At 33.6% G+C, this 142,439-nt stretch overlaps 2 protein-coding genes across 2 annotated transcripts; one reads left to right on the top strand and one right to left on the bottom strand.

The window, feature by feature from the left end:
* The first annotated feature begins 14,398 nt into the window (after nucleotides 1-14,398).
* Nucleotides 14,399-28,806, top strand: LOC129216573 (soluble scavenger receptor cysteine-rich domain-containing protein SSC5D-like). The gene is made up of 9 exons (XM_054850787.1): nucleotides 14,399-14,627; nucleotides 15,597-15,896; nucleotides 15,987-16,117; nucleotides 19,303-19,654; nucleotides 20,666-21,055; nucleotides 21,910-21,969; nucleotides 22,793-23,218; nucleotides 24,186-25,277; nucleotides 28,760-28,806. Exons 1-9 carry the CDS (start codon nucleotides 14,399-14,401, stop codon nucleotides 28,804-28,806), a joined length of 3,027 nt encoding a protein of 1,008 aa, XP_054706762.1.
* Nucleotides 28,807-33,084: 4,278 nt separating this feature from the next.
* On the bottom strand, nucleotides 33,085-119,063 carry LOC129216055 (serine/threonine-protein kinase 31-like). Its single transcript, XM_054850198.1, has 23 exons — nucleotides 118,985-119,063; nucleotides 113,179-113,292; nucleotides 111,174-111,292; nucleotides 104,238-104,281; nucleotides 100,302-100,472; nucleotides 96,523-96,606; nucleotides 93,332-93,484; nucleotides 90,545-90,702; nucleotides 67,667-68,054; nucleotides 67,341-67,553; nucleotides 62,805-62,924; nucleotides 57,157-57,264; nucleotides 56,511-56,600; nucleotides 54,385-54,546; nucleotides 52,612-52,854; nucleotides 52,349-52,438; nucleotides 48,647-48,727; nucleotides 46,595-46,714; nucleotides 46,408-46,515; nucleotides 45,533-45,757; nucleotides 43,463-43,570; nucleotides 34,368-34,439; nucleotides 33,085-33,722 (listed from the first exon to the last, which is right to left on the bottom strand). Exons 3-23 carry the CDS (start codon nucleotides 111,214-111,216, stop codon nucleotides 33,558-33,560), a joined length of 2,946 nt encoding a protein of 981 aa, XP_054706173.1. The 5' UTR covers nucleotides 111,217-111,292; nucleotides 113,179-113,292; nucleotides 118,985-119,063; the 3' UTR covers nucleotides 33,085-33,557.
* Nucleotides 119,064-142,439: the final 23,376 nt, after the last annotated feature.

Raw genomic sequence — 142,439 nt, 5'->3', positions numbered from 1 at the left:
GAAATAATGAGAAAATGATTTTTGTTCCAATGCGGACAGCAAGATAATTCAAGATAATTGAATATTTTGTACTTGTTATGCAGAAAATTTGATCGAAAGTGTTTTAAATATGTTAAGTGCATGCATTGCAAAAAGTGAAGACACTGATGTATGCAGACAATGGATCGAATCCCTAAGTTTGGGGTTGAACAGTGCCACGGATATTTCCTTTATAGTTTTCAAAAGCGCCAGTAATTTTAATTAGTTTTATGAATGTAAGACTGAGTAATATTAGAACCCAGAGGCGGCTGTTCGGACTTTTATTCGAAACATTATCATTCTATCTTAGGATGGACATCTACCTGAGGAATTTCTCGTCCCTTCATTTAAGTTTCCGAGTCATTAATTTGCTTACATTTTTCACACCAAAACCTTGTCATATTTTTATCATATTGAATGAAATTACTTGATTTTTAAAAAATATATAATCAGGTCTCCATATTTAAAAACTACCAGCTCTTCAAACAAGAAAAGTAAATATTCAGTTAATATTGTAATGGGGTGTTTTAAGGAAGTGTCGCTTTTGATGTTGCATAATTTTTAAATAGATATTCAATGTAAACTTTTGACCTTCGTAAAACCGAATTTCCTTATTGTTAGTATTGAATCCAAAACACGTTTCTTCAAATATTTAAAAAAATCATTTCTGCAGATACTGCCATTTACCTGACCACGGCAGCATAATACTTTTAACTCATCAGATAAACGTAAAAATAGTACCACTAATGACTACAAATCTATAAGCATAAAAAACACACACACAACGAGTGTACTTTGGAAGAAAAAAAATAATTTTACAACTGACTTATATTTTGTAGGAAAAAAATGTCGTTCTACTGTCAAAGAATTGTTGTAATTGAATCGATTATTTCAGAAAGGGCACAAGTCCAGCTAATGCAGCTTTTCAGGAATCAATAAAAAGTAATTATTTCATTCAGAAATGAAATAAATTCTACAAAAAAAATTTATGACTAATCTAGCCACTTGTAGGAACATTACCTCACCTTAAATTACGTTTAATTTCGTCATTGAAATTAATTTAAAAATGTTTTTTAATTTGGACTTACGCCCTTTCTGCCATAAATATCCCGTAAGACTAGTTTACAGTGATGAAATGTAAATCAAAAAAATAAATCAAGTGTAAGAGATTTGTTTCAAACTGATTTATGATAATAAAAAATATTACAAAGTAACAAATAATTAGTGAAGTCCGTAATCATTAACTCATTATCTTAAGAAAATACATCATGTATTTTTCTCGTCTTGTTTCAGTGAAATAATAAAGTCTAGAGTAAAAAAATGGGGGGAAAAAATACGAAAACTAACAAACTGAGATAAAACGCAAAAGTTTTACATGTGTATAAAACTATATTCATATTCATCAAATACATCCTCCATGGAAATCTTTTTTCTATTCTTCTCTTGTCTAGTTTTGTGTACCAAGTTCGATGTACATATTAGTATGACTATGTTCAAAATTGCACTGAATGATCTTCTTGATATTTGTTATTTCTTTCAACAATATAAAAAATTTCCCTTTATACTAAATATTGGCAAAGGTAGTTCAGCCGACAAGCGTTAGGTACTTTGCAATATTCTCTTGAAAACCGTCTATAAAATAGCTAGTATGAAACCGTTCCTTTGATGTTCTATCGAACATTTAAGCATCATTAATGTTGATAATTGAAAACATTTGTCGCCCAGTAGAATCTTTTTCCAAAATCTCAATTTGGAAAAAAAGTCCTCTTAAAAAATGAAGGGCACCTGTTTAAGCAGTTACAGATTACATTGTTTTCAGCAGATTTGACGGTGAATCTTGATGTAATTTCAGAATTTCACTTACAAGAGATTGGATTTAGCAGCGTTATAATCTGTCATACCTGTTGAACATTCGCTTTACTGTCCCAAGATCCCGGTTGCAAAGGACAAACAAAGGTCCTCTCAGAGAAAAGTCATCGGCAATTTAGTTAAATTTCTTTAGTGTTATTTCTAGAAACTCTCCAGTAGTGTTGTTTTTATTTTGACCAGCGTTCATCTCACTGAAAGCATTCAGTTTTTTCGCAGTTCTTAGAGTCATATTAATGAAACCCCTGAGAAATTAGCGAATTTCATTCGGATTCGGCGATTTCGAATCCTCCCTCCCCAAACCCCCGAACTGACGAACCTACCATTACCGAAATCATGTTAGATCAAAGGAGTTATTTGTTTTTACTTCATTACGCCAAAAAATCTAGTTCTTCTATGATCTTGCCATTGCGTCTTGCTATTTATTCCTTCGCATAAAACAGAAAGGGCATTAGTCCGGGACTTATGCCCTTTCTGCACTAAACGAAAAATGTGACCCCTAAATAAAGTGCTTTGTGGTACAAGAATTGCCTTCCCTGCTACACTAGTCGATGTCTATACATACAAGCATGGGAAAACCACAGCTAACTCAATTTTGGATAAAAATGTGACTTATACCCTTTCTGCAATAATCGCTTCAATTATAAACTGAGTTTTGAATTCATTTGTCATTGATTTAAAGACAGGTGTGTTTTTTTTTTCTTTTTAAATGCCCGAACAATATTTCAACAGTTAATAAGCAAATCAACGTAGTTAGAGCAAAAGAAAAGAGGGAATACTGCATACACGTGTTTCAGAGTCAAAAGAGAACTCTCCGTCACTACATAAAAATTGAATTTTATATTTTAACAGGGTTCGTACGCTCCGGGAATTCCGGGAAAACCGGGAATTGTCAGGGAAAATGACATTGTCAAAAATGTCAGGGAAAAGTCAGGGAGTTTTCAAATTTTGTCCTCCAAATTTTTTTTTCCATTTTTTTCCCCAAGGAATTAAGTACTATGAGATCTAGTCTTCGTTTTTATTGTGATTTCACGAAAAAAATTGTAAATTTTTATCTAAACCGACGCTGGCACTTAAAAACTGCAATCGAAAAATGAACGTTTTTTTTTCACAACGAAAAATGCCCCGAAAGAGCGAAGATTTTCTTGCATGGAGTCAGTGAGGGGAACGCATTTCTTTCTACTGCCTAACGTTTTAGATGGGTTGCCACAACATTCTGTTCGGTTCAGGGTTCGTACGCTCCGGGAAAACTTGGAATTATCAGGGAAAATGACTTAGTCAAAAATGTCAAGGAATTTTCCAAATGTGTCCCCAAAATTTTTCTTTTCCCAATTTTTTCCCAGGGAATTTCGTTTTATAAGATCTAATCTTCATTTTTATCGATGTATTTAAAAAAAATTGTAACAATTTTAAAGCAATGAAAAAAGTGGCGACCCAAAAAATCTTCAGCAGCCGCCATTTTTGGCTCTCAGTAGTTCCCAAGGGGAAAAAAATCAGGTGAACAGCAATTATGCACAAACTCAACAGGAGAGAAGACAATTTACTGCTTCGGAAGCACAACCTGTAGATGGGAGGGTCGATCTGGGGAAATCGTTTTTTTTTTTTTTTGATCGGAAAATCATTTCAGCTACGTGTGAAACGTAGTCGCCATCTTTGGTCATTCACAAGATGGAAGTAGATACGATCCAAAAATGCCTAAGTTTCTAAAAACAAAGCAGAATTGGATGTTTTCTTTAATTGAAAACTGATGAAAACAACAAAAAAATGGTCTGCAAATTGTTTTTCTATTATTATTTGTAATAATTTTCTTGAGAAATGAAAAATTTTGTTCTTAAAACTTAATCTTATCCTCACTGCCTCGGACGCAAATGTGATAAAAACTTTTCAATGAATTGTAGTATCATGAAGATTTATTATTTTTTAATTGTCTTCATGCAACAAATTAAAGTTATTTCTTATTTTTGGGCATAGCCGCCATATTTGGTCATTCCCAAGATGGAAGTACACAAGACTTTTTCAAGTGCCTAAGTTCCCGAAAATGGCATTGGATGTTAATTGCAATGCAAACTATTGAAAACAACACAAATTGTGCCCTTTTTTCCGGATAATTTGTAATTATTTTCTGGAAAAATGCAAAATTTAATCTTTATAACATTTTTTTTAAAATTGATTTAGACTCTTATGTGCTAAATACTGACTATTTTGCTTTTATTGTAGTTTTTTAAGGATTATTAATTATTTATTACTACTTTTATACTACAAATCCAAAGATCTACTTATTATTTTAAATTTTTCACTTTGTCGCCATATTTGATCGTTTGCACAATGGAAGTAGACTTAAACTTCCAGAAACAGAATTGGACGTTTATATTAATGTGTAATATTGAAAACAACATTAAATGTGCAAAAAGTTATGAATTTTTGAAAATTAACTATTACTTTCTGGAAAAGAAAGTTTGAAAGTTTAATGTAAGCGTCCTTTAATATGTGGAAAAAAAAAAAAAAGATTATTGGCATTGGCCTATGATTGGCGGAGTTGATTTTTGTTACTATGCATTACATGGTATGCCGATTGATGCAACAAGTTAATCATATTTATACTGAAATTTAGCATTGCATTTTGCTCAATATGTTTTGTGTAACCTACTTATAAGAAAATAAAAAGTATTGTAAACCAAAAGCGGATGCTAAAAGGTTGCTGCAGGACTACAGCAAAACGCTATAATATTAGGCGTGACATCAAAGAAACGCTAAAATAATTTGAAAGTACTCTGTTTTCAACAAATAGTAAACAAATTAAAACAATTTTGAACAAAATGTTTAAAAAAAACTTAAAATTTTGACAGAGAAAACAAACGAAAAAAAAAACAAGTTTTTTTTTTTTTTTTTAAATCTAAGGGGAGAAGTTTCAGTTCTTCTGCATCGCTACTTTGAACAATTTTAATTATTTTAAAAATATTACTATTTAAACTTAAATTTTGAATGAAGCGAATAACCTGGAATTTTCTAAAAAAACAACCTGGAAAACCTGGAAAAGTCAGGGAACTTTTTTTAACCAAAAGTGTATGAACCCTGTTTAAGTATTCGGAGTGAAGCTAAATATATGAAAATAATCCGACATCAGAGCATGAGATTTTAATATTTTTTTGAGGTAAAGGATAAATCCAGCAAAGTGAAGTTTGGTGGAATGGGGGTATGAAACTTGTGGAGTCTTACACAGCCACTGAAAGCAGAGAGTCTTCACTAGCTTGTCGGCCGGCTCATGTTTTAGCATATGTTGTGAGCTTTGTTATAGGAATTTATCAAATTCCGATAGTTATTGATTTAATGGAGATCTACTAATTTTTATGGCTTGAAGGATCGATATGGATTATCCAAATTTACCAATCAGCGGGATTTGACTGTATTTTCCACTACTAACGTCTTTGACTGTCGCTGAAACATATACTTTCTTATCCACCTCGTAACTGTTAAACCATCTGCCATTTTATATTTCATACTAACTTCCGTTATCCCATTTATCCGGAACGCAACGGTTGCAGAACTACCTCAAATCTGCATGGCATTTTATGACCTGACCTTTTTAGAAAATAAACTATTTTTGAACTTGATACTAAAAAAGACTGGCGAATTTTTTTTCATGGATATTGTCCTTGATAATGTATTATGGTTTGGAAAATTCCTAATCCTTAAATGACTTTCTGAAGTTCTAAGTATGAAACTTCCATTTGAATAAGGTCAATCCAAACCATTTCCCTTGTTTTCCTTGTTATCATTTGAAACAATAGCAAAAGTGAAGTCATGTGCATGGCTATAAACCTCAAGAAATGGATGAATACAACCGTAAAGAAACTTAACTAACGGCGTAGAAAGTCTTATCCACACATGTAGTGCAGAATGGTCGTATGAAAGTCCATAAAATTAATGAAATGCTACCACTCAAGCGTTATAACGATTGTGAATTCTCAAATTTGTTCCAAATGCAACCCTCTTTTTGTTCCTCATTTTTATATCAAATGTTGTTGCCTTTAATGGGGGAGTGATTAGATATGGTGAGATATTTTGGAGGTCGTTGCTGACAAATTGTGCGCAAGTTTTCAAATCGAGTTACCAGGCAGTTTTGTGACAGCTAAAGGCCGTTAAGTGTATTGTCTTGAGTTTCGCGTAATTGAATAGTTGGTTTCTACTATTATATAAATGTTGGTCCTTACAAATTTAACTCTTAATGCTGATGCTCCCGTAAACTTCAAAATGTTGTTTGACAAAAGGATAAGTCTATTTTTTTAACAACCTATCTTTTTGTACTTGAGAAAAACACAAAGTTGAGTACCGTCTGAGTAAAGTTCAATAGGAGGTTCTTTTCTTGTATGAGTAATGTCACGATTTTCTATCCAAGAATGTGTGAGCACGTCAAAATTAACCCTTTCTAGAACGGCTCTGATCTATTTTTGTCCATTGTCGGTTTCTATTCTTATATATAAAAAAGGTTAATAATAAATGTTCCTCCTTTAAAGAAGGACTATCCTCTTTTAAGGAAGGACAAAAAAAAAGTGTACGTAAATTGAAGATTACATTTAAGATGTTCTTTAAAGAATAGATTAATTAAAAAATAAAATTATTGGGTTTATTGGAGATGGATGCGAAGAGGGTATACCTTGCTACCTCACCGTATTAACGAAAGTCGACCCTTATGCTGGTGCCTATTATGAATAAATGCTCTTAAACAGTAGGAGTTAAAACTAGAAAGTCCAACGACCAACGAGGCCAAATTTTCAATGAAAATATCCATTTTATCCCGATGTTGCCTGATGTGGAACTCATGGAAATTTCCATTATTTTTAATTTAATTGACTTCTTAAAGCTTTGTACCTTTATCTACGAGACGCGTTTTTGGCAATATGATTGAAATATTTTCCACAAAAGGTCTTCTTAAAAAGCATCTATCCTGTGACACGACGGAGAAATTTGAAAACTGAAAACAAAACGCATCTCCAAGAATCGAAAGCAAAATTCCCGGATTTCTATATATTTCGACATAACAGTTGAAATTTGTCAATAGTTTTTTGGAACACCACTTGAACTCGAAAACTGGCATACAACGCAAATTTTGAATTTGAGATAAGAGTTGCTGGTTGTCTTTTGAAATTTTAAATTTGATGCTAAAAGGATTTTTTTTTCTCTGAAGATCATTCCATAACAGAAATTTATCGGTGATATTTTACGCGGTGTATCAGTGGTGGCCAACCTTTTCTATCCGAGGGCCGCATCTCGTACTAGAGGAATCCTGCGTGCCAGAATACATACAATATTAAAATATACATTACAGATAACATTTAAATACGCAGAGAAGAAAAGAAAATTACAAACCAAGAACAGTTATTATTACTACATGCCCACATGTTTATTTTATTGATACGAATTTTCCATCTGTTTTTTAGAAACAGATTTCTAACTAAATAAAAAATGATCAGAAAAGCCTTATGCTACAATATGAATAAAGTGAAAAACCAACGTAAATAAAGCACAAAATCTCAAAAAAGTCCAGCTCAAAGCTATTTCAAGGTTACAATGGAGTCTCTTCATCAGTGCAAAAAACACGCTTTATTTACATTAGTTTTTCACTTTATTCAAATTTCTAACCATTCGTCATTCCGAATAAAGACTACCTTTTGATTAAAAAGGTTCCAGACCACCGCTTTCGATTCGTAACATTAAGTATAACAACGGACCACATCAATCGGTTTCACGGACCGCATCTGGCCCGCGGGTCATTGGTTGGGCACCACTGCGGTACATGATTCCTGATCATACATCAATCATTCCCTCATACCAAAGTAAACAGTATTCAAATCAGAAGGGCCTTTTTTTTTCCTTTAAGACCAAACCCTGAAATTTCTTTTCGCTTCATCCATTTTACCTTCAATACAGATTGGCAGCAACTTCAAGATGTGCCTCATGAGCAGAAGATCGATTGATAATCAGTGGTTATTTAAGGGCATTAGAACGATGTCGGAATATCTAATCGACTCATCTCCCTTAACAGAGGCGGAGCAGGATATGTCAATTAGACTTAGAACAAACTTTGTGTAATTACTGCTTTTACTTGAAGGAAGATGGTGAAATTTCCGAGCGTTTAAGGAGTAGCTGTTCTCAAAGACATTGGTTCTAATTTGATTTTGCTACATGTTGAGAAAGTTATAGCTCAAAATTAATAAATGAAAAATGATCTAAAAATGCTGCCATTCATCAAATGGAAGATACTCTTACAACATATCTTCATCCGATTAGCACATTATGAAATATTTTCGAGAAAAAGTTTCTTCTGTTGCGTTTTTTTAGCACCTAGAATTTTCTCGTTGTTTTTATTCCCAAGTTTTTCGTGTCTCTAATTCTACGTCGTATCATGTATAATGTCATACTAAAAAAATTAAAAAAATCTCAACCTGGCCATCTCCGACTTTCGCGAAGTTTTCAGAAATCTCACTCACTGTTTCAAATTTGTGTCATTTTTTAAAAAATCTTATCCTTCATATATATATATATATATATATATATATATATATATATATATATATATATATATATGTAAGGATCTCGGCTGGTCTAGGGGTATTCTTCACACAACAAAGCATGATGAAGGCATCGTACACTAATAAACATTTAATAATTGACAGCACAAGACGAATACAGGAACATAGAACAAGAAACATTAAAACATCGAGAACAACACGTCTTCCACCACACTTCCCATCATTCCTTCTTCTTCAATCCGCCAAAACTGGTCGCGTCACGCACAATCTCACTCCGCGCGTAGGAATACACAAGAGTTCGAGTTCTTAATAAAGTGTCTTAGAAAATAATACATCACCACACTCGTCCATCCTGATTATTCACGTCCTCGTGAACTGGTAAAATTTCGTTGAGAGAAAAAAAAAATGAAATGTTCAAAAAAGTTCCTTGGATATGAGGAAAAAAAAAAAAGGTCTGCAAATCCTTTGGAGTCGAGCTGGCATCAAGTCGTTGCTCCTCCATCGTCGTCAGCATCATCATCGTTGTCGTAATCTTCATTACGGTAGTCATCATCATCAGGTGGAGTTGAAGGCAGCACGACGTCAGTTGCACGCTCCGATCATCAAAAGCAGGATTTGAACAGGAACACCAAAAAAAAAAAAAGAAAAACACTAATATTTTTTTTTCTCTCCTTTTTCTTTAGGGACAAAGTTCGTCGGTTGGAGTTGTTGTCCATTTTTTCATAAAGTCAGCAGCAGATGAAGTCGAGTAAGGGCCTTCGTGTGTGCCAACTTTGGTGACCTCATACCGATTGTTTGGGTTGACTTTCGTTACTCTGTAGGGACCAAGAAATTTAGGTCGTAACTTCATACCTGTACCAAACTGAGTTCTTTGTATGGCAACGAAGTCGCCTATTTGATACTGAGTAGCAATTTTTCGTTTTTTATTGAAATTCTTCGTATTTTCCTCTTGAATTTTAAGTATGTTTGTTTTTGCTGTGTTACGAAGCAATTCTCTATCATCATGAAATTTTTGTTCATTTTCTTCTTCAAGTAAACTAAGTATTTCTAGATCTTCGTTCGAACGCATTTTTACACCTGTCAAGAGTTCGAATGGTGAAAATTTTGTAAATGCATCGATAACAGTCAAAATGTGTTGATAGTTCTTATTTGTAGACATTAAAGGTCCTAAGAAATCGACGTGATAAGTGCTTAAAGGGCGGTCATCTTTTGGAATTGGATTCAAAAATCCATCTTGCTTTCCACGTTTTTTAACCGACTTCAAAAAGGAGGCGGTTATCAGTTCATACCGTATGTATGTTTTTTTTTTTTTTGTTTGTCCACTCACAGCGTCTCACCTAGTGAACCGATTTTGATGATTCTTTCTTTAATGGATAGGGGATGGCTCAACTTAGGTCCCATTACTTTGTTTGACCATATTTGTCCTTTAGAAAAAAAGTTATGGGCAAAAAACCATAAATTTCATGCAATTTCCCTATTAAATGATTAAATAATGTAACGAAGTTCGCGCTTACCTTCCGTGGATAACGGTGGCTCAGTGGTGGAATTCTCGCCTTCCACGCGAGCAGCCCGGGTTCAAATCCCGACTAGGACAAAGTGAATGTAACTAAGATTTCGTTTCTACTGTTTCTCGTTTGTTCTATTGATTTCTGTATCTTTCCGATTCTGGAAAATTCCGGCATTTTCTCAAGTGGTAAAGATACATTTTTAGTGTCAATCGCTTAAAGTTTAAGATGTGCTTATAGTTTTTTTTTTTTTTTTTTTAGCATGTAGCATTTTTAGGAAAAAAAAGGGTAAAGTTTCATGATGGTAACTTCTTACTTTTACAGAAATATATACATTTACACTAAAAAGGATGAAAAAAAAAAATTTGGAAAAAAATAGAACCGACTTCAAAATTGCTCTAAAAAGGGAAAAATAATTTTACTCTTTAAACACCATCGATAATACTTTTAAACATAATTTTTGAAGTTGGCGCAAAAACGATAGAACAGATCATTCACCGCCATAATTCAACTACAACTATAAATTTTACCAGGCCTAGTTCCTTTACTACCACATACATTATGCATTGATAACAGCATCTTTGAGTAACGATATAAATGTTTCGTTTCTAACTTTGGATGATTTTCTGAAAAAAATATGAACGAAGCATGGTTACACTGGATTTTACTTTTTGTTTTTGCGCCAACTTCAAAAATTATGTTTAAAAGTATTATCGATGGTGTTTAAAGAGTAAAATTATTTTTCCCTTTTTAGAGCAATTTTGAAGTCGGTTCTATTTTTTTCCAAAATTTTTTTTTATTTACCAAAATACAATGCACACAATTAGAAATAACAGTTTCGACAGCTTGTTTGAGGTTAGGGATAAAATAATTTTGTTGTACAACATCAACAGTTTTGGCTACTGCAAAATGACCATTTTCATGTACATGTTTGATAATCTCTGTTTGCATACCTTTGGGTACAACGAGCAATTCGCGATCATTTATCAATTTGTACAAAACACAATTTTTAACTACATAGTCATTTACTTTATTTACCTTGACTAGGGCAATTACTGTTTTTAAATTTTCATCATTTTGTTGAGCTGCAGCGATTTGATCTGTCAAGCAATTTTGAGTTATCATCATTACAGGATATCTACTCAAGGCATCTACATGGTTCATTTTTGTTGCGGGGCGATGAATTATATCGTAATTAAATTCTTCAAGCAACATGGCATATCGGGCGATTTTAGGTGATATATCTTTCTTAGATAATGTTTTCTTGAACGCGTCACAATCAGTAACAATCATAAATTTAGTATTCAAATAATGTCGAAATTTTTTAATTGCTTCAATGACTGCTAACATTTCAAGTTCATAGCTTGAATAATTTTCCTGCTGAGGGGTCGTTTTTCTACTAAAGTAGTAAATTGGGTTATAGTTGTTATTCGAAGACTCTTGTAGGAGTATAGCACCAAATCCGTGTTTACTTGCATCAGTGTGTAACTGAAGTTTTGCGCCAGGACGAAAAATGTCGAGAACAGGATAAGAAGTTAACTTTTCCTTCAAAACAGAAAATGCCTGATGTTGTTCTGGTCCAAAAACAAATGGAGCTGATTTCCGAAGCAAATCACTGAGTGGTTTAGCAATTAATGCATAATGCTGAATAAATTTTCGGAAGTAACCAGTAAGTCCTAAAAATTTTTGTATGTCTTTCACATTCTTCGGCAGGGGAAAATTTTGAACTGCAGAGGTTTTGCAGGAAGAGGGCATTATTTTTCCATTTTTAATCACATGACCCAAAAATTCTATTTCTCGCTTGAGAAATTGGCATTTCTTAATATTTAGGTCGAGTCCATACTCAGAGGCAATTTGAAGGACTTTTCTCAACTTGTTTATACCATCCACTTCATCAACGGAAGGAATAAGAATATCATCCATGTAAATAATGACGGTCTGATCAATTAAAAGTTCACGAAAAATGCAATTAATATATTTCTGGAATAATAAGGGGCTTCCACTTAATCCGAAGGGACATTTCTGGAATTCATACTGGGCATTATGAGTGACAAATGATGTATACTTCTTACTGTTTTCTTCAATATCAATATGAAAAAATGCATTTTTCAAATCTAATGTAGTAAATGTCTTCGCTGAACTTAAAGAGTCTAAAATTTCATCAATTAAAGGTAAAGGATAGTGATCTTTAATTGTTTTACGGTTTAGTTTGCGGTAATCAACACATAAGCGATATGAATTATCTTTTTTCTTACAAAGTACGATCGGTGAAACAAAGGAACTACAACTAGGTCTAATAATATCTTTTTCAAGCCAATCAGCAATCTGAGAATCTACGATTTCTTTTTGCAAAGGGGATAACCGACGGGGTTTGCTTACAACAGGAATCTCATCTTCTAAATTAATTGACATCTTTAAATTGGTCGTTTTAATTTTATCAGGCTTATAACTCTTAATTAAATGACTAACTTCTTCACGTATTTGAGGGGTTTGAATATGTGCAAGGTCTAATTCAGGTTCGTTGGGCACAATATTTGCGACATTCAACAAAAAATTTTCATGTTTTCTCAAGTTACAACCATTTTTATCAACACATAAAATACCTTGATTAATAACATCAGTACCAATAATTGCATCCACATTTAAAATATCATCATCAACTACATAAATCAATGTCGAGAACATACAGTCATCAATTTCAATATCAGAAAAGAAAGTGCCAATGGGACAATAAGTTTTGTTTCCCAAGCCGGAAAATGTTGCACTTGTAGGTTTTAAACTTATATTTCGGAAATTTTTAAAAATTTTATTTGAAAGCGCGGTTAGCTGTGATCCAGTATCAATTAGAGTAGTTATAACTGAATTATTTATTTTAGCTGACTTCAACATGTTGGAGTTAATTTGGAAAGAATTACAAGTTTTATGAGCATAGTCGGTCGTTTCCGTGGGTGAAAATGGAGTCGGATCGGCCTTGCATTTCGAAGAATTCGAAAAAGATCTCTTATCAGTTGTTTTCTTTTCACAATCTTTACTAACATGGCCAAAGCCTGAACAAAAAAAACAACGTTTTCCTTTGTTTTTTGTTGGACAGTCATACTGCAGGTGGGAATCATTTCCACAAAGAAAACAAAATTTGTTCATCTTTCTTTCGTTATGTTCGTTATATCTGGCTCCTAGTGAATTTTTTTCCGATCGAGTTGAAACTGGAAAAGGTTTAAACGCTGTATTTTTTCTCGAATGTGCATCAGCAGACATTTCAGAATATATCTTCAGCTTATTTCGAAAGTCATGAATATTCAAGCAATTATACAAAACACTTTTATTAAATGGCGTATCATCTATTCCGTTTATTATATAATGCATTAATGATGAATCATCAATATTAGCCGTCGAACCAATCTGACGCATCTTAAAAAAATATTCTTCGACACTTTCATTATAACGCATTTTTCTGTTCGAAAGCAATTTGTGTACTTCAGCCGGACAACGACTGTCGGAGAATTCCGCAAGCAATAATTTTTTTAACGTCTGCCAAGACGTTGGCAAAATTTCGCTATCAATGAAAAGTTTTGCTTTTCCTACTAGTAATCGTTTAGAAAATAACAAAGCTTGCAAATCACTGAGATGTAGAAGTATGATCGCTTCTTCAACGGAATCTATCCAAATGTTGACGTCAGACATTGCGTCGCCATTGAAACGTTTAACTAGAGTTTCGAAATCAGAAAATGTAACGTACGGTAATGCGGTGTTTGGATTATCAACATTTGTTATTATATTTGTTTCGTTTTCGTTAGGATATTCGGTTTCAGTTTGCACTGTAGCAGTTGCAGCGCCTTTAGGTTTTTGATCTCTCTTTTTGGACTTCATTTTTTCCACACCACGTCTGTATGTTTTTGAAATAAGGAATTGAAAATTGTGAAAAGAGTCACTCACCGCTTAAAGTTGAAGGAACAGCTACACGTTGAAACTTTCAAAGGGGCGAGGTTTCGGAATCAAAGGCCGTGCCCCCATTTGTAAGGATCTCGGCTGGTCTAGGGGTATTCTTCACACAACAAAGCATGATGAAGGCATCGTACACTAATAAACATTTAATAATTGACAGCACAAGACGAATACAGGAACATAGAACAAGAAACATTAAAACATCGAGAACAACACATCTTCCACCACACTTCCCATCTTCCTCTTCAATCCGCCAAAACTGGTCGCGTCACGCACAATCTCACTCCGCGCGTAGGAATACACAAGAGTTCGAGTTCTTTAATAAAGTGTCTTAGAAAATAATACATCACCACATTTATGTTAGTTTCTTCTGAGACTGTCCCTCAATTAGAGGCAATTTCATGGAGGTCCCTATTTAAAGATTTAAAGGGACAGGGACTGGAAACAATGTTATTTAAATAGATGTGTCCCTTAAAAGAGTTATTTCTGCAAATTAATATCTTTTTTTTTTTTTTTTTTTTTTTATCAATTTAGGTCATGCAACTGCTGGCCGCCGTATGTGTTTTCACTGCCGGGTGCCTTGCCGAAACGGAAAGGCTAAATGACAACTCTACAGTACCAGTAAATAGCACAGTAGAGTATACTGAAGAGAATCAATCGACAGCGGGAAATAAAGTAGAAGATATTGTTAAACAGCAGAGGAGAGCTCCGAGATTTGATTCTGCAAACCCCAGTCCTTGGGTTCGTGTATACAACAAACCTCCAGGTGAGTATTAATTTTAACAAGCTTTTCTATTCGTACGGCAGAATTAATCATAGAGCTATAAAAACTACATAGACACCGGAGGGTCGTTGGCACAAAAATAAGAGTCCCATGAACACGACGAGAACTACCAGAGAATTTGCTGTCACAAGAAGAAATTATAAATGAAATGAATGAAAACAGATATAAAATTTCGGGCTCACGTAGTCAAAATAAGTAAAAGTCCTTTTAGATAATGGAGTTGTTTCCTTCAGTCAAAAGTGCTACTTTTAGTCACTGAAATTGATAGAACAAGCAAAAAAAAAACATGGAGCCAGAAAAACTTTTGTTTTCCCAACAGTTATTTTTTATTTGATATTTTCTTTAAATATCCGATTTTAGAAATAAGGCGTGGTCTTTATGGCGTCACAAGTGATGTACTTTGACGCACTATACCATTGCTACATCAAATATTTATAAATAAAAAAAAAAGCTTGCTGAGTTTTATCCTTTATTTTTATTTTTGTACCTCAGAGCCAGAGATTTTGACGTAAGTCCAAAAATGGCGATTTTCTGTTTAATCGTGCATGGTATGTAGAATTCTATTTTGCATGGTGCGTGCGCCAGACAAAAGTTTTTCCTCCCTCCTCTAAAGTTGCGATTATGTGACTTACGTTGTTCTGGCTCTGAGGTACAAAATTTAAACTGTGAAAAACAAGTCAACAAATATTAATCATTCTATCTTCTAAAATGAAATTCTATCTCTAAGCATGAAATTCTAGGATTCACCACTAAATTGAAAAATTTGGTGACTTAGATCAAACGTCATATTTGCCAACAACACCATGTAAGGACTCACTTGAATAGTTTTTTGAAACATCGTTTTATGAATCACTAGCACTGTCTTTACATTATTTTTAGCTTTTATTCAAAATAAAGATGTAACAGAAAATTTTCGACCTACATAATGCATGGCGAATTTCTTTTCAACAGGTGCTAAAGCTGATACATATTTTAACTACGAAACCAGGGGCAATACCAGCGCTCACACTAGTGGCGAGATCTGGGAATCTTTCCCTGAAAATGCTATTTATGACAGTCTGCAAACGATTGATAGAGGAGATGTGGACAACCAGCCCATAAAAGACATCCTCCGAGTAAAGCCAAACAAAGAAAATGTCGCAAGTGCTCCTTCTGCAAACAGTCCAACCGCGAAATCTCAGGCAGACCCACCAAAAACAGCAGGAAAAGTTACGAATTCTCCAAATACAGCAAATGATGCAGAAAAGAGAGGTAGGAAAAAAAGATACAAATCGCTTCATCTAACTTTTGCTAATACGTTTATTTATTTGAGCATAAAAATAAAATTCATTTCAAACTTAGGGTACTTAGTGTGGCCTAAAGGTGATAAACCTTCTGCAGCTTGGAATCCGAGTGATATAATCGCAACTGACCAAAAACAAGCAGATCCAGCGATTGAAGACATAATGCCCAAAGATGGCAGTCGTTGGAAAGTAAGAACACATCACTATTTTTCCCTTCTCTTTTTTCAGGTTAATAGACTTGTTTCTTAGTTAAAATAATGTGGAAAATACTCCTATTTGAAAGATTTTTTTTAATTGTTTAACGAACTTACATTTTGTATTAAAGACTAAGGCGAGCAAATAATAATGTTGATAGGTTTTTCTTTTTTTTTTTTTTTTTTTCAGGACGCATTGTTTCGAGCAAATTATTTTGTTACGTGTAAGATCCACATAAACAATATTCTTATTCTATAATAGCAATGGATAGCATAAGTAAGCTCGGTCGCTTAGCAAATCATGTTCAATTACAATCGAACCTCCATATATCGAACTTCCACATATCGAAATTTTCTATATATCGAAATCCAAGCAAATTTCTATGTTCATTACATAGAAAAATTGTTTCTATGTATCGAAAAAATCTCTATATATCGAATTTTTTTTGGAGACATTCGTAGATTTTTTTTCCTTTTTAGACTGTTTGTCTCATGAAAAATAAAGGTTAGGGGATAAAATTATGTTCACTAAAGGTTGCTACGAAACTCATAAGGAATTTGGGGTTGAGTGGTGTGTAGATAGGTCGTTGTTTCGTTCTGGAGTTCTTAAATTCCATCAAATTTATTTCAAATATCTTAGTTGTAACCAGTAACATTGTAAAATCAGTTTCAAGTCATCCCTTTTGTATGTTGATTATCGTTCCTAATCGTTTTAGCTGCAGAAAAAGCATTCAAGTTAAGTAGATTGACTTTTTACTTTTCTCTCAATTACATTGTAAAAAGGAAAACCCCCTAATGTTGCGGATCAAGTTGAATTGCCGAAGAATGAAGATGTATGAAGGTGCAAAAATGTAATTTCTGTTATTTTTTTTAATTATTAACTTTCATTTAATCCGATGCTCGTATCAATTAGAAATTAGGTTTCATACACGAAAATTAGCTTTAATTTTAATGGTTTAGGATATTTTTAGGATAAAATAAGATGTTTCTATATATCGAAATTTCTATATATCGAATTTTTTCCGGCAATTTGCTACTTCGATATATGGAGGTCCGACTGTATATTCATAAATAAATTTTAGAACAACTAATCTAAATTTCACTTTGATTGCATCAGATTTTTAATGCTGGAACAAACTGCAAAGATTTAACCCCTAATAGATGTAGATAATAATTTAATTGGTAAAAAATATATAGACAATTAGACATCCTATTCATATCAATTTTGCATTCTGACGGACAGCTCCAGCAGGACAATTCATCATCCCACGCGTCAGAAATTACTACACTGTTAAAACTACAGGTTGCATTTGGCACTTTTCGAGGGTGAAAAGCTTGTTCACCAGCGGCACTCTTTACGGTGCCGAAATTGCACCCTTAACACGGGCGAAAAACCGGCACCCTTCACCCAGCGTGCACCGCGGTGAAAAACGGAACCCTATGGCAGAACATTGGCACCCTCTGTTTTCTGTTGCTGAGCACCCCCCCCCCCTCGGTTTTGTGTGCATTTCCGTAAACAATTGTATACATTATTATTTATTGTTTTGAGTTATAAAAAGCTAGGTCTTGGTACATTTTCCACATTGAATAGTTCTGAAAATGATTAAAACTTGTACTTTAAGGCATTTGATCACATTTCAACTTTCGAACATAGTTTAGAAGTGTTCATGACTTAAATTTGTCTGCCGTGCAATAATTTTCGTACATCCACTTGGATTGCTCAGTAATTTTAATATGTTATTGACATTTACTGCAGCACGATCGTACCGAAAATGAAGAACGTAGGTACTATTTGTAAATCATTTACACGAACAATAAATATTCAATTATGTTGCAATCATGGAAAAATAAAACCTTTCATCACGTTCGAAATTTTAATCAAAGAGCACCATATTAGTACGTACGTATATATGATTCGACATTTGAATATCCGTAAAGAATATAAAAGAACAAAAGTCTTTCGATAAATTAAAAGCCAAAACAAATTCTAACGAGTTATTCATTCTTACTATTACTAGAGTGACGAAAAAAAGTTCAGTCATTCGCTTTAAGCAATAACGCCGAGGAAAGCTAGTTAACTTAGACACGAGATAATAAATAAAATAAAAAAAAATCGAGACGGAGAAGAAATTTCTTTTTCTCAATCCGCTTTCCTTTTTTTTTCGTGCTTTTATGTTTTTGCTATTTGCATCATCGTAATTACAGTTTCCGTTCACTTGCTGAGTGCATCACATTGCTAACAATGAATCTCTTAGTTAAAAATCCACAAGATTGTTGATAATACAAGCAAGTAAAACCACATAGTCAAAATTAATAGTTGAAATAACTTTTCAAATATCATCTAATTTAAGCGTTTTGATTAGTAAATGTTACTTATCCGGTGCTGATAGCTATTTTTAGGTAAAATTTATGCATGATCGGAATAGCAAATGTATATAACGGCTAACTGAAGAATCAACGTACCTTTGAAACAATTTTAAATATGTTCGAAAGCCTTAAAAGCTACACTATGATCAAATGCATGTACTTACGCGAAACTTTGAAGAGTAAATCGCAGAAACTTATAAGTTTTAATCCAATTTCGTACTTCATTCAATGGGAAAGTGCATGTGCGTAGTTATTCTTGCGTCCGCCATTGATTGTGGTTGAATGATGTCAGAGCGGAGAGCGCATGCGCCAGCGTTTCACCCATGCATTTAGGAGGTCCGTTTTCACATTTATTAGCGTCATTCACCTTAATCACACTTCCTAGCCTCTACTGCACCCTGAGGCCCGGTGTTTTCACCCCAGGGAGCCAAATAGTTAGTCAAAGGCACCCGTAGTTTTGACAGTGTACAGACAGGCTGCAGGAGCAGTGTTCCGATTTTAAACGCTTCCGTCTGGCCACCTAAAACCCCAGACGTGAACGTTATTGAGGACATCAAAAAAAAAAAAAAAAAAAGCTCCCTGCAAAATAAAGCGCCCTTTACTTGCACTAGTTTGGATTATTGGATTGTCCTGTTGGATTTGTAGTGTAAATTGCCTCTAACATTACCTTAGACATTAGTAGAGCACATGTCACCTCTTTTTAGAGGACTTCTGCGTGATGGCGGGAACTCAACATAATAATAAGGAAATATACCTTTTTTTTTTGTCACTTCATTGTACTATTTTACCAGCCTCCTTTAAATTTGCTTATAGGTGATTGGCGATGGAGGACAGGAAGGATGGCAGGTTGTGGACGATAAAGGAGATGTGGAATGGAAAATCGAATATGATCAAGGTGAGTGGCGAGTAACTAGCGCGGGTGATGCTCCTGCTGACGTGGAATGGGCTGATCCAGATTACTTGTGGGAACCAGCCGATGGATCTTTATCAGAAGAGGATGACTACAGTTGGCCAGTGGATGATTATGCATACGTTTCACCTTGGGCTGATCCTGGACAGTATGTGAGAGGTTCTGGTAACTATTCTTGGCCTACAGCTGGAGATGGGAATCTAACTGGAGAACATGTTAAAGCATCTGGAATCCAAGTGCAGCCAATTAACACAGGTTTGAAAACTATGCGTGGTAAAATAATACCTAAAAATGGTTATTTAGCTCAGCTCATTACTTTGTTCATTAAAGAATTTTAATACCAACAAAAATTTGATTAAAACTATTTAATAGCTTTTTAATATCAGTCGCCTTTTTTTCCTTTGCTAAGAATTACCGACTGCTTCAAAAGCTGAAACATTTAGACGGATAAGAATAGGTTATTAAATCTCGTAAGCTAGCCTGTCATTAAAATTTTTCCGGGAGGGGGAGGCAAAAAGTCTATACTCAATGCATATTAAATTCAAAAAAACTAATGAAAACACTCCTACTTATATGCAAATACATTAATTTCGCAAAGCCAGGCAAGCAGTTGCCCCCCCCCCCCCCCCCCCCCCCCCCCCCCGACTCCTCTAAACGACGGACTTTCGCTCCTGAGATATTGAACAAAGACAAACCAAATATTGTTTTTCTTCTTTCTAGCTTTTTATAATGGAATTTAACCCAGGCGAGACAGATCTCTTACGCACTTTTCAGGAGTATCCGGAAGAACACGAACTGCACCATTGGTCACTAGCAGCTTACAACTTTGAAAACGGGATCTGGAACCAAAAGGAAAATATGACATGATGGAAAGAATTTAAAGGCCGACCGTATATCTTTGCCCTTGCCAGGATTAAAATCCAGGTCTCAGCTTTGCATCTCAACACTATAGTCATCATACGTCTATGGAAAATCTATTCATTATACAATCATTATGCGTGCTTGTGAAATACATTAGTGTAATTGACTAATTGTTTCAAACAAAGAAGGATTTCGAAAACTTTTGCACGCGTCTCACATACAGCTAAGAGAAAGAAACTAGGAAGTAATTAGAAGAAAAAGGAGACCATTTTAACATTAATAAACATTTTCATTAGTCCACCTCTTCTTAAACTTTTTAAAGGTTGATTGAAATTCGTTATTATTTACACTTCTTTTTACAGCTCGCAATAAGTATCAGTTTTTAATGTTATTTAATTTTCACAGAATGGCGAATCGGAAATCCCACCGGCAACACGAACATCGAAAAGACGGAAAGAATACAATTTGGAACCAGACACAGAACACAATCTAATGACAACATAAGATCAAATCCAGCTGAAGATAGAACAGATAAAACTGAAAACTCAGACAAATTAGATCATACTGACATTTCGCCAGAAAATAAACCTCAAGCTGATGAAGTAAGAACGGACGCTAAATCTTGGAATCCGAAAGCAGTTGCTGTCAAAAATGGACCTGAATGGGTTCAAGGATACGGCAGTAAGACGTGGGAAGGGGACAATACTGGATGGAATGTAGCTTACGGTGGTGACACCTGGCTTGCTGCAAACAAAGATCTGAGCTCAGGACAATGGGTTCCGAAAGCAGTGGCAGGTAAAAGTGCGTTAGATGAATTGCAATCAATCATGTTTTTATATCTATATATATAAAAATGGAGTTTGGTAAATTTGTTCCCTAAGATCTCAGAAACTACCCGGCAGATTTGGCTGAAACTTTCACCGTTTGTTCAGTTTGGTACTGGGAAGGTTTATAGACCAGTTCGAAAAAAATCCGATTGATAGTTCCCTTTTTATTCCAATTTTAGTCCCAATTTTCGCATAAATGTCCCAATATGACGGTGAAAAAATACGAGCACATATTAAAATTATGTGTCCATCGAAAGCGCTTATTTTTCTGCTGAAGATGGCATCTGTTAGAAAGTTCTAAGTTGTATAAAAAACGAGTTATGAGCTTTTTTTGTTCCATGTTCGAAGGCTTTCCTCAACCCAATTCATTATTTAGTGTATCATCTCAACTCCCAGCTCATAGCTAGAATTGTTGAATATTTTTGTGTTTCGTCTGACTGTTTGAGGCTTTTCTCAAATCAAATCTCAAAGTAACGTTTTTTCCCCAAGATTGGCTAATAATAACTAGATTTGGCTAATTATTTTCCATTTAAACGGAACTTCAGTGTAATTAATGGTTTTTTTTTTTTTTTTTTTTTTTTGATTATTTGTGCTGATTGGACACTTAATCATTATCCAATCTAACAGCAGAAACTTCGCTAAAATTTATGCAGAAAAATTTCAGTAGCGGATGCATTTGGCAGTTTTTTCAACTGTCGCGGTTTTTGAAGTCAAAGACTACGTAATAATGTTTGTCAGCTTTCACCATGTACACAAAATATCGCCAATCAAAGAATCTTTAAAAACTTTTTTTACTGTAAAATAATCCAGCAACTAAATTAGGCAAATCCAAAAACAGCACAAAAACTTCCATTAATGTGACTTTGTGCACAAATTCAAACCATCGCCAAATGTTACTACTTATTTTGGAAACATTTCGTATGAAATTATTTAGCGTCATTTTGTGGTGACCAAAAGTATCTCAGCATCTGGCGACAATATCTCTTTAGCAAAAATTAGTAACATGCCGTTTTACAAAGTAAGGAGGGGGAGCATTATCCAAGGTATTCCAAAATGATTCCCGCAAATTCGATATCATTTTAAATCGCACCAAGACCCACAATAATTGAAATTTTAAAAAATAACTAAAGCAAGGTTAAGGGGATTACGGGCGCGCAGCTACATTTTTTTAAACAGTTCACACTTCAATAGACATACAAAGAAGATAAGACTCCGTGTAAAAAAAATAAGTATTAACTGATAAATCATTTTAAACATGTGAAGTTTAATTTCATATTTCTGAAATTCTTCAAATTTGTATGTGGTTAAATTTCGTGTTTTCGTTTCTAAATGAATACTATTTTGCTCTTTTTATTTACTTCTACTTTAGTTTTATGAGTAAGAAAGAAGTTAGATTTTAAATCACGTCAAAAAGGTGTGTTTTAAATTCTTTCACTTAAAACAGAAAACAAATGCAAATAACGATTGTTTCTCACAATTATTGCTAATCCAGGCAACGCCGGGTATTTTTGCTAGTTCTTTTATAAAGTTTACTTGCAGCATTACATTTAGTAAAAACATTTAATGAAATGTTTCAAACTTTTTACGGAACAAAATTTACAAAAATTACAAATATTTTAATGGCGTCATTGCCTGTTCTTTCATATAGGTCAAGTTCAAGTTTTGCCACAGAAATTAGTTGTTGATCCTGGAATACCAGGAAAACTTGAAAATCCGATTCGAGCTTGGGGCACAGGCTATGGAAGCGAAACATGGAAAGGAAATGAATGGAATAGCAATGTTGTTTGGAATACAGGATTTGGAGGTGCGTTGCCTTGGAGTGCGGACAACGTAACATGGACATTCCCTAATAATCAGAATGAATATGGGTACGAAGGCGAAAACAAGAAACCCGTTACATGGTCTCAGCCTCTACCTAACAGCAATGCCAACTTGAATGAGACTCCAGGCTCGACTCTCAAAGTGGATGGTGTACGAATCAAGTGGCCTTCAAGACCTATAAGTGGTACTGTTAAGAAATCTCCTCCAAACAGAAGAACTGAAGGAGAAAGTTGGGGAGATGATTCCAGTTCTGGAGGAGTTGTGTGGAAAGTCCAGAAAGCAAGTGATACACCATCTAATGTACCGACAGGTAAAAATCATAGATGTCTTTTTTGAGTTTACAAAAATTTTAACATTTTGCACATCATTAAACTAAGGTAGGTGCGCCAAATGTGGCCCGTCTTCCTAAGGTAAACCACCCTCAATAAGTAGAATTAATATATTTGTTTGAATCATAAAACGGTGATACACTGTATTGTAAAACATGCAGCTGCAATGCAAATAGCTGAATTTGAAAATTAATTTACATATGTTTAAATTGTTAGAACTTTAAGTTAAGATGCATTTACTGAAAGATAATTTATTTCTTTAAGTACATTCACTTTTACTGGGATAAATTTGACAGATTATTAATTATATTAAAATATTGTGCAAGTGAAGCATGGTAGAGTTGCATTGAAAAATGTATACTGTATTTCCTTGTTATTTTTTTTTTTTTTAATTTAAGACTAATTGCTCGTCTAGAAGTAAAAATAGTATGCCAATAATGTTTTCCACATATTACAAGTGATTTCAACACATGGGCCTCCTTTGCAACACAATACTCCAAAGGGGGCACACAAGCTATAGCTTTGAAATTGGATTTTATCGTACAAAAAAATTGCACTTGTGTGTGATAGGTGAGAACTTCATCTTAAAAAAATCAGCCGAGTCCACATAACCTGAACCTAACCTTTCAGGTCATTAGACCTTCCTGACCTTTAGGTTTTTGCATTAACCTGAAAGTTATGCAATCCCATCAAATCTTAACTATGGATACCTTTAGCTCACTTACCTTGTACGAAGTCTGATAACTTAGTACTGCCTAATGGCAATTTGAGTACAGTAAAGTTCAATTGAAACAGAAATTTGATTTGAATTCATCATGTTAAATGACATTAACTAGAAGAAAAGTAAAAGTTAAAATTTAAATTTAAAGTATTTAAAACCTTGTATTTGCAACGTTTTACAATCTAATCTTATTTGATTAAACTCCCCATTATATTTTTTTTCCTCAGGTAATAAACAAGATTTGTGGAAAAGTGGTGGTGATTGGAAAGCTGGGGCACAGGATCAAGATGGAAAAGCAGCACCTGTCCCACCAAAAACAAGTGCTCCTCCAAAAAGCAGTAATCTGTTAAGTGTTGCATGGAAAACAACAGGAGATCCACCAGTTGATGCCGTTCCAGTAGTAAGGGCACCATGGAATCAAGTTCAGTGGCCAAATCGCGATTCCAGTAATGGACCAACATGGACTTTTGGAGGTTGTAAAATGACCATCAAATGTGGCGTTCCTGAAAGCGATGATGCTGATGATAGTCCAGAGCAAAATATTTCTGACGACAGCGACTCTTCTATGCCACCCACAGATGCTCCACCAGTGATTTCTCCGAAAGGATGGCCAAAGAAGCAGAATAAGGAAAAAAGTTGGATACCCCCGCCAAAAAGTTGGTTTCCACCAAGTTGGAAGAAATCAACACCAGCTCCAACAACCATGACGTGGCCACCAACGACACCTCCTGTTATGACAACTAAAGCTTTGCCAACACCATCTCCAACGATACTTTGGAAACCTCCTCCAGCACCAGTAGGTAAAAGTTGGAAGCCGCCAACAAACTTAAAATGGAAACAGCCTCCGCCTAATATAAAATGGAAACAACCAGTTCCACCGACAACGATAATGATGACAGAAACAACGTCACCACCACCACCTAGTATGAGCTGGAAACCACCACAATCTCCTCAAATGAGATGGAAAAAGCCTGGATCGAAAAAATCGAAGAGCTGGAGACCACCACCAACGAAAAGCTGGAAACCTCCAACCTCAACATCAAAAACTTGGCAACCATCTATAGCCACACCGGTACCAGACACGTGGCCTACAACTAAACCTGACTGCAAGGACAAGACTGACACCACTCAACCTCCTCCAACACCAACTATCGAGGAAGAAGATATGTTAGAACCACCTCAAATCATCATAATAACGAAACTCCCTAGTAATGCCAAAATAGCTGTTCCACCAAAAAGCCCTGAAGTGTCAAAAGAGGACAAAAATAAGGCATCTTCACCACCACCGCCAGGGAAATGGATTTTTCCACCACGAAAAGGTACTTCAAAGAAAAGCAAGAATAGGAAAGACAAAAACATTCCTATAGGGGGTAGTATATATAAATGGCCTTCTCGACCATCAAAATATTCTAAAGCTCCTGCTAAGCCAAAAGGATGGCCGAAAGGAATACCATTTCCTAGCTATGGTTGGCCAAGTACAAACATGCGAAGATTAACGACAAAGAAACCGGCGTATGCTGCTGGTTGGAAACCTCCTAAATATGTTAAGCCAAAGACATGGAAACAACTGTTTAAGAAATTCGTAAATGGTAGATAAATAAATAAATTGTAAATTATTTTAATGTGAATAAATTAGCTATGATGTTTTAAACGTAATTTGTATGCCTAAAAAAAGCTTGTGCTGCTGACTTTTGAGGGAGGTCGGATTACCGTATGACTTTCTTTGCCTTCCTGTATTGGTTTGTAATATTAGTTCAGCATCCTATCAAATCTGTAAAATTCATTTAGTTCAGAATCCGTTCAAAAGGGAACAGATTTTGAAACAGCCACCTTCAATTCAAGGTCTGATTTCAATTTAAAAAAATTCTGCTGCTCAAAATGTGTCTCTGTAAGGGTTGAAAAATGGCCGCAAACTTACTTAGAAGAAAGAAGGTTTCCATTTTGAAGCTACAACACATAATTTTGGAGCAAGAAAACTAATCTTCCGCAGCAGTAATTAATGATTTTTAGCGAAAAAAAAATAACACAAAAATAGATTTAAGGGAAGAATGAAGTTTGTTTCGAAGCAAGAATTTCATAGTTCTAAAAAGTAAAAAGTTTGTTTGAAAAGAAATTAAATAAGACAAATAAAAAAAAAAAGAAAAGAAAGGAAGAAGAAAGGAAACCAGAGTATTGGAACAATAAGTTTGAATTCAGGATGAAATATTTTAGTTCTTAATATCAGGACGACTTGACAAAAATTGTCTCAGTTTATTTTTGCTAACTTTTAGACCTTCAACAGATTTATTGATTCAGTTTTTCAAATCAAGCTGTTCAGCTAATTCATGTTCGACATCCAATGTAACTAAACCATTAAATTTATCTTGGAGGAGAGGGAGTTGTGTAGCATAAGAAATATTTTATTGATTTTTAACATGAAAAACATATCCATCCACTAGCTACTTACTAGCAAAGACAGCGAAATTCTTCAACTAATCTCAAGATTCAGTGTGATACCAAGAATTGAAGTTCGAGCTAAATCTTCAACTGGGTTTGGCTTTTTGCCTGATAAGTCTAACACAACATTATTTCATCTGATAGACAGAGGTATTCAACCTACTACACTTAGAGGAACCCTTTGAGTTTACCGTTTTCTTAAAGGAACTTCCAGATCAAAAAGCAGAAAAAGGATACATAGACAGTCGCCCACATACATGGGGGGGGGGAGGGGGCGTGGATCGTATAGATAGGATAGGCATATAAGTTATACTGATTAACATACGCGAAGATAAAGAGGCACTGTTAATTATTTTTATTATTTAAAATTTAATCATAATGAAGTGACATTTGAAAAATCATCTTTAGACAAAATCTAGATTGCTATATAATTTAACTAGATTTTAATATTACGTAGCAAAACATTAGTGAAAAAACTGATTTTGAGAAATGATGTTATAAGAAAAAAAAAAGAACTTTAAAATGCATGTGAAAAGAATATGAAAAACCTGAAGGAGGGGGGGAATCACAAAGAAAAATATTTTTTAAACTAGCTAATAAAACTATTTAAAAAACTAACATAAATGCCAAAATTTTAAGAAAGGCTAAAAAAAAAATGGAAAAAAATGCCTGAATTTGGGAAATTTGCATTGTTAGCAAATATTTATTACTAGAGCATTAGTAGAATTCTTCGATTTTTTCTTTCTATTGCAGCCTAAATATTTACAATTAAAATTAGAGAAAATTTTATTCTCTAAAATCTTAAACCCAAGAGAAAGACTGGGTTTTACAGGTAGTATTGGCCTGAATCAATTCAGATGTAACTGGATTTAAAATTTCGAGTGGGCGCGGCAAAAAATGAGCTTACTAGTTCTCGACTATCAAAAAATATACATGATAGAAAATAATGGTTAATAGAAAATTATTGATGTCTAAGTTACAGAAATCACACAATAAACTAAAACGATCAAGTTTTCAGAATCGGATGCTATCGGATTTTGAAATGCGTAAAAAAAAATCGGGACTAACCGTTATCGTTGCAACGCAGACGTGTGTCGCGACAGTAACGGACTAACGACAAGCAGAAAACAGATCAAGAGTATAAATTTATGACTCACCTGCAAAAAAAAATCGCACTTTTGGGAGCAACTTTGTTTGATATGAGACAGAAAAGTACAATTAGCAGCATTTTGTAACAGCATCGGTGATTCGCGCAACTGACACATCCTGTGCATTTAAATTTGTCTTTTTTTTAAATTCTTTTATTGATAATTTCAGCTCTATTTTAATTAGTTTTACTGACTAAATTTGAAAAAAAAAATCACAAAACAAAACTTATAAAGAGACATAGAGAGGGTTGAAGATACAGTGCAGAACCTTTTATCCGGGAACCAAAAAACCGGGAAACCAGAAAACCGGCAACCTTTTGCCGATTTTTCCGCCATTTTTAAAAAATGCGCATTTTTGGCAATTTTTGAAAAACTAAGCATTTTTTCGAAATACCTAAAAGAATACGAGGGGTTTCTTAATAAATACCATATTACTCATCTATAATTCGGGAAAATGTTTTCAAAAACGAACTTCAGAGGGTTATATCCTTAACGCGGGGCAAAATTTCCGAAAAATTTTCTTGAATTAAAAAGTACACTCATAAGTCTAAAATTTTCGTGTTTTATTCCAACTGAATACTAAAAAAATTAATATTGCCACATTCTAATGCAATATTTTATTGAATAGTCTCTAATTAAAGCCGTTTGGAGCGTAAGTGACGTCGGAAACCAGATTTGCGATTTTTTTGGTTGATGGTGGAATTTAGAAATCGTTAAACGTAAGACTCATAAATCAAATTTCTATTGGTATGAACTTAATACAAAAGCAATAGTTATCAATAACTACCGTAAGCGCAAACACCAATCCTTTACAGGAAATAAAAAAAGAAAAAAAAAAGCGCTTTCATGAATACAAATTCTTTCACACACTATAGTCGAAAAATCGCACATTTATGTTCAAAAAATTGTTACTTGCCCCTCCCTTCATTTCATTTTGATTTAAAACATGGAAAAGTGGTTTTTCCCCCCTTTTCAAAATGAATGTGCGGGTCTCAGGTCTTATGGATAACTTTCAATAATAAGCATTTCCGAACTGTTTTCTTCTTATTTTAATATGCATTACTTTTTATTATAGTAATTTAAGTTTCACAAACGAACGGCCAATAGCGCTTTTTAGCGATCCAGAAAACCGGGAAATTCAGATATCCTGGACAGCGATGGTCCCGAACTTTCCGGGATTCTCTACTATAATTCCTCTCCAGGATGTTTTTCAAAAGGCTGTGTAGCAATAGCCAAAAGTGTTGAAGTGGATACATGTAAATAATACAACTTTACAGGCTTCAAAGCTACAAAAAAAAAAAAAAAAAGTTCGTTGTATACTTTTAAACATTTTTTCGTGATGAAAAAAATTCTTCTAGATATTCGAGTAAAAATGCCTCCCCTTCCGGTTCGTCTAGTCCTAGGGTTGCACCCAGGTCCAGAAACACTCAGACTTCATGTGCTTGTTTTGAACTAGAATGGTTTTATGCAAACACAGGGTGGCGACAGGAACGACGAAAAAAAGTTCCCTGACTTTTCCCTGATTAAGTTCACTGAATTTCCCTGATTTACGTTACCATAGATAATGGTTTTCTTCCTTTACTCTACCTGAAAACCATTGCATATTAAATAAAATGCAGTGTTTAAAACATTTTAAGCTGTTAATTAAAAAAATATATTTTGAAAAAAAGCTTTTTTTTTTAGTAAAAATAGTATATTAAATTATCTACCAAGAAATATTATAGGAAATCTAAAACAAATGCTTTACTTCCAGTATCCTGTAAACATAAGAATTCTAAGAAATTATTAAAACCACTCGTAAAGAAATACCTAATCATCATAAAACTAGAAAAGTTTATTTGGAAATAATTTTGAACTGAATTTTTAAGCAGCATAATTGTTGCTGCGAGAATAACAAGTAATTGTGAAAGTATAGAAGTAATGCAGTTTTACTTACATAAATAATGGACATATTTATGTAAAACAAATTGGAAGCTTTCAACAACCAGTCATATTGAGCTATTCTTTAATCAAGAACTTAGGTTTTAACGAAGGAATACTGCATTTTAACTATTAAAAAATAGTAAAAATATTTACTTATGTACACAACTCAATTTCAAATGATTTCATTATTAGTCGGAAAAAATATCTTTTTTGACAAGCATTGAAATGTAAAAAAACAATAATTGATTTCAAATTGTATAGTATATAACTTGGTTTTAAAATGAAAGAATTTTAAAGTCTGAAAAAATATATATATATAAAAAATATAAAAAAACCTTCGTATAATCTAAAGCGACAGCGAATAATAAGATGGCAAAAAACAAAGTTGATTTTCATTTAACATTCAATTTCAGCAATTAAATCGAAAACGCCAAGTAAAATACCTTTTAAGCTCTTAGAGTATCAATATCAAAAAAAAAAAAAAATCTTGAAATCGTGATTACAGTACGCTAGCTACTTCAAGACAATGAGTAAAGGAAATGGAGCAAAGTCTTTAATGGCAACTTCCTCTTTGCCTGCTGGTTTGTTTATTTTACGTAGCATGGAACGCCTAGCAGAAAAATTCAAACTACGTAAAATAAACAACTTTACAGACACAGAAGCTTAAGAAATTCATCCTGTGGTTAATAACTTAAGATTCAATACTTTAACCTTAAGGGGGAAAAAAATGCACAAACATGCGTCAGTGCATAATCACATCTCACTAATATTACTTTTTTTTAAACAAATAATTGGCGGAAAATGAATAGGAAAAAAAGGGTGTTTAACTTTGCAAAGCAAAAAAAAAAATTCTTCATTTGATCAATTTTCCCTGAATTTTTATTATTTTTTCAAAATTCCCTGATATTTCCCTGACTTTTCCCTGATTTCCCTGATCTGTCCCCTCCCTGAAACATGATTGTGAGAAATCTTACGCACTATAATATTTTTTGTTTATCCCCTTTTCAAAAGAATAACCTTTCCAACTTAAAAAGCATCTAGCTTTATTTTGGGGAAGACATTTCAAAAGCAATAATAAAGTCTTTGACATAAGTATACAAAGCAATGTTACGCATCACAGTTTGAATTTCAATAAGTGGACATAAAAAGCATATATATTTTTTAACTGCTAGAATGGGTTCTTAAAAATGTCATTAAAATTAAGCAAGACCAGTCTGTTACATACATTAATCTAAAAATAAGATCTAAAGGTAAGACAATCTAAAAATAAGAATTCGTGAATATTATCGCAAAAACTCAAAATTCAGGAAAACAAGATAAATGGTGTCCTTCTTCTGATAGAAAAATAAACTCAACACATTTTACTTCCGTTACTGTCTTTTATTCACAAAAAATTCTCACTCAAACATCTACCTAAATTTCCATTTTGCTGACTCTCGAAGGAATGTTGAGTTGTTTTTGGGGTTGACTGCATGTAGATCTTATGTAATTAAAAACTGGGTGTATGTATCTATATTTTCATCTATGTTTGAGTTTCTTTTCCCGAACACGAGTGAACTGACCATCGAACCAGGTATTGATAGATTCGTATTTTTCCACTCTTTATGTCTGGGTTATTTAACAAAATCCTCCGATAATAATTAGAAGAGATTATTAATTAAAAACTATATTAATTATGATACTTATATTTCGGCATAAAATCCCTATTTTTCAAAGGCTTTCCTCCATTCAAATTGTTATTCAGTGCTTCATCTCAACTTTCCGCATCAATGCTGATATTGAAATTTATAGCCTGAAGAAAATAATAGAGAAGAAAGAAGTATTGCCATTTTTTTTCTCAAATATGAAGAAATAAAATTCTGGCTTTTGTTTTGAGGCTTTTCCTGTAATCAGGGAATTTAATATGTTTCCTTTCTGGTTATTTTTCCGCAATCTGCCACAAAATTTTAACTTTTTTTCTTTTTTTTGTTCAAGCCTGATTGTTGAACACACATGTCACTTGACACAACTTTTATTTTCAAGGTGGACCGTACAAAGCCAAGCAACGAAGCTAGTATATACTCAGGGGGTAAAATTGTTTGGAGGATCAAAAATATTCACTTTACTGACCAAAATTTATAAAATACTGACCAATACTGGCCCACATACTGACTAAAATTTTAAAAATTAACAAATTTTGGCATAACAAAAAGAGTATCATACTTAGTAAAATAGATACTAGCTTTGTTTGTAACGTGCAGCAACATAATGTAAAGCTAATTTCGTACATTTTTTGACTGAAAGTTTAGTTTAATTCATATATTTATTGTATAATGAATAAAACTTTTCTGAAACTAAAAAAATTAATTAAAAATAAAATTGAAAGTGAATATTAACTTAAAATTAATTATTTTGTAAATTCACAAAAAAAAATTATAAAAACGACTTTACCGACTAATTTTTTAAATGCCGACTTTAACTGACTTTTATGACCAGTTTTATGACCCGATACTTAAAAACATACGGGAGTCCGAAACATCCATTTTGAGGATACCAGAGATAATTACTGCGAGTTTTCTCGTGACGTCTGTATGTCTCTTGCATGACTCAATGACGGCATGACATGGAATATTGAAATTAGGTACGTAGACACTTACAAACAACAGTACTGTCACTGAACACAGAGAAAAGGCTTCTCTTGCCATAAAATTCTTTTTTTCTTTCCGGCGGTAGAGGTGGGGGAGGATTTTTTTTTTTCATATTTTTTTATTTAATCAATGTTGATGACCAGGAAATGGTCAGTGGGACGTCATTTTTAAAAAAAAAGTAGATTTAGAATTAGTGGTGTATTAATACTTTGCACTTCAATTACAGGTCTGATGGTGCTTGTCTAAAATCTGCCTCCGGTAACATCTGCAAATGGAAAAAAAAAACATTCTTTTTTCATTTTCTGCTTTTTTCACTTATTTTTTTTGATGGTTCCTAAATTTTTGTGTTGCATTTGTCGTGTTTAGTGCATTCCCTCATAGTCCACTACTACAATGTTGATGATGAGTGGTTCATTCGCTCCATATATTTTTCACATTAAATTTTTGTGCTTAAGTACCTCTCAATTCATTCAAAATCTTCAGTTATCACTACTCCCTCTATTTCAATGCACATTTTTTAAAGATCACACATAGAAAATTGCACGGCTGAACACAGAAATACAGGACACAAAATCGATTTGGATCTCGCAGAGTAAAATTACAGCATTTGCTATTGGCTTTCTCATTCCTTTTGCCTCGCACAATATTTTTTAAATGAATTAAATTAATAGGATTAAATTTCCAAAGCACACTTTCAGGAAAACAAATACAGCAAAATCTCATCCCAGCAAATAAAAATGCATAGCAATATCTATTCCAAAGAAGTACATGTTCAGTCCTGTTTTAATTGCCATTACATTGCCCAGATTTCATAACACAGAAATGCCACTACAATAAACAAAATTGTCGGTACCTTGAAGTTTATTATAACAAGATTTATCTATACTTAAAAATTTTAAAAGCATTTTTTTTACTGTACTTTATTATCTAATATGAATAGGAATTTGAAGAAACCAAAACAGCTTGATGTAAAGACAAAACAAGTTGGACTGAGTTTTTTTTTTATTGAGAAACAATGCTTTACTACAAAGATATATAGTCAAAAAAATTTCTTACATAAACACATTTAAAAAAGATCACAGTTTCTTAAAATCACAGTTCTGTTTTTCCCCTTCAACAGTAATTACAACGGAGAAAAAAAAATTACTTTTTTTGATTTGTTCTTAAAAACAATATTAACTGCAGGAATCATAACAGTAGCATAAATGCTCGATACATATAAAACTTCACAAAAAAGCATTATATATTGAGAATGTTTGTACATAAATCTTTGGAATGTTGACTATTTTGATTCAGTAGGAAATTATTCATCAATGGCACAAAGAATCTTAATTTACTTTGGAAAAAATAAAGAGAAAAATAAAAGAAAAACTTGCAAAACAAACTCTTGTCTTTGCATCTAGCAAATGACTAGATATGCATGAGATACATCCTTCCTGTGATCGATTCCCTGAAATATAAGTACTCATTGCATATTTGATAAGTTGCCACACCTTTGCTTACAAAAAGATTCATAATCGTTCAAAAAACCACAATTTAACAGTTTACTAGCTGATGGCCTCATATTCATATCCGTTCCAACTAAGTTTGACAGGAGCATATAATCATTAGTTGACAGCATCTCCTCGATCTAAAAAGAAAAAATAATAAAGTAAAAGCATAAAAAAAGATTTGTTCACGGCAGGGCCAGATTTAAGGGAGGGCAGGCGGGGCTACTGCCCCGGGGTCTCCACAACAAAGGGGCCCCCACAATAAATTTTTTACAAAATATCCTAACTTTCACGGGTCGAAAATATCGGATATATATATATATATATATATATAATGTATCAAAATATTGGGATATCCATCAAAGTATTGGATATTTTCAAACCCTGATTAGGGGCCTCCACACTTCCAAATCCAGTCCTGGTTCAGGAAAACCTATGCACACTTTTTAAAATTTTCTTTTTAACTGTCAATGTTGGGTAGAAAATTTTAAAACGAATACACAAAGGAACCCTGATTTTACATTGTCCAATTCATATGTAATTCCGCTTATGATGTCATTTCTGCTGGTCTACTAATAAGAGAAATAAAACATTTTTAAAATGTTTTGTTGGTTTAAAATCCTAATTCTCGGAACAACATGGGTCAGATAGACTCAAGTTACATTCAGTTACATTCCTGGATAAAGTACCATATTAAAAAAAAAAAGAGATAACATGCCACAGATTGAAAATCTAGATTAAGATACATAAACCATTGACATGGCTTCATACTGAATAATACTTACAATGCTGCGGAAGGCACAAATATCAGGAACTCCAGCATCCGTCGATGTGAATAAAAGATTTGGGAAAAGCATCTAGAAGGGTGGGATCTCTTTTAATTTCATTTTCTACAAAAGCAAATAAACAGATTGTGGGACTATCCATAAATGATGTCGCTTTTTTCAACATTTTTGACCACCCTGTCACAAATTGTCACACTTCATCCCCCCCCCCTTGTCAGTCTTTCAAAGCATATTCATAAAAAATGTGTTATGTCACAGTTCTTGTTACTCCCTCTCGCCCCCAAGTCACCAACTGTCAGAGTTTGTTATTATTTATATATTTTTTAAAAAATAAAAAAGGAGATTTTCTTTTATTTAAATCAAATTTTTATTCTTAAAAAAAATGTGTTCAAAAATATGTAGAACACTTTACATGTACAAAAATGATATATTTCATACAATAGATGAATCCATTCAGCTTACTTTTAAAATTAGGATAATTTCTCTAACTATTCAATAAATTTTTAAGACTTATAATAAATATGTTATAATGCTTAGATAAGATGTGATTTTGTTTTATGCTTTGCTTAAAGATAAAGTTTCCATCATCACGTACGCTTTTAGTGTAAAATAATAAGTTGAACAATTACTTTTCTTAACTATATTAGTCATGGTGTGTAAGAAAAACCGCAAATTTTTATTTTGTTCTGAACTGTAATTTTGGAGTAAAAGCAATATTGCAAGAGTGAAAAAGGAAGGGGATCTATGTAGTTTTGCCTGTTGAAGTTAAGATTGCAATGTATTATGCAATTAAATTTAGAGCAACATATTCTAAAAATGCAAAATTAATGAAAAAAAATTAATTAATGATTTTGTTAAAAAATCACTTGATTCAAATCATTATTTTAATCAACAAACCCTGCTAACTGTCACTATTTCATGAATTCTTCCTCCCCTGTCAAAGTGTGACATCATTTGTGGATAGCCCCTGCATAAAAATATAATCTGGATTGTGAGTGATAACTAGATGGCACTGATCTACGGAGGAGGCTAATTTCTCCTTTTAAAGGCAATCTCAACTACAAATGAAATTTTATTAACAGCACAAAGGTTTTGAACTCATAAATTCAGATGGGATGGATAAAATAAGGATGTGGATGGAAATCAACAAAAGTATGAAAAAAAAAAAAAAAAAAAAACTGGAATGAAACGGAAAAAATTAGGGGTTTGCTTTCATTCTCAGAATGAAGACATTTGTCAAAAAAATACGTAAAGTTTGGTCAACAACCAAATTTAAAATTATACAGCTGTCTTTCTTCTTAAGTTTGTTTAATAAGGAGAGATTTTAAAAAATATATAAAATAAAATATGGGGGGGGGGGGGTGCTGCAAGGCTGCAACATATGAGAATTCAGATGGAAATAGTATGGTAGAAAAATCACAACATACTGAATTCAAAATTATTTTAGGAGGAAAAAGCATTCAACTTGCAAGATGTTTCACATAAACAGCTTTTCCTTTCATTCGGAGATAAATAAATCATGTCTGGTTCACAAATTTGCACTTAGTTGTTGTTAAATGGGAAAAACTAATACTTTTTCAGAGTGTAGCGAGTGCATGGCTTAGCTTGCCGTTTATCCGCTTTGGTTCGTTGAAAATTTAGTGAACTCGTCTGATTAGTTTTGAGATCTTTTATTTACACATTTATTCTCTAATCAACTGTACAATATATACACAAGAATCAGCATAAAGCATAACGCAAACATGAAACAGATCAACCACCGGTCAAAGCCAGCGCACAACACCGCTGCTCTCTATCAGACCTCAGTCATCTCTCTCCCAAACATCCCTTCGCTCCTCCGCACCCGAGCACCAGGCTGAAGTAATCGTGCGACCAGGAGAGAGGGGTCGAGAAATGTCTCTGTTGGGGTGCCGGACATTACACCTCCCCCCCAAGATTGTGATTATCACTGCAGTCAAAAATCACCATCTGAGAATTAATAGTTTGGCAATCCCAACATACACACATAGTAATTACACTCACCAAATTACGAGCACTTTACACTGCAATACAAGAAAAATACAATATCAAAAATCCTCTCCTGTAATAATCACATATGTAAAATTTTAACAGATACTAAAATTTACCTTCAAAAAATGCTAACATGTTTTCTTGATGACATGCAATAAATTACCTGATTAGCATAAATTAACATAATACAACTCTGTGTTTCTCCAGTCTACGTACTTAAAGTCTATTTTCATACCTGTAAAATACACTAACACACGAGAAGTAAGTTCTGAGTTTTGAAATATTATAGCACACAGTAAGAAATTGTCACTATGATAACTAATGTTCAAATTAGTCCAAGTTCGTTAGTTAATTCAAGTTCTAAATTAGTCCACAGGTAACCGTGATAAGGCATCTGCATTTCCAAGTTTGGCACCTGGGCAGTGTTCGATTGAAATATTGTATTTCTGGTGTGCCAATGTCCATCGTTGTAGTTTGGCTGATTGAGGAACTCTCTTGGTAATAAATGTCAGAGGGTCATGATTCGTTATCAGCTCTATGTGAGCTCCAAAAATCCAGGTTTCGAACTTCTGAAGGCTCCAAATGACAGCATAGGCCTCTCGCTCTACAGTAAGCCATGCTTGCTGCGTAGCGTTCAACTTTTGGCTAGCGAAGCTGATGGGACGTAGGTCTCCTTCGTCATCACGCTGTGATAGAGAGGCTCCAATCGCATAAGCAGAGGCATCCGATTGAATGACGTACAGCTGATCCAACTTAGGTGTTAACAGCTTAGGTGCGTCACATAACGCATTCTTTAGGCTTTGGAAACAGCTTTCGTGAGACTCTAACCACGGAATATCTTCTTTTACTCCTTTCTTCACGAGTTCTGCCAATGGATATACTAATTTTGAATAACCGTCTATGTACTTTCTGTAATAACTACAAAGTCCTAATACACTTCTTAATTGAGTCTTTGTTTTGGGGGTTGGTAGCTTCTTGATTGCTGAGAGTTTTTCTGGATCCGGCTCGTGCCTGCCTGATCCAATCACGTGACCTAAATATTTCACATTGTTTTTGACAAATACACATTTCGTCACATTAACTGTGAACCGCAATTCTTCTAATTTCTTCAATATTAAATTGAGGTGCACTAAATGCGTTTTCCAATCTTGAGAGAAAACTGCGATATCATCGATGTATGCTTTACAGTATTCTTGGTGGTCACCCAAAGCTAAATTAATCGCACGCTGAAATGTAGCGGAAGCGTTTTTAAGACCGTAAGGCATGACTTTCCAATGATATTGGGCTCTGTGTGTTTTAAATGAAGTCAAGTCTCGACTTCCTTCTTCAGGCAGTATCTCCCAATAACCCTTTAAAATGTCTAAAGAAGTTATTACATTCGCTTGTTCGATGCTATTGATTAAGTCATCGACATTCTGCATAGGAAAATCGTCTTTCTTCGTTGCAATGTTCAAAGATCTAAAATCTATGCAGAGTCTTATTGATCCGTCTTTCTTGATGACACATACCACCGGATATGCTATCTCCGCGTCACTAGGTTCAATCAAATCAAGGCGTTCTAATTCTCTAATTTGTTTGTCTACTTTCGGTTTTAAATTTTCAGGAATACGGCATACGTAAGGCTTCTTCCTCGTAACTCCTTCTGCAAGTCTTATTTTGTGCTCCGAAACTCTAGCAATTTGTAGTTTCCCTGAAAATACATCACCGTGTTTTTGTAGAACTTCTACTAATTGCTCTCTTTCTTCAGTATGTAGATGACTTAAGTCTAATTGGGACATTAGATCAAGTCCAACCGATCTTTGAATTGGCGCTTCATAGATGTCTCCGAATTCATTATCTTCGTCAAAGATCACTCCGACAGTTTGAGCGCGAGGATAATATTTCTTCATTTTGTTCACGTGAACATGATGTATGCTCCCATCGGATAGTTTCACTTTGAAGGAATGCTCCGAACAACGCTCTACCACTATGCCAGGACCCATCCATCGTGCATATAATTTATTAGTCGAGTCGGGAATTTATAAAATTACCTGATCGCCTATATCGAATTTCCTGACCGATGAGCGTCGATTAAAATAATCCTCATATGCCTTTTGTTTGCTCGCAGCTACTAAAGACGCTTGTTCTGCCGCATTCTCTAAGTTAATCTTAAGATTTTGCAAATAGTCTACTGCAGATTCAGTTATATTTGTAGGGATATGTACTTCTCCCGCCCACGTAGATTTTAAAATAGCGAGTGGACCTTTAGCCTCCCTACCATAGATCAATTTAAATGGTGATAATCACGTTGTTCCATTTGGTACTTCCCTATAAGCCCATAGCATAAATGGTATTTGCTTATCCCAATTCGACGGATCCTCCCTTATTGCATGGTGCATCATATTTTTGAGAATTTTGATCCACCTTTCCACCAAATCGTTACTGGAGAGATATCCTGGAGTAGATAAGCGTGGAGAACTGCCTACTCTCTACATAAATTCCTGAGTTAAACTAGCAATAAAATTTCTACCACAATCACTAGCTATTATATTTGGAATTCCAGTACAAGTAAATATTTGAAGCAATGCATCTCATGAAGCTTTTGCAGTAAGTGATCTAAGGGGTACGGCTTCTGCCCAATGCGTAAGCTGATCCATTAAGCATAATACATAACGGTGCCCCCTTGCTGAAGGCGAACTGATTTCTCCAATTATGTCAATATTAACTACTTCGAAAGGTAAAGATGGCCTAACTACTGCAGTAATAGGTGCTCTAACTGAAATCTTATTTTCCTTTCTCAATTGACAACTCTTACATGTTTTGCAATATTCCTTTATTTCTTTTGCCATTTCAGGCCAATAAAAATTATAACGAATTCTTTCCTTCGTTTCCCGCATTCCCATATGACCTCCAAAAACATATTCATGTGCTAAACGCAACACTTTCTCCCTCCTATTGTACGGTAACACCAGCTGCATCACTGTTTCTCCCAGAACCTTATCTTTGTGAAAAAGAATACCATCAATGCAACAAAAGTTTCTCTTTCCCCTCTGTAAATCTTTACGCATTCTCTCTAATGTGGGACATCTTAATTGCTCTTCCTTCAACTTAGAATACTCAGAATGGGATGCAGATGCAACACTTTCACTTTCCAGCCCTTGGGATAATTTACGATCTCCACCACCCACTTTCGTTCTAGCCCGGTGGTCATTTTCCACGCTCCCCGAGTGATAACAGGACAGCTGCGTTTCTCCTTCCTCCCCCTTTGACAAAAAAGATCCCTCATATTCTGCCGGCGGGGTGTCGACTACATCGTTTTCCTTCTCTTGAATGTCCGTTTCGAAAGTAAAAGTCGGATCGTTCGCGTTTATAAGCATTTGGAGAACATTTGGGGGTATTAAACAAGGCACATTTAATTTATCCGTTACAGCAGCAAGAATTTCAGTTTGCTCTAAAATACAATTGCCTGGACTGTCAGATTTTAGGGACACGGGAATTCTACACAATTTTGCTTCAAGTTCTTCCCTGAAAGCAGAAGTTAAAATTACTTTCCCTCTACTGATTTCATTCCAATTTGGAATGTATTTAGAATTCAAAATTGGAATTTGAGTTCCACTGTCAATTATTGATTCAATTTCTTGCCCATCTATTACAACTTTTGCGTACTGCAATGGTTGAATAGGTATTTGAGGCTCTAAAAATTTCGTTTCGACTTTGGCTGCCAAACATTCGTTGTTGTTTGTCTTGGGTTTAGAATTTTTATCCCTCGACGGGTGCTCATCAGAATTTCTATGACGCTTATTACAATCCCGAAGTAAATGCGTAGTCGATCCACACAAATAGCATTCCTTAGTTTTGCACTTGTTGCTAACATCTACCCTTCTATTCTTATCATTTCTTAAGTGAGGTGTGACGTATCTAGCATCTTTCCCAGAAGTGTGAGGTGTGTCTACATCAGTTTTGAAGTTATATCCCTCCACATGGTTGATTTTATGGAATGATTTGCCCTTAGATACAAAATAGGTATCACATTCTTTCCCCATTTGAACAGGTTTAAACCAATTTTCCCCCTGCCGTATGCCAATGTGCATTTGCGTTTCCTGGTTCAGGGTTTCGTACAATTTGTCAAACACCATCAAATCTACAATGCTTTTGACATCATTACACTCCCTCAATTTTAAATAATATTCAAAAGTTGTTTTTAATCTAGATGCAAACTTTACATGAGTTTCGTTACTTTGTCTCTTAGTACGTTTGAAATTTGCTAAACAAATTTGAGCAGTGGGCTCGAATTCTCTTAATACTATCGTTTTTATTGACTCATAGCTTTTAATTTGTTCATCGTCGATATAAATTAATATATTTGCTGCCTTTTCCCCTAACAGATTTAGTAAAATCTCTGCTTTGTTTACTTCCTCAACGTCCTTTGCCACAAAAGCACGCTCTAAAGAGCTGAAAAACAAATTCCAGAGCTCGGGCTTAGACGGACATGAAATTGTAAGTGACTTAATTGTTTTAATAATTTCATTCAAACTACTAGCAGCACTTTGGATGGGCCCTAATTTTGTGGGATTTTGAGCATTTAAGAGTTCAAGTTGTTTCTGATGTTCCTCGCATTCTTTTCTGTCTTCCACAGTGGTGACCAAAAATTCTTCTATAAATTCCTTATTTTCTTCATAAGTTTTCGATTTGGTAATAAGATCTTTTAGATCCACTATCTTTAGGTCGGAAGTGACATTTAACCCACATTCCTCTGCTACTAGCTTCAAATCTTCTTTCTTTAAACCTTTTACACTGAACATTTTACTTTTTAGAATTTAATCTTCTTGTTTGAATAATCAATGATCCCCCAAAACAGAACAATCAATAAGAGCTCACCTATCCATTTTGTCATCCAGACGGCTGCGCCAGTGTAGCGAGTGCAGGGCTTAGCTTGCCCTTTATCCGCTTTGGTTCGTTGAAGATTTAGTGAACTCGTCTGATTAATTTTGAGATCTTTTATTTACACATTTATTCTCTAATCTACTCAGGGGTCTGTCCAGGATTTTTCACAGGGTCCGTTTTTTGGGAAAAATCAAATAATTTTGTGAAAAATGAATTAATTTTGTGAAAAATCAAAAAATTTCGCAAAAAAAAAAAAAAAAAAAATTCAAAACAAAATTTTAGAATTTACAGATGGCACAAACGACATCAATTAAACTTAAAGTTGAGTGTTTTCCTCTTCTACGTCGATAAAATCATTCTGGATTTTTTTCTGATATTTGGCCGGGGGGGGGGGGGGGCATCGCTGCTTCAAGTATCAATATTTATCTACCATTCTACATTCATTATGTTAAATTATACTAGATATATTTCTGTACAGTACTTAAAATAATTGTAACAAAAATATGAATAAATAAAATAAAATTCAGAATAGGGTTCAGCATTCAACTTTTTGACCCAAGACATTGTTAAAAACCAAAGAATTCCGTTTAAAACTTATAAATTCCGTGATTTTAACAAAAATAAAAAGATATTTCAATTGTTTACCTCTTAACAAAGCGTAATAATCATCAAAATTTCGTAAAATCGGATTCCCATAGCGGATGCAAAGAGATTGCAATTCTCAACGTGAAGGCATCAAAAGTATAAAAACGGCTTGTAAAAGAAATGTTTTTGATAAAATTATTTTAAAATGCATTTTAGAGTCCTATGATAAACATATCATTAATATCTGTGGACACAGTTGACCCAAAAAATAAAATAAAATAAACCATCTATTCAGCATTTTAATTTTTGACTCATAACAGAAAATGGAATTTTGCTTTAAAAACTTGAAATGAGAGTTCTAACAGAAATAAAGAGACTTTTCATTTATTTGAATGCTAATAAAGCGAAGTTAGCTTGAAAAAAGAACAAAATATGATTCTCATATCGGATGTTAAAAGATTGCATTTTTCAAAATGTAGACGTCTAAAGAAAAAAAAAAAAACGGTAATTAAAAGAGTTTATTTAAAGTTAATCATCCTTGTTAGCATCGAAAAATCAAAACCCATATAATTTTCTCCCAAAATAACAATTAAACATCGCACCGCACCGTAAAAACGCAAATACTGACAAGCTGGCAAAATGATGAGAATATTTCCTAATCAAGTCATTATAAAGGTTCAAAACGCCAGACGCTAAGTGGTGATAATTTTGAAGTTGGTAACCCTATCTGAAGCGATCATATTTTTTCCTCATCCTTACTATTCCTTTGCAGTTCTAAGTTCATTTCGCAGATATATATTATTATTGTTTATTAAATCATGAGCGGAGAAAAGTGCTTACCAATGCCTTTTCAGAAAAGTTTACAACACCGCCGCTAATTAGCTGTGATAAAACAAACAGCCATTATATTTATTTGGCAGTAGCAATTATTTATTGCTTGCAGGAGCATCGCAAGAGTGCCGATTTTGTATTAGCTAATTCCTCTAATTTGACTTTAAAAAAGGTTCCAAAAATTATAGGTTTATACACAGAAATATGCGTTATTTTGCTTTCAGATTTGCTCTTTTAATAAACAATTTGTGACAGATCCGATCTTGTTTATCAGAATTTTGTGAAGAGTCCGTTTTGTTTGATCGGGATTTTGTGAAAGGTCCGTTTTGTTTGATCGGGATTTTGTGAAAGGTCCGTTTTGGTTGATCGGATTTTTGTGAAGGGTCCGTTAACGGACCCAAATATCCTCTGGCCAGACCCCTGCTACTGTACAATATATACACAAGAATCAGCATAAAGCATAACGCAAACATAAAACAGATCAACCACCGGTCAAAGCCAGCGCACAACACCGCTGCTCTCTATCAGACCTCAGTCATCTCTCTCCCAAACATCCCTTCGCTCCTCCACACCCGAGCACCAGGCTGAAGTAATCGTGCGACCAGGAGAGAGGGGTCGAGAAATGTCTCTGTTGGGGTGCCGGACACTACACAGACACACAGAGCATCAGATTTCAATGCACTGTCTTGTGCTACCAACACCAAGTATTGTAGTATCAGATAAATTTTTCAAAAATAACAGAAATTATGCAAATCAAACCACAGCAAAATTAAGGAAATGAAAATCTGAAAACTTCAGATACATACCCAAAGGACTAAACAACCAAAAGAATACATATCATTATCTTCACTAGCTTGTTTACAAAACTGGGGTTGGAAATCTAATCCTCTTACTATTGATTTCCCTTGCAAATTCTGAAAAGAAAGAAACAAATCCTAAAAATGTAGCAAAACCTGTCCTCAAAAGTTAGTCACTTCAAAGTTAGTCTTAAAAATAAAAAGAAAAGCATGTTAAACTTTTAATATTATTACTATTTTTTTTTTTACATTGTGTTTTAAGATTCTTATTGGACTACACAAATTTAAAAGAGTAAACAGCTTATCTTGAAAGCTTTCATTACAAAAACACTCAAGAGAAAAGGTAAATAAGAACATAATATTAGGAAATAGTTTTTTACGGACATACAGAACATCCACAGGTAGTGATACAGAATGAAAAATATTTGAAGGAATGTACGTATCGCTTATAGGATAGATAAAGGTCAATATTTACGGTCGCCACTCGCCACGTGGAAACCTAGTTTGAGAAAGTGACTACCTAAAAAAACGTCCTCAGTCGCCATTCCCCCCCCCCCTGTTCCTAAGAAAAGAAATCTTGGGATGAACAAGAATTTTGCACAAACTCAAGAGGGTGGAAGAAAATAAATCACTTTGGAAGCACACACCTAAGGACAAACATATTTAAAGAAAGTTTTTTTTTTTTTTTTTTGACCAGAACAGCAACACTTTTCAGTTACATGGGAAACATAGACGCCATATTTGGTCACTCACAAGATGGAAATACGCTAAGCACTTAAGTGCTTAAGTTGGCAAAAACAAAGCAGGATTTGATGTTCATTCAAATGCAAACTAATAAAATAACGCAAAATGTGCTGTAAAGCATTTTATTTATCTAATTTTTATTATCAGTTTTCTTGTGAAATGAAAAAATTTGTACTTAAAATTTCATCTTATCCTAATTGCATTGGACGCTAATGTGCCAAAAGCTATAACAGTTCAATTAAATTGATGTTTAATGAGGATTTCACGTTTTATGAATATTTTTGTGCTACAAATTCAAAAACCTAAATCTTAATTTTTAGCGCAGTCGCCATATTTGGTCACTTACAAGATGAAAGTAGACAAGATTCTTTAAGTGCCTAAGTTTCCAAAAATAGAATTGGATATCTATTGCAATACAATGCAAGCTATTGAACAATCCTGCAAAATGTGCGGTATCCCCCCCCCCCCCCCACCCTCCCAGGAAAATGAATTATTGTCTTGAAAAATGCAAAATTTTTTCCTTCGAATTTTATCTTTAGAATATTATTTTATCATCAGAATATTATTTTATCCGTATTGCTGTAGACGCTAATGCACTAAAAACTGACTCATTCACCGAAATTGTTTTTTGTGGTTTTTAATTATTAAAATTACTTTCCTATCTTAAATTTTTCGCGTAGTCGCCATGTTTGGTCATTCGCAAGATGGAAGCAGACAAGACTATTTAATTGCCTAAGTTTCCAGAAAACATAATTGGATGCCTATCTCAGTGCAAACTACTGAAAATAACATAAAATGGGTCAGAAATTATGCTTTTTTTAATTAGTTATTTTCTGGAAAAAAAGAAATTTTATCAGCAAAATTGTGTTTTTTGTAAATTTTATCTAAAATGTAATTTCCTGCCGACTTTTCATTGACTTATTTATCTATTTATTTCGAAAAAAATGCATGTTTATAGCTTTTAAAATGTAATTCTGTAAAGTTCTATTTGTTTTTTTCTTATAGTAAAAACTCCCCTCCCACAGAGGTGGCCACCAAGTTTTTTGGGTCTAGTGGCCACTGGCCACTTAGAAATTTTCTGAATCTTGACCTTTAAGGATAGATCTCATACTTGATGCATTTTTATTTGGGGAGGAAGGGAAGCTCAGTTTTGGTAACTTATGCCACTTTAATTCAAAAAGCAGACTTTTTTTTCTTTAATGTGGTTTGAAATCAATTTATATTAATTTGCATAAAATATTTTGGGTGACAGCATTGTTCCCAACTACATCACAGCTTAGAAGTACATAAATAAGATGAAAAATTGAACTCAAAACTTTTCTCTTCAATACTTACAGTATCAAAACAAAAATCAAGTAAAATCCTTCCTCCTTCATACATAATACTTGCAGGATGTAATGCACCATGAAAAATCTCTTGTGAATGAATGTCTCTTAATACTTTCAGAACAAGTCGCAAAATCTGACAAGCTTTAGTTCCTTCAGAAGGAATAGAAATACATGGCATGTCATTAAGGGAATTCCAAACACATGGAATTATGGCACATATTGTCTTTTCATCCTGCAAAAAATAAATAAAATAACAAAATTGATATTAAAACAATAAAATCATCTACAGTTTAAAAAGAATTCATACAAAGTACATACAAAAGCATACATAATCCTTTTTATGAATACAGCCAACATACACAGTTATCAACATTCATTTAAAGATGCTTACACACAAATCTGCACATGGCAAGTGAGAGCTCAGCATGCAATTTACAATGAGCAAATTTTTCAGAGAAGTTTTATTACTGATAATATTATTTGTAAAAAAATTAATCACAGGAGAGGAACACGCCTGGGGATATGCAACTATGCACATGGCAAGTTACAGCTCAGCATGCACTTCCTAATGAGCTAATTTTTTTGAGTTTTATTACTGATATTATTTTTTAAAAATCTATCTACAGAGGAGGAATAATGAACCTGCGGACTATCTTTGATCCTAAACCATTGTATTCACGCACAATATATTGAATTACTCAATAATAGTTTAACCATCATTTCTGATCAAATTAAATTTTTAAATCCATGAAATTCAGGTGCGAATGCAACTGAAGCAAGAATAACTTGAATAGTCTGAGTGTCTAAGTTTCTTCGCAAATGAAAAAAAGACCCAGTGAGACATTAAGAATAAAATAAACATATTTTTTTGAAGTAACAAACCTTATAAAATAAAGCACTTATTTTCACCAATAAATCACTTTTAATATCATTCCATATGACAGCTTTTTGTAGAAAACGTTGTCTCACATTATCTTCCAGAGTATACTCCTAAAAAGTTAAGCAATGTTTCAGTAAAACTGAAGTATTACAGAATTTAAGTTCATATCATTGCAAATTTAAAATTTACCTTGATGACAGTAGGTTCCTTTAGAAAGGAGGAAAGGTAAGAAAATTCTAACTTTGGCCATAATTTTTCACACAAAAACCACACAGACTTCCAATTATTTTTCAGAAGGTTTCTTGAGAACTGGAACAGAAAACAAATTTTATTTTTTAGTAGTCTCTCAAGCAATAATTTGTAACACATAACTTTATTAGTTTGTTGAAATGTCATGTTTGCTGGAACATAAGCTGTATAATAAACTGAGGATTTACACAACTTTGTAAAATTTTTAAATTAGTAAATTGTAAAATAATCACTGAATAACTTTTTCTTTCCCAGAACATTGAGGAGGACATGTACAATCCCCTGGCAGAGAACAAACAAAAGTGAAGAATTACAATTGCAATATTAAACATATATTTGATTAAATGGTAATCAACAACGTTTTGATGCACAAAATTAGCAGATTACTGCATACATGCGTTTCGAGGTTTTAGGGAAACTCTTTTTCAATGCAAATAGTGAGCTTTTGGATGAAAAGACATCTGGTATGTATGTAGCAGTAATCTGCTAATTTTGTGTGTCAAAACGTTGTCGATTACTATTTTCTTTTCTGTACAAAGGTATTTATTTCTTATATATGTGATTGCTGGAAAAATAAAAATGGAAAAATGCAGAATTGTGCTAATTTTTTACGATCACATTATTTATTAGAAATTGCTCCTTTTTGGTACAATTTTATCGATGGTTGCTTAAATGATTTACGTACTAACTTCTACTGGGACATATAGTGCATCTATATTATTAAACTAAAATTTTCATAAAAATAAAATCGACTTATTTGTATTGTAAAAAATTTTTTTAAATCCTTGACACGAAAAAAAATCCATTTGTTGAGTAAGATGCAGAAAGATTGCACACTGAAAACTACGTAATAATTATTTGGCTTGCATATGGAAAATTACTTTCATTATTTTACAGCATTTAGGGAAATCAAGCAGAAACGTCTAAACATTTGTTATTTGTTCTCTACATTACATTTTTTTTTGCAGACAGTGAAAACTGTAATACACAAAATGTGGGGAATTTGTCGTCCACACCATGCCAAACTAAGGAATGTGAAAAATTGCATTTTTTAAATTTAATGTTTGCTGTAGTTATCAAAAAGGGCTGTTTATAACTACTTCAAACAATAGTTTTTTTACTCTTAAAGCTCTCCATATATATTGAAACATTGAAACTAACTAAACGAATCAGGTGGGGAAAAATTATATTCGTGTTTTGGCTCTCCTGAAAAGTGCTAATTTTCACATTCGTTAGTTAAGCATGGTGCCAATGATATTAAACAATGAAAAAATAATAGAATTCCGGTGTATAAACGAACCACAACAACTATTGGTATGACAAGACTTGCCAAAATGGATCAAGATATAATCCAAATGTGCTTAGTGGTTGCCTACAAGTTTATACACTAAAATTTGTCAAATTCGTTCGGATGTAATTAAAATGGAAATTATCTTCAAGCTTCAGCGATGATTTTTTTGTGAAGACAATTCTTACTTTTCATTGTATTAGGAAGTACACTGAAGCATCCTTATATCGCCCGAGTGGTGTAAAATTTTAATCACTAAGAATTTTCCAGGTAACCCATGCTTTCAGTAATCTGAAGAGGTGAGAGCCCTTCAATTACCTCAGCAAGATGAGATTTGAATGTGTGAGTAGTAATTTTGAAAACATAAATTTTTAGCCATTCTTCCGTACTAACCCTGTACTTTTAATTTGACACACAACATTTCAAAGAACAGAGATACACATACATACAAACAAAAATTTTAATATATGTATCCTTTTAATCACTAAATGCTTTTAATATTCATAAAATTTAATTAAACAAAGCAGGGGGTTTAACTTTTTTTACTCAAGGGCGACATTGTAAATTTTTGGGAAGAAAACAAATTTTATCGTCAAATTTTTAAAATGTTTCTTTTTTCCAGTTTGTAAGCTTCTTGCGGGTTGTAGGCTGGAGACCACAGAAACAGAGCATCAGTAGAACAGTACCTATTTGAAAATACAAACCTGGCATTCTTTTAATTTTAAATCTGGATGTTCAAAATCAAGCTCAGGAAAATGTGTTTCATATGCAGAAGTTATTATGGCCTGAAATAAATAGGAATATTCAATCATAATATTGACAATTTCTAAGCAAGTTAAGAGAAAAAATATTCTCAAATGTATTTTAATGCAAGTACTTTTTACAATTACTATTTTCTCCATAATGACATTATAAATGTTTGGATCATTTCACTACATTAGAAACAAAGATTTTCAGTGGAAATGTAAATGACCTAACTAAAAATGCAGTTTAAGAGGCAGTTTGGCACAAAAACAGGATTTTTGACAAGTCTGCAATAAAATATTTGGCTTACTTGGAACCCGAATCTATTTGAATAACTCTTTACATTAGCAAACTGGTGTTGTCACAAGTCAAACATTTTGGCAATCATCACAATGTTAACAGTTTTTACTAATCTGATGAAAGGAGTAAAAAAGCTCATTTTGGTGGAAACATTTTGACCTCCCAAAAAAATTAACCTTTTCTCTAATTTGTAGTTAACTTGGAATGCTTTAATTCATCTGTAGAAATTACATGACACAGAAAAATATATAAGTAGTGTACATCTAAAAATATGGAAGTAGTGTAGATCAAAAAATCAGGTTTCATGTAGCTATGTTTCGATGATTCTGGAAGGCTTGATGTCATTGGATGGGAAGGGAAAGAAAGAGATATGAATGTTTAAAAAGAGATTTTGCATTTGCTAAGTTAAAGTGGGTGCATTTATACAAGCCAATTAATCATTGCCGGAAAAAATGTTCTTGAAAGTGTGAATGACTATATATATATATATATATATATATATATATATATATATATATATATATATATATATATATATATATATATATATATAAGAGACACTGTCATAATGTATATGAACCTGGACAATTCAATCAAATGGAACATCACAACTCAGTTCAATAGGCGCCATAGGCAGCTCTATGATACTGGTAGACGATAAATTTAATAGCAATATGAAATTGAACAAGAACAAAAATTTGAAAAAATCCCAAAATACCCTGTGGCCTCATCAGGCCTCATAAATAAATAAATAAATTATAATAAAAGTGAAAAATATTGAAAAGACCTTGCCAAAAGCCCATAGATGTGCAATGCAGCAAAACTAAAAAGCCAAGTAAATATAAATATGCAAGTCAAATACCAAATATTAAACAATTTATACAAAGAATAATGATGAGAAAAAAGAAAATTGCAAGCAGCTAGTTAATAGGAAAGAACAAAGTATGAATCCAGAGCTTATCAGCCGTGGAGAATTCAATAAATATGATCAAAAGACCAAAAAATTTAACCATGAACTAAAAGAGAGTGTTCAAGCTCCAGTATATGCAATATAGAGTAACATTGAGCAAAATACCACATGTTAAATTATAAATAATAAACAAGAGTTTGAAGCTCTTGATATTACTCTATATTGCATATACTGAAGCTTGGACAGTCTCTTAGTTCTAGTTAAATTTTTTGGTCTTTTGACCATATTTATTGAATCCTCCATGGCTGATGAGCTCTGGATTCATACTTTGTTCTTTCCTATTAACTAGCTGCTTGCAATTTTTCTTTTTCTCATCATTATTCTTAGTATAAATTGTTTAATATTTGGTATTTGGCTTGCATATTATATATATATATATATATATATATATATATGAGCCGCTCATAAGCCAATGTGGTTAAGTCCAAAACACAAAAATTGAGAAAATTAATGTTTTTCGATATATTAGTTTTTAAAATTCTTGGTTTATTAATTTAATTAGAAAAGTGTATAAAATCGTTTTTCGAGGTGTAAACTCTGCAAAAACAAGATATGTAGAGGATGTGTAAATAAAAACGTAAGTAGTTATTGAAATAATGATAGCCTCTTAAAAATTTTAGGACTTATACCTTTTGGCAGCTGAAAAAGATAAGAAATTTATGCAAAAATAATAAAATAGCATTTATTGTCATAAGTTTTATGTTTATTCATCACAACAAAACCATTTTCTTCCGAGTTATTTAAATGTAAATCTTGATCTCCATGTGTTGTCCTTAATTGTCCTGTAAAAAGTCATGTTTAATTGGAGGTATATATTTTAATAAACGCATGATGTCTTTTTTGTTTCTCTTGAAATTGTTCTGCCATTAGGATATAATAAAGGTTGAGTTATACTTTTTAAATTTACTGGCCTATCTATTTTTTTTTTTTTTTTTAATATCAATTACATGAAAGATATCATCGTCGTCGAAATTATGTTTGAACTTAAGGCTGCTTGGGTTTGACCTTTCCAATTTTATCCATCTCATACTAAACCAATTGACTGTTAGTCCACTTGTTAATTTTTTTCTGTTGGTAACAGCTTCTTCCAATGGTTTTGTGGAAAGAAATTCTTGTTGATTCATTTCGACAACTCTGAAAGGGTTCTATTTTGTATCTTTTACTATTTTGTACCATATGATACCAGTCACTAGGTTATAAATACACGGATTTTTTTTTTGCATAAGCTTCTACAACTGCAAAATCAGTATCATTGGGCAAATAACTGTGCGCACTTAATAAAAATTTAAGCTCAACTGATTAAGGTTTTATATCCTCACTCTGAACCAATTTCAGTAAACTTAACAGTTTTTATATTTCAAATTCTGTCCTGAACATGAATCTGAATACATTATAATTTTGTGAAAATCCTTTGCGTACAATGTAATGTGTTTAATTAAACACGATGACACTTCTTGTGAACCCCGCAATGCTTGGGTTATAGGCCAAACATACATGTAGCCCTCGTTAGCCTTCAAAGCATGGCAACCAAGGTTGTATACATATAAGTATCTCTTGTAATAAGCCACTGATGTGGATAGTTTCAGAAATGGTAATGCTTTTTCTAAATCAAAACTAAACACGTATATTTCGTCTCAAGTTCTTAGTCGATCACTAGGCAATCGGGCAATTTCTGCATTTCGCAAGTGTTCGTCTGTTCAACTTCGGCTGCATTTTTTTCTTCATCTATTGTAGATTGTTTTCTTATTACCAAATAATCAGCTTTTGCACAAGTATCTTTTTAAGGTTGCTTAAAATGTAAGTTAAATTTTGTCGAAAATATATGGTAATAAAACTTTTCCTTTACTTGTATAATTTGCTCTTCATTACATTGTTTGACATACAGGTTATACATTTTTGCAATAGAAAGATCTGAATTTAAGTATCTGCGTCTGGGATTATGACTTCTTGTACTATGAATTTCTTGTTTTTCAGTATTGCCAACAAATATCGAAAGAAGAAGAATTTAATTTTTATTTCAAAGTTTATGTAAAAAAATATTGATAAAAGGTGGAATTATTCACAATGGCTTCTGAAATTATTATACCATATATTCAGAAGCTATTAAAAAAAGGGCTGTGTAACCTAGAAAAAAGTAACCAACAAATAAATCCTTTAATAAACAAGATTATTATTTATTTTATCAAAATTTCCAAAAATCAGAAAATATCAAAAAATGGACTTAACCGCATTGGCTTTTGAGCGGCTCATATATGTGTGTGTGTGTAAGCTTTTCTCTTTCTAGATATGGGGACTAAAAATGATCAGAATACAAATTTACCTTGTAAAGAAAAAACTTAAGAAAAATCCATTTTGAAATACATGCACCGTATTAATTTCAAAGATATTTTACCATTAACTCGTCTTCCTCCAGCAATTCTTCATGTAACGCCTGCAAAACATCCGATTTACCTTTGTCATATGTATAACCACCATCAAAGGTCTAGAAACAGAAATAATATTTCATCTCTCAAGTTTAACTGAAGTGCAAAAATGAAAACATTCAAGGACAAAACTCAATAATTAAAAGGAAATATAAAGTTATAGCTCAAGCTTCAAAATGAAAAAAAAAAAAAAACTAAAACAATAGGAAGAAAATTATACTGATTTACATACCTCATTTAAAGCATTCTTTTCAACAAAAAGGGAATCCATTAAGTGATGATGAAAGATTTTTATCTTTTCTTGGACAGTAGCTAATTTTGAAAAAATTAGCTCCAAGTTGGGCAAAGTCTCAAACCTTTTGTACATTTCAAGATATTTTTCATATTTCATACACCTAACATCAAGTTTCTCTTTTGGAATGTCCAACTTATCTAAGATACATTGTATGACTGAAATATTACCATTTCCTTTACTCTGTAAAATATACGAAAATGTTATTCAACAACAATTTTCGAAGAATTGTTTTTAAAAAATATTTTTATTTTCATACTAACTAGGCCAATTAAACGAAAAACAAATCAGCACTAACAATCAATAACCTGCAAAGAGCTCCAAAGAATGTAAAAACAACTGCATGTTAATTCACTTAATTTCACCACATATTCTCTTACCTTTGCAAACTTTTTCTTCATTAGCAAAATTTACAAATAAAAGCAAGAACAGCAGTATGTCTATATTGCATGCATTACAATGTTCAACAACAAAAAAAAAAGTCCCTTTTCATTTTTATGCTGTTTTTACAATAAATACATAAATTGAATGTTATAAATTTACTAACTGCATGTAACATACAACATACTTGCATGCTCAATTTTCAAAAAAAATTTCTATCCGTTTATTTGCTATTGTAACTATTTTTTACAATTAATTACCTGTGAACATTGTCCTGTGAACCCCCCACCCCTAATCCCTTCAAAAAATATTTGTTCACAAAATATTTTTAGAGCTACTATTAATGATGTGAATATAAATCATATTTACAACAACCAATCAACAGTCAAAACTTTAGAAAGGCTGAAACAAATCCTTATATTTGAGTAACTAAAATTTTCAAGAGTTCTGCCTTTCTCCAGAATAGAATTCCATGACTTCAGAAATCTATCGCCATCCTAACGTTTTTAATATTAATATAAAATTAATTTTCTTAAAATTCTCCTCAAAGATATCTTAAGTAAGCCTGTACACGAAGACGAAAAGGTCACTCCATATTAAATCAACAAATGGGCCGTGCTGCACCATTTTTGATTTTGATGAAATTTGGTAGGTAACATGTACCAATATTCTGTATTTCTTAACTGTTGTATTTTTTCTTGGAAGAATTTTATTCCTGAGATATAGCTATTTTTTGCTCCGCGAATGAGTAATATTAGGCATTTTTGATCCCTTCACAGGACAGGATGTTTATTAGGTGATAAAAATTTGAATGCTAGGATACAAAGCCGATACACTGCCCTTTAAAACGAAACAAAAACTTTTTTTTTAAAGACATAAGGTAAAAACCTAACGCTTATTTTCGATGAAAAATTATGTTTCGTAAATATATTTCACGAAAATTGATAACTATTGGATTTTTTTTTCAAACACTTTTCAAGAGCATACAAATCCTGTGCCTTCTGGCCGAGCAAGTGAATGTTTTCTCTTCTTTCCTGTTCTGAAAGAAGGCTGTTTTAACATTGTTTTGGGACAGCTTGGATCTAAATTTGGCAAATAAGCACTTCTTTAGCGAACATAATGTGATTTTAAGAAAACTGCCACACAATCACACAAAAATGTTGTTCTGTAGCAAGCTGGCACAGACAACTTTTGGTGCTTTCTGACACAGAATTCCAACCCCTGAACTAAGCATTTAACTTTTTAACATTTGAATCAGTACAAAATCATTTTTAAACCATAAAGAAATAACTTTGTTATAAAACGATTGAAGAAAATTTTATATATAAGTACCAAGGCAAAAGATTCTATTTCGGCTTCAAGAGCTTTTCCTAATTCTGACAATGTTTTCTCAAGTTTATACACCCATGTTTCTTTTGTAGTTGATTTGGGTATGCTTGGAGGGTTGGAAATAGCTTCAGTGCTCTCATTAGAACTACTATGCAAGAAAAATTCCTAAAATGAAAATAAAAACATATATATATATATATATATATATATATATATGAAACTATATATTTATACAATACACATACATGATAATAACAGGCATTTAAACATCACACAATTTTATGCTTTTATAAACAGCTCAAATGTTTTTCTTCTAGGAATCATTTATTTCATGCCATAAAAATAATTTAACATCTAATTTTTATAGGTCAACTTAAATTAATAATAACATTAGGCAACAAAATCATAATTTTGTCTGTATCCTGGTTTTAAATTGTCAATTGTTGCTAATTAATTTTAGGTCAAAAAAAAATATGTAAATAAATTATTTTATTAGCCTAATTTCAAGATACACTAAAGCACACTGAGAGGCACAACAACCACCCATTAATTTGAAAGTAAATATTAAAATAGGTATTATTTCGTTTAATGTTTATTTTGCAGAAAGCAGTGGTTATGCTTTTAGCCTATTGCTGTCAACATTTCCTTTGTGACTGCTTCTAGTGCTTCAAAGATGGAGCATATCTTGCAAAATAGTCCAGCAGTATTTGGTGAGTAGCAACAACCCAGATATCCACATTCTATTGCAAAGATATCTTGGCAAAACCTTTCCCCATGCTCATCCCACATAGTTCCATAGTTTTAAGGCAAAAATCCTAGAACTAGTAGACTTTCAGAGACATATTTCATCAATGGTCACAGAAATTCTGTAGGAATTTTTTGACCAAATATTTTTTTTAGTTATCGTCATTTCTGGCTGCCAAGGAATCCTTGCAACACAACTTTAAAGGCTTTCAAAGCATGTCTCTTCCTTTCCAAAATTTTTACCTAAATGAATGATCTTCAAAATGGAGTATATGGAAGGCCTGAAAAAAAAAATCCCTCCTTAAGTTTTTGCTTCAATATTATATCTTGGGAATATCCCTCTAAGGTATTGAAAAACCATCTTTGTTCATAGCTTTTACTAAGTTCTTCGTTAATCCCACTGGAATGAGAACAGGTGGAACCAGAAAGGGGTGTATCTACTAGAAGCTCATTTTGGGCATTTCTCTCCAAAAAATCTATATCAGAGAAGAGTGCTGGTTATTTACCCTTTAGTTATGTCATACCAGCAGCATTTCTTTTTTACCTAATGCAACAAAAACATTGAAAACCACCGTTAGCTTGCTGGTGTTATCGAGTGTATGAGATCTCTTACTAATGATGCTTATCCTGAACTCTCCCCCTATAAAAAATTCTGCATCAAATTAAGGTCCTTAAATTGATTCATAAGTTTTAGTATTTTTTTATTTCTTCATTAGTATAATTCTCCTTATTATTTGCCTATTTTGCTTAATCTTCTTTCAGCTGGCTTGTTTATGGTTTATAATTGGGAGTTTACGCTACTATTTCTTAATTTAACTTTAAGAAATAGTGCATAGATTAAAATGTACATCTTATACAGAAACTTTTATTCGTTTCATTTTTAGATTTCGAAACGAGTTTGCCGAGTAGGAAAAAAAGAGCTACACAGCAACCAAGGGAAAAAAGGAAGGCATCAAAAAATCAAGCGCATCTGCAATTAATGAAAAGAAAAACAAGTTTCACTTTTGGGGAAGGGGATAGACACTCAAAAAAATTTTGACGATCAAACACCAACTAAAATTAATCATACAGTAAAATCCTGTTGTAACAAACTTCAAGGAACCACAAAAATTGTTCATTGTAACTAGAATTTCTATGCAATGGTATGTAATGGACATTAAATCGGGATTTAAAATTTATTTTGTTGAAACGGATATTTTGTTGCATTGCTGATGCAACAAAATATAATATGACCTTGAATGATTAGTGGTCATTTGAGAGGGATTTCACTGTAGAATACATACTTAGAACAAAATAATCAGTATCATTAAAACATATACATAAAATTGTGTGACACACATCAAATTTAAATTTAAAAAATAAAAAAAAATTCAATGCTTACAAACCTGCTGAAGTGCATTAAGACAATCCATTAAATATTTATGTTTTTCATTCGAGTTCTCTCTTGCATTCTGTATGAAAGTTCTTCTTGAATCCTGGAATATCAATACAAATGAAAAAAAATTAATCTATTCATCATAGTAGCAAGCAATTACGAAGTTCATAGCTTAATTTTAGAAAATATTATTTAGTGTTGATTTTTGCCACATTCTTAGTCCATGCAAAATACAGCTATGATTAAAGTCTAAAATTTTTTTAGAACATTCTGCTGGTTAACATAACTGTACTTGTAAAAAAAAAAATCCAGGAACAATTTACCAGAGCACTCAAGAAAAAGTAAAAGAAAACTGGAATGTTTATGTAAGAAAAAAGGTTCATCAATCGAAAAATAATTCAAAAGAAAAAAAAAGTTTTACAGAAATAGAAGGAAAAATAAAAAAAAAAGTACTTTTTGAGACCCATTGACACCTTTTAACAGGAAGGTTTGATTCTTACTTCAACCAAAAATTCTAGCAATAATTTTTAAATTTTATATATACAAAACAGAGAACTATTTTCAACTAATTACCTTCATCAAGAAACCTAGCTAAATGATCAAAATTTTTGCCTTTTACAAAAAATTAAACATATGGACAAAATTAAATAGCAAACCTTAATTTTCTGGTACTCTAACAGAAGATCCTTAACTGTTTCTGGCATTCCTTCGAGATAAACATTCATCCAGGCATTTGAATTACTCTCTAAATCCATTATAAGTTTCTAAAATTTAAAAAAATAAATGCATATAATAATTACACACCAATTACTTGAACAAAAACCTAAATTTAAATTATATACTATGCTTGGAGCATGTTATGTCCCATACCCACAGCAAAATGAACTCAGGGTACAAAAGTTTCAAAACTGGTATTTTTTCACATGAGTTTCATTCAAGAAGTTTAAAAGAGGGCTAAACATAACATGTAAAGGCAATCCAAAAAAAGGTAGCATTGCTTTGTGGGAAATTTTTCCCTTGTGAAATTTCAATCCTTTTGCATGTTGACAATATTGTAATATTTGGGACAATCAAAAGTTATTTTAACATGTACTACTAAAGATTAACTTATTTTCTTTGTTATTTCAATGCCCAACCAAGTCATAGACTCAGGTTCTATTCCCGGGTTGGGCAAGGTAGACTCAGCCTTTCATCACTTCAGTGGGTCGATAAAATGAGTATTAAGCACACTTGGGAACTAAATCCTGGGGTTTTTTTCGCATTCGGTAGATCACCTAACCTGAACATCTGCCTTGGTACTCCAGAGCCCTCTATCTCAGAATAGGCCTTGGCCCCCGTGGGCATTTGCTCCACCGAATTTAGATTAATGAAATAACTTACTATTTAGAAGCATTAAAAGGCTAACCACTAAGTTCATACCTTGGGCAAATTTGCTTCCCCTGGTTGAGATTGCAATCTTTTGCATTTGTCATCCGAATGCTGTAACATGGGGTGTTATAACATGCACCAGTATGGTTTGAGAGGAGTTGCTTAATAGGCTAGATAAATGTGTAGTTAGTAAGTGAAATGTGTAGCAGTTGGCAGCCCTAAAAACATGACAAAGTGATGCTACAGAGGTCAAAGCGCGAAGTGGCGAGGATGACAGTAATTATACAAGTACAAATGTGGCGACCAGCAACAGGCTCTGATCATTCATTTCAGTCATCGGGTTGATACAGACATTTCTGCTCCGACTGATCAAGAAGCGATATTACACCTTCAATACAGAACCATAAAACAGAATTTGCACTTGAATGATAATACTGTCATCAATAACAATTTATAAATCGTACAAAGGATGGCCATACTTAAATTTGCAAAATGAGAAATTCGAACAATTTGGCTTATTTTCCAATGATAAGCAAACATTCTGTATGGAGGAAAACATTCAGCAAAAATGTTTTTAAAAAGGAAACTGATAAGATTTGTATTTAAATCATGGTCTTTAGCTTTTTTAGATGTTTAAGATTTTCACTTTGAAATTTATACAGGGAAATCAATCACAGTAAACTCATCAGAATATGAAAAATTTAGCCTTGGTGGGAGGGAGTGTTATGAACTGGCTCAGAATGATTGAAAATCCCATAAATCATGCCATCTATTTGGACAACATTTTTGCTTTATTTCCTTTTCTTTGTCATCTAAAATACTTGCATTTCTATTCCACTGGAACTATGAGAAAAAAACGTAGTGACAACTGTCCCTTGAAATCAGTAAAGTGTATTAAAAATTTTAAAAAAAGCAGGTTTTTACGACTTTCAATATGAAAAGGAATACAAGATACTAGTACAGGGATAAAAACAGCTGAAAGTCAAAAAAGAGAAAAAATTGCACGACTTTAAATTTGGATTTTTTAAAAAATATTATGTGAAACTATACGTATGTATTGATATTACACTGTCTTTTAAATATTAATAGAAAAAATTAATTTATACTTTTTTACTTGAAGAAATGCTAGCATATAAAAAAAAGCTTGCATTTATTTAAGATTTTAACAGATATTTCAGTTTTTTTTATCATTTTCAATTTCCCACAGCCCACAAATTAGATAAAATTTAAACTTTAAAAAAACTAAAACCAATCTAAAACTGTTTCTGAGCTTTGAAGATCATTTTAAGCATTAGCATAAAAATAATTACTTTAAAATTAATAAAACAGCTTTAAACATTATGCCATGCTTGGAGAGTATATGCATCTTTAATCTCCTATATTTTACATGCATATCATAATAAAATAGCACAGTATAATTAAATTAGAATTCAGTAAAATCTTCAAGAGCTATATCTCTGGTAAGCATTAAAACTAAATCTGGCAAATGATGTTGGCTTGAATGGGTGTGTCAGTCTTTAGGAAATATATATACAAGAAGGGTTGAAAATAATAGTCTACAAAAAGCAGTAGAATGGCATAGCAGATGAAAATAAGAGAGTGTTAAAGAAGCGGATGCAATCGGATTTCAAAAGCTACATCTAACGATTACACTATCACTCTCCAGCATTTCCCCACCAACAAGTTACTTCCTTCTTTCTACCCAAGAAAGAACAATTGCCTCAGCAAAAATCCTGATGGGAAGATCGGGGAAGAAGGGAGGTGAGGGGTATTTGCATGATTGCTTGAAAGTGACTGTGAAATGAGCGTAGCAAAACAATAAGCGTACAAGCCTTCAGCAAAAAATAAAATACAGGAAGGGTTGAAAACAATAGTCAACAAAAAGTTGCAAAGGTCTGAGTGGTAGGATGGCATAGTAGATAGAAATGAGCGAGTGTTATGGAAGTGAAAGCAATGGGATTTCGAAAATGCGTAAAGGCTGACGATTGCTACGTCATTTTCAAGCCTTTCCCTCTCCCCACTCAGGAAACTAAGAAAACGGGGGTGGGAGGGGGGGAGATTGATTACGTCAGTCAGGAAATGGAAAAAATACAAAATAAAAAAAAGAAGGAAAATCGCAAATATAGCAAATCTGCAGAAGATTTTCATCCCTGGTACTGACCACGATGTAAACAATACTGTGCCGTTCTTGTTTAACACTGATATTTTCCTATATCGATTTTGCGGCATTATGACGATTCCCGCTTTTTGTATTGTAAACGACATTGTATCGTCATTGTTTAGCCAACAGTTCTGATATCTCACTATATCGTTTCACGTCGCCTCACTGATGACACAACCGATATATGCCGTCTTCAAGGGCGCCCATATAGGGGGCAAGGGGGGCTCGAGCCCCCCCTTAGAAATTTCTTGCTTTTAATACTTATTTTCTTTGCAAAAATGTAAAAACATTTCTTCTCCAGCCATTAATGAATAAGTTATTAAAAATGTCAAATTTTAATGACTCTAATCAGTCCTGAAATCTGCTTCCATGGGGAAAATATCCTGCTAAACCATGTTTAAAATATCTGAGCCACCCTTTACAATTTTGCATATGGGCGTCCATGGCTGTCTTTGAAAATTGGTTTTTAAAACCTAAAAACCGGGGAAATAAAAGAAAAAATACAAAAAGCGGAAAATCGCTGATCCGAAGAAGATTTTCATCCCTGACTAGTAGCTCGATGGAATGATAACGCGGTTGTGACTATGGGTTCAACTTATGGTAAAATTGAGCCTATAAAAAACATTTCTTGCTACTTCAGGAACCAGAAAAAAAAAGTTTTAGTTCTCAGCCTTGTATCATTTAGCAACATAACATGAAAATGAGTGGTGTTAATTTGTGTCATAATTAACTTTCATACTACAGAATTCGAGTCCAGCAAAAAAAATGGTGGAGGCCAATATTTTCAACATATATTGATGTTGCATTAACAAATGCTTGGAAACTTTCAAGCATATCTACTAAAGGAAATAAAGTCACTTTGAGGCTTTAGACGAGTTGTTGCACTTCATCTTTTATAACCCCATGGTAGAGACAACAAGAAGAAGCGTCCAGCTACAGGACAGTCAAGCAAATTTAGCCTATCAATGCCTATATCTGGAGGACAATTTATCGTTATTTCTACAGACATTTAAAGACCACACTGCAAGTATTACCAAGTCCAAACTATTTTTGGCTGCAATGTTTGTAATGTTGCTCTTCATCACAATTGTAGCACAGCTTATCATGTGTGAACTAAAATAATAAAATTTTTTCTCAAATTTAAAATTTCTAAAGTGCATTTCTGTGCTAATTTTTTTTATAAATTTCAGTATCTTCTATAGTGCTCTAAATGTTTCAGAACCATATTAAAAATTACAAAGTTTCAGTGTACAAAGCGCATTGAAACCGCAGAATAGTTTCCGATAAAAGTACTTATCCCTGCACCTTTTCCGCTAAAGTTGTATCAACACAACATCCTATATTTCTAAATTAAGTGCAGTTTTGTTCTTTTTGAAGCATACTACTATTGAACATTTCAAAAGAATAGATTTTATGATTTTTATAGGAAACAATAAACGATTCTGAGCTTTGATGTTTATGGGACTCTTACAAGCCTATTAGTCCTTCTTTGAACCCTTTCCAAAAAAGAAATATCTTTCTTAAGATAAGGAGACCAAAATTGAACAGCATTCTCCTAATGAGGTCTTATCAAACATATATGTATCTTTAGGAAAAGGATCAGTCTTTACTAATAATAAAGCTGAAGGTCTCTGTCTGTCAGGATCTCTCTCTGTCCGGATTTCTGTGACGCTCATAGCACCTATACCGTTTGGCCGATTTTCATGAAATTTGCCACAAAGTTAGTTTGTAGCATGGGAGTGTGCACCTCGAAGCGATTTTTCAAAAATTCGATGTGGTTCTTTTTCTATCCCAATTTTAAGAACAAAATTATCATAAGATGAACGAGTAAATTACGAAATTATCATAACGTGGAACCGTAGCATGGGCATATGGTGAAAAAATGCTTAAAATCCGTCCAGTAGTTTTGAAGTTTACCCCGGACATCCAGACAGAAGTAGCCCTTTATTTATAAAGATTATAATTATTCTTATTATTCCAGAATAAGTGTTGGCACTCAACGTAATGAAGTTCATTTTTTGAACTGTACATACTTTTTTCAGTTGGAAGAATTGAAGTGAAGTTGTCACTTAAATTAGCAAGGGATCTAAATCAATCTTACTTCATAACACGGCCAGAAGAAAGGCCAAATGCAATGCAAACTTCTTAAACTTTCAAAAACACTAAAGGTAATAATTCATAGAAATTGCTTTTAATTCCACATTCGTACTTCTATTTACCTTTTAGGTGGATTGCATCTAAAATACAGCAACACCAACTTTTTGCATTGAAAGGAGGCTTTTAATAACTCCAAAGCACAAATACACAATCCATATTGCAAAATTTGCCTTATATATGTAGATAATTTCAAGTGCAGTTGACACAAAGGTAAACCTAAACACTTTCAGTACAAAAAAACGGTACTTTTAAAAATGTCACGGTATGAAACCAGTATTTCATAATATAAAAGATTACTATGATGAATTTGCAAAGACTTAACTTCAGGAAAAAAATGTTATTCATTAAACACTTTTATGTGTTAAAAACTTGCAACTATAAAATATAGCAGAATACAAACACTCAAGCAAAGTTAGTTAACATTAGGATTATTCAACATTAGTATAGGAACTTTAGAATTAAAAGTTAGGAACATAAATGCAAAAATCTACAATTATTTACATTGAAATGCTTCAAAAAGTACACCCTTAACAAAAAAGAAGCTCCACTTTTTATTTCATAAGAGCAAAAAATTATTGATTAGAAATCTTTTGGTTATACATCTTACAAAATCATTACCTGCATTGAAGTTCTTCTTTCTAAAATTGACATATCAAAGCTTTCCATGTATTCTTTTAATGCATTAAAAAGAACATCTCTTTGCAAATCTCTTCGTGATTTTAATTCCGTCAAAAGCTCCTGGAAGAATGAAAAGGAAAATTAATATATATAAATAAAACAAAGAATGTATATATATATGCTTCCCATACAAATTCAGTTTACATCAGATCTCGAGCTAGTAATTGGGCACCTGAGAAGAAATGTAGGGGGGTTTTCAAACACCAAAAATACCGAACCGTTCAAATTTTAATTTTAGGGCCCGAAAATGGCATTAAATGGCTATTTCTACCCGAAATAATTATTGGACCTGTTCCGATTATTCGGCCAAATACCGAAACCGAATAGCTTGTTAAATTTTTTTAACCGTAATACTTTTTATTTTATGCCAATTTAAAAGAGCATCTATATTTTGCGTATGAGTGTGTTTGTGTGTTGAGTATCTATATTTTAAAAGCAGTTCTAGTCGAAATTCTAAATGTATCTTAAAAATGTAATTATTAATTTAAAATAAATAAAAAATGAAATAAATCATTCCAAAAGCGAATTAATATAATAAATGACTAATTTGCACAATGTTTAACAGAAATACTGCATAAATTGATAATTAGTTTCTTTCTTGATAAACAATTTCATTGTTATATTATAAATAAAAAATCTTGTAAACTCCTTAGAGCACTAATGTTCCTGCACCATACTTTACTGTTACTAAATTCTATTTAAAATGATCCAATTAAATTAGATTGTTTTTTGAACAATACTCTCTCTTAATATATTAAATGTTATACTACTGCAAAAATTAAAATACTGCAAAATTTAAGATCCAAATGCTTCTTTTATATATTATTAATCATCTTTTTAATAATTTGTAAAATGATTTTTTTTTTTCAGCTGCATGTTTATGAACACTTAACATACTTTTTTTTTCTTTCTTTTTCTGGTTACTGCTTTGTATTTAAATGAGTTTATAATAATAAAGTTGGCAATATGTCATAAGATTTTAAAAAAATTGAAGAACAATAAAATTCAAATTTAAAGTTAAAGGAAATTTTATTAGTTTGCCTTAACAAAGTGAAGTAAAGACCAAAAATTAGAAAAATTCTATTACTCTAGTGATACAAATACGTAATTTTCAATATGCTGGCATAAGATGGCAAATAAAAGAATTTTTAAGTTAAATTATTTTAAAATTGCATTTTAAAGGTCAATGATTAGCATTATTAATATAAGAGCCGACTTATTTGAAGCAAACATAAAATAAAAACAGCAATGCAGAATTTAACTTTTTGACATTTGACATGTATAAAGAATGCGAACGCTTGAAGATTTTCAATTTATAAGTAAAATGAAATTTTAGTTACCTATATCCAAGCAAAGCATAGTATGCATCATAAAAGAGAAAAAAATGATTCTCATATTTGATGCACAAAAAAATCTCATTTTTCAAAATGAAAGCATCAAAAAGTACAAAAATATCAATTAAAACAGATTATTCAAGTTAAATAATTTTGCAATTACATTTCAACAGGTCTACAAAATGAATATTATTAATAATTATTAACATGTTAGCCAAAAAATTGAAGTAGTGAAAAAAAAAATTTGGGGTGGGAACTTCTTGATTTAAAAAAAAAAAGTAAAGAAAGAAACTCGCTTCATCTGTATTTATTTGAAGAGATACTCTCATTAATTCTTTTAAAGAAACAAATAAGCACTTCACATCCAAAATGAACTTTGAAGAGTACTAAATTTCTGTGAATTTAAACTGAGCACCTTTAAGAGTCATTTTTTTAAAGCTGGACACTTTTAATAGTTGATGTCTTCAATTTTCGTAAAAATTTCAGGATGTGTTAGTGGTACTATGATAAGAAAAAGTGAAGTTTTTTTTTCTAAAAAACTGATCTGTTTGTCCTTGAGTAGGGGTCAAAGTTTAAGGTCGTGAAAAAAAAAGAGCTAAATATATGATTGCTTTACTTCAAAATCAATGAGTAAACCAAACCAATTCTTTTAAATGTAAAAACTACTTGATACTAAATACCTGCTAGCATAAATATTTTGGTGGCTCACTCATGGTTTTAAGTGCAAAGGTCAATTGAAACTGCTACTTTTTTTTACTTTTTTTGCCTTGTTTAGGCCCAGATATCTGCTAAAGCAGTGAGTAAAACCTCGGAAAAAAAGTATATGATTAACTACTCACCACAGTATAGTACTAAGAAAAATATAAAATAGCTTTCGTTTTTCTTTGCTTTAGTAGATAAACGGTCTCAAAGTCGATGATTTTTGAAAAATGCCCAAGTTTAGAGGTCAATAACTTTGATCACGATGGGTCAACAACTTTGGGACGCAGCTGTAGTTATAGTACAAATGGTGTAGTTTAAGGTCCAGATTAGAAACCCATGGCAACTAATCAACTTTTTTAATTACGCGGTAGTTTTAGACTAATGTCAGAAAACCATGAGATGTAATCATCTTAATTAAACGGTCTCAAAAATTAATATTTTAGTATAAAAGAGCGTTTTTTCATGAGTTTATATGCGTGCTACTAAAAATCTTATGCGCTCAAACTCTCATAAATGCTAGAACAAATAAACAGCCTAATGTACTTGAAGCTCCCGAAATTTCATGCTTCCAGTGTTATAAAATTTTCTGTAACCTTGACTACAACATGGAAATTCTTCTCACAAATTTCGTCCGCCATTTTGGAGCACTATATTTTGAAGATCCTAGATCTTCAGGATTCGGCTCTCGGAAGCTGAAAATTAGCATCAGGTTAGTCTCAAAGACATCTCTACGTCTCTATAAAATTCCATCCCATTCGGGGACGATCGAGTGGGGAGAGTTTGAAAAATCATGTCAGATGACATGGAATCATTCTGATGTAATCATTATGCACATTTCACCTGTATTTTTTTTTCTTGATGAAAAATTTATGTTTTTACTTTTGAGTCTTATTTAATAAATTTGTTTATTTATAAAAGTTTATTTCTAAGTAGGGTAAATGCAAATTCTACTGTAATTATGAACTCAAACTCTTACCCAATTGCAATCCTCTTTCTAGAATATAACATTGATTTATTATTATAAGTCAAAAATGCATGTGAATTGTCACAATTCACATGCAATTGTCATAATTTTACAAATTGTTCCTGCTTGATCACCCCGAATGGGATAAAATTTTATAGAGACGTAGAGATGTCTTTGAAACTAACCTATACAAATTTTCAGCTTTCGAGATCCAAATCCTAAGTATCTAGGATCTCCAAAATATAGTGTTTCAAAATAGCGGATCAGGTTTGTGAGAATTGCCATGTTGTGGACAAGGTAACAGAAAATTTTAGAACACTGGAAGCATGAAATTTGGGGAGCTTAAAGTACATTTGGTTGTTGATTTGTTCTAGCAGTTGCGTGAGTTTGAGCTCATAAGATTTTGAGTAGTATGCATATAAACTCGTGAAAAAACACGCTCTTTTATACTGAAATCATAATTTTTGAGACCATTTAATTAAGTAAGATGATTCGATCTCATGGTTTTCTGACATGAGTCTAAAAGTGCACCATGTAGAGCATAATTACACCTCTTGCTCCAAGTTATTGACGCCGTTTTAGAGTAATTGGAATAAAACTGATTCTTTTTGTTTCAAATTATCAACTTTGAGACCACGTAATTTAAAAAGTTGATTAGTTGCCATGGGTTGCTAACATGGACCTTAAACTACACCACTCAGACTATAACTACAGCTGTGTCCCAAAGTTGTTGACCCGTCTCAATGAAAGTTATTGACCTCTAAACTTGGGCATTTAAAAAAAAAACATCGACTTTGAGACCGTTGATCTACTAAAGCCAAGAGAAATGAAAGCTATTTTATATTTTTCTTAGTACTATACTATGATGAGTAGTTAATCATATGCTTATTTCCGAGGGTTACTCTCGGCTTTAGCAGATATCCGAGCCTAAACAAGGCAAAAAAAGTAAAAAAAGTAGCAGTTTCAACTGACCTTTGCCCTCAATGCCATGAGTGAGCCACCAAAATATTTATGCTAGCATGCACTTAGTATCAAGTAGTATCCTTATTTAAAAGAATTGGCTTGGTTTACTTATTGCTTTTGAAGCAAAACAATCATATATTTAGCTCTTTTTTCTCACGACCCTAAACTTTGACCCCCACTCGAGGGCCAACAAGTCAAATTAGAGAGTTAAGAAGCTTCACTTTTTTTTATCAACATACTAGTAAAATATCCTGTGAAGGTGTCAACTATCAAGCCGCCATTCACTTTGTGCAGCTTTTTAAAAAAATGACTCTTAAGCACTCACTTTAGAGTATGTCAGAGAAACCTTATGTTACTTTTTGCAGGTCTGTCTTACGTACTAACTTACATAACCAAGACATAATTTTTATACATTTATAGCAAATTGGAACAATAAAGGGGAAATTTCTCAAAAGTGAAAGAATTAGAAATTTGATAGCCAAGAATATTTATACTAAAAAAGTAAATATATACTTGAGAAGTACAATTTCGTATTTCATCCAGAATTTCTGAATACATCTTTGAAGCTTCTTCAAGTACTTCTTCCTTAAGATCCTCAACATATTCTATTTTCATTTCATCAACTAAAAATTTCACAGCATCATTTATGATACTGTCATCGGTGGAAAACGAAACTAGATCTCGAATATTATTAGTGAGTTTCAAGTTTGAGAGGACAGAATCCATCTAGAAAACAAATTTTTGAGAATTAAAAAATGAAGTAATATAAAAGTGTAAAATTATTACAAAAACATCAAGTAAGGTTTTGAAATTAGAACTAAATGATTGTCAATGATTACCTTAAGAAGATAGGATTTTTCAATAACAGTATCAGAGGAATTTACTGGAGGTTGCGGTGTTCCAAGGACTTCACTAATTTCACTCCCACGTTTAATGATCATTTTTGGTGCATTCTCGGTTTTAGTTTCATTTTTCTTCGTAGTTTTAGGCTTAACTTCCTTATTCAAATTTTTAGACTTAACCTCTGGGATATTTTTTGTATCTTTGTTTTTGTCATTTGTTTTATTTGGGCCTGCAAGCTTAGCTTTGATTTCTTTTGAACTAGGTACATGCACTCCATTGCATTTCACCCCATTGGACATAGGAGCCTTTATATCATCCTTGGGATTCATTTTCAAGTTCATTCCAATAGGTTTAGCAGCAGTACAAGGACTTTTTGCAGATGTGCTGAAACAGACAAAATACAGCACTTTAATAGACAGATTAAAAAACAAGAAGTTCTGTCTAGAACTAAACGAGCCTACTTTCCCGTATACCAATATCGACTTTCTAGAATCTGATCAGTATTTTCAAAATTCGCTAAAATCGTAAATTATTTCAAACATATTTTTTTAATATTTTAAGCTGATTTTGAGAAATAAAGTATGCCTCGCTTATCTAAAGAAGTAGATACGTAAAAAATAAATAAAAGAACAAATAAAATAGCAGCACTTTTCAAACAAAGCAGCTAAATACATTTTTCCCATCAGAAAAACAATCTTCAACCACTTTCAAAAAGGAAAAAAAAGAATTTAAATTAAAAGCTCATTAAAATAATCATATCAAAAAAAAATTGTTTGTTTTTCCCTTTTGCCAAAAAAAAAATTTTAAGAATGAATTAATGTACTTTCAAAAATAAATAAAAACAATAAAATGTCAACTTAAAAAAACAATTTTCATTGTCGAAAAAAAAAATCGTCTGCGCATATCTTTATGTAGAAACATAAAGGACTGTGAATTTCTCCCCCAAAAACTGAATACATAAATTAAAACTTTAGCTTGAAAATAAAATCAAAACATATTTAAAACAATTATTTCACAGTAAAAACCATGGTTGTGGAGTCAGAGTCATCTGATTTTGGGACAAAAGATTTAGATTCGAGAGCCGAAAGTTTTAAATTCAAAGGCTCGGAGTTGAAATCGGTCATTTCCCCAAAAAGTCCGCAAGTCTGCCAATATTTGCGGAGACCGAGTAGGACTTATTATTTGATACAGGAGTCGGAGTTAGAGTCGAATATCTAAGAGTCGGAGTCAGCCATTTCCAAGTAATTTTCGGGCACAGGATTTGGAGTCAGGAGCACCAAAATTATCGGAGTCGGGAGTAGGTCGTCAGGAGCTATTTCCAACAAAGTTTGTTTGAAGTAAATCCGCCTTTAAGTTCGGAATCTATATTGACTTTCAGTTTCCCCGTAGACGCTAATGTTAAGAGATTTGAACTGTTCAAAATTGAACGAAAACTTGTTCAAATCAAAAAGATATTTTCGATACATGTTTTTCATCAAAAGCTTTTCCCTACAAAGTTTTTTTGGAGCCACTTCGCCTCTAAGTTCAAGATTTATTTTTGCCTTGAATTTCCCTGTAGGCACTAATGTTAAGTTTTCTTGAACTGTTCAAAATTGAACGAAAAATTATTCAAATCAAAAAATGAATTATGGGACTGAGATGTCCTTGCCGAGATCTTTCTAACAAAATAAAATTTGTACGAATCAGACTATTCATTCAAAAGTTATTAGGGGGGACGGACAGACATTTTTCCCCATCTCAATACCCTACCTTCCAATTTTTTATTTTTCAATATTTATCTAACTACTAGAGGACCTGACAGACGTTGTTCTGTTCAAACTTTGTAAAGTTAAAAGTTAAAAAATTTTCATAAACTCTCAAGTGTTTGAACCGTTCTGTTGAAAAAAAAAAGTAAAAAAAAATGTTTTTAGCTGCTATGGTGTCAGGATGGGTATATTTATTACAACTTGATTTATATAATGCCCACTGAGCAGTTGTTTTATTAACTATTTTTTCTCCCGTACTTGATGGTTTGTTCCTTCAGCCATACTCAAAGGATAAAAAGCATCCTCAGATATTAAGTGCAAAAATTTAACTACCCATCTAGAACAAATGGGAATTCCCCCTGCAACATCCCCTTATGAAAAAGAATAAAACAATCGAAAGGATATCGTTCAGGAAAATGATAAAGGTAAAAACAGTTCTCTGAATAAGCGAAAATTGCTCATCCCTCCTCCCCTTCCGATATAAAATGACTAAAAACTTTTTTAAAACAAAAAGCAATTATTTGCAATTTGAAATATTTAGCCAAATAAACAAAAAATACAATTAATTACATTAACAGTAGCTTTAAAATGTAAACAAATGATCACGCAACTCTATTGTTTGTAGCCAAAGTCGCCAAGCCACCATGTTACTGTAATCCAGCCGATCAGTGAGCAAAGCCAACTCCGACCGATTAGCAATCCGATCTTTTGAACAAAAAACTTTTAAAACTTCATATCTTGCCTAATTTGTTCTTTCCACCAAAGATAAAGATCTTCCACTGCACTGCTCTTTTGTGTACAGAACCACCCTGTTGTAATTTATCTGGATGAAAAAAAAATTTCGTCTTTAAATTCCATCATCTTTTCCTTTAATAATGTACTGATTAGTTAGATAATCCTTAAAGTATTCTTGACGTTGGTGCCAAAACTCAGATGGATTTCAGCCGAGAAACAAATGCTGCTAGGTACAGTACTTTCTGATTATTTGGTAAGGAAAACTTAAAGCAACGATCCGGTCACATGGTTCAACTACGGCGACAGAACACACGTTTTGCGTGAACCTTCCAGTACTTTATTTTAAAATATAACACAGGGCCTAAAATTGTTGCTTTCAAGAAATGAAGGCTTCAATCTCTCTCTCTACATTTTATCTATTCTCAATTTTGACATATTATAGTAGGAAATTTCTTTACGAAAAGCAGAGCTGGCTTTCTTATTGTCCTTTGGCAACAGGTTAAATATTTATTTCAGTTCTCGCTCAAAAAATAGGTTAAAATAAATATTTATCATTTGGGAGATTATAACCATCCAATGTTTAAATTAATTAATTAACAAAAACGTTTCCGATTCGATCCATCGCGCTTCGAAACCTTGCTTGCCACAACTTAATTACACACAAAAAATGTGATCAAAATCGGTCCAGCCGTTTAAAAGCCTTATGGTGACAAACGTCCGCACAGATTTTTATATATAAAGATTTTTTTTATTTTCGACTTTTTTTTGCTTTTGGGATATTTTTAAGATGCATTAAGCCTTCTTTCATGCTTTTTTCTTCTTTCTCTGACTTTTACTGGGAAAGAAGGCTAAAAAAAAAATAACATTGTGATCATGAATTTTAAGATAAATGGTATTTTAACTTTTAGGAGTGATGTGAGCAAATTATGTATTTTATAATACAAAACCACATAGTGTGACTGATCTTTTGAAGCATGATAGACAAACTTTCGTATCATACTAGATTCTTTGGTTTTCTATTGTTTAAAACTTTTATTAATTAAATATGCAAATTTATAAAATTAACAAGATATTTTTCTCTGTACTGAACTTGTATTGCCTGCTAATCCAGGAAAAAGTTCCAGGTGTAAATCTTGATGCAGAAATTAATATTTTCCAAAAAAAAATGTGAGTAAAGGAAAGAGGGAACATGTACAACACAGTAGGGTCGCGAAAATTCAAGGCAATTGGCGTTCACGCTACCTTGGATTACCGAGAACTTGGATTATCTCCAGTATTTGTAGCAATTGAAACTTAACACTTCTTGGTGACATAAGGACATAAAGCAATGTTAATTTCAAGTCATTTTTCGTATCAATTTGTTATCTTCAAAGTGGATCTTAATTCATCTCTAGAAGTCGGAGGATATTTTGTGACACTTGGGAAGTGTTGCTTACTTCAATCTCAGACTACTTTTTTATGTAAGAAAATTATACAATAGCGAAAGATTTCGGTTTCCAGATTATAATACAAATCATATTTTAGCTATTAAAGATATACCTCAAAATGTCAATAAAGGACCTTGAATTAACCTGTACCTCGGACAGTCAAATCACGGATTTTCAAGACTATTATTTCAGTTTATACAGAAGCAAAATAAAAAATTCATAAAAATGATTACTATTTTTTTTTTTTTTGTTTCCCATCATAGAGGAGAACAGCAGTTAGTGGTCTTAAATCTGTAACTTGTTTTTGACTAGCTTATGGCCTCTGAATCCAAAAATGAGGCAGTGAGAAGCAAAGGGATGCAGGGGTCGATCCAGGTTTTATTTTTTGGGTCCCCATTTTGTGAAAAGGCAAAATATTTTTGTGAAATTTCGTTATTTTTGTGAAAAAGCAAAATATTTTTGTGAATTTTCTTTATTTTTGCAAAAAAGACCTTCTCGTGATTTTTTTCTTGGAAAAGATTATATTAAAGCATTTTTAGCTGTCGTATCGTTATAGAAAAGCCTTAGACAGGTTTCAGGGGTGATTGCAAGTTCTTGAAGAATACCTGAAAGCTGTCAAGAGAAAATGCGCTGGGGGAGGAGGGAAGTAAGACCCTTAACATTTTATTCGTAATTTGATACATACATTACATTTATTGCTTTTTACAAATATACATATGCAAGGCACACTTTCTTAAGGTGAAAGTCTCACAACAGATTTCCTGTTTGCCCCTCTCAAATACTTTAAGAGCAATGAAAATTGCACATGCTGCTGAACGTAATGATAACTCCTAATAAATACAATATGAACAGACTCAAAGATATCACATATTTCTGAACACAGAAGTGAAATACTCATTAAAGATTCCATGTATGTGTTTGAAAAACTTAAAAGTAATTAAAACCCAAAATAATACTGCACCAGCATTCAGCGTTTAATTTTTTAACTTTTGACGTTCTTACAGAGTAGGTATTTCGTTTAAAACTTTGCAATTTAATGATGTTAATAAATATATAAGAAATTTTATTTGTTTGCCTCTTAACAAGGTACAGTAAACATCAAAAATGCGAAAAATTCGTTTACCATGGCCGATGTAAGGAAATCAAGATCTTCAAAACAAATCTATATATATAAAAATGGAGTTTGGTAAATTTGTTCCCTAAGATCTCAAAAACTACCCGGCAGATTTGCCTGAAATTTTCACCGTTTGTTGTTTTTGGTACTGGGGAGGTTTGTAGACCAGTTTGAAAAAAATCCGATTGATAGTTTCTTTTTTATTCTAATTTGTTCAAATTTTCGCATAAATGCCCCAATATGACGGTGAAAAAATACGTGCACATATTGAAATTGTGTGTCCGTCGAAAGCGCTTATTTTTCTGCTGAAGATGGCATCTGTTAGAAAGTTCTAAGTTGTATGAAAAACGAGTTATGACCTTTTTTTGGTCCATGTTCGAAGGCTTTCCTCAACCCAATTCATTATTTAGTGTATCATCTCAACTCTCAGTTCATAGTTAGAATTGTTGAATGTTTATGTGTTTCGTCTGACTGTTTGAGGCTTTTCTCAAGTCAAATCTTAAAGTAAGGTTTTTTCCCCAAGATTGGCTAATAATACTAGATTTGGTTGATTATTTTCCATTTAAATGGAATTTTAGTGTAATTAAAGGATTTTTTCTTTTATTATTTGTGCTGATTGGAATTTTTAATCACTATCCGATCCAACAGCAGAAACCTCGCCAAAATTTATGCAGAAAGATTTCAGTAGCGGATGCATTTGGCAGTTTTTTCAACTGTCGCGGTTTTTGAAGTCAAAGACTACGTAATAATGTTTGTCAGCTTTCACCATGTAAACAAAATATCGTCAATCAAAGAATCTTTAAAAACTTTTTTTACTGTAAAATAATCCAGGACCTAAATTGGACAAATCCATTAAACAGCACAAAAGCTTCCATTAATGTGACTTTGTGCTTTAAATTCAAACCGTCGCCAAATTTTACTACTTATTTTGGAAACATTTCGGATGAAATTGTTTAGCGCCATTTTATGGTGACCAAAAGTATCTTAGCATATGGCGATAATCTCTTTAATAAAAATTAGTAACATACCGTTTTACAAAGTAAGGAGGGGAAGCATTATCCAAGGTATCCCAAAACGATTCCCGCAAATTCGGTAACATTTTAAATCGCACCAAGAACCCACAATAATTGAAATTTTCCAAAATAACTAAAGCAAGTTTAAGGGGATCACGGGCGCGCGGTTACATTTTTTAAACGTTCGTTCTTCAATAGACATACAGAGAAGGTAAGACTCCATGTAAAAAAAAAATAAGTATTAACTGATAAATCTTTTTAAACATGTGAAGTTTAATTTCATATTTCGGAAATTCTTCAAATTTGTATACGCTTAAATTTTGTGTTTTTGTTTCTAAATGAACCATATTTTGCTCTTTTTACTTACTGCTACTTTAGTTTTATAAGTAAGAAAGAAGCTAGATTTTAAATCACGTCAAAAAGGTGTGTTTTATGTTCTTTCACATAAGACAGAAAACAAATGCAACTAACGATTGTTTCTCATAATTATTGCTGACCCAGGCAACGCCGGGTATTTTTGCTAGTAAAAATATAAAAACAGCATGTAAAATAATTTTATTTTAAGTAAAGTTATTTTAGAATTGGATTTTGAAACTCAACACAAATTAATACTAAATATATATTGCGTAATCAAAGTAAAATTTAGGATTTTCCTGAAAACAAGCTACCAATCACAAGTGTCCCTCTTGTGAACGGGGCCGCTTTTGCGACGCGGAATTTTGTGAATGGGGCCGCTTTTGCCATGCGGAATTTTGTGAAGGGGCCGCAAAGCGGCCCCAATTCGGCGCTGGATCGACCCCTGGGATGTAAGTGGCAAAATTAAAAAATTGGAGATAACCAGTACACATGGTAGGCGAACCTCTCCTCTGTCTTAGGGCAAGAGATGGTACTAGTAACCGTGGTAGTTGCTGCTATACAGCATGATTTAGAAAAAAAAATTCAATGAAAGCCTACCTAGGATGTTATCTAAACATGTTTTACTCAAAACTTGAAAATGCCAACTTACATCCGTTTGCTTTTCAGTCTCAAATGCAGGTTGCAAGGTTTTGGATACTACGGTAAAAACCCTAGTTTTTACTGTCCTGTCCAAAACCCTTGTGTCCGAAAGTGTCCAAAACTACATTTTTAGAAAAATTGTATTCTGTGAGGAAACATCAAAAACAAAATAAAATGTATTAAAGTAATGTTTTATAATGAACCTTTATTCAATGGAGAACATTCAACAATTATGCAGATGATTTTAATCTAGTTATATAGAAGTTGAATTCTTGATTAAATTTTCAATTAGTATGCATTATTATTATTATTATTATTTTTTTTTTTTTTTTGATAACAATAACCAAATTTCTCTATGTTTATGCATTTGTGCAAATGAAACCCTTGTGTCTGAAGGTTGTTCAAAACTATTTTTTGAGAAACTATATTTTGTGTGAAAATATCAAAAACAGAATAAATTGTGTCAAAATTATTTTTCTCACTATTCAATTCAATATATTTATTCAATGTGAACATTCAAGTGGAAATATATACGTAACTTATTTATGCAGCTAATTTTAATCCAGAAACATAAAAATTAAATTCTTCATTTGTTTGCAGAAGTGTTAAATTTTTATGTAATAGTTATTGGCAATTTTTTTAAGTAAAATATTTTTTAAACGAACATTTCGGGGAAAAATATTATCAAATACTCATTAATTAAACCTCATTATTAAATATATTTTTGCATCATGAATATTGCAGTAAATACTAATTGATTAGATTATACCCCTTTAGCTTTAGCATAGTTTTGGACAGTTTCATACACTTTTGAAAAGTTTTAGACAGTTTTGGACGGTAAAAACCACTTGTCCTGTCCTAAACCAGTTTTGGACAGTCCAAAACCAACCCTGCTCAAATGATCTTTGTTTTAATGTCAAGCCTTTAAGCCACATAGGTATCACAGACCAAATTACAAAATATTCAACAATTTAAAAAAGAGGCAGGACAAAAAGAAAAAGGTATGCAACAAATACAATGTAAAACAATTACCTTTTAAAATACCATGTTTTTGCACACAATGTAAAACAAATACCTTTTTGTGGTGATACTTATGAACATAGAATTATTATTAATAAATTATTGCTCCTGTACTTTTTGCCATGAAAATACATTGAACTAAACTTTGCCACAACAAATAATTCTGGGGAGGGGGGAGCATTTATTTCAATTTAAAAAGGGTTATATCAGCAAATAGGAGATCAGTAGGGATTCTCATGATACAGGCTAAGTTACGAAAAGTGGACACATTTATATAAGATGTAGAGAAAAAAACTAGCAAAGTAGGAGAAAACTCACTACATATTAAAATAAACAAGCCTATTTAACTCTAAAACAGCTCAAAAATTAAATTTGACATAAATTGTATTACTAATCATTCCCTAGTGCTAGGAGATGTTCCAAAACAAGATGCCAGATCAAGAGAACATATGAAAATAGATTCATTTGGCGATTATGGATGCTTGCTTGTTCCCTACACTTAAGATTAAGCTTATATTTTTTTTTTTTTTTTGCCAGTATTTGTCTAACAAGGAGACGGCACGACCATGGAGATTTGCGTACATTTTTTTTTCGGGGGGGGGGGGGGGGTGAAAGAGGACCCCAGTAACTTACGTGGTTAAAGTAATATGGCCCAATACTCAGAAAATTATGAGAAAATCGATTTAAAGTCGCCATAGAGTCTCCTAGGTACCTTATGTGTTTAAAATGTCAGTCTATTGACGAGCTGCCACTAGCCTAGTTGGTTAAGGCGCGATCTTGTGCTCTAGAGATAGCACGATTGAATCTTACTCTGAACTTCTTTCTTCAGGCCGAGGACTGCTGATGGCCTTTGAAAAAAGTGAGAAAGGTGACAAATTTGAAAACTAAGGGGTCATTCCATGTCAAGTGATCCAAAATTTGGGAAATTTTTTCCCTCACCCTTTTGTATTTCTTTGAAATTTGACTCATCGATTGTACCCTTCGAGGTAATCAAAAGTCCAAATTTTTAGATTTTTATCTCTATTATTTTTTTATTTATGACACTTTGATTTTTCGAAAAACCCTCTTTTTTTCATGGATGTTTGAACATAAAATGGACGATAACTCAGCACCAAATATAGATAGAAAGATTTGGTAAAAAGCATTTTAAAGTACATTAGTTGCTGTTTAATTGGATATGCAACATGACTAATTTCAGAAAATTTTTAATTTTTAAGAAATAAAATTTAAATTTTAAATTTAAATTTTTTAAGAAAAGGTATAATGAATTTTTAAAAAAAAATTCTCAAAAATTTGTGTGTATTTTATCTTCATTTGTGCAAAGTTTCAAGTTGGGATCTCAATGGGATCATATTTTTATGAATTTTTAAATAAAATTTGACTTATGAAATAATGACATTTTTCAGATTCTAACTAGTTAAATATGGGGTTTTCTTACTAGGGATGGTCTAGTAAGTAGTAATTGATCATGATTATGCTTGAAATGAGCTGACATGAATTTGTAGATTGGTTCTGCTCATAGGGTGCAATTGCAAGCTATAAAAAAATTCCCTGATTTCCCGGTAGCATAGCTATTTTTCTTAAACAACAAGGTGGGGGGGGGGGCATATTTAAGGCTATTTTTTTAATTAATTTCACTTTTAAAGCTCTCCTTCAGATACTTTTAAAAGATTTAATTATTTTAAAAAAAATTCCTAAGACACATTTCAAGAAAGGTGAGAAAGGTGACAAAAGTTGCAAAAGGTGACTAAAAGTAACCAAATTTTCAAAAGGTGACTAAAGGTGAGAAAGGTGACCGACTCCTCGGCCTGTTTCTTTAATCTCTTTTTTTTTTTTTTTTGCTATCACAACAATTAGTGGTCACGCTTTTCACCCCTATAATACTTTCTGAATTTTTTTTTTTGCCAAGAATCGCTTACTTTTTCATTCACTGAAAAATATTCTTGCTCATTATTCTGCACGGTTTGATTTGCCTAGTAAAGGTTTTTGACCTGTGGTCCCCTTACGTTTATAAGGGCCATCTGCTCATAGGACATTCGGATCTGTTGGGCTTAAAAGCCTTTATTCCGTATCTTGGAGCGCTTTTAATTTAATTACAAATGTTAAAGTATTTTTTTGAAACTTACCTCCAATATGTTTTTGCCACTCCGCATCCTGTGTCCCAGCGGCGGATAACTGAAATTGATTCGGGCATGATCGTGCAACATCGGAATCATCCTATGACGTAACACCCGATGGTTGAGATGTTTTTGGCTACTTTGAGCCGAAAGAACGAATAGAAAGATTGTTAAATCACTCAATCAGGAATAGTTGAGATGTATATCTCCAATGCAAAGTAGGGTGTGTCATGGGATGACGTATCGCGGTCATGGAACGTATAAATAGATTGATCGTAATATTTTCAGTGCTCACTTGATTGTTTGTGTTTACTCCCCATTGGCATCTTGCCATTTTTGTTGACCAATCAGGGGATTGGTCTTTGACGGTTTGGCACCTGTTCTTGGTTGTCGTTGATGGAAGTTGCGGCGTGCTCGAGCCGTTGTTGATGCAATGTTTTTGAATTCAAGCAGGGCTTGAGATAAGTTTTACTCAGTGTTAATTGTTGTTTAAAATGTTTAAATTACTCCTTTTTGTGGAGGGAAAATGTCACCATTGCTGAAGGTGTTCGCGGGAGATTATCAAAAGATGTAGCTCATTGCAACTAGGCCTAATACTTAAACTTGGCCTATACCTGGATTGACTTACCGGTGCTCTTATGGTGGAATGGAACTGTCATCAGTTTGAAATCATCGATGTCCTACAGAGTGACCTTCCTGATTGGATTTCCTGGATGTTCCAACTATATTCCCTGAAGGTTCCGGTGGTATTCCAGTGTATGCACAAGTTGGTGTTCCGGTACATGAAAAGATTCTTCTAGAACCAAGCAAGCCTATCGGCCGGTGAATGATGGAACAGTTTGATGAATCTACAATTCGATTACGCTTTGTCCAGAATTCTTCAGCAATGTAAACATGCGCATTTAGCGCAAGAAGGTGACATTTTACAATTTTTCTAAAATGTTTCGCATTTTTCTAAAAGTGTTTGTTTAACAATTTAATTTTGAAATTTCTGTGATAATTGGGGGGTTTTACAATCTAAATTAATTTTGGTATTTAACAAATTTTTCTTGTTGTATACTGTGATATTTTTAATAAATGTTATTTATTTAAATTATTTTGAGTATGTTTTATTTCTTACTGGCAGACTGCACGGCTTTTTGATGTTGGGGTTCTGTAAACCTTTTATTTAGTTCTATGAACTTAAGGTAAAGACAAATTACCCAACAGGATCTTATTGATTTACATCATTTTTTTAAAAATATTTTCTTTTCTTCCAGCAAACACAATTTTAAACAATTCAAATTTTTCATTCTACTACTACTTTGTTACCACTAATTGTTGTGGTAGCAAAAAAAAAAAGAAAGGTCTAGAGTGGGATTCGATCGTGCTATCTCAGGGTCACAAGATCACGCCTTAACCAACTAGGCTAGCGGCGGCTAGTCAAGAGCGACATTTTTAATTTATAGGGTGCCTTGGAAACTCCATGGCGAGTTGAAATCGATTTTTCTCATAATTTTCTGAGTATTGCGTCGTATTACTTTAACCACGTAAGGTACTAGGGGTCCTCTTTCACGACAAAAAAGAAAAAAAAATTGACGCAAATCTGCAACCCGTCGGTAGTGCCATCTCCTTGTAGGTAATTTATTGTCATTCAGAAAATGAATTAAAACTGCATACACATATACTTAATATTTTGGACTAAGTTGAACTAAGTTTGCTAATCAGGTTTAAATCTTACCTTTTGCAATTACTGAAAGAAAATGTATTATTTTGCTTTTGGTATTAATTTCGGTATAAGTTCTTGAAGTAATGTTTAAAAAATAAAAGGCAAAACTAGACCTAATGAAATTTTAAACAGTTCTTTTTCCAATATGTAGACTTATTTAAGATACTAAAAATATTAAGCAAAAAAAAATGCATTTTAAAGATAACATTTCAAGAGAGTTGTGGCGCCTTCCCAATTTCTGCGACATCTGAAATCACTGACAGGGACAATAGCTATCCAAGACACCCTGCTGCGCTCCTTATGGCTGCAACGGCTTCCCCCTCACGTACAAGCCATCATGCAAGGGCAAGTTTCTCTCCCTGTTGATGTCATGGCAGAGACAGCGGATCGAATCATGGAGATTCCCCTAGCACCATTCCACAGCTCCGTTCATGCACCCTGCGTCTTCCCCCTCTACCGATTTCGCCACGCTCAGTGAACAAGTGGAACTTTTATCTCAGCAAGTAGAAGCACTCCAAACCAGTTTCGGACGGTCAAGTTTTCGACCTTCGGAAGGAGATTCCCGTGGCAGATCAAGAGATCGCCGAGTTAGGGGTCAAGGAAATTCCACCCCTCGTCACTCGCCCGACCCAGCGGGGGTTTGCTTTTATCATCGGCGTTTTCAGGAGAAAGCTCGCCGTTGTACCCAGCCCTGCTCTTTTCAGGGAAACTTCCACGGCAGTCAATAGCGGCGACTACCAACTGCCAATCTGGCGGAAGTCGCCTTCTTGTGACAGATCGCTTCACCAAGCAGCAGTTCCTTATTGACACTGGGTCGGGCCTCTGTGCCTACCCCGCTTCCCTCGTGTCAACCCGGCCCCTGGACCCTAACTTCCAGCTGTGTGCAGCGAACGATTCGTCAAACAACACCTATGGAACATTGATGCTCCAATTAGACTTCAACCTGCGCAGAAGTTTCTCTTGGCGATTTGTTGTGACAGACGTTTCCCTCCCCATCATCGGTGTGAGCATTAAGTGTAGTGAAATTATACTGACTACACCGCTAGTAGAAGTGAACCTGCAAAACATGTCCACAGCCTGAAGTTGAAGAAAATGAAAAACACGTGAAGCATTTTTCCTCAAGGAAAATCTGTATTTATTATCTTCAAAAGATTTCTTAAGTTGTAGGACAACATCTTCATTGATATTTAAAAATGCATTTTGAAAAATAAATATATCAGTTGCTATGATACAACGAAACATTCAATTTACGAACATGCTGGTTCCATAGAATATAAGGCATTTCCGTAACACACTAAATAGGCCTAAAGGCGTTTTATGACTTTAAAATTGACATCACGTTGTATAACGATCTGCCAGGAGTAAAGAGCATTGGCAGACATCACGAAATTACGGCAAATTACTACATTCAACTCATGACGGCTATGAGAGGTGAGAGGGAGAGCGAAAAAGATCGCTCAAAGTATTTAAAGTCTTCACATGGCTTTCAAATTAAGAATATGCAAAACACAAGATGTGTTGCCAATGCAAGAAAGTTAAAGATATGTTGCCAATCAAAAAGTAACTCAATCTAAAAAAGACTCTCGCGGTTATAAGATACAATGAACTGGTGACTCGGTTCATCCAAAACATTCATTTGACTGAGTTATCGCAACCGATCGCACAAATGACGTCACAACGTGATGCAATGTTTACATTGAAAAAGGAATGATTCTGCATGATGCAAAAACATATTATTATTTTTTTTTTTTTTTCAAATTAAGAGATTCTTTCACTTTTTGTGAAAGTTTAAATTAAAAATCTAACAATCGGCTCAGATTTCTTGGCATACTTCCATTTATTGCCGGACTGTCATTATAAAAGGCTGATTGATGGGACCACCGGATTTTCTACCACCGGCCTGCCGTTAAACTCAGAGCAGCCAAGCGTGAAACTCCTCCAAAACAACTCCTCTCACTTTCATGACATTCTACAGGAATTCCCCGACCTGATTCGGCCAGCCAGAGCTGCGCGCCAGGTCCGGCATTCCACTATGCACTACATTCAGACAACTCCTGGACCTCCGGTTTCTTGTCGTCCACGTCGCCTTGCACCACACCGACTGAAAATCGCTAAGACCGAATTTGACTCAATGGTGCAGGAGGGTACTGCACGCCGTTCCGAAGGACCCTGGGCCTCCCCGCTGCACCTCGTTCCCAAGAAGTCTGGCGGCTGGCGCCCGTGTGGCGACTACAGACTTTTGAATAGCCGCACCATCCCGGATCGTTATCCCGTCCGGCATATTCACGATTTTTCACATAGCATCCGCGGGTGTACGATATTTTCCGTTGTCGACCTGGTAAAAGCCTACACACAAATCCCTGTAAATCCGGAAGACATCCTGAAAACGGCTATCATCATCCCCTTCGGACTCGATGAATTTCCTTTCATGAGCTTCGGGCTTCGAAATGCAGGCCAGACGTTCCAGCGTTTTATTGACGAGGCCCTCCAGGGATTGGATTTCTGCTTTCCGTACATTGACGACATTTTAGTCTTTTCGCACTCAACATTGGAGCACCGACAGCATCTCCGCGCCCTGTTTCGTCGCCTCTCTGATCACGGGCTCCTTGTCAAAGCCTCAAAAACCGTTCTTGGAGAAACCATCGTAACCTTCTTAGGCTATGAAATATCAGCTGATGGTACACGCCCTCTGCCAGACCGCATAACCGCTCTGCAGAATTTTCCCCGCCCAGAATTCGCGCGTGATCTGCGACGGTTCCTTGGAATGATCAACATTTATAGACGGTTCCTGCCATACGCCGCATTCTACCAAGCACCTCTTCATGACTCTCTCTCGGGCCTGCGAGGTTCTCAGCCCATCCCTTGGACTCCCCAGCTTGAGAAAGCATTTTCCAATTGCAAAGCAGCTCTGTGCAAGGCAACGCTCCTGTCACACCCCGCTCTTGAAGCCCCCCTGGGATTATTCACAGATGCATCCACTCTCTCCGTCGGGGCTGCACTAAATCAGTTCATCGACAATATTAATGAGCAAGAGAATGCTCAAGACTAATAATCTCTAAATGCAATAACCTAATTAAATGTATGACTAGAAATGCATGATTAAAAATAGTTGAAGACAACTTAAAAATAAAAACCAAATTTATTTGGTCATTTAGTAAAGTTAGTTAAATAAAATTAAAAACATTTGAAACAACGCGAACTAGAGCTGAGCTATATCAATCCATTATATATCTATTAAAAAGAACCCGCATCGTTGCATAAAAGCAAACGAACGCTCAAGTCAACTTGCCAGAGAGAAAACACCGAAGAAGTCTCCTTTCTACTCGAAACATTTCCTTTTATCGTAAGTGAACTCATTTGCATGCGGACGCCAAATCACCTGATACACGCCAGCATAGCACCTGGCCAATGAGCATCAGGCACGTGCCGATCTGTTACGATGCATCACCGATTACGTGAAGGTCGTGATGTCATAGATCGGCGACTGCACGTGCGAGATACGTCATCAGGCGTCCGCATTAGAAGAAAGAAAAACATCGTTGAAAATTTCTCAATGATTAGGCAAGTGACTGATATTATGGTGGGATAAGTGGTGAGATGAATTCGTTAATTATTATATAAGGGGCGCTAGGCCAACAATGCCCCCCCTCTCACCATCTTATGAACATTATTTTCTTATACATTTAAAGATAATTCATTTCCTAACAAATCTCAATACCAGCTCTAGTTTTACAAAAAGATTTTGAATAAATATAAACATGATTAGTAGATTAGTTAAATACAACAACAAGCAAATTCTTTTATAACAAAATATCACTCAATCCGATTCCAGTCCGTTCAAACTGTTCCATTTTCCAAGTCAGTAACAAGTTCGAAAAAAAAATCTGTCCAATGTCATATAAACACATTCAATCTGCAAAAATTGAAAAACCTTGGCGAGTATACAAATACTTGGTATAAACACATTTGAACAGTACAAATATAAACTGTAAAACGCAAAAAATATACATATAACTTTAACCCGTTCCCAATAGTTAAAAATAGTTTACTTTTCCCACATTACTACATTTTCAAAAAATTAAATTACTAAAAATATCACAAAAGCAATTACATTACAAAAACATTTTCATTGAACTTTATTAGTTCAGATCGAGACAAAGGCTTAGTAAATACATCAGACATGTTATTTTTACTTCTAACAAATTCAACATCAAATATATCTTTATAAATTAAATCGCGTATATAAAAAAGCTTTACATCAATATGTTTTGTCCTATAATTTTCGATCGGTGATCTCACAAAATCTATTGTAGCTTGATTATCAACTTTTAACACAGATTTAATTTTGTGCTCCTTATTAATTACCCCCTTATTAACACATTCATCAATGATTCTATCAAACCAAAGAAGTTCTTTGCCGGCCTCTGTCATTGCAATAAACTCTGATTCCATCGTTGATAAACTAATGCACTTTTGTTTAAATGTTCGCCACGAAATCGGCGATTTGTTAATGAAAACAATCTGACCTCCGAGTGAAGTTCTATCGTCTCTGTTACAGGCGAAATCTGCATCAGAATATGTTACAACTTGAATTTCATTGCATTGTAATTTAAGTTTGTAATTTCTAGTTTTAGAAACATAGCCTAATAATTTTAATAAACCATCCCAATGCTTTATACCGGGGTTATTTTGGAATTGGCTAAAAATGTTTGTAGCGTAACTAATGTCTGGTCTTGTTCTGTTTGCTAGAAACGAAAGACAACCTAACAAATTTCTGTACGGTATTTTTGACATATCTTGTACCTCTTGATCGTTATTTGGACAATCTAGTTTAGTGTATATAATACCTTTACTTATCGGCAATGAGGAGATAGGGATATTGAATTTCTCAAAACGTTCATAAATTTCTTCAATATAGCCAATTTGACTTAATGAAACACAATTCAAATCCTCCTCAAATTCCACGCCTAGTAATTTTTTAGTTTTACCTAAAATTTTTAGATCAAAGTATTTTTGTAACAAATCTAAAACAGTTTGTATATCATTTTGACTCTTTCCAAATAAAACAATGTCATCTACATACAAAAGTAAAATTACAGAAGATTTATAAATATAGACACAGTTACACCATTCAAATTTACAAAAACCTATTGAAATCAATTTTTCTTCTATTTCGTAAAACCACAATCGTCCACTTTGGTGGAGTCCATAAATTGCTTTATTTAGTTTACAGTATAAATTTTCCATCCCCTTTTCTACAAAACCAGGTGGTTGTTTCATATAAATTGGTTCTGAAATAGGTGCATAAAGGTAAGCATTTTTCACATCACATTGGATGTTTACCCAGTTTAATTTTACCACCAAAAGAGAAAAGAAAAATCTTATAATGCTGAAATTTACAACTGGCGAGTACGTAAGATCATAACTCTCATATTTCAATTGAGAACTTCCTAAAGCTACTAGGCGACTTTTGTATCTCAAAATTTCCCCATTTTCATTTCTTTTGACTGTAAAAACCCAGCGAGAACCAATTGGAGTAGAATCATGCGGTAATTCGACAAGATTCCACACTTTGCGATCTTGCATCACTTTTAATTCTTCCCGCATTGAACTTATCCAATTTTCTTTTTCTCGCGATTTAAGGGCTTGTTTGTAAGTGTTAGGAATAATGATTTGATGTCCTAGTCATGCTTGAGAAAATTCATTAATTACGTTGCTGTTTACAGAGTTATCAATCTCTCCTTCAGTAGTATTTTTACCTTTAAAGCAAAATATATCTGGCTGATAAACAATATTATTTTTTCTGCAATATTTCTTTACATCATAAATTGATCTCAATCGTTTGTTGCTTCCTTTTTCAAAATAATAGATATCGTTACGAGACCCATCGGGTCTTGGTACGACTTTTCTTTCCCATTTTGTTAATTTTAAACATTTATCACTTTCATCATCTGATGATTCAGTTTCCCCCCTATCTGATTCTTCCGTTTCTGAATGAACTGGTGGTAGTTCGGGAATTTTTAAAATTTCCTCATCAGGAATTTCATCTTCATCTGATTTTGGTACATTTAACCATTCTATGGTGCCCATCACGACTCCACTGCGTTTAGACTCAAATTCGTCTTTGAAAAATTTTCCCTCATTAAATCTGACATTTATGGTCTCTATAATTTTATCATTTTTTGGAATCCAGATTCGATACCCTTTTGTCCGAAATGCATACCCAATTAAAATCCCTTTTTGGGCTTTAAGATCAAGCTTTTGCCGACGTTGCTTCGGTACACCAACGTAGGCTACGCATCCAAATGGTTTCAAATGTCTGATTGAGGGTGATTTTCCCCCATATAGCTCAAAAGGAGTTAGTCTTTGATTTCTATGACACACGTGGTTCCAGGTGTACGTGAAATACAACATGGCTTCAGGCCAAAAGTTTTTACCTATACCACTCTCTTCTAAAATTACCCTAGTACCATCTGCCACAGTTCTGTTAAATACTTCAGCCGCCCCGTTTTGCTCAGGGGTATAACTATTAGTGAATTCATGTTTAATGCCTTCATTTTGACAAAATTTACGTAAAATTGTATTTGAAAATTCCCCTCCATTGTCAGTTCTTATTGCTTTCAGCTTTGTTCCCAGAAATCTCTCTGCCCTTTTAATATGATTAATGAGAATTTCTGCTGCCTGATTTTTATTTTTCAATGGGTACAATGACGTTCTACGGGAATAATCGTCAACAACTGAAAGAAAGTATCGTTCACCTCTTCTACCTTCAATACTCGATGGCCCCCAAATGTCACTATAAATTAATTCTAAAGGTTTCTTTGATCTAATTTCGTCCATTGGTTTGAAAGATACGCGTCTGAACTTTCCTAATTTACAATCTTCACAATTTACTTTATCATTTTTAAAAACTGGTAGACCCCTAGTACATTTATATTCAGCAGTTTTCTTTATATTATCGACATTTACATGAGCAAATCTTTTGTGCCATAATTCTAAGCTTTCAGTACTACTAGCTTCATAATTAACATTTTTATGTACATTTTCTGAAATTACCTCTGGGTTAACAAAATAAATGCCATTAGATAGTTTAGCTTTAAAAATTGTTTCACCATTATCTGATACAGTTACCAAACCTTTTCCCCCTTTAAACCATGCTCCCGCTTGGTCAAATCTGGGACCAGACAGTAAATTTCTTCGCAAATGCGGCGAATACATTACATTTACCAAATTAATGATCTTAGGACCGAACTTTAACTTTATCTCTCCAACCCCCTCAATTGGAAAAACATGATTTTGGACTGCTACGGCCATCTTTCGATCATTTACAGGTTCATATTTATGGAAAAAGTTCTTATTATTTGCAAAGTGATGGCTGGCCGCCGAATCAAATGCCCATGATGAAGGATTACAGTCTATCTCGTTAAAGTTCGCTTCCGAAATAAAAAATGTTTTGGAAGGGTACTCACACTTTTTCGGCGATGAGGAGCTGCCTCTTCTGGTATACTGGTTCCTGTTTCTTCCTCTTGACCTCCTCTGGCCATAACTTGACTTCTTGGAGCTTGTGGATGGACTTCCTCCGCGGTTCCTCTCTGGAAAACTACAATCTTTGCGGATGTGGCCTGTACGTCCGCAATTATAACACGATCTTTTTTCTTTTGGAGCAACGTAGTTGGCGCTAATATTATCCTCGTCCTTCAGCTTTAATCTGCTCTCTTCAGAAATTAAGTCCTGTACTATCGCATCAAAAGAAAAATCCTCGGGTTTCTTTCTCAAAATTGATTGGCAAATGCTGTCATATTCCGATGGAAGATATCTCAAAACTTGAAAATTTAAGTATGACTCCGAAAAATTCTTGTCGATTCCCTTTATCCTGTCATAAATTCGACGAATTCTTGATGCGAAGAGATTTATGGATTCGCCTTGCTCAATTCGACAGTTTGTTAACTCAGTAAAAGTTCTCATATGCACACACCTGTTATCAGGATAAAAGTGTGCTTTTAGACATTCCCACGATTTTTCTGGCGACTCACAATGCTCTATTATCCTTTTGAATTCGTTGTCTACAAACAAATATATTAAAGATAATGCCGCTCGTTCTCTGGCCAAAAACTCACGAACGTCTCTCTCAGTAAATCCTGAATCTTTAGAGACTACTGGCACTGTTTCCTTACCAGTTACAATGTCCCAGGCGTTTTTCTCCATCAGGACAAATTTCATATCTGCTGCCCATGACACATAATTTGTGCCATTTAATTTCTCAATAGTTATCTGGGGATTCGCCATTATTTCGACAGAAAGTCGGAAGACAATATCAATGAAAACTAATAATCTAATATTTATCATCAGTATGCTCTTGTCGAAAAAAAAATCTTCTATACGGCCCCCCCATCGAAAATTATCACAGACGTCAAAAACATCATTTCCATCTCCAGTCCTACTGAAAATATAGGCTATCGAAAACAGAGTCCAGGTTGCCCATAACCTTTTAATGAGCAAGAGAATGCTCAAGACTAATAATCTCTAAATGCAATAACCTAATTAAATGTATGACTAGAAATGCATGATTAAAAATAGTTGAAGACAACTTAAAAATAAAAACCAAATTTATTTGGTCATTTAGTAAAGTTAGTTAAATAAAATTAAAAACATTTGAAACAACGCGAACTAGAGCTGAGCTATATCAATCCATTATATATCTATTAAAAAGAACCCGCATCGTTGCATAAAAGCAAACGAACGCTCAAGTCAACTTGCCAGAGAGAAAACACCGAAGAAGTCTCCTTTCTACTCGAAACATTTCCTTTTATCGTAAGTGAACTCATTTGCATGCGGACGCCAAATCACCTGATACACGCCAGCATAGCACCTGGCCAATGAGCATCAGGCACGTGCCGATCTGTTACGATGCATCACCGATTACGTGAAGGTCGTGATGTCATAGATCGGCGACTGCACGTGCGAGATACGTCATCAGGCGTCCGCATTAGAAGAAAGAAAAACATCGTTGAAAATTTCTCAATGATTAGGCAAGTGACTGATATTATGGTGGGATAAGTGGTGAGATGAATTCGTTAATTATTATATAAGGGGCGCTAGGCCAACAAATATCTGGAAGCCACTTGCATTCTTTTCTAAAAAGCTGACAGCCAAGCAATCTGAATGGCCGGCTTACTATCGTGAACTTCTCGCCGTTTACAACGCAGTTCAACATTTCCGACACATCCTAGAAGCTCAACACTGCACTATCTACACCGATCACGAGCCGTTAACCTTCGCGTTCCAGCAGAAGCGAGAAAAGCTCCCCCCTGTCCAGCTTAACCAGTTGTCGTTCATTGGGCAATTTACAACTGATATCCAGCACATCAGCGGTGCAGACAACGTGGTGGCCGAGGCACTCTCCCGGATAGCAGCATTATCGCCTACCCCGGTCAAACTCGAGGACCTCGCCAGGGCACAGGAATCGGATCTCGAGCTGCAGACGCTGATGAATCAAGATTCTGCACTGCAGTTTCGGACAACGGAGTTACCAGGGTTCGATGCCAAACTAATCTGCGACGTTTCCACCGGAAAGCCACGCCCCTTTGTACCTGCTCAACTACGCCGCCAGGTTTTTCATTAATTGCATGGTCTCAGCCACCCTGGAGCTAGGGCTACGGCCTGACTGGTTTCCGCCCGTTTTGTCTGGCCTCGAGTGCAGAGCGACTGTCGATCTTGGACCCGGGCCTGCCTAAGCTGCCAACGATCAAAAATCACTTGCCATACGATGTCCCCCGTGGAACAGTTCGCTCCATTTCCCATCAGATTCAGACACGTGCATACCGACATCGGACCCCTCCCCATAGCGAAGTCCTTCCGCTATTGCCTCACCGCGACTGATCGTTTCACACGTTGGACGGAAGTCTGGCCCCTAGAAGGCATCACCGCAGAGGAGGTAGCTAACGCTTTCTTCAATGGTTGGATTTCCCGCTTCGGATGTCCCGAAATTGTCACCTCCGATCAGGGTCGTCAATTCGAATCGCAGATCTTCAAACGCTTAGGCGTATACACAGGGTTCAAACGCTCGAGAAGCACTAGTTACCACCCTTGTGCCAATAGCATGATTGAGCGGTTCCATCGGCAGCTGAAAGCATCCTTAATGTGCCACTCCAACTCTTCCTGGCTGGAAGCCCTCCCGGTAGTGCTCCTCGGCATACGAAGTGCGGTCAAAGCAGATCTGGAAGCCTCCCCTGCGGAATTGGTGTATGGAGAGCCTCTTCGTTTACCAGGGGAATTGATAGCACAGACTGCAATTGAGGAGCACCCGACGGACCCTTCCTCGCTCGTGGACCGACTCCGGAGTCACATGGCCAGGCTGCGGCCGACTCCTGCAACTCGGCACTCCAGGCACACACCTTTCGTCTCCAAGGATCTGGAGAAGTGCTCCCACTTGATGCTGCGGGATGACACCATTCGAGGAGCCCTTCAGCCTCCCTGTTCCGGGCCCCACCGAGTCGTCCTGCGACAAGGTAAAACCATTGTCATTAAAGTCGGCACAAAGGATACAAGGGTGAGTTTGGATAGGGTGAAACCCACCTACTCCTTGGACGACGACAGCAAATGTTTACCTGCTGAGCCGAAACCGCAGAACACCGCTCCAGAAGCTGCCGGAGGTGTAACCACCCGTTCTGGACGTCGTCTCCGTTTCCGGGACATCTTCCAAGCGTAAGCAATGAACTACCAACGGGGGTGGTGTGGGGCCACCAGCTCCCGCTAGGAGGCGCACTCCTTTCCTCAAAACCGAACTGGATCCCTAACGGCAGTAGGTACGAGGACGCGGACGAGCAACTACCACCAACGCCAGCTCCTCGCCATTTTTCTTCCACAACTACAACTTGTAAATATATTGTAAATATCTATGTAAATAGTCCGTTAATAAATAGTGTAACTCGTGCCTATAGAGTAATGAAATTTATACAATAAAATGTTAATTACATAAAACTGTGTTAAAGTTAACTACCTTGTAGTTTTATAGCTAGCAAAACCTTTCTTTACTATCTCCGATATTACATCAATTCCATTACAAGAACATCTGTGAACTTCATATTCTGGAATAGCAGGATTATAAGAAGCACTCAAAGACATCCGCTGATTGACCAAATGATGAAGGTATGTGACCTAGTTGAAAAAATTTATTCATTAATTAAAATAAGGTTTTTTCACAAATAAACTACCTTGAAATTATCAATTCTTAAAACTCGCCACAGCAAAGTAAATTTTTTAGTGTAGTGTAGATTAGAAAAACACTCATTGTCCAAAGGATAAAATACAACATGCATATTGGCAAAATAATAATAATAATACTTGCACAATGCGATAGCATTTTAAATGTTTTTTCAAGAACAAACTTCTTTTAAAACTAAAGCACATAGTGCATTCTCCCCCTCTTTTTTTTCACTCTGACAACTCTGCACATTAAAAAACCATCATTCATCAACACTATTTTCTCAGTCTTTAGAGATTTGCTCTAACTTGAAAGCATTTCTGTACCATTTGCCCATTCAACAAAAAAAGTTTGTTCCTTATCTCTAAAAAAAAAAGCCTACTGATAGTGCTCATACACCTTAAATTCCTCTCTCGAGCCTGTTTTCAGTCGATCCGGCGACATTCTAGACCTTGGTTTTTTTTTGTTAGAGTATTATGAGTAAACATTGTTTTCTAGGAAAAAATCAGGCTCAACTTCTGAATCAAAAGGATTTTGAAGACGTTTTAGAACTTTTTAGAATTGCTGAAAGAGCCGCCAATCTCAATATTTGCTTTTTGTTCTTGAAAAATATAATGTCCACAAAAGTTAGTATAAATTGACAGATAAAACTCGGTATGAACGTTTTATAATTTTTTTTAGCAAGGAAAACATTGTTTTGAACAGGGGCGCAGCAAAGAGAGATCAGCCCCAGACCCACCACCATCACCACCCAGTGAAGTCAATCCTGCTGTTTGCCAAACTTGGAAAGTGGATCGGCAGTTAATTTAGGTTGCCGATCGTTGCTCTAAATGGAAATACATTCAGTGCAAAGAATACAGCTCTGATTTTTAGCAGTCTTTAGGGGCTGTTTGTAACTGATGGAAAAATTTTTTAAATTATTTTTGCCTTCTCCTCTTTGCCATAAAGTTTCACACTTCACTTTAACCCCTCCCCCCCCCACCTCTTTTGCACATGTCAAACTATTTACAAATTCTTATTAAAAAAAATAGTGATGACAGTTCTTGTTACACCTCTCTCCTCCTTGTCATAAACTCTCAATTTTCCCCTTAAAGCATAACATAATTTATAGACAGCCCCTTATATGTTTTTCTTTTAAAAAAAAAAAAGAAGGAAAGAAGCAATCAAAAAACGACAACGTCAGGTAAAATGATTTTCTAAACCATATGTGTAGAATGTCTGTTCCAGTAAATCAGCACATGAAATTTTCAAAGTAATGATTTTCCCAGCTTTTTGGGCAAATGCTAGATACATTTATTATTTGTTAAATGTCATCCATGAATCCTTGGATTTGGAGTAAAGAAACAAAACTAACTCAGGGTTTCCGCCACAGTCGCATTTTTCCTCAAATGCGAAGATATTATCTAAAATACGAAAATGGAGCAAGTCATTTTCGTTTTTTTGCTTCAGTAAAAAACTAAATACAGAAATGATACACGATCCAGAGAGGAAGCTAGCATGGTGATATTCCAAGAAATATGTTTGCTAAGGTGTTAAAATTACTAATAAGTTCAACAACTATTAGTCTTAATGAGCATTATGTCCCCTCTGTCCTGCATATATTGAGGGGAGTAGACCAGTTCACTCTTAAAAATAAAACTTGTGTTTTCTCAATACAGAGAGTAAAATTCTAATTTTTTTTATTTCAAATAAAAATAGCTACTGCATATTTATTTCTTTAAAAATGTCATGGCTGAAGTTTGAATTTAGTTTCAAACTGTAGCTGAAACCCATTGAGGCAGTTGAAGAGATATGTGAACGTTAACCTTCAGCATTTTAGTATTTTGCTAAAGCTTTTTTTTTTTTTTTTTTTTGACATTTTAGCTTTTCTGCTAAAGAATTTTTGAACTCTGCTTAAATCCTAAACTAATTCCTTTTCCTTCCCTTAATGACTTATACATTTTACATTTCAGATTGGTCGTTTTTGATAGAACATTCAAAACTGAGAGATTGTTGACATAGTACCATTTTAAAATTGCATTCTTTTAAAAATAGTAGAAAAATTTGGAAAGACCATTTAGAAGAAAATGAAAATAAAGTTGGAAAATCATATATGTATAACTTTAGTGTACTTGTATAAATCCTTTCTGCAATTCTTCTACAGCTCTTTAAAAGATAGTGATTTTATTGTAACAAGTTAGTTCTTAAAATTAAGATTTTTGTTCATTGCTGCAATTCAGAAAGTATAATTTGGGAACATTCCCACAAGCAAATTTACTGTCTCCTGCACTTTCCAGGAAGTCAAACTTTCAGTGTAGTGCTTTTACTATTTTTAGTCTATTTCAATATGACACATATATTTCAATTACTTCAGCTTTTTTGAAATAATTGAACTGTTTAAAAAAAGTTTTTACAAAGACTGTTAAGGAAATAAAGAGTCAAAAGAAATTACTGTTACGTTAATACTAGATAGAACATTGTTTGCAACACTGTGTTTCTGTGCATTTGATCATCCTTCTTTTTCAATAGTGAATAATTTTTGGCCGGCCACAGTTTTGCATAATATGTGTATACAAGTTCAAAATAATCAACAGCAATACTTACATTTGATGGCCCTTTAGGTAGTTCACACACCAGATTGGTTAAAGTACACCTGACAGCCAAAGGTGGAATCTTTTGGGCAGCCTCAGGCAACATGACTATGTTGTTATAACTAACTTCCTCCTGATTTCCAAAATCAATATAAAATACTCTGCACTGGAAAAGTAAAGAAATTTCAGGGCAATAAATATTTATATATAATAGAGTCAATAATTTATTAGGAAAGTCAAATCTCCATGAACAGTAGTAATCTAAGAGAAGAACTTTTCCTACACTTAAAATAATATTCCATTTTTACACTGGTTGACATGTCACATTTACAAGTTTCTTAAATCAGTTTTCACTTATCTACAAGGGAGGACCCAAAAAAAAAAAAAAAAAAAAAAAGGATTTTTGCTCTAAAGTATTTATTTATCAATTTATTGACAAAATTTCTTTAGTCTCCCTCAAAGTATTCGTCATTAGAAGCAATACACTTGTCAATTCTTTTTTTCCACAGTTCAAAGCTCCTCTGGAGCTCTTCAACTTTGATCACATTCAGTGCCCCCTGCAAAGTAGTTTGACAGACTCTTCAACATCAAAACGCTTCACTTTCAAAAAAATTTCATCCTCGGGAACAGAAAAAGATCACAGAGGGCTAGGTCTGGCAAATACGGGGGTCGAGGATCGACTGGCCAACCCTGAGTGGCCAAGTAGCGTTTAATAATGAAGGCTGAGTGTGCGGGAGCGTTATCATGTTGAAAAAACCATTCCCCTGATTGCCTGCACGAATTCCAACTCACTGTTTCACCTGAAATTTCATCAGTTGTAAAACGACTATTCTTATTGATTTTTTCAACATTTTCATTATTTCGAGACGTTGAAGGGCGCCCAGAACTAACATGATCTTTAGAACTCTTCTCACCACATTTAAATCGCCCAAACTACTGAAAATTTGTGTATGGCTCATAGCATCATTCCTGAAAGCTTGTTGAAGCATTAGGTTAAAGCTATTCCGTTGCCGACTTTTCAAGCAAGTAGCAAAATTTCAAGCGAACTCTTTGTTCTTTTCAATCTGCTATAAAGAGTTCACAGGCATAAAGCAATAACACTTGAGAAAACCAACACTATGATCAAACGTTATCAACTACATTGATGCCACCTGCACAGCTGCTTTATGAAGGTCTCTACTTGAGCCATCTAGCTGGAGAACACTCCAATAAATCTTGGATCGGCACTGTGCCATTAGTCCGGTTTCTTTTGGGTCCCTCTTATTTTCCCAGGCATTGTTTTTTTTTTAATTAATTTACAATAATTTTCTAGGAGTTATCTTTATAAGGCAAATTTATTTCAAAGAACATATTTTAAGAAAAACTCGTCTATTTTGCTGCATTTTTATTAGAACATATTTTGCTTTCCAGGTTTTTTTTTAAAAAAGACCTCTTTATATGGCACAGAAGAGTGAAGAGACAAAACATCTTTTTGTTCTTACTGCTACCACATCAATAGCCTTTTATTAACAGCTGTTCTGGTCAAGCCTGAATCTATAAATTCCGCCCCCCCCCCCTTCCCACAACAAAATTGGTTGAGCCCTTCCCCACAGGCCAGTAGTGTATATTTTTAGTGTTAATAAGTCTCAGTGTGCTGGGGTTGTTTTTTTTTTTTTTCATTTGTAGGGCCATTGGACCCTTATAGGACCTGGAACCTTGAGGATTTTATAACTCAAGTTGTAGTTACTTTTTTAATTTTCATATTTACTTACACGAATATACTTCATGAATACTCTATTTCGTTTACTTGACTTATTTCCAAACTTCTCACTAATAAGATTAATTACTTCCTCTATATAGCTAAGAATTTATTATTACCTTTTTATACAAATGTTGTCAATTGGGAAAGCTTAAGAAAGTTTCCCCCTCTTAATCAAATAATAATTCATGGAATTAACAGAATTTGTTTAAATGAGGCAGACAGAATTCAATTTAAAAGATAAAAATTGAATTGCAAATATGCAAAAACCAAAATTTTTCCACCGTAAATAATTTGCATTTAAAAAAGTAGCCGTTATGTGTTTGAATTATGGGAAAAATACAAAAAATAAAGTTATTAACTTTAAATTGTACAATATGTTAACCTGATTACAGCTTCAAGAGTGTGGACACAAGGTGAAATGAAAATTTGAGTGCTAATACATAACAAGTATTGAACATAGACATAAAAACAAGATACTCTGGAATTTATGCTGAAAAAATTAATACAGTCAGCGCTGTTAAAAGTGCAGATTTGGATTCCCAGCACCACATTACTGACAAGACACTGCACGAAATTGATATACATAAGAGAAGCTCTTTTTAATATAATGAAAATATTGAGAATACATGAAAATTTAATGCTGCAAGAAATTGACATACATAAGAGAAACACCTTTTGACTTTATAAAAATATTTTGAGAACAAATGAAAATTTAACAATTAAGAGCTTAAATATGGTACTTTTAAAAAGTTGCTACAAATAATATTATGTCTAAACCCAAGCTTTAAAAAATGAACAAACCAAAATACAAGCAAATAAAGCACAATTGGCTTATTTTAAATCAATTTATTCACAGGGAGCACAAAAAGGATTAAAACTTCAAACTGGGGATGTAATTTTCAGTGAAGCACATATTCAATGTTGTAATCCTTAAAAAGATAAAAAAAATTAATAAAATTTAAAATTAAAAAAAACCTAGAATTTAGATTTTAAAATAACTCTTAATTTTCAAAAATCAACATTTTTTGAATGAAATGCTAGTTGAAATTTAATTTCCAGCAAAGCATGTGCTTAATTCATGCGAGTTTAATTTTCAATAAATTTTTAGTTTATTTCCGTTATTATTCTATTACTGGTGCATTAAAAGAGTAATGGGTAAAAGAAAGATATGGAGGCTTTAAACAAGTGTTAGATTTTCAATTAACTACATGTAAAACTGATTTTACCGCCGAAATTTATGGGAAGTTTACCGAGGTTACGAACACTTATTAAATGAAAGGATCAAAGTTAGTATCAAATCAAGAGCTTTAAAACAAAGTCAGACTTGCAAGTCATAAAATATTTTTCAACAAAAAAAAATTTTATTTTAATTTTTATAAAAAAGGCAACATTGAAAATTTAAAACATTAATAACATTAATTAAAAAGATATCCAATCGTAGAAAGTAAAATCAAACACATTACCATTCCAGGTTTAGACGGTATAGTGCTGTGAACAACAATACAACGATACCATGATTGGTCTTCTTCAAATAAAGCAGCATAAATCTATATAGAAATCAAGACATATTAAAATGCAATTTTCTGATTAAACAACAATTAAAATGTCAATTCAAACCAAAATCCAAACATTTAATTTACGAACCAGATTTGGTTGTGTCATTAAAGCAAGTTTTGACAAACGAAAACAGAAACTTTTTTTTTCTTCATTCATATGACTGTATTTGAGATTCCTACTAAAGAGCATTCTGTAACTAAAGTATTAATTTGAAATCAAAAGTTCCCTACAAAAACATCTTGTCTTAGTTAAAACTAATCTTAGTATAGCGAATATGAAAGCAACATACTCAGATGAATCACGAAACAATTATTAAAACTTATAAAATAAGAGAGCAAGAAAATTTTAAATTAAATGCTTGGTTAACAGTTGTATCAATCTTGAAATTTTTGGATATAAAAAATTAGAATTTAACATTTTTTTTCCAGAGAAGCAAAAATATTTTTTCAATAACTTCTATAAATACAGTATAATTTTGATTTAATATTTTCCTAAACTTAATTCATAAATTTTACTGGTACGGCTTTGACTGCATTGAATGTCAATGCTCCTCCATTTAAGGATAACTTTTTTCAGTCCCTTGACATTCGTTAAATCGAGTTTATACTGTATAACCCTGTTCCAACACATTTCCACATTGTAGACATATTCCATATAGTGGGTAAGATTCAACTTTTTTCTTGAGCAATCACGATCGCTTATTGCTTTCATTTGACTGTTTTGATGTGCTATCATTTTATTTTCCTGCCAGCACCCTCTGCAGCACCACCGTCAACCGGCTCCTCACGATGCTGCTCCTATAGTGAAAACCGTCTCCAGGTTGCGTCAATATCCTACACTTACACGTATACATACACGCACACAAACACATACATACACCTACACACAACTACTCACACACTCATGCCTGCACACAGACATAAATACATATGCCTACACACACACATCCCCCCCCCCCCCCCCACAAACACTCATACACACAACTACCCACACTCATACCTGCACGCAAACAGAAACACACATGTCTACACGCATACACATACAGTACCCTCTACACACAAACACAAATACCCCCCCCCCCTCCACCCACCCACACGCTTACATACACACACTCGTGATTGCGAAAAACATAATTTGAATTCAAAATGTCAAATTTCAAATTAATTTTTTTTTTTTTTTTTTTGGGCATTTCAATTACTTTTTACTTACGACTCGGCAAGTGGGAAATAACTTCCTTGCTTTTAATAATTTTTTCTTTCAAAAAATGTAAAAAATTCTTCTCCAGCAATCAATGATTGAGTTATTAAAATGTCATATTTCAATAACTACTGTACTGAAATTGGTTTTAATTGAGAAAATAACCTGCTAAACAACAACAAAAGTATCTAAACCCCCCTCCCTTTAAAATTTTACCTGTGGCCGCTCATGACCCATTCTAGTGTATACGGTCAAAAGCGGAGCACTTTGGGAGCTTCGCTCCCTCCTTGCCGCCAGCGGCTGTACAATACTTACTTGGGCAGTACATTAATTTTCAGCATAGCATGAGAGCTTAGCCCCTTCTTTACTGCCTGCAGTGGTACAATAATTAATGGGCAGAACATTAATTTTCAGTACTGTATGCCCATTTGACAAACTTTAGCTGGAGTAATTCCAAGGTATGTGCGCCTTTAATTTTCCTCAAACCGAATGAATGAGGCAATTCAAAAGTATTCAAAAACACGCCTCATTAGTTTTTTCACTTCTGTTTGAAACAGGTAGTGTGCAGCGATACGTCTTTAAAAAAGAGTGAAGGGAGAAGAGAAAAAGTCAAAAGGAAAAAGAAACACTAGTTAATTTCGGAGGAAGAACGAGAGAAAAAAATGGTTTTTCTTTAGTATTTCCGCGAAATTAAAGTCTTGTAATTATGCAATCTAGTCAAACACACAGCCTAAAAGCTTGATTAGCAGTTTTCTATTGTTTACCATAAGTAGTGATGACCATAGATAAGTAGTTTCAAACATATACAGGGCCATGCTTAGGGAGTGGCAAACTGTGCGGCCGCACAGGGCTGCTAAAATATTCTGTGTGACATAGTACCACTTAGTGTTTGTGATTGTATTCTTAAAAGATGTAAGAGAATTTTTAAAAAAAAACATAAAAAGGCAAATTTTCAATTTATTTTCATTTTTACTTTCAAGAGAAATTTCTAACTTTTAATTTTTAGTGAGAAAATTGTAAATTATCATGCAATAAATTCCTTTTGTGTTATGGATTTTTGTTATTCATTTTGCAACGTTTGATATATTTCAGTGCAGTTTCATTATTTTAAATCTAGGGTATGGCAGCATAAAATATTGTTTTTATTTTAGTGTATGCACATATTTTTTTCGTGTACCATTTGCTTCTATAATTGCTAGTAGTAAAAGTAAGTGAAACGGCAAAAAAAGGTCCAAAATTTGCAATCTTTTTTCGAACGCTGTTCTGAAGTTGGATTTCAATTCCCCCCCCCCCCCAACCCTGGCTGAAAACAATGTAGTTTGGATACAAGGCTTTATTTTATCAACTACACCTCTTTCGGATTCCAAAAATTCATTTTGCAACCATATTTTATGTCATATTTTACAATATTAATTTTGTAATCACTTATAAAAAAATCTCGAATTAACTTATACAAATAGCAAATTGTGTTAATTTAAATCCAACTTCCCTCCTCCCTTCGCTGAAAAAAAATGAATGAACTGCTCTCTTCCTTAATTTACCACTTTCGTATTCGAAAAATAGTTATAACAAAGTTCAGCCAATATTTTTTCCTGTGACATCTCTTCGTAGAAGAAATGTAAAGAAACAATTTTCTTACGAGCCAAATGATGAGCCAATTCAGAAAGAAATTATTGTATAAATTATTTCAACACTCTTCTTGGTCAAGATATTATGTCCACTGAGGAACGCTTTTAACAAATAAAAGACTTCAAATAGAAAGTTGGATTTCTTAGCAATATTCAACATTAAAAACTTTGGAAGAGTAATAACTTGGCATTGGAATTAGACGATGTGAATGGAACTAATTTATACACAGAATTTAAAGTTCTTGTAAATTTCATTCCAGAAGCTTTAATAATTTCAAGACTAGATACACTTAAATATATTTGTTTGAAAACAGTTACCAAGATGCTTTACCAAATGTTGTAATTGCTTTCATTCTCAAAGCTTAAATTAATTAAAATGTAGTTAAGATCAACTATGACTAATGCTCCTCTTAATGCTCTAGCACTAATATCGCTTGAAAATGATTTATATATTTCTTTCAAATTTTTTAAACTTAATTTATCGATTTGCTGCTCAAAAAGTTATTAGAAAAGCTAATCTTCAGTATATCGTAATTTGTCTCTAGATTTTTCTTTTTCCAAAATAAATGTTTGTTTTCGGAAATTTTGTTGCGTCTGTTTCTTTTCTTCCTTAAATACACATAATATAGCAATTTTATAATAAAATATCAAAATAATTATTGACTTTTATGTGCTGGGATTTGTGTGGGTTGTAGTGTATGATAATGAAATGTGTTATGTTTTAGGAGAGAATAAATAAATAACAAAAATGATTATTTATCGACTATTGAAACAAAGTTTGCACAGGGTCGCTAAAATTCTAAGCATGCCCCTGAACATATACATAGATACCACAATTTTTAATAATATTAGATACTCACACCTCGGAAAGTTGGCTTTTTTCCAAGTCTTCCATAGCTTGAGCATAAGTTATTAACTTTAGCAATTACACTTCTTAACTCATCAGTATGAGAAACAGGACAGCCATAAAATGTAATAGCATTTTCAACGCTAGTGCACAACACTTCAATCATTGTGGGTTGTTGACAAGCCTAATTTTAAAATAAGAAAACCAAAGTCAATTAATATTAATCTTAAACAAAAATAGATGCAACAGAACTGGAATTATTAAATGCTGGTTTAGCAGACCAGCACTGGTCCCCAGGAAAAGATCACTAGTGCTTCAAGATGTGTAACTGTTTGTGTAACATACATAGTCGCCTAGTGTTATTTCTGGGGTTAGATATCTTACTATAAGCAAAAATATTCCAAGGAGTCTAGAGCAGAATCTAATGCAATTACAGCGTACAGCGCCACCTGTTGGAACTTTTTAAAACTAATTTACAAGTTCCTGTATATGATTTTTATGGGTTTCACAATAAACATACTGTTTATTTTATTCCAATATCGTCCTTTGTTTTCGAGATATTTAATTTTGAAATCAGGGAGTCCTTTGCTGGACACCCTGTACTTAATAATAATCATATTATTATGGTTACAGGAAATTTTAAAACATGTATTATGGGCGAATGGATGATCCATGTGCACACTCAAGTGCAGCGATCTAGCAACATAATGTATTTTTTACAATAACTTTAATAATTTGATTCATTATAATATTCAAAGGAGTCCAGAAGAAAATTTAATGAGTGCAAAAAATTTTAAGGAATTACTCCAAAACTAAACACACGGTGTGTGCTACAACACTATACTTTATACACTTTGAGTGGATAAAATAATCTGTATTTCTTACAATAGAGCAGTAAAATTACTGTACTTTATCATGTATGTCAATTCAATTGTATTATTCCAAATATTTTCACATCTGATAAAAACTAGAATGCAATTCTTATATTTTTACCTCAACAACAACAAAAATGCACAGTATTTACAATGCATTGTTCAATTGTTTCACAAACTGGTTTTATGAGTGAAAAATAGCTTACAGGGTCAAGTGAGGAGAATTAGCAATTCATGATTGCTCAAAAAAAAAATAATGCACTTATTACTGAAATAAAGCTTTAAAGAAGTTGGTTTAAAACAGCACAGATTTTTTCTTTCAACTTCACAAAATAATCAAAATATTTTTAGGATGCAAAAGGAATGAAATCTCAAGCATGACATACAGTCATTGGCAAAATGCGTACTCAATTCTGGTATGCTGCCAAAACATTGGTGTCTTTTATACGAGATACAAATTACAAAAAATCAGTTCAAATATCAGAGATCTTTCAAAAATTTTGTGAAATTTTATTTTAATAACCAAGATTTATCAAAAAGTTTTTTGACCAAACAATATTAGTTAGAAAATTTATTTCTTCAATGTGCCTCCATTTTACTGATTTTATTGCCATTTTCAAGGTCAACCTAAGGCTTTTTTTAAAGTTGATGTTAAAGATTAAGATATTAAAAGGAATAAAAAATTTGGAGAAATAAAGAAATATACTGAAGCAGGAGAGTTTGCGATTTGTTTTAAACAAGGGTGCCTGCCACCAACATTGAAAGAGGATTAATTTTTTTAACTACATTGCTAATTTGTTAAGAAATAAAAAGATTTAAACTTCTATTTCATTGGAAGGTTTTTTATTTTAGGAGGGACTTCGTTATTGGGAGTTGCTCTGCATCATTTGAAGGGGTTGCGTCACTGCCCTTGAGGGAATAGTTATTGGGATATCCATCATTAATTATCAATCATCAATTGGAGGCACCAATCATTAAATACATTTCATAGATCACATTTTTCCAAAATCACTAAGATTTGAAAGAAAGGAAGAAAAAATTTAATGATTTTCGTAAGAGGTTGTTGAGTGTAACAGTTATGTAAAAATATTACCTGATGATAGACTTCTGGATTTGCATTTAAAAAAAAAGAAAACAAAAAAAATTATAATTAAAAAAAGATACTAGATTTTTTTTAATGCAGTTTTTGATTTCTTACATGAACACAGCAATAAACAAACTAAATTGAATCCTTGTAGGAAATATAAAAAACTTTAATTAAGCATTAACATAAAATTGTAGCAGCAATGTTCGAAAAGGTTATTTGAAATTCTTAGTATCAAATGTATACAGCAATGCATTGATTAGTTGATTCTCTCTGACTCAAATGTTTAAGTTGTATTTTTTAATGAGTCCCTTCCTTTTGCTAAAAATACTTACAATTAGCTGAAATAAACATTTTTTAAGTCAAAGTTTTAAAGGAGTTTCATTTTAAAGCTCTCACGGTCACTTTCAGCAAAAGAAATTTTCGTTCCGATAGGTGTTTCGTATTCTTACTAGCATAAGTTTTCTGAACCATGCCAATAGAAGGACTAATGTCTTTCTCCGTTCATGCGGAATAACTGCTTAAATTTAAAGACGGCAAAGAGGAAGAGCATGAGGTGGGGAACATCAAGCGTTCAAAAATTTACAATCAAAATCAACGTCAAAACTCAGCAATATAAAGATTTTTAAAAAATGTGGTTCTAGTTATTTGATATTTGGCCTTGGACAAGCTTATTTATGTTTGTGTTGAAAGAGAAGAAATTCTTAGATTGGCACAAGACTCGCGACCCAAACTTCTCTCCTCAACCCTATTTTAACAAATAAAATTTTTTAAGCCTCAGTGAATTGGAAGTTAACTTATCAGAGCTAGTTACAATATTTGAGCTTTCAGTTCGAATGTAAATGATTTTCACGCTTGACAATTAAAAACATCAGAGAGAAAGCTCAAAATTATGAGTTTCTATGAAAAAAAATACAATGACTGAGCATATTTGAATCACGCTTGTCTTAGACAGTTTTGATTCAATAAAGCAAGAGTAAGTAAATATTTTTTAAGCTTGGTATTCTACATACAGTTTGAGAAAATCTTATCTAATTTTTATTTAAACAAGATAATTTATCATTAATAGCATATTGTTGACTCAAAATATTCATTCCTTGGTTATTCAAAGAATTTTATCGTACAACAGTATAAAAACACAATTACAAAACTCAAATTTTAACCTGTCTTCCACCTTTTCTATGTCATAAAATTACCTTTAGTCCCAAGAATTTGCAACTAATTGCTCCAATATTAACACTCCAAAACCTAGAGCGCAAAAACTCTGTCGTCGACACCACGTCTGTCACCATCTCACTGATTTTTTTTAAACTTTTCCTGAGAAAACTTTCCCCTAAAAGTATGCAACACCGTGCCTCTCTTTTGACTATTTACAAAAAAACTCACTTTGCTAAAAGAAAGCAAAGAAAAAGAGACTGCACTGGTGCCCCAAGTGTTTGTGGGAAATGGTTAGTCACATATGCTTCATTCATTTAAGCTGCATGTTTGATTCAAATTTTCGGCAGTTTTTCAATGTTAATTAAAGCTAGATTTTGTTCTGTTTTTAAGGATTTGATTCATAAAAGGGATGTTTAAATTAAATGGTGCTCACTGTAATTGATTAAAGAAAAGGAAACAATTGAAGTTCACAAAAGAAATAGCTGCAAAATGTAGAATTCCCCTGATACACAATTTAAAGAACAAGAAAATATAGGTGAAGCTAAAGATAAAAGACAAAATGAAAAGTTTTATACGGTTGCAAAATTTTGAACATAAAAAGTTAAGAGAATGTTTATAGAATTTACGCTAGGCAATCCCCCCCCCCTTTTCTCTCTGATGTTTTTATTTGTCAAGACGTGAAAATCATTTACATTTGAACTGAAAGCTCAACTCCTCCCCAAATAATTAAAACAATCACATTCCTTAAACTAATTAAGAAAGATATTTGTATAAGTACTATTCTAATCTTGTGATTTAAATTTAAAAATGCAAAATAAGATAATAAAATACTTACAAAAGGCTCATTTGGTAAAAGAACCTGTGGACTATATGATGGACCTGCAAAAACGTGCAAGATTCATGAAACAAATATTTCATCACATATCATCGCCTCAGAGCTACAGTAGGATATCTTAGTGTTATTTTTGGGATTAGATGTCTTAGTGTTGCTCTGAGGCGACGATATAAGAAAATAATTGTCCAATTAAAGAAATATAAATATTTCACATCCAATTCTTAAACAATATGTAGTATTAACTAAAAACTAAATTTTTGGAAAATTTCGAAAATTTAAGTATACACATGTGCGTGCATATGCTATGAACATCATGTTACAATCACATACACAAAAAAAAGTTAAAAATCAAATGAAAACATCTGAAATTTTTTCACAGTATGTGCTAAAGCAGAGATTTTATGAGTAAAAATATTACACATTATATTCCACTTGTCAGGTAGAAGAAAAAGTGCAATACATCGGAAAATGTAACATAACTTAGGTCATAAAAAAATGACAACATAAAAAACCAACTAAAAATATATCCATTGTTTTTTGGTGAAATAAGAATCCAAACAATTATGACAAAGTGTAGCAAATTCAAATAAAATAAAAACATCCTTAATTTATTTATTGTTTAAAAATTGAAGAAAAAGTTTTCCAAGGAATAATATTCTTGGAAAATACTTAAGTGGTCTCAAATTCAAGTAAAGTTTTATTACCTTTATTTTTCTAGAGACACATGTAAAGTGAAAACGAGAGATAAAACAAGGGGTTCCCATCTCATTAAAATGTTCAATTAAATTCGAAGTCAAGACTAGGAATCAACTCAAGTAAAAAAAAAAAGTACAGAGTTTTAAAACATAATACAAGAAAAAACAATACTTAAGACATTTTTGCTTAGGCAATATTTCAACATTAAAACAAAAAAAAAAATAATAATAATAATAATAATAATAATAAGTGTTTGCTTTTGTATTTTTTCAACAAAACGTTTTTGCATGAAATACAAAAACAATTTACTATACCCCAATTTTACTCCATCTGGAACTAAATGAGAACCAGATGACTGGAAATGGGGTCAAATTTGAATCACAGCATAACAAATGTCAGAGTTCTAAATAAGAAGCTATCAAATTATACATCATTAATCAAGAACAAAAAAATTTCCTTTTACTTTATTAACTTATGAAAAAACTTGCAGAGAACAAACAGGGAGAGTATAATTTTGTACTTATAACATGAAGATGGACCTTGGCAATGCTTTCTTGTTTTGGGAGTAATGGCGGGAGAGGGGGGGGTGGGCTGTTGAGTCAGGCTAAGTTACTTTGGTAGTGGTGTTGTGAAATAAAAATGGCACCCATATCCAGGGTTGGCTTTCTGCTGGCAGAAACTAGTTTTTGCCATGCCAGTGGCAAAAACTGGTTATAACCGGTTAAAACCGGCAGAAACTGGAAAAAACTTAAAATTGTCTTAAAAAACTAAAGTAATTACTAAATGATATTTGTTTAGGTAAACTAAAAAATTAAACTTCATTTTATCATTGTAAAAAATAAAATGTTATGCTAGTGCCCTTGATTTAGTTCAGAAAGGGAACTTTTCAATTGCTGACGCTCCTAATATTTGGATTAATCTAACAAAGGACGAAAATCATATGGGTTCTTAGGATAGAGGAGTGACATACAGAATTAAACTGGCATTACTGTTTGTAATTTGGTCGCAAATGAGCTTCATCTAAACTGCTTGTGATTGAAATTATCATGTGCTTCATGAAGAAAGTGTCAAATTTTACTTCCCAATATTAATCTAGATTTTGTACTTAATATCGCAGCTTTGCAAAACAAATTGGCCCCACTTCTCAAAACTCATTTTTCCAGTAGAATTTTTATCACTATCCTAGTTCTAGATGATGAACCCAGGGGCGGCATTTTACCATTTCATTTGGGGGTCAAGTTTCTTAAATATGTATAACCCCAAAGCGAAACCAAACACACATTAGCTAACAAGAAGTTGTCATAAAATCGGTTTAGTATGAATAAAATTAGTGTTTAGAAACAATTAAAATTTTGATTCATTGACTAAAAAGTTATCATACAAAACATCTCGCTACTAAAGTTTTTATACCTTTTGGAAAAGTTATAATGCATGATTTTTGGAATTCGGGAGAGTAGGGAATCGTGTTACTAATCTATCATTGCCCAATGTCGTGCTGTTTTGCAAGTTCAGCTAAATGGAAAAAAAAAAAAAAAAAATTCCCCTTTGTGCTTTGAAAATATTTCTCTAACCTATTGAGACATAAAAAAAATCTTTCTCTACTAGATGAACTGATTGTAATAGTTAAAAAATAATTGAAGTAACACAAAGTTATGTATGAAAACACTGTTTATACCTTGCTCTTCAAAATCACCCAGGCTACTTCAAAAACTGTGAGGGGCTTAAACTTTTCATCATTGAATAATCTAGTCATGTCGGTGCTCTCAGCTTCAATGAGATATCATCTGCCTCCAGCTCTGTTATTCACTATTCCAGACTGATGAGTCCATAACAAGGACGAAACTGCAGTCTCTGGATGTGAAAACTATTCTGTCGGTATATTGCTTGTAATTTTTCTTGCCTCACGCTAAAAATTTTACTCACAGTTGAAACATTTTATTTTTCGTTTTCAAAATCCAATCCAAACAACCATAATCCCAGCCAACCATACAGAAAAATAATTATCATCAAAACTTGTGTTAATTTCATTCGAAACTGAATCTATTACTTCATACAAAATATTCAAAAATCAATGTTTGATTTCATATCATCATGAGGATTTTTGTTACTTTTTTTTTTTGCACCTCTTTAAAATTTGCTCGGAGGAAGAATATTTTTGAAAAATTTCACGATTGATTGAAATATACATCTATAAAAGATCTATTTTCAGTTTCAATTGTAGATTGAACTGTGGTAGTATGGTGCACAGATCAATTGTAGATTGAACTGTGGTTTGAATAGTCGAGTAGCGGATTGAAGATATAGATTTTAATAGAGTAAAGCATTTTTCAAGAACCATTTCCTGATGCAAACAAATTGGATAAAAATTCAAACGAAGTCATACATACTAAAGGGCATGAGCTTTTTCACCACTGAAAGAACCTTTTTGCAATAATTCTTCCAGTCGTCAAATTACTGCTTTGAAGATTATCTTGTGTCACTCCGTGATTGCATAATTATAGAGCCCCATAAAAGGTATTTGGTTGATATGTCTTTTTTTTATTCAATAATCACATGCATTTTTAAGAAGTTTCTATGAAAGCATTGTAATGTATTGAGCAGCTGAAACATGTTTCTAGCAGAAGAAAGCGATAAACACTCATTAAATAAATATACACTTAAAAAATGAGCGTGAAAGTGAATGTAAAATATCAAGGAATTTTCTTGTGAAAATCATGCAGCCACACCACTTTTCACGAGCCTTTCACATTGGACATGCCATTATTACACTGGGCACACAAGTATGAAGTATTTAGCCTATATGAGGCAATGTCTTCTTTAGTTAAAATTAACCATGGTTCTTTATCAGTTTTCTGTGTTCTGAAAAGACCGGAAAATACTTCATGAATTTCTAAGTAATCATCCAAATAACGAAAAACACTTTTTCAAGTCTGAGAATGTGTCGAGTTTCATCAAATAGTTGCTGAGAATTAGCGAGATTTTCTTTAATGAACATTGATTTCCGACTTACATAAACTGAATTCACCCATTTTCTATCATTCTGCTCAAAAGATTTGGGGGTGCTATCGCCCCCTCTTAACCCCCCTATTTGCCACCCCTGTGTTGACAGATCTGAGGACCAATAGTGATTTCTAACGCTGATTTATGTATAGTATTGTTTGAAAAGTTAGATTTTTAAACAACATTTCCGTATTTGAAAGTTCTACTTATGAGGAAAGGAAATTTTAAGAATCTACTCTTACTTATTTACTTATTCATCAATTAATTGTTAACCAAAGCACAGTTTAATTTACAATATTATCACAATTCAGAATCAAATGTTACATTGTTTAGACCCTGCAGTTGCTTCTTTTAAAAGGTGGTTCCAAAAATATAAATAGTTTCTCAATTTAGTATGCACGAATGAAAAACTTTAGAATATTCTTGCAACAGAAGAGCTAGCAAGCAATGCATCAAAGAACAAGCAATATGCATAAAACTTTCAAGTTGTATATTTTTTAAACCGGTTTATCCAGGGCCGGCAAATAGGGAGGTCAAGAGGGGGCGATAGCACCCCCAAATCTTTTGAGCAGAATGATAGAAAATGGGTGAATTCAGTTTATGTAAGTCGGAAATCAATGTTCATTAAAGAAAATCTCGCTAATTCTCAGCAACTATTTGATGAAACTCGACACATTCTCAGACTAGAAAAATTGTTTTTCATTATTTGGATGATTACTTAGAAATTCATGAAGTATTTTCCGGTCTTTTCAGAACACAGAAAACTGATAGAGAACCATGGTTAATTTTAACTAAAGAAGACATTGCCTCATATAGGCTAAATGTTTCATACTTGTTTGCCCAGTGTAACGATAGCATGTCCAATGTGAAAGGCTCGTGAAAAGTGGTGTGGCTGCATGATTTTCACAAGAAAATTCCTTGATATTTTACATTCACTTTCACGCTCATTTTTTAAGTGTATATTTATTTAATGAGTGTTCATCGCTTTCTTCTGCTAGAAACACGTTTCAGCTGCTCAATACATTACAATGCTTTCATAGAAACTTCTTAAAAATGCATGTGATTATTGAATAAAAAAATGACATATCAACCAAATACCTTTTATGGGGCTCTATAATTATGCAATTGCAGAGTGACACAAGATAATCTTCAAGAGTTAAAACGATAAAACCATTTTTAAATAGCTTCAAAGCAGTAATTTGACGACTGGAAGAATTATTGCAAAAAAGGTTCTTTCAGTGGTGAAAAAGCTCATGCCCTTTAGCATGTATGACTTCTTTTGAATTTTTATCCAATTTGTTTGCATCGGGAAAAGGTTCTTGAAAAATGCTTTACTCTATTAAAATCTATATCTTCAATCCGCTACTCGACTATTCAAACCACAGTTCAATCTACAATTGATCTGTGCACCATACTACCACAGTTCAATCTACAATTGAAACTGAAAATAGATTTTTTATAGATGTATATTTCAATCAATCGTGAAATTTTTCAAAAATATTCTTCCTCCGAGCAAATTTTAAAGAGGTGCAAAAAAAAAAAGTAACAAAAATCCTCATGATGATATGAAATCAAACATTGATTTTTGAATATTTTGTATGAAGTAATAGATTCAGTTTCGAATGAAATTAACACAAGTTTTGATGATAATTATTTTTCTGTATGGTTGGCTGGGATTATGGTTGTTTGGATTGGATTTTGAAAACGAAAAATAAAATGTTTCAACTGTGAGTAAAATTTTTAGCGTGAGGCAAGAAAAATTATAAGCAATATACCGACAGAATAGTTTTCACATCCAGAGACTGCAGTTTCGTCCTTGTTATGGACTCATCAGTCTGGAATAGTGAATAACAGAGCTGGAGGCAGATGATATCTCATTGAAGCTGAGAGCACCGACATGACTAGATTATTCAATGATGAAAAGTTTAAGCCCCTCACAGTTTTTGAAGTAGCCTGGGTGATTTTGAAGAGCAAGGTATAAACAGTGTTTTCATACAAAACTTTGTGTTACTTCAATTATTTTTTAACTATTACAATCAGTTCATCTAGTAGAGAAAAATTTTTTTTATGTCTCAGGAGGTTAGAGAAATATTTTCGAAGCACAAAGGGAATTTTTTTTTTTTTTTTTTCCATTTAGCTGAACTGACAAAACAGCACGACATTGGGCAATGATAGATTAGTAACACGATTCCCTACTCTTCCGAATTCCAAAAATCAAGCATTATAACTTTTCCAAAACATATAAAAAATTTAGTAGCGAGAAGTTTTGTATGATAACTTTTAAGTCAATGAATCAAAATTTTAATTGTTTCTAAACACTAATTTTATTCATACTAAACCGATTTTATGACAACTTCTTGTTAGCTAATGTGTGTTTGGTTTTGCTTTGGGGTTATACATATTTAAGAAACTTGACCCCCCAAATGAAATGGTGAAATGCAGCCCCTGTGTCAACATGAATATAACTGGTCCGCAAACAACATCACTGGTCTGCTTAAAATTTAACACTAAATATGTTTGTATTGAAACTTATTCACACTTTACCATTCATACCTTATTTCTAATATAAGTGTTTCATCTTTAGCTAACTGATTAGACATTAACAGTAAATTTTAACCATAAATGAATATTTCTACAAGTGGTTTGTATATATTATATATGTGTATATTTAAATGCACAAAATGTACTGCAAATAAAGTTCAAAATTTTAAACATTGATATTAAATTACAATGTGAAACAAATAAGCAAAAGGTGAAAAAAAATCTACTGATGAAGATTTTTTAATATACCTAAAGTTTCAAAACTTTTATTTGGCAAAGTGTGGCAATAAACATTTAAATCTGGTATCTTAAACAGCAAAGTTTATAGTCCAATTAATAAACCAATTTCATTAAGCAACCCTTAAAATTGGCTACAAAAATTTGAGAATTTAATTTTACCTTTTTTACTCAGTTTCAGGACATTACGAAAATGTGACGTTGAAAAGTAAGAAAACATGTTTCTTTTATCTGCAAAAAAGTCCAGTATTGATCATAAATGTAACAAACTAAAATTACTTATACCCCCTTTAACTCTGCCTTGCTGCAAAGTATACATTTTACAGGAACATTAAATACTAAAAATTGGTTTATTGGTAACCTTTTATTTAACTCAATTTTAGTATTATTGTAATCATACATAAATAGGCACTTTAAGTAACAAGAACTTTTCAATATAAACAATTTAAAATTTTAAAATACCTTTCATAAACTGATATGGTACATCAACACAAGTGTTTCTCATTCCATAAGGATCTTGCACTCCATTTGATAGAGGACTTGGATGACTTGCAGGCCAAAATTTAGATTTGTTATCATAGCTGCAAAAATGATCAATAAAAAAATTTTTTCAAAAAAAGGAGAAAATAAAGGACTTAATGTAACGGCACCAGTAACAGACATGCTTAGACATCACCATCAGGTTAACTCAATTTTCTAAGAGTTTAAATGTACTTAGATTTTTAAACTATTTTTCTCTCGTGCAACTACATCTCGGCAGCTTCTGGATCGTCTGAATTAGTTAATTCTATTTTATTTGCTCAATTTCGAAAAAAAATCCGACTCCCAGTAATAGACACAAAAAAATCTGATGATACTCAGTAACAGACAGAATGAAGAAAGGATAAGTATTAGACAAAACTTTCTTTTTCTCTTCAAAATGTGCAAAAGTTCAATATTTTTAGAACTAAAGCCTTATATCAAATTCAAATGAACATGAAACACCAGCTGATCTTGTGGTGGATGTTCATGACTTTCCACCACTGCCTTGTAAATACCAAGTGGCTGATAAAATTCACTCTGATAGCAATAGATGGTTGCCCCAAAGCAGAATACTACTAACTTTACGGCGTACGTCGCAGAACAGATGCCTGAGCTGCAGAACAATTCTGTTCAAATGTGAGACAAAAACTGACAAATTTTCTGCAACAATTCTGCAAATTTCAGTGAAATTTCTGAAAAAACAGCGATTCAGAAAATCTGCAAAAACCACAATGCAGAAAATCTGCAGAAACCGCAATGCAGAAAATCTGCAGAAATCGCAATGCAGAAAATCTGCAGAAATCGCAGAGCAGAAAATCTGCAGAAACCGCGGTGCAGAAATTCTGTAAAACCTGCGGTGCAGAAATTTTGCAAAAACCGCAGTGCCAAAAATCTGCAAAAACTGCAGTGCCGAAAATATTTTCTACAAATATCTTCCAGAAATTCTGAAAATTTCTTAAAATTAGAAAATCTAAAATTCTTGCAAATTACGATAATTTGGCGGAAAGCTCGCGATGTTGAATTCGATAAGTCCTTTGTAGGACTTTCCCAAACGATCTTCATCTACTGCAATTTCTGCCATACACGTATGTTTTGGAAACATCCCAACATTGAAACACATACATTGCCTGGAATTGAGCATCTTGTTTGAGATTTCAATCCCTTTGCATCCAGAAAATATTTCAACTATTTAGAAATTTTAAAAGAAGAAGTGTTTTATGCAACCCGAACTCGACTCATTTTCCTTATTATGTATTTCAGTAATTTCTTTACTTAGTAACATTATTTTAATTGCTCCTTTATGACATGAAAAATAAGCTTTAAAAAATGTGGTTTGACACTTGGGTTCGGATTTTTATAAAATTTTGTATCTTTGCTCTTTCTATGCATTTTAGAAAGCATATAAACTATTTTGGGAGAATCTCAATCGGTTTAGGTTTGACACCTTGTTCAGGTTTTTTTGATTAGATAGTTTTCATGATCAACTAATTTTCCAAATTCAGTGCTCTTCAATTAGTCATTTAGTTGAAAGCTGTGATGTTTTCGAAAATATCTCATTTCCACAGAAATAAATAGCAACTGTCCAGTAAAGAAAAATGAACTCCTATATGAAACAATATTGATTTTTGGCACCCAATTTGTAGAAAATGTCACAATTTTTTCGCGTACAATGCTTGAAGCGGAACAATTTTGGTCAAATGATTTTACTTTGCAAAACATCATAAAGTATTCTGCTTTGGGGGAAGGTTGCACTGTATTCATGGGCCACAGCAACATCAGTTTAATCTGCCTAAAATTCTTATTATTTAAATCCCAAACTTATGACTGTTACTGGAGCCGTTACTCTATAACATATCTTACAATGGAGGAGAAAAAACAAAATATAATCACAATGCAAAATTCCTAGAACACATTGGCAAGTTTTGAGAATAAAGCAAATACTAGCCTATGATCATTTCTTTTGGCACTTTTAACTTCCACCTGATGACCACAAATATTTTCCTCTGTTATCTCCCGAAGAACTCGGTCAGCATCATTCTTGTACTTAAATTTTACAATTCTAAAAATAAAAAAAAAATCACCAAGGTGAGATAAAAAAATTTTAATTCACTTGAATTTTTGATATAAATATCTATAACTTATTTCAAATTTAACTTTACATTCAGAGAACACTTCTTTTAGGTGACAATTTGTAACACTAAAAAACTCATAAATACGAAAATAATGCAAAAAAGCAGCAGATGAAATACTTTAATTTAAGTAGACTTTTCTTTTTGTAAATCTAAAATGGATGTGAAAACATAATATGAAGAAGAAATGTAAAACTTTACCAAAATGAATTTTCAAACATCAAGAAAAAGACTACCTACTGTATAACAAATAATAAACTCTTAATTGGTGGGGAAAAAATAAAGGCTTACTCACAGTAAAACTTTTAACAAAAAAAAAAAAAAAATTAAAAAGACTTTTCTTCTACTAAGAAACTTATTACCAGACACCATCATGACGCCTAGATTCAAATTCCTATTTTTAACACTGGTAAAGATCAGGAGTAGAAAAATGAAAAAAAGAAAATTTATTTAAAAAAAAATTAATTACATTTCAAAAAGGCGTAAGATAGTCAACATTAACAATTTAATTATGGATGTGATAATTAGACCTTTCGGATTAATTGAAAAACAATGAAAACCTATGTTATAGCCGTCACGGAACTTTCTTACATTTTATTTATGAGTAAACTTACTTATTATTAGGCTCTTACTTATGATCGTTTCAACTTGGTTTTGCTATTGCAAAAGCAGAACCAAAGCATGAAAACTGAAGAATCACTTTAAAAGCCCTGCTTGAAATACTAACACTTTGTTAAAAAATAGAAGATAGCACAGTTAAAGATATTAAATCATTGCAATTTCTCAGGTCATTTGCACACAATTAAATTGCATGAAAAGTTTTCTTGGGGCAATGGTGCGTAAAAACATTTTAATGTGATGAATCGGAGCTTGCAAAAATCCCATTTAATTGAGCTGCATAACTCGTGCAAAATATGAACACAACAATAGATTCAGTAGGTATGATATTCTATTTTTAAGCTTGTTATTTTACATTTTGCTATTGGGGCAGTTCTGAAAAGGTGGGAGCAAACACAGACCTCAACTTTGAAGCTTTAGGGGCTATTCATTAATTACATAAGGGTTTCAAGGGGGACAGGGGTTGGAAAATCTCTACATACCCTTACTTCGGGGGGGGGGGGGGGGGGTTCAAACCCATTTTTACGTAATATTTTCCAAGTCTATATTTTTACATTAGAAATTGCACAGTCAAGTGGTTTGACAGGTATTATATTTTATTTGCTTCTGGGAAATAAAAAACATATTAGGTTGAGCTGTTTTTTATTTGTTTAACAAAGAATGAATATTATAAAATGTAATAAAATAATCGCACTATGTATGGCATGTTTTCTTTTTAATTAGCATTGCATCATTTTCAAAAAAATGTTGAGAAAACATTCAGTCTAGATTCCAACTTTTTAGCAAATATTTCTTTACACAAAAAGGTTTAATTTAATAATTTAGTGAATATAATTTTGATTCCAGTGATGTAAGATTCGTTACTTTACTATCTTGAAAAACGAAATGGAATCTTTCACAAGAAGGGGGAGGGGTTTGTAAAATCTTATGTTCCCTTACATGGGGGGAGGGGGGGGGGGTCAAAAATTTGCCAAAATTACGTAATTAATGAATGGCCCCTTACCAAATAACTCATTTTAATTAACTCAAAAATTTGAGTTGAATTATAATACTGTATAGAGACAAGAATTGACATAAATTATGCAAAAAAATGCTCTCCAAATACCCTTTAAAAAATATTTTCTGTGCTAAAAGGCAAAATTTTGGACATTCAAAACGTTAACTGAGCAAATGTGAAATCAAAAAAAAAAAAAATTTTTAGTTTCCATACATTTCAAAAAAAATTAAGGGTATAAATCTCAAATTGAATAATTTTTTGATATTTTTTTCTAAAAATTACAAAAGTAAAGACATATTATTTATTTTGTAAACGATTTTAGAAAAAAAGGAAGTTGGAAGTTTGATGTATGTCCAAAAGTTATGATCTGGACAATGCTACTATTTGAGAACTAAATATATGATTTACATGTTTTAAAGGTATTTTTCGATCCTCAAAATCAGTTTTTAATTATTTTAAAGTGTTTTTATATGTTTTTATGCAGTATCTTTGAAGCAAAATCATTTTTCTTAAACCTATATGTGAGATGTCCAAATTGCGTTACAGTCTAGATGCCGATAATTCTGTCCATTTATTCATTATTATAAATGATCTTCTGTCTGGTAACCTTAATAAAAAAAGTTATTATAATGTCAATTTCTTTAATCCGTTGGTATTTTGCACAATTAATATGTTATGCATTGAACATTACATTATAACAGTAGAAACACAAGTTTCGATCGTAACAAACGTATTTAAGTAAACAAAACAGAGTCAGCTCATAACTCTGCAACATTACAAACATGATTATGTTATTTTGCTGATATTTTGGATAAAATGTTTTCAAATTATGAAAACAAATTGATATCTAAACAGCGATTATTTAATAAACAATTCTTCAATGTTCTAATATTTAGATATTTCTCTCTTTGCACAAAAATCGCCAAGCAAACCCAAATTGGCAACAACTCAACTCACAGCGTACGATAAGCAAAGGGTTACCAGCAGGGAATTCCGGTTTTTGCCACCACAGTCAGTTTTTGCAACTTTATCGCCTGCGCTGGCAAAATGGATGCGGGGGGGGGGGGGGGGGGGTTCAGATTCTATGAAATCATAACAAAATTTTATTACTTAAAGACCAGTAAATAAAATCATTCAAGTATTTCATAAATCCTCTATTTTTCATTGCAGAATTTAAAAATAGATACAATTTTCATTGGAAAAGTTCAAAAACTGAAACTTACATTATGATGATGTCTAAAATATGTTATCTACAGACAGATCATCAAATTTGCTATTTATTAATTTTTATAAATACTTGCTGTATTTTTATGTTTGTATGGGCAGTTCTCAAAAGGTGGGAACAAAACTTTGAGCAATTTAAAAAATTTTCAATTTTGACATCAATTTTGCTTTTATTCTATAGTATGCATACCTAGAACACAATATATGAACATGAAAAGACAGCAGGTATTTGTAAAAATTGTTAATTAGCAAATTAAATCAGCAGTCTGTAGGTAACAGATTTTGGACATTGTTGTTCTGTAGGTAACGGATTTTGGACATCATCATAATGTAAGTTTCACCATTTTTGACAATTTGTTAATCTGATTTTTAACATTTCCAATGAAAATTTTATTTACTACTTTTTGAATTTTGAAATTTAATAATAAAGAGGATATTAATGAAGTACTTGAATGGCTATACATACTGCTCTTTACATATAATAAAGTTTTGGAATGATTTTGAAGAAGTTGATGAAAGGTAAAAAAATGCTTCAAATTAAAAATAATAGAAATATAAAAAGTGACATCATCAGTTTTAATAATAAATATTTTTTCTAATGTCATAAGAATTAAAACGATGTCTAAAAAAAATTATTGAAAAAAGAAATTCGTATTTCTATTTGGAGATCGTTAAATTTTGTTTCCAAAAGAAAGAAGAGAAAAAAAGATTCTAAAATAATAAAAGCGGGGGAAAAAAATGCTAGCGCAGGTGATAACATCGCCAAAACTGGTGCTGCTGACGATAAACTACATTTGTCAAACTGGAATTCCCCTCTGGTAACCTTTAGCTTATCGTATACTGTGTTGTCGCTAACGGAGGTTTGCTTGGCGATTTTAGCGCAAAATAGCTTTCGTTGCGATCATAACCAGCCATGTTTCCACTGTAATTTATGTATTGTTCAATGTGTAACGTATTAATTATGCAAAATACTGATGGATTAAAGAAGATAACATTATAATAACCTTTTTATTGAGGTTAAAAGACAGTGGATCATCTAAAAATTATGAATAAACGGACAGAATTATCGGCGTCAAGATCGTAACACCATTTGGACATCTCGCATGTATGTTTAAGAAAAATTATTTTTCTTCTAATATACTGCATAAAAGCTTATGAAAACACTTTTAAACAATTAAAAATTGATTCTGAGGATCGATAAATACTTTTAAAACGAAAACATCATATACTTAGTTCTCAAAAAATAGCATTGTAAAGATCATAACTTTTGGACATACATAAAATTTCAAACTTACTTTTTTCTAAAATCGTTTACAAAGTAAATAATCTGTCTTTACTTTTGTTATTTGTGTAAAATATTAACAAAAAATTATTCAGTGTAAGATTCATGCCTTTAATTTTTTTTTTTTGAAACGTATGGAAATAATAAAAAAAATTTTTAATGGTACATTTGCTCAGTTAACGTTTTGGTATGTCCAAAATTGTGCCTTTTAGCAAAGAAAATATTTTTTAAGGGCATTTGAAGAGCATTTTTTCAAAAATTTATGGCAATTCTTGTCTCTACACAGTATTATAATTTAACTCAAAAACTTTTGAGTTAATTAAAATGAAAGTTATTTGGTGTTGAAGCTTCAAAGTTGAGGTCTGTGTTTGTTCCCACCTTTTGAGAACTGCCCGTATATGATGTTCTTGGTGTCCATGCTATGCAATAAAACAAAATTGTTGTCAAGTTTCAAAATTTTAAAAATTGCTCAGAGTCAACTTTTTTGTTCCCACCTACTACCCATTTATAAATTAGGATTTTGTTTGTAAGCATTACTTGGCATTCAATTCTTGATTAATTTAATGTTGACTAATAGGGAAGTTGCAACCTATTAAATGTTCATATTTTGGCTATGGGATAATGTTAATTAACCCTCAAAACTAAAAAATTCACCATCGCCGAATTTTAAAACACCGTGGTTGGTTTTTAATGAATTTTTAAAAATCCACGCGCAAAAGTGCGCGCTTCTGAAACGTCACGAGCCTACGTCACAGGGCGCGAATGGGCAGCCTTCTGCCGAAGATCCATTGTTTTCGTTAGGAACATTTTGAGCGCTCTCATATTTTTATTTTTTAGAAATTCAATAATCTTTTTGAACACACTATGGAGACCGGATTCGTTAAAGCACAATCTAAATAATCTTCCTCAAGTAACACCAATGAGATATTCGAATATTTTCGAGAGGATGAGAGGTTTAATGTTCCAGAAACACGAGGAGTTAAATGTGAGGAGAAAGCCTTTTACGTTTCGTCTTCGAAGTCGAATGCGTGACCTTCGCTTCTCCCCTATCGGAAGAGGGGATGATGTCACTTCCTATGCCATTTGACGTCACAAGAGCTTGAACTTTAAAAATTTAAAAAAACTACTTATCGTATCGCAAAAATTTTTTCACCTATGATGTTCATACATGTTACTCTATCATATAAAAATAAAATTGAAAAGTCGAAAACTTCCCTATTTGCAGATAATTTTCGGAATTTTAAAATCTTTGCAGTAAATGCACAAACTATTTTAAAATATTCTACTACTTAGGGTCTTAACATTGACAAAACATCCTAGGATATGTAACATGTGCCTATGCAGATTAACATGCTTTACAGGGCATGCAAAAGTTTAAAAGAGACTTATTAAGCTGTTTGATATACATACCTGCCACATAGTTCAAAACATTAACACACTGATCTTAAAGTATAAACAATTCTTACAAAAAATATTCAAAAACAATAAACTACATAGATACCCATATCCATATTCTCCCTTTTCATATCTACGTAGAACATCTACAACAACTCCATATTTTACAAAAACCTGTCTTATGTCTTCCTGCAAAAAAAAAAGAAGATTTAACATCCGAGAAAAATCTGATAAAACAAGAATAATACAGTAAAATCTCATTAGCAAACATTAACATGACCAAATAAGTGTTCATTTCCTATTTCATTGACATTACATTGCAGCGGTCGATTCAGATGCAAATTGGGTCAGCCTTGCAGCCTCTTCACTGAACTTTAATCCTAAATGTGACCACTTAACAAAATTTCATACCTTAAAATTAGACCATTCACAAAATTTTATTTGTAAAAACAGTTCCTTTCATCTCTTTCAAGCTCAACCAATTCACCTTAAAGCAAAAAATCAAGTAAAAAAAAAAAACCTGCAGCTGATTTTCCACTGAATGTTACAAATCTCACTGCCTGCCATTACAACCCCCTTTCCAGAATCATTTAACATAGGCAGGACAATATCAAAAAAATTCCTGAACATTTACTGAAAATTTTGTAATGCATAAATTAATGAGGCTTAATTAATGAGTATTTAATGATATTTTTCTCCAAAATGTTCATTTAAAAATATTTCACTTTAAAAAATTGCCAATAAATATCACATAAAAACTTCCTAAACAGTTGGTAGAGTTATGAAAGGAAATTCACAACACAACCAAGACTGATTTCAGTTCCATTTTTAACTCAAAGAAATGTTATTAAATGTGCAATATTAGGTGAAAAAAAAAAAAAAGCTTTAATTTTTTTAATGGTTTTTGCAAATCAGTTTACATGATGGTTTAACCAGGGGTCTGTCCAGGATTTTTCACAGGGTCCGTTTTTTGTGAAAAATCAAATAATTTTGTGAAAAATGAATTAATTTTGTGAAAAATTTCGCAAAAAAAATTTTTTTTTTTGTTAAAACGAAATTTTAGAATTTAGAGGTGGCACAAACTGCATCAATTAAACTTAAAGTTGAGTGTTTTCCTCTTCTACGTCGAGAAAATCATTCTGGATTTTTTTTCTGATATTTGGCGGGGGGGGGAGCATCGCTCTTTCAAGTATCAATATTTATCTACCATTCTGCATTATGTTAAATTATACTAGATATATTTCTGTACAGTACTTAAAATAATTGCAACAAAAGTATAAATAAATAAAATAAAATTCAGAATAGGGTTCAGCATTCAACTTTTTGACCCAAGACACTCTTAAAAAGCACAGAATTTCGTTTAAAACTTATAAACTCCGTGATTTTAACAAAAATAAAAAGATATTTCAATTGTTTACCTCTTAACAAAGCGTAATGATCATTAAAAATTCGAAAAATCGGATTCCCATAGCGGATGCAAAGAGATCGCAATTCTCAAGGTGAAGGCATCAAAAGTATAAAAACGGCTTGTAAAAGAAATATTTTTGATAAAATTATTTTTAAATTGCATTTTAGAGTCCTATGATAAACATATCATTAATATCTGTGGACACAGTTGACACAAAAAATAAAATAAAATCAACCATCTATTTAGCATTTTAATTTTTGACTCATAACAGAAAATGGAATTTTGCTTTAAAAACTTGAAATGAGAGTTCTAACAGAAATAAAGAGACTTTTCATTTATTTGAATCCTAATAAAGCGAAGTTAGCTTGAAAAAGGAACAAAATATGATTCTCATATCGGATGTTAAAAGATTGCATTTTTCAAAATGTAGACATCTAAAGAAAAAAAAACTGTAATTAAAAGAGTTTATTTAAAGTTAATCATCCTTGTCAGCGTCGAAAAATCAAAACCCATATAATTTTTTCCCAAAATAACAATTAAACATAGCACCGCACCCACCGTAAAAACGCAAATATTGACAAGCTGGCAAAATGATGAGAATATTTTCTAATCAAGTCATTATAAAGGTTCAACGCCAGACGCTAAGTGGTGATAATTTTGAAGTTGGTAACACTATCTGAAGCGATCATATTTTTTCCTCACCCTTACTATCCCTTTGCAGTTCTAAGTTCATTTCGCAGATATATATTATTATTGTTTATTAAATCATGAGTGGAGAAAAGAAAAGTGCTTACCAATGCCTTTTCAGAAAAGTGTACAAAAACTCCGCTGCTAATTAGCTGTGATAAAACAACCATTGTATTTATTTGGCAGTAGCAATTATTTATTGCTTGCAGGAGCATCCCAAGAGTGCCGTTTTTTTTTTTTTTTTTTTTTTCCAAAATTAGCCGATTTTGTATAAGCTGATCCCTCTAATTTGACTTAAAGGGGCAAGGTATTTTTGACATTATGTAGAGTCCGTAACGTGACCTTTTTTTGCCATAACTTTTTAACTTACCGTTTGATTTACAAATCATTTTAATTTGAGCTGGTGTGTTGGTAGGAAAAGATCAAAATAAAATAATATGCTAATCAAACGGTAAGTTAAAAAGTTATGGCAAAAAAAGGTCACGTTACGGACTCTACAAAATGTCAAAAATACCTTGGAATGCCCCTTAAAAAAAGGTTCCAAAAATTATCGGTTTATACACAGAAATATGCGTTATTTTGCTTTCAGATTTGCTCTTTCAATAAACAATTTGACAGATCCGATCTTGTTTATCAGAATTTTGTGAAGGGTCCGTTTTGTTTGATCGGGATTTTGTGAAAGGTCCGTTTTGGTTGATCGGATTTTTGTGAAAGGTCCGTTTTGGTTGATCGGATTTTTGTGAAGGGTCCGTTTACGGACCCAAATATCCTCTGGCCAGACCCCTGGTTTAACAAAAATTATTTGTTAAATCATAGATTAAAGAACAAAAAAATTGATGATTAAACACTTGTATTATAAAACTTGTGCTCTATTCCTATTTTTAGTTCATATTTTTAATATAATACATTGTGTAACTACAAAAAAATTGTAATTTATTGCATTTTAAGTCAATCATTGCACTATATTTTGAACACTTTCTTTTGCACACATGCATAAATGTTGAAAAAAATGGTTTATGGGAAAAAAAATGCCTCCTGCACAAATTGAAATTTTAAATGAAGAATTTAATTTTTACTTAACTAGATTAAAATCAGCAGCATAAATAAGTTACATATATATTTATACTTGAATGTTCACATTGAATAAATAAATTAAATAGTCAAAAAATATAGTTTCTTAAAAATAGTTTTGGACACTTTCGGAGGACACAAGGGTTTTGAACAGGATGGTAAAAACCTTGCCAGCTCTGCTTTCATTTGCACACATGCAAAAACATTTGGAAATTCGCTTACTATTATCAAAAAATAAATAAACTCATGCATACAAATTGAAATTTTAATCAAGAATTCAACTTCTATGTAACTAGATTAAAATCAGTTGCATAAATAGGTTGACTGTTCTCATTGAATAAATGTTCAATATAAAACATTACTTTGATACATTTTATTCGGTTTTTGATGTTTTCTCACAGAATACAATTTTTCTTAAAATCTAGTATTCGACAGGACGGTAAAAACCAGGGTTTTTACCGTACTGCCCAAAACCTTGCCGACCCTGGTTTCTAAATAAGAACACGTGGGATATCACTTGCCTCATTCGCAAACTTTGGTAGTTTACCGATGTATATGTCGTAAGTTCTCACATTGTATTTTTCATTTTCCATTTTATTTATTGATATAACCTTCGACAAGTTGGAAGGTTTAAGTTCCGAAAAAAAATTAGACTACGCAGCAACATACACACACACACTGAAATACAAATCGAAATTTTGTTGGCGCTCTCTAATATTTGTTGTTAAAATGAAGGTACTACCGGTTGAGATGTCTTGCTCTCCGTTATGATTGTTCAGATTGGTTGCGTTCGACGACTCTGACCTGTCAACCGGTGAGTAACCGGTTACTAACCGCAGCGTTCTCTCATCGGTTGCGTTCGACAAAATTCACCGGTTTACCGGTAAGTAACTGGTTACTAACCGAATCGTTCTATGATCAACCGGTTACCACGGCGGTTACCATTCTAAGTAGTTGATTGCTTGATTGGAGCACGTGATCATTAGCTGTCACGTGATTAACTAACCGGTCGCTCTCGGTCGAGCTCGTCGAACGCAACCATCTATCGGTTACCACACCGGTTACCGTTTTAAGCTGTTGATTGGTTGATTGAAGCACGCGATCATTAGCTGTCACTTGATCGGTCAACCGGTAGCTACCGAATGAACTCGTCGAACGCAAGTATTATTCTTCCATTCCGTTGACGTTGAGCTGTTGAGCCAAGGCCAGCAGATTACAAATTATATCAACTAATAAATTAAAATAGTGAGTTTACACAAATAAGGGTAATTTCCCCACAAAAAGTGGTGTAATATGTAAACATAAAAAACTGAAACAGGTATCTCATCATACGGAAGAAATCATAAGGTAGAGACTCAAGAGACAATGAATAAAATAAGAATGGCTTTTTTCCAAGCCGGTCATTTGGACTCTCAGGGGGGGGGGGGGTCGAACATTTTAATGTGGGTTTTTTTTCGTATAAAAGGCATCGAGTACCCATTGCCCCCCCCCCCCCATACCCTAGAAGCCTGCTCTCATTGGGTACCCACAGCGGTGGATTGGCCCGCGGACCGATGCACCCTTTGAGCACCTTCTCTCCTTTTATTTTTTGCACTCAGGCCACTGCAACTTTGTTTTTATCTTTAGTTCTGTTTTTTTTTTTTTTTTTTTTTTGCCCTTGAACCTGAGCGCCTTCTTTCTCTTTTCGCCCTCGAACTTATGCGCCCTTGATCCCTGAGCGCCTTTGTTTTTGTTTTGCGCCCCCAAGCCTTGAGCGACTTTACGCCTTCTTGGGTTTTTCAGCTCTCAAAAACCTCCTTCCTTTTTTTTTATTCATTCAAACCTGTACGACTTTTTTCAATTCTTTATTTTCTTTCCTCTTTTTTTTTTTTCTTTCCGGAGCTCGAATACGCTTCCTTGCGGTGATTAACAATACAAAGGTAAAACATTCCATTCCACGTGTTTTCTTTGGGGTACATTACAGGCTTCAGACAGCAGTGATGTAATGTAATTTCATAAGAACAGAAAAGAAAGCTTCCCACAAACACGATGGAAAATTACTGTCATTCACTAAGCGTCAAAGCAAGTTATAAGTTACGGCATGCGTTTGTTTTACCTTTTTCATCCGCCATTAGACAGTGGCTGCAGCGCCCCCTTTAATTAATTGGAGTTGCGAATAAACGTCTTTGTTTTCTGTTTTTTCCCCCCGCCACACTTGCCCGATCTTTTTTTTTTTCCTTTTGCTTCAAACAGAGCTCATTCCGTTTTTCGTTTGCGCCCTCAAGCGTGTGCGCCATGTTTCGTTTTGTTTTTTAAGCTGCCTCTAATCTGTGCGCTTTTTTTTTTTTTTTTTTTTTTTTTTGCGCTTTCGAACTAGACACCTTTTTGTGTCATCGTCCGCTTTTTTTTTTTTTTTTTTGAGCAATCACGATTGCTTATTTTTCTCATTTGACAGTCCTTGACGTTGTGGTTCCTTTTTCAGCTTGGACCAGCACCACCGCCCAACGGCGGCGGCACGGCCGCTCTGGTCCTGAGCACTGTCCCCCGGAATCCACTTCTGCTGGATGGTGGCGTCCATGTCCTACACACGCATGCTCATATACCCTCGCCTACACGTGCGCGCCTTTACACACATACACAAGCACACACTTAAGCCTGCACACACACAACTATACACACATAACCACCCAGGAGGAGGGACATGCTGGGGGGGGATCCATTTCTAGAAACAATAACTCTAATGAGTAGGGTCTTGTCGCAACTCGTGATTGCAAAAAACATAATTTGAATTCAAAGTTTCAGAATTCAAGTTAGAGTTGATTGGAGGAAGAGGGTCACAGGTTTTTTTTTTTTTTTTTTTTTTTTTTTTTTTGCGCCTTTTTTTAATTTTAATTTATTTTTTTCTACTTTTCATTTATTTTGTATCTAATTTCTTTTTTTTTCTTTTTTATTTTTTTTTTTATTATTTTTTTTTTTTTTTTGCGCCGTGTCTCTCCCCTCCCCCCTTTTTGGGAGAAGACGTTTTTTTTTCCTTTTTGGGGGGGGGGGATTGAAACTAGGTATAAAATTTGAGGGAAGATGGATGAAGGAGAGGTGGTCTCAAGATTCGCCCCGTCTCGGAAAAGATCCGCCACAAAACCCAAGTGAAAAACTGGGTTCAGTGGCACAGCCGGGAAAATGTTTTTGGAGGGGGATATGCCTAGTTTTATTTCTTTTCCATTGTCAAAATGGGGGGATATATCCCGAAATCTTTTTGCATATGCCACTGCAGTGGCGTATATATGTTTTTATTTTGGAGGGGGCTCGTATAACTGAGATTAGCCCCCCCCCCCCCCGCACTTTTTTTGTAGTTTCAACTTTTGTTTTTTTTGGGGGGGGGGGGTGACAACAGTGCCCTGGCCTTCTCCTTTTTTCAAGGTGGGGAAAGATTTCATTCCGACCTCCTGGGGCACAACTAAAAGATAGTTTTAAGAGGGCACTCTTAAAAAATTCTCGCTTCTGATGGGAGAGGGGTCCAGGGTTTCTCCCCCGGAAATTTTTTGAAATTGTAGTCTTAAGGACGCAGTTTTAAACGGTCTCTGGTGATGCTACGGGGAAAAGAAGTTCTGGGGAACTTCTGCGGAAATTTTTAGAAATCGAAATCTTAAATACGCCATTTTTGGCTGTATTTGTTGCAGATAGGAGTAATGAAAGGAATCGGACTTTTTGAAGTTGGCCCCGATCAATTTTTTTTTAAATCGATGATCCTTCTGCCTGATTTTTCGAAATTAAAGTTCTAAAAACACAGACTAACTGGCAAGGCGGTTCTGGGGCTCTCCCGAAAAACTATTTCGAAATTTAAAGTCCTAAAAAACGAAGTTTTAAAGAGATATTCAGTGGTACTTGGTAATAAACGCTCTCCATCTTAAATTTTTAGAAATTGTAGTTTTTTTTCTTTTTCAGATTTCATACGGGAGCAATCGGGCCCTCGTCCAAAATTTTTTCGTAATTGAAGTTTTTAGATCGCGACTGTGGACCATATTTGGTAATGCTTAGGGTTCGCCCATTTTTCAAAATTGAAGCACCAGAAAAGCAATCTTGAACGATTTTCGATGCTATTAGAAGGCAATGCGTATAATAATGGTCCCCTGGAAATTTTTCGACATTGAAGCCTTGAAAACAAGATTTGAGGCGCTGTTTTATGTTTTGGGGGAGGGGGAAGGGGGAGGGAGCTTGTAGCATTGTAAAGACTTTTTTAGTTTTAGACAGACTAGGATAAAGGAAAAAAAAACGAGGCTGGGGGGATAAAATAAATAGAAGGTGTTGAGCGTAATTGCCTGATTAAGTCAGCAACTTTTGAAATATTTTATTGTAAGGTTCTTTTCAAAAGCAATTCATTTTTTTTTTCCCAATTTTAGGCAATCTTTGGAAAGAAAGCGTTCGAGAATCCTTCCCTGAAAGGTAAAACGCAATTTCAGGTAACTTTTGGAGAACGGAGACGTTTAGAAGTAAACAGCGGTTAAGAATCTCCTTCCGAAAGTTTTCAAAATTGAAATCTTGAAGGCACAATTTCAAACTATTTTTTGGACCTAATTTTATTTGACCTAAATTTTTGGTAGTAACCTAAGCCTCTCCTCCAGAAATTTTTTTGAAATTGATGTCTGAAAAACGCCTAAAAAAATGCGTTTTTAGGACATCAATTTTCCAATATTGCTCCAACCGAACAACTAAAAAGTATTTTAAATTAAATACGTAGGGACGAGAGTTAAGGAGAGAAACATGTTGAAGACCCTTCTTTTCAGATTGACTGAAAAAAAGGTGGGAGGTGGGGCAGGGGCGGATTCAGGGGAGGGTCAAAGGGTCATCTGATCCCCCTGTGACAAGAATTTTATTGGGATAATTTTTAAAATTAAGTTTTTTAAATTCGAAAAAATAGTACATAAAATCAATTTTAACCATTTTTTTTAAACTTGGTTCTGCAAAGCAAGGTATTTCTTCTCAGCGCGTCATAATTCAAAGGATTGACTAGATTCGTTTACTGTCCTACTGCTATTTTGAGTTTTTTGTTCCTTTTCCAAAGAATAATCGCCTCTAATGAGCTTAGCGTTTTTCAGAGCACTATTTCATCTCAAACCATGTATATGTGTGTGTGCGCGTGCTTTTTCAACGTGACCAACTTGTCTGCCTAAAGAAAAATTTTAACGAAAATTTGAGAGAATGTGATCCCTGGTGCAGGTTACGCTAGTGGAAGTTTTAGGAGGAGGTGGTGGCATTTTGAAAGGAGTTTTGTCTCATTTGGGGTGGGAGGTGCTCCGTAGCATATGAGGGGAGCTCCATCACAGTTGGAGGGATGATTTGATGGATCAGTTAAGCACACCCGCTTAACTAATACTTTTTTTACGATGGAATTCTACCCATTGAAACTTGACCCCCCCCCCCTTACAAACATTTCTGGATCCGCCCCTGAGGTGGGGCACAGTTTGTAGAATTAGAATTTTCTCGCGGTATCCTAGTCTAGTTTTATATACATATTATTATAACAAAGTTTTATTTACATTTCGCGGCACCCCTCTCCTATTCCTGCGGCACCCAGTTCGGAAATTCGATATAACATATTATATTATTCCTATCATTATTTATTTATTCTTTTATTTATTTATTTGTAGCTAAAAGTTCGGAAATTAGTTGTCAACAAACTAAAACCAAATAATAACTGCCTTTATTTAATTACTTCCTTTTACAAAAAAGGAAGTATTGTATTCAAAAAAAGATTTTCACCCAAAAATCGGCCTTAATTTCCGTTTTGCTCACCCCAAATGAATGTTGAGTTTTTTCTTTTTTCGACCCGACCACACGTGGATATATGCCTAGGGACGTACAGAAACCCGAAATATCCATTTTGACGATCCCCGAGTTAATTACAACGAGTTTTCATGTGACATGTGTATGTACGTATGTATGTTGTATAACTCAAGAACGTAATGTCCTAGAAAGTTGAAATTTGGTACGTAGACTCCTAGTGGGCTCTAGTAGACCACCTTCCTTTTTGGTTGCATTCGGATGCTCCAAAAGGGGTCTTTTGCCCCTTTTTTATGGGAAATCATTGTTAATTTCGATGGTGTTATAATTTGGGGGACACTTGGCGATATATCGCCAGTCTTTCGGTCGCCCAGTTTTGTCATCAACTTGGCGACAAATTTGATGATTTTTTTTATTTTTTTATTTTTTTTAATCTGAATTCAATTTGGCCACTGCTGGTGATATTTAGAGAGTAGACTATTGAATCATATTAAAACTACCAATAATGAGAAAATGACATTAAATTGGAGTAAAAGGAAGTCATGTGATGCACACATCAGCTCGTTTTTTCCTAGATTTTGGAGGGGGCCCGGGCTCTCTTAGCCCATCCCTCATATACGCCCTTGTGCCACTTGTTTATTGTTATCCCATTCTTAATGAAATTTATAACACTTAGAAGTATTATTTAGCTTACAGAATGGTTAGGACTTGACCTCATACATTAAAGATCGCGGGCTTAACTTGGCTCCAATCAGTGGAATTTTAAAATGCAGGAAATAGTCACTATCCATGCCCTTGAATATTCATTTACCTTAAATACTCTCGAAAAAAAATTTAGTTCCTATCATCTGGTGGAAAACTGGCAGCAAAAACCTCAAGTGAGAATGACTACCCACCAAAGATAGTATCAAAAATGAAAGAAAAGATTTACCAGCTCCTTTTGGGGACATAAAGTCTGCAAATGGTGAAGTACCAATTCACAGTTGCATTAAAAATATTAATAGCGCAAAAATTTAAACCAACCAGAAGAACCCAGAGGTGGTGCATGTTTGTTAATTAGCACATTTGAATAAATTTAAGGGTCTATTTTCTAAAATATTAAATGCACTCCAATAAATTCTTTTGTTTTTGAAATGCTAAGGATCAATTTCATCATCATCATTCGATTTCTTTATAAATAATGTACAGTACAGCCTCATATATCCAGACTAACTGGAACAAAAGGAAATCAGGGTTGCAATACAGGGAATAAGTGAAACACATTATTAAATACTACAGTCGACGCTCGATATAACGACCTTCTCTGTGCGAGAGAAAAAGGTCTTTATAATGAGTGGTCATTATAAGAGATAGATTTTTTTTAAATATACACATGCATCATGCATGTTTCCTTGTTCCAATACAATTGGCACTTTCTTAAAGATTCTAATAAAATGCCCAAATTACTTTTTATCCTGGGATTTTTTTTTTAAAATTATTTGTGCAAAATATTATGACAAAATATTTCTAAGTAGAAAATATTGGAAAAATTGTATTACAGTACTTACAAATCATTTATTTTCTGAAGATAAAATCAGAGACAGTTGCTTTCCTTTTTAGCACATGTGATTTTTTCAAAACATAATTTTCCATTTCAGTTATAGATCATAAATAGTGTTTTTCTTGCTTTTCAAAGAAACACTTAAAAGTCTCTCGAGCATTTGAAACATTTTTCATACTGAGAACTTGGGTGCAAAAGAAAAGTTACTATCCCATGACCCATGAGCACATTACGAATAAACAACTAGACGTCTTTTTCTGCAAATGCGTTGATTTACTCCTAACTGAAAGCTTTTGAAATCCTTCCAAGGAAATGCCTCTTTTACTCCCTCCGCCAGATCACAATCTCCAATTCTTTCTATTCATGGGTTTATGCTTTAGCATTCTTTTTCCTTTAAAAGAGACTGTCAATTGCTCAGATTAAGTACCTACACATCATTCCTCTACCATCAGTCCCATCCATCGGAAACTGACAAAGTGCGGCAGCTTTAATAAAACTTAAAAGGAAATAGAATCACCTATTCAACCCCTCTATTGTAAACTCTGTAGACCACATAGTGACAGTTTTGTTACTCAGGGGATGAGATCAAAAAATTCGGCCGTTTACCATGTGACTTGTTAACTTAATAGCCTCACTCACTAACCAGAGCATTTTTTAAGGAATTTTCACTAGGCGACATAAGTTGAAAATAATTAAATGTCTAACTGTTGCTATAATATCTTTTTATATCCTTCGTGAGATCAAAAACGTAGGGAACGTATGGAACTAGCGGCCCTTTAATTATTTCAAGCGCATCTTAAATACATACAAAGAGAATAGGTTCAGCTTCTGGTTTATGAGTAAACCTTCAATAGATCTAAATATTGACAAAAAGATCCTGATTGTAAGTAGTCGAGCTCGCTTATTAGATTACCGGGAAAAGAGAATATGTTGCTTTATAATATTAACTCCGAAATAAGAAAAATTTCAAATTTGTAGTCTTAAAAACTCATTTTAGACGATCTCTGGTAATGTTAGGGGAGAAGTGGCTTGGTGGCGCTCCCCTGTCTATGGGGAGATTTCAAGGCCCTTCCCAGGAAATTTTTCTCATTTGTAATCTTAGAAATACATTTTAACTGTCTTTCGTAATATTAAGGGGTCGGAGGACCCCACCCCCCTCTCTCGCTCATTTTTCAAAATTGAAACCTTTTAAAAACGCAAATATTATCTCCAATTATGTAAAGAAGAGTGAGGTTCGGAACGCAGATTAATACCATATTTTCATGATGTTACGTGAAGGAAAGACTCGAAGCCCCATACTAGGAAAATTTTTTTTCTAACTTGCTGCCTTAAAAATGCATTATAATTATCTTTGGTAATGGTAGGGGAGAAGAGGTTTGGAGAGCTCCCTCAGAAATTGTTTGAAATTGTAACTCTGAAAATGCTGTTTTAAATGATCTATGGTGATTTAAGAGGAGGAGAGATTGAAAGGCCTCCCATACCAGAAAATTTCCCATCTCAGGAAAGTTTTCTAATTTGTAAAAATAAAATCGCATTCTAGACTATCTTTGGTAAGGTTAGGAATATAGATAATTAAAAAGAGAACACAAAACACACTGCATATTTCGAACAAAAGCAGTTTTGTTTGCTAAAGAAGTAATGTTGGAATCAGATGCCCAGAGTGGCAGAATACATTTAACTCACTGGTTTCGAACTCAAAGGAACGTATTATCGCGATTCGTTCACTAATTTTTCTTTGATGGAATCAATAATATATACATATATATATATATATATATATATATATATATTTATTTATTTATTTATTTATTTTTTTTTTTTTAATGTGTAGTTAAAATGAAAGAAACCATATGGCAGTTTCTTGGAGAAACCACAATTATTAACGGAAACGGCATATCTTAACAAAGTCTAACCATATGTATCGTGAGTGTTACCTAGTAAACAAGTTCTAAAATTCAATTCAAAAAAACAAAAGAAATGCATAATAACTTTATTAAAATTTGTAGATTACTTAAAAGCAATGTTATCTTCCTAACAATATTATTTTAAAATATTTTTTTCTTTTCATTTATAATTTTGACAGGCAGTGAAAATATGATACTTGGTAACACTCATGATGATGAATATTGTGCATTTTTATTTAAAAAATATTATTTTTTTAATGCGATTCAAGGGACAAATTTATTCATAAAATGTATGATTTTTGTAAAAAATAAACACTTAAATACTTCGTAGAAATACTGTCATGTTGTCCATTAACACTCATGACATTGAAGGTGAAAAATTTACTTCTAAAGTAAAATATCTCTAGTTGCATGAAATACTAAGCTCAAATGAGGCAGTGAGAAGCAAAAGGGATGCACGTGGACATTTTCAAGTTTCGAGTAAAGCGCGTATAAAGATTACGTCCTAGGTAGGCTTTCATTGGATTTTTTTTCTAAATCATGCTATACACCTACCACGGTACTCTACTAGTACCATCTCTTGCCAGAAGACACAGAAGGGGTTCACCTACCATTTGCACTGGTTATCTCCAAATTTTTAATTTTGCCACTTGCATCCCTTTCCTTCTCACTGCTTCAAATATGATTGTACCCTTAAGAATAAACTATTACAAGAAATTTTTCCCGAAAGAAATAAAACAGTTGATGATATTTATGTTGGAAATTTTTCAAATGTTGTTTAGGCAAAAGTTTGGAAAATGACCCTGGTGATTTATTTCTGCATAACCAAAAACAGACGCATCAAATATGAACATTTGAAACGAAACAGATGTGCTTGTTACAAATAAGAACAATTAGTATTTTTTAAATATGTCGAGTCGTGATACAAGCGAACGTTTGGCTAGCATTTACCACTTTATAGAAGTCAAATAAATACATGGTCGGATCCAGCTTTCAGTTTCGGAGGGATCATATCCTCATATATATAATAGCAAATGATCGAGAAACCCGCGTGTTTCAACAATGAAACTTGCGCCACGGCATGATAATTTGATAATATGTTTTGGTAATGTTTAACATTCAGGGAAAGACTTTATTGTGACAAGGCTGAACTCGATCCGGCAACTTAACAGTTTTACTGTTAAGACTGTCATTTCAGGGGAATAAAGAAAAGAAACGAGCTGATGTGTGCATCACATGACTTCCTTTTACACCAATTTAATGCTATTTCCCTATTATTGCAATTTTAATGGGATTCTCTCTCTAACTCTTTAAATATCACTAGCAATGGCCACATTGAAAGCAGATTTAAAAAAAAAAAAAAAAATCGCCAAATTTTTCGCCAAGTTGGCGACAAAACTTGGCAACCAAAAGACTGGCGATATATCGCCAAGTGACCGCCAAATTATAACACCACTTGAGTTTGCATCGAAATTAACAATGATTTCCCCCCAAAAAGGTGCAAAAGACCCCTTTAGAAACACCCGAATGCAACCAAAATAGGAGGTGCACAACTAGACCCCACTACGAGTCTATGTACCAAATTTCAACTTTCTAGGACATACCATTTTTGAGTTATGCGAGATACATACGCACATACGCACATACACACATACGCACATACATACAGACGTCACGAGAAAAGTCGTTGTAATTACCTCGGTGATGGTCAAAATGGATATTTCGCGTGTCTATACATTCTTAGGCACTTTTCCGCATGTGGTCGAATCGAAAAAAAAACTCAACATTCATTTGGGGGTGAGCAAAATGGAAATTAAGGGCGATTTTTGAGTGAAAATTTTTTCGCGAATACAATACTTCCTTTTTTGTAAAAGGAAGTAAAAATGGTCAACAATGTACCCTACCTACTGGAGTTTTGGGTTAATCCACTGGAGTTAGGGTTACAATTTTAAGTATCAAAAGATCACCAAACAGGCACCGACTTCGTTCAATGTAGAAGCAATTTTCACCCGTCATACCTTGACGGGTGATTTTCTAGTTAGTAAATAATATTCATGAATTTATAGAAGTAGATTCATATTGACCAGAAGGAATATTTAAAAAATAAACAAATAAATAAATACAACATTTTAAAATAAATTCATGAAAACTTTGTTATGAAACATCGAATGAATGTGTGTGGGGGGGGGGGGGTGGCATTCAATTTACCGGGCCCCCTTCAAAAGATTTTTCTGTATCCGTCCCTACCCCATGCTACTGAGCGTTTATTCTAAAAAGAATTATGGATGAATGTGGCAGGTTGAGGAAGGGGGAGGGGGAGTGCGAACTAAACCATATGAACTAAAAGTATTGTTGGCCCGCCTCATCTCCAAAAATTTGCAATGTGGCCCATGAGTAAAAAAGGTTGAAAATCCCCGCTCTAAACCATATCAAGACATTCTTCTCCTTATTTATCCAGACATATATTAAAACAAAAAGCGTATGTATTTGAATTAAATAACAAATTAAAATCAAAGCCTAATCATTTATTTCCCTTACCTTTTTGATGAAGGAAAGAACAACGTTTCATGCTGAGTGGTGGCGAGAAAAAAAAATTCTGTCAACGGAAACGCCTTTCGTTCTTAAACTCTTACTCTAAACTGCCCATTTTGTTTATAAGCCCTCAAGTTCCCGCTAAAAATCATCACACCCCGAGTGAATCACTGATTAGTCTGGAATTTACACCACTGAGTCTGCCCGAGGTAGAATCCTGGGTAGAATGATGACTGGATGGCGACAACGATTAGCACTCCTTAACCCGCAGGGGATGACATGTTTTCGTACCCAGTCGGGCGATTTTAAACGAGTAGGAAAAAAGAGAAAAACTGCTTTTGGTTGAACGCTGGAAAATGCCCGATGTCTGTTGCTCAAGAGGAAAACAAAAAAGAAAGGTTTGAAATCCTTTTAACAAAAATGAGGAGTGGAACCATTGTTGAATTTTCCAATGTCGCCCAGTAGTTTGATTTTGCATCTTCTAGGCGACAGAATTTTTTCACTACGCGACATTGGTGTCGCGTAGTACCTATGTTAAGAAATGCTCTGTCACTAACAACAGCTGTATTTCTTGGAATCCGACCTGTTTGTTCTCAGGAGCTTGTATTGCTTGGTTTCACTCTTTTGTGTTAAAACCTGTAGTTTACAATGTGGTGGAAGCGAACCGTAATCTAAGATTTTTAGATTCTCTTATCTTTTTTCTTTCAAACAGAAACTAACCACATTTCGCCAAAATTGTCCAAGAGTGTCCGTTTTAATGAGAGTAAAAATCCTTTTTACAAGAAAAGTTGTATCCGTGACCGAGTTTGAGAGTCTCCACTTTAATAAAGGGAAATTTAATGTTTTAATCCTAGAAAATGGAGGAAATAAAAAAAAAAAAAAAAAAAAACTGACCGAAATGAGGGGTGTACGTTAAGCGAGGTTTCACTGTTTTACGCACACTTAAAGAAATTTATTTTCCGAAAAACAACTCTTTTGCGAATATTATTTGTTTATGTGCAAATATAGATGTAACCGCAATAGAGGTTTAGCAATGATCTGTTCAAACAAGATATTCCTCTTAAAAAAAAAAAATAATGTAAAAAAAAAATCCAAGACGTAATTCCAGGTTTTTAAAGAAAAACCTATTTGCCAGAATTCGCTTATAAATATCCAACGAAAATTACTTTAACCCTTGCCCCACCCCCCTCTTTATTTATTTATTTTTTAAAGCAAAGCCTCTACATTGTCTCGTTTCTTAGAGGTACCAGGTATTTTGTGTTGAGATATGGATTGCAGTCTATATATAACTGCAATATGCTGCTCAAACTGCTTAAAGCTAGAGCTCTCAGCACTAAAATCTTTCTAATTTAGATACAAAAACGCTTCCCCCACCCCCTATTTTCGCGCTTGGATATAATTTAAATTTGTACACAAACTGGGTGATCCTCAATTTCTCTTTCGAAAAAAACCTCTAACTTGAAGATTAAAAAGGATCTGGTGGGTAATGTTTGGTTTGGTTAAGGGGGGTGGGGTCATGACTCTCATGATCCCACCCCCCTCTTGGACCCACGCTTTTCCCCTCCGTAAATTTTGCGCTTGGATATAATTAAATTTTTTATACAAACTGGGTGATCCTCAATTTCACCTTCGAAAAAATCTGTAACTGGAAGAATAAAAAGGATCTGGTGAGTAATGATTGGTTTGGTTAAGGGAAGTAGACTCATGATCCCCATGACTCCCCCCCCCCTTAATTTTGCACTTGGATATAATTTAAATTTGTTCATAAAGTGGGTGATCCTCAATTTCTCTTTCGAAAAAATCTGTAACTGGAAGATTAAAAAGGCTTTGTTAAGCTGTGTTTGGTCTAGCTGGGGGGGGGGGGGGGTCATGACCCCATGACATCCCCCTTGACCCACACTTGCCCCCCCCCCATTATTTTGTGCTTGGATATAATTTAAATTTGTTCACAAACTGGGTGGTCATCAATTTTTCCTTCGAAAAATTCAGTAGCAGGAAGATTAAAAAGGCCCTGTTGTGTAATGTTTGGTCTGGCTAGGGGGGGGGGGTCATGACCCCCATGACCCCCCCATTGGATCCGCGCTTGGTTCTTCTGCCCTTATATAGAAGTTTGGTAAGACCTCATTTGGAGTATGCTGTTCAGTTTTGGTCTCTTTATCTTAAGAAAGAAATTAATGTATCGGAAAGGGTTCAAAGGTGGGCTACAAGGCCAGTGGCGGATTGGTTAAAAAAATCGACCCTGGCATAAAGAGCCCTGGCCCCATAGCTTCTATAGATACTAATTTTTACAAAAATGATGGGGATAATAATGGACCACACTTAAATATGAGGAAATTATTTAAAAAAAAAAAAAAAAAATTAAATACTTTCTGTTAAACAAAATTTAACAAATGAGATTCTTTTCTGTGTTTCAATGAATGGTGAACAATTGATACACGATAAGTTAAATCTTTGTTTGTAAAAAAAAAAGGTGATTGTAATAATCTATTTAAATATTTTTAAGTGCCTGGTGCTGTATTGATTATTTCCGTAATGATATCTTCTAACATTACTTCAGTTAGAATAGGGAGGTTATTAGGGAGGCGACCCTTAATTTTTTCAAACACATGTATCAATACAGAGAGAGATAGGGAATAGATTGATTTTCCTGCATATGGGAGTTATTAAATATTAGCATTAGAAACCTAATTGTAAGTTTAACATTAAGTCAGAAATATGGGGTCCTGGGGTCTCTCCGCTCAAATTTTTTCAAATTGTAGTCCTGAAAACGCAATTTTAGATAATCTTTGGTGATGTTAGGGGGAGCGGAGGTTCGCGGGTCCTCTTCCGGCAATTTTTTTGAAGTGAAACTCCTAACTTGCATTTATATATTAACTTCAATTATGTTAGGAAGCTGAGGTTCGGGAAAATTTCAAAATATTAGCTCTGAAAACGCAGTTTTAAAAGATTTTGGGTGATGCTAGGGAAAGGAGAGATTTGAGCAACATCCACCAAGAATTTTTTTGAAATTGAAACCTTAATAAGGCAATTGTAAGCATTTTTTTTTCTTGATAAAATCTAGGACATGGACTGTTATTCAAAAGTTAAGTTCCAAAAACGAAACTTTTACCGACCTTCGGTTATTTTAAGAAGAGGAGTTATGGCGAGGCTCTACTTGGAATTTTTTCGAAATTGAAGCATTAATAAAAACGAGATTTCTGACGTGCTTTACTGATGGTGACGAAGGGGGAGAGAGGGGGGGGACTTACTTTGAAATTTTTCGATGCTGTATATTCCAAAACGGAGTTATAAACGTTTTTTCATAGTGTTTCTAAGAAGAGAGGATCGAGGGCTTTTACCCGGTAAACAATCGAAACTTCGGAAAGGGAAATTAGAGGGTTAATATTTAATGCTGAAAGATGAGGTTAGTGGATAATGAAAGATATAAAGGTCTGGGGTACCTGTGAGTCCATGACACCATGACATGTACTTTTACATGATACAGAATCTGAAAGTGAGAACCGAAGTAGATCGATAGAGAAAGGACTATGGCCAGTTGCAAAAATTGCTTGGTGTATGGTGTTTAGATTTAAATTTGAGGTTTAAATTTAATTTTTGGCAATAGGTCAAAAAATCTTCTGTCATGATGTTATGGGAAAAGTGGGGATTCGGGGGTTTTCCTCCTTTTTCTTTTTGTGATTGAAGCCCAAAAAAGGTAATTTTAGACAATCTTCGATGATATTATGGGAAGGAGATGCTTAAGGGGCCTCCGAAATTTTTTCGACACTGATTTCTGACGCTCTTTAATGATGGGGTGGGAGCGTTTCTAGGTCGATTGTGGCGGAAATACTCTCCTCGAAGTTTTTCGAAGCTGAATTCCTTAAATTCCTAAGTTTTAAATACGCACTTCAGGCAAGCTTTGGTGACTAAAAAGGAAGATATAAGCTGTTTTGGATCCCTCTCTACCCCCGTTTTGGCTACGTCCCAATTTTTTTTTATTTTTTCATTGATACAAAATATTGAAACACCCTCCAACAGTGTTCTCCTTAAAAACCATTTACATTTAGATTTTCCATAATAAAATTTTCAATTTACAGCCCAGTACTTTTATTTGCTTGAAATGCAAGCTACCTGCGGCCCCAGGTAAAAAAACTTTTCTTGAACTGATCTGGTGCTTTGGTGACCTTAAATAACCTTAAGGATCTTAGGTCTTTTCTTTTCTTTTTTACTCTATTTTATTTTAAATATCATTCCTTTTTCACCTCTTGATAAAGTTTTGTTTCAATTTTCGATTCATACATGATTTTTACATTCAAACATACTAGTGTGACTATTAATTTCAATCTCTCTCGCTATGCTTTAATTTTTCTCCTAGTTAAACCGTATTTCTGGGGCCTGTGTACTTTTCTATCTCTGATTTTCAGGATGATATTTTTCATTTTAAAAAAATTAGGAAAGGTAAATGGTAGAAAAGGTCGGTGTGTCGGCGGCCACTGATAATCACATTTTTTTACGTAATCATTTTTAAACTGAAGGGTCTTCAACCGTGGGTTTGAACCCTTCGAGGGATATTGCGTGAGAAAAACTAAATATTTTATTTTTCGCAAAAAAAAAAAAATGTTAGAAACGGACATTTTAGGAGGTCTTTACTTAAATAATCTTTATAATACAGAATTTTGGATGCTCCAAATCGTGTTTTAAGATTGCATTTTCTGTTAAAGCCTTATTAAAAAAATACTTTTTGTCACTTTTATCGTAATTGTTATGAACTGCAATTCATAGTAATTTTGAATTGCCATTCATAAGTAAGGTAAATGAGAATTGCAATTCATAGATGAAATTGAAAAATGGAAAAAAATATTTTAACTTTTAAATACTGCTTTTGTTTTTCTGTTTTTTATTGCATTACTAAAATAAAATTGGCGGCCCCATTTCTAAAAAACTGGGCGGGTACTGCACCCCCATGGCCCCTTAGCGACGGCCTTTCACCCTCCATCCGCGGGCTTGAACCCATGCGTAAAGAGGGATTGAAGGTAGAGAATTTACGTAGTGGTATTTACATTTTACTGTTGGTAGACAGGGCAACTGATCGGCCCGAAACATGACTGGCCCACCGGGCAAATGCTCGGTTGCCCACCGGGTGTATCCGCCACTGTACAAGGCTAATAAATTGACTTTCTCATTTAGACTATGATTCCAGGCTTAGAAGGCTTAAAATGTACAGTCTTGAGCAAAGAAGAGACCGAGGGGACATGATTCAGTTGTTTAAATTTATTAAAATGAAAGATGTTACGGGGCTGAAGTTTAGCACTGAAAACAGGACAAGGGGACATTGTTTTAAGCTATTTAAATCTCAGGCTAGCACGGATATTAGGAAAAATTATTATTATAGCAGGGCAGTGGAACAGCTTACCGGAAGAGGTGGTAATGAGCAAGGGAGTAGATAGTTTTAAGAGGGCCATTGATCTTCACTGGGGATTGTTACTTGACTAGGACCAGTCTAGCTGGGCCCAGAGCCTGTTGCTGGTCGTCACTTTTGTATTTGTAAATTAGTAAATTAGATTTACAGTTGCTTTAAAACTCTATTTAGCAAATGAAGCGGTTTTTACCGCAACTTAAAATACTTCGCCAAATAAACAAAAAAAGACATCAAATAATATCTTTCAAATGTAAAAATAATTCCGCAACTCTTTTGTTTATCGCCAAACTTGCTCAGCAACCATGCTATCATAATCCATCCGTCTAACAAAAAAACAACAACCCGTGGTATATAAAAAATCGTCAGAAAAAAATGTTGTACACTTCACTCGGATAAAAACAAATCAAAACTTTCTTTTCTTTCAAAACAAATTGCCAAAACAATGAATTACATTTACGGTTGCTTTAAAACAATAATCCTAAACTGAACCTGCTCAGCGCCTAATGCGCCGAGTAACCATGCTACCAGAACCCAGCCCTTTTGCGAGTGAAGCGGATGTTTTTTCTTTGGCAATCTATATATATAATTCTCTTACGTGCCGGCAAATGAAGGGGTGAATTTCTAAACCTCTGTTGGCAACACTTCGCCGATAAATCATGTAAACAAACTTCTACGTTGTTTTGAAATCTTGAATCACAGAATACTCAACGAACTTTTTTTTTTTTTGAGATGAGTTTGAGTCGGGCTGTGGCCCATTTCAACCTTAATCAGCAAAGAAAAGCTCAAAGAAGGCAGGAAACCGTTCTTGAATCCAATTTAAGACGAGCCATTTCCAGAGTTGTATTCTCTGATTCGCTGCCGATAATTTTTAGCGGCTGGGGAATTTTCAGTCAGCAGTTCCTTCAACAGATCAGGTGCGTCACACAATGCCGGTAACCGCACCTTTCCGTCATGGCAACATTTAGTATATTTATTTGCAGTATTACGCTCTTTCTGCCAATAAAGAGCACCACAAAATTCGCATTCTTCACACATTGCTCCACAATCATGTTCATCGGCAATGTTGTTTTGAACGCGTAGGCGCTTTGAGCGTCGTCTATTCTCTGCTTCAGTACGACAGTTCAGTTCAAAATGAATAACCGAGAAAGAATTTACTTTATTCCTTTTATTCTCAGCTGAAAGGTTTCGCCAAATTTGTTTAGGGTTATAGTAGTTTTAGTATTGTGCAAGCAAAGTAGCCTTGGCGAGTTTTCGCGTTTTTAGTTAAACCATTTTTTGTTCGTGACGTGGCAAGGATTCAGAATAACAACAAGAAGGACAAACGTTTGAGAAAATATGTTTGGTGCTCTCTGAGCCTGTTTTTAGTCATGGCCAGCTCTATGTGGCATTATCAAGAACAAGATCTTTTGAAGCAGTGTCAGTTGTGGCTCCCAAACGGGACATTTTTAATTGTGTATATGAGGAACTTTTCTCAGATTAGAATATATAAGAGTGTAAATTTGTAAATATATATAAGAGTGTAAATAATGTAAATACATCCCTCGGGGGAGCCTGTAACCCCTAGAGGGCGCGTCCCCAGGTGGCGGATAGGGGAATGCCTTCATTGGTTTTCCAATGGGTGGTAGAAGGGAAATAAAATACCTTCCGCGGACCAACAGGTAGAAGTGCAATCTCTCCAAAGCAATGACAGACACTTTTGTATCTATAATGGTAAAGTTGTGCACATTGCCAAGGCAGTCATCTTACATACAGCAAAGTTAAACTGTCGAAAATCTGGCTAAAGCAGACAAATTAACATTATGAACGTAATTTTCATATTGGTTAAATGGATGGTGACCTAAATGCAATTACCAACTTTAATTTTTACGGAAAATTTTAGCTAGGCTAATGTATTGGCATACAGCGAGCGAGCGAAGCGAGCATGGATCGCGAAGCGATCCACAGGGAACTGCGTAAGCAGTTCCGGGGGTTGGCGAGCGATAGCGAGCAGGGGGCGATAGCCCCCTAGTAATAAATGTTTCGCCAAACAAAAAGGTATAAAATCACATTAACAGTAGCTTTCAAATCTTTATATATTAAGAGCTGCATTGCCTGGTCTACCTTGAGAATAAAAATTGTGTCAAGTGACATATATTCAACAAAAAGGCTAAAATAAAAGAAAAAAAACACACGCAAAATTACCCTTCTAAACAATGATGACGGATATTAAAATATTTTTAAGAAATTAAAATGTGAAAGATGGATTTTAAAAGCGTAACCATGGAAACATAAATAAAATAAGCTTAAGAAATTAAATGCAAAATAAGGAAAGAAACAATGGATTCAAAACACATAACCGTGAAAATAAAATGGTTGACAACCTGAATCAAAATGATTTTTCATACTTGATTTAAAAACGCTTTAACTTTTTCCTCTGAAGGTAGTTTTTTGACCATAGGTCGAGAGAGATCTGGAGTAAAAAATGTTGCGTTTTTCAATGGTGTGAAACAGAAAACTGTGGGACAATTCCTTCGCTTTTTATTAATAGATTTAATGAAGAAAGTGCCTAAATTTCAGCTAAGCCTAAAAAAGTTCGAGCTAAAAGCGCAAATTACTCCCGTCATAATTAAGTTAGAGCAGTGAAACAAATCGTTTAGATCGTGGAAAATTCTCTCCTTTTCAACTATATATAATATTCACTCGAATGATAGTATATGATGATATAATATCATGATATATGATATTATTATTATTAGATGATATATGATATGATAATATAATATCACCCGAATGTGGGATGTGAAGTAATTATTCACTCCCGCATTCCGGTGAAATTTGGGCCTAAATTGGAATAAAAAAAGAACCAATAATCAGATTTTTTTTTTTGAATTATAGCCTATGTTACTCAGTAAGAAAGCACCTTTCATATAATGAAGGAATTTTTCAAATAGGTGCAGTGGTTCCGAAGATTACCTAAAACATATAACACACAAAAATCCGCCTTCTCTCTTTATAATATTAGTATAGATTTTCTTAAATTTTGTCTTAATGGCTTGAATTTTGGAAAGTTAATTGTTCCTCTAAACATCATTGAAACACGAATTTGAAGCAAATTCGAAAACTCGCTGGTGTCCTTAATGGAACCAAAGACAGTCTTCAGTAATGCTTTTAAGACTTCACTTTTGAAAAATTTCTGGGCTGGGCCACCCAAATCTCTATTTCCCTTACATCACGCTAGACTGTTTAAAACTGTTGTTACAGCTAAAAATTTCAGGGAGAATTCTT

Source organism: Uloborus diversus, chromosome 2 (assembly GCF_026930045.1).
Source record: "Uloborus diversus isolate 005 chromosome 2, Udiv.v.3.1, whole genome shotgun sequence".
Lineage (NCBI taxonomy): Eukaryota > Metazoa > Arthropoda > Arachnida > Araneae > Uloboridae > Uloborus > Uloborus diversus.
This window is presented reverse-complemented; position numbering and strand designations above follow the sequence as displayed.

Excerpts from the sequence above, each read along its gene's own strand:
- LOC129216573 (XM_054850787.1), top strand. The coding sequence starts at position 14,399 with ATGCAACTGCTGGCCGCCGTATGTGTTTTCACTGCCGGGTGCCTTGCC. Across the intron at positions 15,897-15,986 it reads AAATGATGCAGAAAAGAGAG|GGTACTTAGTGTGGCCTAAA; the intron begins GTAGGAAAAAAA and ends TTTCAAACTTAG. Across the intron at positions 16,118-19,302 it reads AAGATGGCAGTCGTTGGAAA|GTGATTGGCGATGGAGGACA; the intron begins GTAAGAACACAT and ends ATTTGCTTATAG.
- LOC129216055 (XM_054850198.1), bottom strand. The coding sequence starts at position 111,216 with ATGAGAAACACTTGTGTTGATGTACCATATCAGTTTATGAAAG. Across the intron at positions 54,547-56,510 it reads GTCTTAATGCACTTCAGCAG|GAATTTTTCTTGCATAGTAG; the intron begins GTTTGTAAGCAT and ends TTTTCATTTTAG. Across the intron at positions 33,723-34,367 it reads TTTGTGCCTTCCGCAGCATT|ATCGAGGAGATGCTGTCAAC; the intron begins GTAAGTATTATT and ends TTTTCTTTTTAG.